Consider the following 144,179-nt stretch of genomic DNA (forward strand, 5'->3'; position numbering starts at 1 on the left):
CAAGAACTGAGTGTAAATCATGAGACAATTAAATAGAAAGTGAATGTGTATTTTCCAGAAGGAAATATCATCATAAGTGAAAGGAAAACGGACATAGGTACAGTACTTGAAAAGCAGCTACTTTTGAAAAATGCACTAGCTAGTCAGGATAGCAAGATATTTAAATTATTTCTTAAATGAAAAAGTTTTGTTGTCTAAGTAAAGGTTCATTCAACCCACTCACAAGTGATACACTCTCACCATCAGGCTTAAAAAAATTAAGGGTGCCCAACCATTTTGTGTGCTCTCGCAAGTAGGAGAGATCATTTAGAAGGGCTGCTTTATACTTCCAGCACTTTCCTAGAAGCGCAATCTCATTAAAGGCAGAGAGCGTGTGCAGTAAACATGTAAAGACTTATCAGCAAGCAAAGCGCTTTCTTTAGGCAGGCACGCTTTTATACCAATGTAATTTTTTTCCATAAAGCTTTACTTTTTATTCTGGCTTCCACTGCTTCCATTTGGTCAGATCTTAAGCCGGCACAATAGATAGAGGAATATATGTGGAGTTAATTACAGGGCCTGGAGAACAGCCAAGAAGATACACTACTATGAAACATTTACTCACATTCCGGACATCATACGAACAACAGTAATGGGATTCCCAGCTTCAAGACTGCATGGAAATGAAAGTGGTGAACCTCCCACAGGAATATAAAAATGTAAGCTAAAAATGGAAAGTCAGACAATAGGGAAGGAAGCTTTAGGACTTATTAATGCAAGGAACTGTGCCGTGATGAAGTGAACACGCACCTTTTCTACTGGTATGCAAAGAGTGGATTTTAAGATCCAGCCTGTGAGTATGCAGTGTTAAAATATACGGAAAACCATGCTGCCAGAAGGTGAGCCCTCTCTCTCCAGTTTCCTGGCTTTGAGAGGAACGCTCGTGTAGTAAATAGCAAACATCAGGCAGATTGGTTCTGATCTTCCTTTCTGACTTCCTTCGTGTTGATTTGATCCTTAAAACTGTGCAGCCAAGATCCAGAAGATCCTGGTTTGGGTTCGCTGGAATGGAATCCCATTGTTGGTTAAATCCCCCGTTTCTGTACAGTCAGGCTGCCGGCAGCAGGGTTGCCTGGCCATGCTTCCCAAAGCCTCCAGCAGGGCAGGCTGACGGATGCACAGACATGAGGAGGGTTAAGATTCCCAGATATGCTTCTCCCAAAAGGGATAAACTGTGTGGCCTGGAGTGCCTCTGTGCTCATTTGGGTCAGGAGCACAACTTTGAAGCAAATCTCCTGGTTGATCCCACTCACTGCATTTTGGTTTGTGTCCCAAGAATATCTCAGAGCGCACAGTTGATTCCTTATGCATTAAATTCAACAGGGCGATGCGCTCCAGGAGTGCACATACTGTGCTAATGGGCAGCAAGTCCACAGGATCAGACTAGAGCTATTAAAAAATAAATTCCCTCAAGGCACATGCTGCAGACATCAGGCTCCCCAGCACTTTACCTCACAAGTCATCTCCTACTGCAGAGCATTTTTTGTTAATGTTAGCATAACCTTAGAGGATAACTAGCTCATCCAAACTAATCTGAAAAGAAATCAAATGAGACCTGAAAAGATTTACTCTGCCTTGTGTTGTCTATTCATAAACATTTTATATTCCTAATTCACCTTCTTTTGACTGTTTTTCCACCCACAGCTCACCTACAGCTATACGTCTCTCAAATATACCTGTTTTATACCTCTCAATATTTGCCATTGTCACAGTGAGTCCCACGATTGCTATTAGAAGAGGTGGGTCTGCCAGTCTCAGTAGGTGTACAAACTTAATCTCAGAAAATACTTTTTACCACGTGTCCTCATAAAGATGCTGTCGAAGGCGTTGGTGTGCTGCGGAGCTCACTAGCAAGGCTTCTAAGGATGAGATCACCTATCTACAGATTCACAGGTCTTTTTGTACTTAGAAACCACTTGGTCAACATGTAGTCAGCATATATTCAATATAGGTTACTCAAAGGCTTGTCAGCAGTCTTTGAAAACAATCAGGTTTGTTGAGATGACCACAATTAAAGTTCCTCACTGCAACTGATAGAGAAATTATATATAAAGAAGAAAAGCCTCATCCACAGCACAGACCAACTTCTGATTCCACAATTCTGCATGGAAGCGTTAGAAAAATATTAAAGTACCACAAAACATTAAGTTGCTATCAAAGTTCCCATTTGAAGAGTAAGCTTGGATACACATCACCTAATTCGAGTAGACTCTCTATAGAATATTCTCTGATCCTTCAAAGAAAAAGAGGGTATCATGAAGTGATGCACCCACTTACACGCCAGGTAGAGTATGTCTTCCTCTGCTCAGCAAAATTCTGATGGGTGAGATGACAGTTTACACATTCTCTTTTCCAGGTACTTTTATTTATCACTGTTTCCCAGGTAATTGTTATTCCTGCTCAGACCATAAATGACACTGCTCATTTTGCTCATGCTTTAGCTTCTATACAATAACAATAACAAAAATATAAGGACATCCTTTATTTCACCGTTGAATCTTCTTGGGGTCCTATCAATAGGCTCTGGATATTGGCGTTCTCTTTTGTTGGTATGTTCCCTCAAGCCTCTTTCAGGAATCAGCAATTTTTGGAAAGAATCTCACTTTCATCTCTTGGTTACATTTTCACTTGTTTTTTAAGATAAGTTTCTAGTCCTGGTAGCTGTAAAGGAAAGCTTTATAATGTAATTCAAGAGCATCGTTTTATTTTGTGAGCCAGAAAAAAAAAAAAATAATATGAAAATAAATTCTCCTTATTGTAATTTAATTGGGGAGTGGAGGTAGGGAGAGAAAGGGCTAATGCTTAAGCTGTGAATTCTTGTGGTTGACAACTCTTTCATCCAACCCACGTGTTGACACAGCCCTGTTACAGTATTTGCAAACATTTTATGCGAAGCGAGACCTGTACATTGTATGTGCAAACCACAGAGCTCTCTCTAATTGCACAAAACTCAGAAGCTGACCAGGTATCTTTTCAACAACTCCAGAACCCTGACTGGAGGCATATGGAAACCTCATCCTTTTTCAGATACCACAGACTGCAGAATAACGACGGATTTCTCATCTCCTCAACTGCTGCATGAATTCTGGATGAGCTAAATTCTCCCGTGTGAAACTAGCAGCAGCCAGCAAGTGCAGCGGCTTCTTAGGAGGCTCACAGCTCCACGTACAAAATCTCAAAGTGACATAAAAGCATGGATGTGCTTTGGTTCAAATAATTAAGTATGCAAAATCTTTTCACATGTGTTACAGCACAGTAACGCCGCTGACTTCAACAAAGTTGCTGCTGCCTTCATATATGAAAGATCTGAATCTGGCCTCTAGCCTTAAAATGACTGAATCTGTTTTCTGTCATTCCGCCAACGGTACTTTAAATCTGTCTTGCTGATGTCCCGTAGCCACAATGGACATCCATGCCATATCATGCTTTCCAATCAGACTTATGTATGTGTGGGATGCAACCATATCCTTAATGCAGGCCTCCAAGAGAAACGCACAGACTATTAAAAGCATTCCTTCCAATTTTAAACAGGATTCTGCCAAAATACTTAAATATAGCTGGTCAGCACACTGCACAGTGGTTACTGTGATGAAGTGAGACACCAGCTTAAGCTCTGTCTGCACCACAAATTTAACCAAGCTGGTAGCTGGTTAGTGGTACAGTCTGTTGATCTGGGCTCATCTCTCAGTATAATACACCCTAAGTCATATTTGCTCCCATCAACAGAATATCCGAACGTGTTTGTGGCTCTAGGAAGGCATGTGAGTGGGTGTGTGCTATTCACAGATGTGATGCTATAGACCTTCAGGAATGCAACAGAAGAAATTGCTGAGGGTTGTTTACCCTCTAATTTAAGGCCAGGGTTTTAAAGGTGAAAAAAATGAAAGACTGGCTCCCAGCACCACTTTGCAAACTGAGACCAGGTGAGTTTGTCTTCAAACAGTTGGATGGTTTACTTTCTGATTTATATCCCTGGATACCATCCTCTCCTTTTTCTTGCAATGCTGATGCAAAAAAAAAAAAAAAAAATCACTAAAACAACACAAGAGCCAAAAGATAATTAAAACTTTCCATCACATTGCACTGACATTATCAAGGCGTGGGTGGATTCACTGACACAGTAGTGGAAGTACGAAATCAGCATTGGTTCCATTCTTTAGAGGTGCAGTTCTGCTGGCGCCCATACAGAAACGCCTACAAGTCTTGAGAGAATATGATAGTTGACCTAAAATGTTTGTATACATTAGGTTATTCAAACAGTTTTCAAGATATTTCTGAGAGTGAGCCTTCTTTCAGTTTGATCTCTGGCTCCGTGCTCGAGAAACATCTTGCACTTAACTGAGAATTCGCTGGGAATCTAGATTATATCCCAGCGCCGAATGCTTGGCCAAGGAGATCTAGGGTCTCTGCCAGCAGAAATATACACTGGAAGACAGGCTGCTTCAGTGTGTTTTACCAGTACTCCACCACATATTGGACTGATTTGAAACCACCAATTGCAGTTGTATTCCACCACAAAGAAGAGTTAAATCAGGCACATTTCACCGTGAAGCACCTCAGAAGGATTTGAATTTATATGGAAATTTTTGTAATGCAATCTTTTACAGGGAGGGAAGCAATAGCTCACAGAAAGATTAAAGAAAAAAATAGCCTTTACACAAGTGTGTACAGATAGCCACTTACTCTCATTTGGCTTCACCTTTCTTTGCATGCATGCCTCCAGATAGAAACACAAAAGGTTCGAGCTTTCTTTCCCCATAGAAAAGAAGAAATATACAAAATACTTCCCTTTTTGCCATTAAGAAAAGAACAATCAAAGATATGCTACGGAATAGAAATTTATGTTAATTATTTGCAAGTATTTAAAGGGGAGCAAATAACAGAGGCAATCCAAAATACTAGAACTATCTTACAGCACAAAACAAGCACTGGGCTAAAATCCAGGGGAAAAGAAAACAACCCAGTAAACCTACTATTGGAAGAAAACTGCTAAACGAACGATACGTCCAGGGAAATGGCACCAGTCACTTGGGGTGATAAGGACCGGTCCATGCAGAGCACAAGAAAAGGTGTTTTAGGATGGAGCCTCTAACGTTAGGGGCAGGACCCAAACCGCAAAGGTCGCAGACTAGCGTTAAGCAGTCAGCGTTCATCGGCAACAAACGTACAGACACACACCCACTTTATACAAGACACATTTGCTCTGTTTTGGCGAAGTCTGGCATTTAGAGGTGCCTGAAGCCCAGTCCTCCCTCCCCTTAGAGCGAATGCCCTGAGCACTGGGCTGGGCCAGGCTCTCTCCCCTTTCCCTCCACCCTCCTGTCCCCCGGCATTGCTTCCGATGGGAGGTGGAAGCCCTGCAGCTCCTCCAGCTTGGTGCCCTGGAGCTCCCTCCTGATGAACAACACCTCCATGTGCCAAGGAAGGTCCTCCCGTAGATATCCGGCTAAGATACCTAACACCTAAATTAGTTCATAAAAACTAAAAACCTTCCCCTCCTCTGCCAGCCCCATTTTAAGGATGAACAGTGAGTTCTGCTCAGCTTTCTCAGCAAACACCTTTGGCTGCCTCCCCGCTGGGAGGACCCCGTTCTCTGGCTCCCGAGGGGACAGCAGTACCTCCAGCAGCCTCAGACACGCTTTTAAGCTCTGTCGAACACAAGAAATTTCCCCACATGCCTCAGCTTAGCCAACAACTCTCTCTTCTCTGGTCAGCAGCAGAGATGCTTCGTTTGCCCATCTCACATCCTAACTCGCTTCGGGCATTGGCTGCGGAGTCTCAGGTCCTAAACTCTGTGAGGTAGGGGTTGCGTTAGGCTAAAGCAGCTGAGCGTTTGACCGAGTCCAGCCTCCAGTGCTCATGGTCACAGCCTGTATCATCAGACTTCAAACATCAAAGCAGTAATCCCAGGGCTGGGTTTATGACCTGAGCAATAGGTCACCCTTCCTCTGAAGCTGCCCAGAAATAACATTGACGTAAGATCAACAGTTGACAGTCATTTTCCAAGTCGCATATTTTTCTTAACAGCATACAAGAGCTGAGTTTTTCTAACACAATCTATTTCTTCCTGACGAGCAGCACACATATAAATTCTGTCCCATCCATGGATAAAGAGGGTTTGAACTCATGCAGAGAGCGTAAATGGCATTTCATCTACTCTGCTCAGGGCCAATCACTGATATTGGCTGGTGATGATGACATGGGACTCAGCTGCATGAGGAGGGATGGGGTAGGAGCTACTGAGAACAGTAACACCTTCCAGTGTTTCGATCACCCCCAAGGGAGGCAGGAGGGCTCCATTTCTAGATGTTTAGTGCCCTAGGGCACAGGGTTTTTTTTAACCTGGATCAGGAGAGAACTTCTAAAGCAAATCTCCTGATTGTCATCACCTGAGTGTGCTTCGGTTCACATTCCCAAGCAGTCTCACAGGTTGCAAACCAGGTTCCTTTCATGTGAAACCTGCTGAGAAGATGAGCCTCAAGAGGCCACCTAACATCCTCCAGTTGGTAGGGGACCAGGCTAGAGCTAGCCCAACGTACATGCTCTTAAAATCTGTAAAGCATGGATGCTAAGAGTTCAGCTCCAAGTGTTTAGAACCGCACGCTTGCTCCTGCTGGGCCGCATTACTTTTTAACACAGGCACAACTTCTTTTAATTGAAATTAGGGCACCTGATTCTGTCCCTGAAATATTTGGTTGCAAAGGATTTTCAGTCATATTCCAGGAAATTGTTTTATTGCCCATAGTTAGACCCAGAGACGGAATTTCAGAGCTCATTCTCAGGTGTGCGGTGCATGAGACACTCCTCTTCCATTTGTCATGCTACTGATGTCGTTAGAAGAGAACTTGAGCAGCATTCCCAGACAACACCTCTTCCTGGAATTAGAGCTTGGATGGGTCACAATGCCTCATTCCAGAGCTTCCAGATTATTATTTATCACTAGAAATAGAGTTGTGGAACTCATGCCCTATAATCGGTGGTTTCATTGCCTCCTCTAATGATACACTCTGCAAACATGCCTGCATCGTTATCCATTACCCAGGTCCCTACCTTCCCCTCAGACTGATAGTTTGTCTTGCACCCACCCAGGCAGTATTTGTCCCAGAAATCCACCTCTCTATAAAATCTTCACACACACCATACATTCAGTCCATTAAAATAAAAAAAAAAAAAAAAAAAAAAGAAAAAGGCAATGCAAAACCATGGATATTATAAATAACGCTTCCCCTCTCCTAGCCTCCATGATCCAAAACATACTAAGAACAAAGAGGGCAGAATGGACACCGTCTTGATAGGTGTCCCACAATCCCCATCCTATTCTGTACTGATGTGGCCTTGAATTATTTCAGATTGTAACGCTTCCCCCAAAGGCACCACATTATTTACCCCACAAAACACCATACTGATTTCTCAGCAGTACATACAACGAACTATTAGAATAAGTACATGGATATAATTTCCTCCCTGCTCTTTCACCCAGTGGACATTAGAGAGGCTCAGATAGCTTTACAATCTAGTTAAAATTCCCCTCATATCACAAGCTGGGTGCCTATCCTGGTAACTTACTGATGAATCTAATCTCTTCTTGTTGTTCCCATTGCTAAAATGTTTACCAAACTTCAAAACTAAGGCAAACTAATTTAGATTATAGCAGAGTGCCACCTAGTGCTAAACAGGTTTGAATTCAAAAGGCGTGTTCTTGTCTGCAAGAAATTGTTGACCAAAAATTCATTCTTCAGTTACACTGGCAGTGTAACACAGCATCTCTGAGAGGTGCAAGGAAAGTATATGAAATAACAGAGGGGAAGATTATAAAAGAGCCTGAACTAATTACGTTCTTTGTAAAGTTGACACGGCTCTGTCATTGACGAAGCCCTGCCCTTCCAGGTGAGTGCATTTAGGCTGCTACATGTGCCCTAGATTTTAGCACATAACATGATGTACGCAAATGCAAGAAGAAAATGTGACAAAAATATGCTCTAACTACTCTAGAAATGAACAAGAATGGAGGGGGTAAAGTCATGTTTATTTCAAACTTTTTCTTTAGAGGATTTAATTTTTTTTTCCACCGAGAGAAAAATCTAAATCCCCCACTGAAGTGAACACATCACACAGGGCCAGGAACATCTTTTGTATTTCAGTTGAAAGGCACATACTGACCCTGGCAAACATCAGCTGATATCTTTATATGCCCCACAGCTCCCTGAAGAGATATGAGGTGAAGACTCTGCTTGTGGGCTCTGAAAATGGCCATAGACATGAACGCAGATGAGAGATGCAAAACTTTTCACTCCCTAAATGCTTTTACTGATGTTCCAAGAGAGATTTTAGGCTGAGAGAGGGTGGGGGCAGGATGAACTTCCCTGATAGCTCAAACAGAGATTAAGCATTTCCTAGTATTAAGCTAAGGAAAGCATTTCCCTGGCGAGGATGATGTAGATGTTCTTCTCTGAGACCAACAAAGGAAAAATTGAGAAGTGTCAAGTTTTTTTAAAAAATTTTTTAAACCTTCAACACACCCAACAACAGGTCTTTTGTAAAACAAGATTTCCCAGAAAATGATACCCAGACTACAGAAACCTCAGTCCCTTCTCTTGATGAGCGCTACACGTGGTTATGAACAACTGGCTCACACAGACTGTCGGGGTGGAGCACAGATATTCCCAGGAAAACACAGTCTGAGGTAAAGTCTATTTGCTGCTCAGTGCTGTCTTCTTCCTTGGGTGTGTTTGAGAGAAAACTGAGATTGACATTTATTATGAAAAATACAGCCTACCTTTCGGCTAGTAGAAATGGGCAGAGTGGATCAAGAAATAATTCAGTTAATTATTCTGAATTATTTTTCTGATTCTTGTCTCATCCTGTTCAGTGTTTTCAGACTGCAGCAGTGATGGAACATCACTTTCACTCTTGGTATTCGGAGCCTGTTATAATTTACAAGTACGGACTGCAGCATAAAAGTTATCAAATTCTTCCATTTTAGAGGACAAACAGGTTTTCATAGCTGCTTAGTAAATGTTTCCAAATGCGGCAGATGGACCCTTGCAGTGGGAGAAATTAGCATGATTCATGAGTTGCTTTCTCTTTTCTCTTTTGGTTAAAACCGCTCAAGTTTGAGAGGGATGAAAAACAACGGTGTAGCAATTTGAACCCTTTGCCTGCTGTGCAACTACTGTATGAACAAAAGCATTTGCTGATCTACTTTCCTCATGTTGCAACGAAAAGTCATCTGCTCTGACCCCAAAATCTTGAAAGACAAGAGAGGTGCCACTCTGCTGAGATTATGACTATTTGTAGCCATTTTTACCGTGGGGGAAGAGTTTGGTGCAAGTCCGGCAGCACATTAACAGGAAGGGTGCGGAGATGCCTCTGTAGGCTGGTGGCCGTGGGAAGCCTTGCTCATGACCACCCTTTATGAAGCATCAGTCTGGTCCCACTACACACCTTCCCACCCCCCCAAAAAGCTCAGGACGGGTGGCTCCAGCTAGGAAGAGTTGCATACAGTTTCATACCACACTCTGTGTGACAGAGCTCATACCCTACAGGTAAATGAAAGTGCCCCGTTTTTTAAGTCTCAAAAAGCAGAACTCCCCTCACGCAAAACATAAAATAATAATTAGGACAAAATTGAACTTGAATTCTGTCTGATTCCAATTATAAAAAAAAAAAAAAAAGGAAGTATGCATTCCCACCCCGTTCTCAGGATTACCCCAGTGTCCCCCAGAGAGCCTGTATCTTTCATTAACCTCAGCATCCCACCGTCTCCATCATGCTGCAAGAAATGAAACCTTCACAGCTGGCTCAGCTCTTTGGTCCTGCAAACCTTCTTGCCGGAGGCAGAGAGAGGATTAACTCCATCCTGGTTAGATTAATTCACAAAAACGCTCCCTTTCCTCTGACAGGATGCCCAGCTGGAGGCAAAGGGAGGTGCTGCTGTCCCTCACGTCTCCCACATTACTGAGAAGGGTTTCTCATGCTGCGTGGAACGAACCTACTTCAGCCCAAGTACAACGGGGGCAATGTGCTCTTTCATCGTGTAAGTTCCTGGCCCACATGCCAGTTGGCCGTGGAGAAATTTGTGCATCTTTGCAAGTAAATACCATCATCACCACAACACCTATTTTTATATGTTTCAAAACATACTGTTAAATAATATTTACCTTTATATAAGTATACATATATATATTTCTGGCAGGGCAGCACACCTCAGCTTTGCAGAAGCGAGATGCCCTCATTGTACACACAGGGAAACTGAGACACAAGGGTGAAGCCCTTTGGCGAAGGCTTCCCCGTTGGGTTGGGAGCAGCACTCTGATGTCTCCAGCCTCCATCCGAGGTGTCTCCACCCAGCTGCTGCTCTCCCCACTGGCACTCCCGGGGTCAGACGCCTTGTTTAAGCCAGTACTCCAGTTTAAGGCAAAGTCAGCCGCCTACCCAGGACCCCGGTCTGGAAGACCACCCTCTGTTGGGAAGCTGCTGTCCCAACCAAGGACCTTTAAACCCAATCCAGCAATCAACGAGGAGTCCCGTCTCACAAAACCGCACAGACAAAACAAAGGGGCTGAGCCCGAGCGGCCTGTGCGATACCCTCCGGTGGAGTCCTCCTCCTTGGGTTACTGCGTTTCAACCGCTCCGAGCGAAACGCAGTGCTCAGCTGCAAAATATTTTCTTTTTGGCAGCTCACAGTCTTGTTCCAAAGGCACATGTGAAATACATTCCTGGGTAATCTTGGAGTGAAGTGGGCCAGATGGTAGCAGTCAGATGTGACCCAATTCTTCTTAAGCTCTCCTATTTTCAAAGATGTGTGCTTAAAAACCTCATGCTTCTCTCCCACAGCATATATATATTTTAGACTGGGTTTCTGAGGCAGTCGCAGGCATGTACAGACTGTCGCCTTTGGGTGGCCGGCGTCCCGGGGATAAGGAGCTGCGCACGTCCGTAAGGGAACAAGTCATCCGCTGCAGTTCTCCTTCTCTTTCCCCTGGACCGAGGGGATATCGGGCAGCCTCCCGGTTGAAGGAGGGCGAGGGAGCGGAAATACTTTCTTCAGACTTTGCTGAAGGGAAACAGATAAAAGAGGGATGGGGGTGGAAACTGGTTCCAGTTGTTATATCAGCTGGAGGGGAGGGAATGGCTTTCAAAATGGCTGTAGAACATTTTAGCTTAAGGGTTAGGCTTGTTTTTCTCAGAAAGACTTTAAAATGCTTGGTCCTTGTTCAATTACACACACACGCAGGCCCTCCCCTCCTTCTGGAGGGTTTACTTTTTGTTCTTATTTTCTTTTCACGTATCTGGCAGAGGCATGCGAGTCATATCCCCAGTGTCTAAACGTTCCAACATTCATCGCAGCACCGCGGAGCTCAGGGTAAGCCCATGCAGCGAAGGCTGCAAAACCCACCGCTGCAGGGGGGCAGCTCCCAGAGCAGGGGAAGCAAAAGCCCTGCCGGCCTGGGCGGCAGCCGGAGCCCACCGGTGTCAGAGCAGGGCTGGGGCGGTCCCCGGCCCCACTGTGTGCAGGACTCTTCACCCACCTCACAGCGGTTTTAGGACGGCAGGTCAGGCTTCTCATGGCTACGCAGACAGACCTCTCCATAGAACTCGACCTTTTTCAGGGCTTTTCTTTTCTTTCTGACAAGAAGCTTATCAGTACTTGGTTGTCACCACCTCACACGATCATGGTCCCTTCAGAAAAATAAAGCCAATGCTTCACTACCAAGTATGTCTTTCCCAGCTTAGGAGAGGCAGAGAGGGAGTTGCCATTAAAACGTTTTTTTTTTTTCTCCCCACCAGGAGAGTTCGGCAAACAGATCAATACATGCACCCCTCCAAGGGCCTTGGCTGGAAACTTGAAAGCTGCAGCAAGCTAAGGAGGAAACAAAACGCATGTTCAAAGGCTGCCTAGAGCCTGCCGTGGCAAGCACGCCTTTGGAAGGCCTGTGTGGGGATTTTGGATTTGGTAGGAAATAGGATGTCCCCGAGCAGAGCAGAGCCCGGACGTACCCTCTCCTGTGCCATGCAGCCTCGCACCAGCACGGTCCTCCCTGCTGGGGCTTCCCTGGGCAGCGCCGCCATCAGGCTCCGGCCCCATCCGGGGCTGGTGCAAACCGTCGCAGCTCCGTGGAGGCGCATGGACATCTCACTTGATTTAGAAGGTCTACTTCCTTCTTCAGTGAAAAAGCTGAAAGCAAGCAACTTGTGCGCTAGAAGCATAATATAGAAAGAAAATTTCGAACTAGTACAGACATTTGGTTCCATATCGTGGATTATCGGATCAAGCAGCTGAATTTAATTTACAAGGCAGAGTTCAGCCTCCCTGATGGCGGCTGGGTGCAGCTGCTCAGCGCGGAGGGGCTTGCACCCACACCGCACGCGCAGCAGCGAGAAGTTCCATGCGAGGATCTGACATCTGCATTTCACCAGTGTAATGGTTTTTCATTGTCTGCAAAGAAGAGATCAATACTTTTGATTTAATATGTTGCTGAAGGCATTTTGTGGAATTTCACTTGCCCGTCACAGTTTCCTGACGGAGCTGTTTGCAACACAGAGATTGAGCTGGAGAGAAATGTTTGCTCACAAGACAGCGAAACATTGTCAGTGCTAAGAGCCTACCTGTGGAAATCCTTCCCAGAAAATAAGCAGGTTAAACCTGAGCCTTATAGACCAGCTACATCAAAATACAACTTGCTAATTAAAAAAAAAGCACAAAAAAACCCCCAAACACAAAAACCAAAAAACCAAACCCACCCAAACAAAAAGCCAACCACAAAACCCCATCTCTACATGTTCTTGAGAGGCAAACTCCTATTTCCATGTGCACAGAGTCTACTCTGGTGAAAAAAAGAGAAAGAAACACCTTTTTGGCCCGTGCCCAGACTGGAGATCCTGATGGTTGATGCCATTCACCATGTGGGTCCAAGTTTTGGTAGAGAGATTAAATAATTAGTTTCCACATGCAGCAAAGAGAAATACCAGATGTTCTGCAAGTGAATGAGAAAGTAAAAATAAACAACATGAAAAATATATCCAGAACAGGGTATATTTTTGAGAAACACTCCCAAAGTTAAAAAGCAACTGTGCAGCAGTGTTTAGTTTCAGTCTTAGCAAAAGGTTACACAGAGCCAACTTAGATAATTGCAGCTACAACAAAGGTTTCAAATCAAAATATTTCATCAAAAAAGGGGGAAAATCTAAAATAAAATTATCTGAAATGTCTTTGTAGAATTTTCTGTAAAGCTGTAGTCTTTCCCAAGCTATACACTAGCTTCAACATGAGAAATAAAACAGCCTCATTGCATATCCTCCTGCCTTCACTGGGGTATAGGAGTTTTACAGTTCTAAGTTGGGAGGTATGAGCATCTTTCCACTCAGGCAGATTCTTCACCTGCTGGTAAGAAAGGCAGCAACACAGCTGGATATCAATCCAGCTCTAATCTATACTGCGGTGGTGGTCAGAGATGATTCTAGTGGCCCTAGAAAAAAGAGCACTGAAAAAAATGGTTTAAAATAATCAGCGAGGAAAATCCTTTAGGAAAGTCTGCTTTGTAACAAGTTTTGACCAAGCATTGCACAACATACTTCCTATTGCCTTTTCTCTACTAGAATGTAAAAGACCCTTTTAAAAAAGGTCAAATTCTTGTAGTTTAGACAATGAGAATCACAAAACCACTGTCTAGCCTGTAATGCGTCGTAGTGGTGAGCGCACTTCTTTGCTAAGAAAAGTAGGATGACCCATCCATGCAAATCCCATTTTGCAGCTTTCTCCCTCCTTTCAGTTTCCAGATTACTCAAGAAACATATTTTTATTTCATAGAATACATTCACTACTGAACTAACTCAGCTACCTATACCAGTGTTTGGAGACCATTTGTCTGTTTAAGAAAATTCAGTTGTGCAATCCCCTTCTTTTGTTTTATCAGTCATATGAGACCACATATTTCTTTCCTGTAATCAACTTTTAGAGTCACCTTTCCCCTTCAAAGCTTAAATTTGTACCTGTGAAATTTCTTACGTATTTGTTAATGCTAGCTTAAAATTTGCCAGAAGCTTGCTGGGATAGCCTGTGATGAAATGCAAGGTGGATGCAACATTCATAGCAGTATGACTATTCCAAGTGAATATTACAGAATCACAGAATCATTAAGGTTGGAAAAGACCTTTAAGATCATCAAGTCCAACCATCAACCCAACACCACCAAGCTCACTAAACCACACCCTTAAGTACCATGTCTACATGTTTTCTGAACACTTCCAGTGATGGTGACTCCACCACCTCCCTGGGCCACCTGTTCCAATGCTTGACCACTCTCTCGGTGAAGACATTTTTCCTGATATCTACTGTAAACATCCCCTGGTGCAACTTGAGGCCATTTCCTCTCGTCCTATCTCTAGTTACTTGGGAGAAGAGACCAACACCCACCTCACCACAAACCCTTTCAGGTAGTTGTAGAGCGCGATAAGGTCTCCCCTCAGCCTCCTCTTCTCCAGACTAAACAACCCCAGTTCCCTCAGCCACTCACCCATAAGACTTGTGCTCCAGACCCCTCACAAGCTGTGTTGCCCTTCTCTGGACACGCTCCAGCACCTCAGCATCCTTCTTGTAGTGAGGGGCACAAAACTGAACACAGGATTCGAGGTGCGGCCTCACCAGTGCCGAGTACAGGGGCACAATCACTTCCCTGCTCCTGCTGGCCACACTATTTCTGATACAGGCCAGGACGCTGTTGGCCTTCTTGGCCACCTGGGCACACTGCCAGCTCATATTCAGCCGGCTGTCAACCAGCACCCCCAGGTCCCTTTCTGCCGGGCAGCTCTCCAGCCACTCCTCCCCAAGCCTGTAGCGTTGCATGGGGTTGTTGTGGCCAAAGTGCAGGACCCAGCCCTTGGCCTTATTAAACCTCATACAGTTGGCCTCTGCCCATCAATCCAGCCTGTCCAGATCCCTCTGCAGAGCCCTCCTACCCTCCAGCAGATCAACACTCCCACCCAACTTGGTGTCATCTGCAAACTTACTGAGGGAGCACTCGATCCCCTCATCCAGGTCATCAATAAAGATACTAAACAAGACCAGCCCCAGAACTGAGGCCTGGGGAACACCGCTTGTGACTGTCTGCCAAGTGGATTTCACTACGTTCACCACAACTCTTTGGTCTCAGCCATCCAGCCAGTTCTTTACCCAGCAAAGAGTACACCTGTCTAAGCCACGAGCCTCCAGCTTCTCCAAGAGAATGCTATGGGAGATGCTGTCAAAGGCTTTACTAAAGTCCAGGTAGATAACATCCTCATCCAGTAGGTGGGTCACCTGGTCATAGACAGAGATCATGTTGGTCAAGCAGGACCTGTCTTTCATGAACCCGTACTGGCTGGGTCTGTTCCCTTGGTTGTTCTGCACATGCCCCGTGAGAACCCTCAAGATCACAGAATCACACAGAATCACAGAATCACTAGGTTGGAAAGGACCTTTAAGATCATCAAGTCCAACCATTAATCCAGAACCACCATGTCCCCTAAACCATGTCCTGAAGCGCCACATCCACACGTTTTTTGAACACTTCCAGGGATGGCGACTCCACCACCTCCCTGGGCAGCCTGTTCCAATGCCTGACCACCCTCTCAGGGAAGAAATTTTTCCTAATATCCAATCTAAACCTCCCCTGGCGCAACTTGAGGCCATTTCCTCTTGTCCTATCACTAGTTACTTGGGAGAAGAGACCAACGCCCTCATCGCCACAACCCCCTTTCAGGTAGTTGTAGAGAGTGATAAGGTCTCCCCTCAGCCTCCTCTTCTCCAGACTAAACAACCCCAGTTCCCTCAGCCGCTCCTCATAAGACATGTGCTCCAGACCCCTCACCAGCTTCGTCGCCCTTCTCTGGACACGCTCCAGCACCTCAACATCCTTCTTGTAGTGAGGGGCCCAAAACTGAACACAGTATTCAAGGTGCGGCCTCACCAGTGCCGAGTACAGGGGCACAATCACTTCCCTGCTCCTGCTGGCCACACTATTCCTGATACAGGCCAGGACGCTGTTGGCCTTCTTGGCCACCTGGGCACACTGCCAGCTCATATTCAGCCGGCTGTCAGCCAGCACCCCCAGGTCCCTTTCCGCCGGGCTGCTCTCCAGCCACTCCTCCCCAAGCCTGTAGCATTGCATGGGGTTGTTGTGGCCAAAGTGCAGGACCCAGCACTTGGCCTTATTAAACCTCATACAGTTGGCCTCTGCCCATCGATCCAGCCTGTCCAGATCCCTCTGCAGAGCCCTCCTACCCTCCAGCAGATCAACACTCCCACCCAACTTGGTGTCATCTGCAAACTTACTGAGGGAGCACTCGATCCCCTCATCCAGGTCATCAATAAAGATACTAAACAAGACCAGCCCCAGAACTGAGGCCTGGGGAACACCACTCGTGACCGGCCGCCAGCCGGATTTAACGCCATTCACCACAACTCTCTGGGCTCGGCCATCCAGCCAGTTCCTCACCCAGCGAAGAGTAAACCCGTCTAAGCCTCGAGCCGCCAGTTTCTCCAGGAGAATGCTGTGGGAGACGCTGTCAAAGGCTTTACCAAAGTCCAGGTAGACAACGTCCACAGCCTTTCCCTCATCCACTAGGCGGGTCACCTGGTCATAGAAGGAGATCAGGTTGGTCAAGCAGGACCTGCCTTTCATGAATCCATGCTGGCTGGGCCTGATCCTTTGGCTGTTCTGCAGATGCCCTGTGAGCACTCTCAAAACCAACCGCTCCATAATCTTCCCTGGAACAGAGGTCAGGCTGACAGGCCTGTAGTTCCCAGGATCCTCCTTCCGGCCTTTCTTGTAGACGGGTGTCACATTGGCAAGCCTCCAGTCTTCTGGGACCTCCCCTGTTAACCAGGACTGCTGATAAATGATGGAGAGTGGCTTGGCAAGCTCCTCCGCCAGCTCTCTCAGTACTCTCGGGTGGATCCCATCAGGCCCCATAGACTTGTGGATGTCCAGGTGGCTTAGCAGGTCCTTGACTGCTTCCTCCTGGATTATGAGGAGTACATTGTGCTCTCCATCCCCGTCTTCCAGCTCAGGGGGCTGAATATCCTGTGGATACCTGGAGTGGCTATTAAAGACTGAGGCGAAGAAGGCATTAAGTACCTCAGCCTTGTCCTCGTCCTTGGAGACAATGTTCCCCGCCATATCCAGTAGGGGATGGAGATTCTCCTTGCCTCTCTTCTTGTTGTTAATATATTTGTAAAAACATTTTTTATTATCCTTTACGACTGTGGCCAGACTGAGCTCTAGCTGGGCTTTTGCCTTTCTAATTTTGTCCCTGCTTGACCTAACGAGATCTTTGTACTCTTCATGAGTTGCCTGTCCCTTCTTCCAGAGGTGATAAACTCTCCTCTTTTCCCTGAGTCCCAGCAAAATCTCCCTGTTCAGCCAGGCTGGTCGTCTTCCCCGCCAGCTCGTCTTGTGGCACATGGGGACCGCCTGCTCCTGCGCCTTTAAGATTTCCTTCTTGAAGACTGTCCAGCCTTCCTGGACCCTTTTGCCCTTCAGGACTCTCTCCCAAGGGACTCTCTCAACCAGTGACCTGAACAGGCTGAAGTCTTCCCTCCCAAAGTCCATGGTAGTGGTTTTGCTGAGTCGTCTCCTCACTTCACTGACAATTCTTCTCATTTCGAGGTCAATAAGCCCAAGACAGCCTCCAACCACCACATCTCCCACCAGTCCTAAAAAATTTTCTCTGTATCATTCCAATTTTAGTATATGTGCTGTTTATTCATTATACATTGTTAAGATGTGTAACCTCAGTCAAGAGAGACTTTTTTATTTTAGTTTTTAAAACTGTGGCAGCAGGACCAGACAAAGTTTTAGAGGCGCCAAATAATTCTGAGCAAACAAAATATTCAGCACCTTCTTGATAAGAAGGGAAGAATTTTTTCCCAAATGAACATCAACAAAAGGTCACAAGTTCCTATGCAGCATGACCGGTCAGGAGACAAGACTTGCCATTAGCTTTGGATATGGCCACTGGTTGATACGTGGTAGTCAAGAAAAAACAAGTATCAGTGTTACTCAGCCAAAGCAACTACTACAGGCAAACAAGTCTAATTACCACGTCTACATACCTGTATGAAAAATGGTATGCCTTTACTGCACTTGGCTTTCATTTGTCATTGCTATGTAGAATTGGCTTTTCCGCCCTGCGGATCCATGCAGCCTCACTACTGCAATGTTTTGTCAAACTATGTTGTTTTTTTTTTTTTTACAAGCAGTAACTTGATCAATTTTGGATCACGGGACAAAACAATGGTGCATTTTATTGCTGTTTAAATGCAGCTCTATGCTTAGAATGACTCTGAACTGGAGATCCTTGAGAACTACCAGGAATAAACCTCATGGAGGGCCTTTAAACATTTGAAGGAACAAGGAAAAACAAACAAATCAGGTCAAGGATTACAAGAGAGTTGCATGTTGCGCTGATCAAAAACTTGCCCATTCCTTTGCACACATGATATTCATTCCCCCCATTTCATGCACATTTCATTAAATACATATTTTACAGAGACACAGCACAACAGATGTGCAGCAAGAACATGTGCAGAGAGCAGAGTACCTCCAGGCCAAGCTCTCTGCACATACAACTTCATGCAGATGTACCTAGCCTAAAACCTGGGAGCCGATCCCCATGATTTTTAGCAAGGCAAGTCTCTAGAAAAGTTTTCAATTCAGCAAAAAGATGGGCTGTCAAGTAAGTCGTTTATGGCAGCATTCCCCATCTGCAGCCCTCCCGCTATGCACAAAAGTCCCTTCTGCTCTTTGTGTAGGGTTATGATTTATTCCCACGGGGTGATTCTGGAGAGACAGAGCATGCAGTGGGGAGATACTGTAGTTGGCAATAATTCAGGACACAAAAACGGGATACAGCCCATGGTTTCCCTAGTTCTCTCCTTACAGCAGAGCTAAAAGAGAATGTCTTTCATGCTATCTGTGACATTAAAATCTGTGATATTTCTCAGGCTCCAAAATGATGGGGGGAATGTAGGAATAAGCTTTCCAGTCAAACCCAGGGCAGACTTCGTGGCAATGCATTGCTTTGCCTATTTCCAGTCAAACAAATTTAAATCTGTGGAAGAATGAAGAAAAAAAAAAAAAGTAAAAATCAAAGCAGTAAGTGAGAATGGTGCATAGAAAAACCTCTTTCCCTCGTCTCTGAGAAATTCATGGATTGCAATAATCTGCATGCTGCCACTAAACTGGAAACGCTGCGGAAGAAAGTAATCCAAGGAAGAGAAACTGCTCCAGGAACATCAACACGGGTTGGTAACGATGACGTGCCATAGCACAGCGCCCACCAAAACAGGGCAGCCTTGATGGCGCTCCGTAGGTCGCTGCGGGCCTGAGAGCCCTGCATGGCTGCCTCCCACCAACCCCTTACGTATATGCATTTACGTACATACACAGCCAACCCTATTTAGTCTGTAACAACAGCGTCAGTGTGGGATGACTTTGTCTTGACAGCTGAAGCCTTAGCCAAAATTTTCAGAAGATAGAAGGCCAGTTTTAGCCGTTCAAAACTCTGATGGTTAGGGAGACAGACTCTGATTTAATCGCTGGAAGTAACTGGAAGGTCATTGTACTCTTAAGAGAGAAAAAAAAAAATTTAAACATTATGTATAATTAAAAAAAAGAAAAATATCAACCAGAGTAAGAGGCCTACTCAGGGAAAGATGCTGCAGAGGCACAACTCTTGGATTACTCAGAGTAACCTGGAAGATGATTATTAATGGAGGATTTTTTTTCCTAGAGAATTGTTGAGTCTAATTCAAAATACTCCAATATCAGCAGAACTTAATATGTACATAGACACAGAAAATAAAACGTAAGCAGATCTGTATGGTCCTGGCAAAGGGTGGAATGGACATCTGTCTTGAAAAATCCCTCCTAGGTATGCTTTTTTTGAAAGTTCAAAATGCTTCACGTCTGTTTCCCTCCCAGCTGGCAGAAAACACACAGGATTGCGTATCTCCTGATTTGTGAATCAATCTAAAAAATGCATTGTGACTTTTGACATATGAAACCCGGCTTCGCAGGCTCAATTGACATTTAATTTTCCATTTGCCAAACTTGGGGCAAATGGGATCCTTTCCAGCACCCTGCGTATATTACAGCCATTTCCCGTTAAACGTTCATGGCAAATCGCTGTTTAGCATCAGCAGCGTTGGACATGGGTGTATGGACAAGACGCTGACTGCTCTCGCCAGTCTTAATTCTGCATTGTCCATTTCTTCACGGAAAAATTCTAACCAACGCAATACTGAAAACAAGGTTTTCCACCGAAATTCTGCCTATGGTGGAACCCGCGGCATCACCAGAAAAGAGTGCCCACCCACCGCAGGGGTGCCGCTCGTACCCACCTCTGGACCAGGAGAAATGTGCAGTTGCCTCCTCTGCACACGCAGCACCGCGTAGCTCTGCTTGCTCCCTCTTCTTTTGCTGTCAAATTGAAAACTTTTTTTTGTCTGCCTGGCTAAAGCCAAAGGCTTTAACTGTTGGGTTTTTTCTGTTTTCCTCAGCTACGAGGCGAACCTTCAGGCCCCTCTGATGTAGCGGGAACACCAAGCTTGTCCCAAGTTCCTTTTACCTAGGACATAAGTAGTTTTTTAAGTTCCCAATTCAACCGTCACACACCACCAGAGCCACTCATTGATATAATGCAAAATACTAGGGATTTTTGTACTTACATACCAGATGGCTTTTGAAGCTGCGCTGCTTGTCTGATGCAGACAGCTTACGATTTTCCTTCGCTATGATTTTCCTCTCTGCAGTTACAGATGTATAGGAAAGCGTGAATGGGCCGAAGAGAGACTAAAAGGAAAATATATTGCCAGTGCGAGGACTGGTCTCTTATTCGAGAGCTGTGGGAGGGGAAGAAAGGGGACGGACACATCACACAGACACTAACTGGAATGAGAAGACAGCATATTTAAAGGAAGCCGAGATAAATTCTGAAGCAGCTTTAAAAGCAAGCGTCACCTCTTGCTTTGAGCCTGGGAGGGCAGCGATGTACGCAGGATGTAGAGCGGGCTGTGTGACAGGGAGGATTCAGAGCAAGGTCAACTCGCGAAACAAGTGATGCGTGACAGAAACTTGCTGAAACGTGCCGCAACAGGGATCACGGCATCTCAAGAGCTCTCTGGGGCACTTATTGGGCTCAACGTACAAAAGCATGTTCTAGAAATAGCAACTTAAAAGACACTTTATCAAAAAATAAAGCTGGGACAATGCAATTGACAGTCTTTAAGAATTTATAGAAAGTGTTTTTTATAGTAGCCCCAAAGAACCAAAGTGTGGCAGTTATCGGAGAGCAAAATTACGTGACGTACGCAGAGGTACGCAGCGGACGCTGCCAACAAGGCACGGACCTTGCTGACCACGCAGGAGACTGCCTGCCTGGTCACAGCTGAAGGTGAGGTCCCCTTCTGAAGGGAATACTGGGCTGTAAAACCCACCACCGAAATCACAAGGGCACAGATATCCCTTGAGGTTGTAGGCTCTTCCCAGATTTTGGTTTGTTAGTAGAATGTTTTGGAGGAAAGCGAGTTTTCTAGAATTGCTTATTAATAATAAAACCCTGCCAAAATCTCCATGAACTTGCTGTTTTTCAAAACTACCCTGTAACCACCCAGTACTTCTAACAGAAGTGAAAGCTCTTGTAGGTTTTAGCACACAGACAAAACCTGGCAGGGCGGCTGTGGGGGGAAGAGTTAATTTCTTTTTCTTTTTTTTTAATTATCCAGTGGTAATGTCCCCTTCTTTCCTTAAAATCAGTTTAGTCATTTTGATACAGTGCCTTAAGTACAGTATCAGGAAGTTTTCATTTTGGTTTGATTTTTTTCCCCACCTTTTTCATGAGCTACAAGAATCCAGCCTCTGGAGTGGCTCCTCAGCCAGGCATTTCGTCCCTCCTCCCAGCTGCCCAGCGCTGCTGTAACACGCTCAGCCATGCCAGCAGGCAGCCGAGCTTCCCAATTTTAAGTTTTTCTCTCTTTATAAAGAAGAATCTGAGGCCTACACTCAGTTTAAGGTAACTGAGCAAGTTTAAGGTAATGAGGTTAGCAGACCTCTGAAGGGGTTTTTCATTTATCTGAAAACATCTTGCATTTGTGAGATATCGCTTAGGGAAGCTTAACCTTTAGAGCACGTGTCAGGAGCTTCCGCTCAGCCCATCCCGACAGAGGGGGACGGCCAGACCGGCACAGGAGGGTACCGGGGACCCAACCTAGGAAACACAGCTCTGGTACAACCTCCGTCCCACCACCGTGCCTCCTCTCCCAGTCCTCTTGCCTTGCCATCCTGCAGGGAACGCCTTTTTTCCTTGTGCTCCTAAACCTTCTTAATTCACTGCAACATGAAGTCATCCACATTCCTCATAAAATAAAAAAATGGCCTTGAGCAGTCATGTCTGATGCTTGTATACGCGTATGCACACAAAGACACTACCATGTACATTAAATGCATTAAAATGTGCACACTGCCCAGTCTTCTAAATTGTATAATCCTACTGTAAGCAGTTTTCCATTCTCAGTTGATTAAAGTATTAGTACATAAAACATCTGTCAGAAATAAAGATTAGGCAATGGGCTCGAACTTGCTCAGAAAGAAAGCAAACAAGCAGCACAAATATCGCACAAATAAAATCCATCTCATGTAATATTAATCCTTTCATTGCCAGGAACCAACATTTTATTGGCACGAGGCAGCGGAGAGTTTGTTGTTTGTTTGGCTCTGGCCAAGCTTAAATTTCAGAAGGATGTTCTACTTATTTTTATCCTGATTCAACTGAAATCCTGCACTGAACCAAAGGAAATCAGAATCGTTCAGGTTGGAAAAGACCTTTAAGATCATCGACTCCAACTGTTAACGTAGCTCCGCCAAGTCCACCACTAAACCATGTCCCTAAGCGCCACATCTACACACCTTTTAAATACCTCCAGAGATGGTGACTCCACCACTTCCCTGGGCAGCCTGTTCCAATGCTTGACAACCCTTTCAGTAAAGAAATTTTTCCCAATATCCAATCTAAACCTCCCCTGGTGCAACTTGAGGCCATTTCCTCTTGTCCTGTTGCTGGTTATTTGGGAGAAGAGACCAACATCCATGTTGCCACAACCCCCTTTTGGGTAGTTGTAGAGAGAGATAAGGTCTCCCCTCAGCCTCCTCTTCTCCAGACTGAACAACCCCAGTTCCCTCAGCCGCTCCTCATAAGACTTGTGCTCCAGCCCCCTCACCAGCTTTGTTGCCCTTCTCTGGACACGCTGCAGCAACTCAACGTCCTTTTGGTAGTGAGGGGCCCAAAACTGAACACAGTATTGGAGGTGCGGCCTCACCAGTGCTGAATACAGGGGCACAATCACTCTCCTGCTCCTGCTGGCCACACTAGTTCTGGCCACCTGGGCACACTGCTGGTTCGTACCGAGCCAGCTGTCGACCAGCACCCCCAGAGCTTTCCAGCCACTCTACCCCCAAAGCTACAGTTTTATGCCTTCAGTGGAGCTTCCAGCCTGAACTTCGTCTCCACATGACAAATCCCATCGCTGCAGCTAACTAAGCTGGCAGCAGATGCTTCTGTCCCAAAGAAGAAGGGGCACTTGAGAGCCCTATCCTGCCTTCAGCATGAAGGAGGCTCACAGAAGACCAGCTTACCTAACTCTCCAGCAAGACTCCTGCCTTACAGAGCATCCCAGAAGAAGAGGCGGCAAAAACCTTGTGCTGAATTTGGTGAGAAAGGGAGCAGAGCCTGGAAAAGCACACCACTGCACAGCTGCCCCCAGGGCCAAGTGGTACACGATGTTGTGGGCGTGCTGGAAACAGCACAGCATGACCGTAGGACATCTGCTTGTTGCTCAAGTTAGAACAGCAGCATTGTCCCCACAATTTGGTGGAAGAGTCGTTGCGGTTTCCAGTCAAACTCAGGGGGTGGCAGTGATGTTTTTTTGTTTGTTTTTCCTTTAAGCAAGGATAAACATGAGGTATTTGTCTATCTTGGAGGTTTCTTTCTTCTCTACACCACCCACTCCCTTTTATGAAGGGCAGAAACCAGCTGCAAGAAATGGAGACGATTCAAAGCCCTTTATAAGACTGAGAATCTTTCACAAGGAATATATTAAGCGTATTGTGACCCTCTGCATCTGCAGTTGGACAGAGACTATCAGGACTGTGGAAGCATCATGGTATTTAACATGTTATATCCAAAATAAGCCTGTACTTTTCACATCACTTCCAGAAGAAAGGTTCTGGCAGAACGCTGGGTGGTAGACTGCTCTTCACATCAGGACAAATACCTACTTGTGAGCCCCTGCTGCCCATCAATTAGCTGCAGTAGGACAATGCTAGCAAGCTATTAATCAAAAATGGAAAAGGGAAATGTCACAAAACTTTCAAAAAGTAACCAAGATCGATATTTAGGCGTGCCAGCATTAATCGAGATGCTGCATTAACTTATTTTTAGGCAGTCTGGAAGGTTATAAAAAAAGCACAAGTTAAAAAGGTTCTTCCAAAATCACAGACCCAGATACTGCAACTGCGATTACAGCACCCACTTTATATACAGAAGGAACTAGAACAGATATGGAGAAAGACACTGCAATATATTATTTTGATTATTTTATTTCTTTTTAATCTTCAAAATTTTCTGCCTTGAGACAGGAATGCATGATAGATAGAAATGGCTCAAACATCTTCACATGAAACACTCTTAATCATAATTCATTCACAATTATTTTTCTAAAACATCTACAGTTACATAATCCCACCCATTTCCATCCATTATCACAGATTTAATTATTTGTTAAACAGTAGTTGCCAGCAATTGAAAGCTGTAAGGCTTTTTGCATATTAGTAGAGTCTTCTGAACTACAAACACAAGAATATCACAACTATTACTCTCACTTTACATGGCAACCCCAGGTGGCAGATGTTCCAAAAAGAAATGTGTTGCTTATGTGGAGTTCATAAAAATGACAGAGAGCGCTCTGTGCCTCGTTAGCTCTAAAATCCTTTCTCCTTTACTAAGATTATTTTCTAAACCTACAGCATATTCCTTATTTGGAACCAAGTACTTTGATGAGTTGACCTTTATCTTCCATTGCTGCTATTTGGCAAATTTGCAAGTCAGGCATACGAGAGCTCTCCAGTAAAACTCTATGTACAGAGCACAGTTTAAACAGATGGGTTGCTTGGAATCCATATCTCCCTCCATCTGAAGGGAACTACTTTGAGGTTTTCTGGAACTGTTGTAAACAAGAGGATATTTTTTTTTATATATATATGTGTGTATATATATATTTATATATTTTATATATAAATGTTCTAAATGTCCTTTGGGAGTCCATTTGTTTTTATCTTTCCAAATGATGACTAAATACCTGATCTGTAGCATTTCTCCTGAGAAGACACTAGTAAGGGAATGACAGTTTTGATGCACTTTGGAATGGCACAATCACGTAAACGCTTGCACAATTAAGACTTATGAACTCATCCAAAGTTTCTAAACATGATATTCTAACTAAGAACTAAAATACCAGCACGATGCAGCAAGTTAAAAAAGAAAATTCTATGTAATCAAAATATAAACAAGTACATAGGAAATGGATATCTGTCAGTAAATCTATCTCTTTTTAAAGTAGGAAACGTATGACTTAAGAAAAAAAATGTAGCTATCTGACAAACCGTAAAAAAAAGTACTTTCCAAATGCATAACAAATGCCAAGATATCCCGTAACTGGCCAGGTGTAGCCACATGAAAGCTGCATGGCTTAGAGCAACCCAGGGAGGGGTGGGGTGGAAACAAACAAAAAAAAAAAAATCACAAAAATAATAGGTCAGCAAGTCTAGGAAAAAAAAAAACCAAAACAAAATCACATAATCATCTAAATTACTGTATGCTTATATCACAACTGCTAAAGGAGCCGGGGGGGGTGGGGGGTTGGGAGAAGAGATTGCTGTTTAATGATTCTTAGAGTCACCTCTAAAAATTCAGAAGAAAAAATTACCAACTTAATATACTAATCCTAAGCACCAATTTAATAATTTAAGTTAACTGTATTTATATTTCTCCTACTAGGGATGGAGCAAATTCTGCTTGAAGGCTTAAAGTTTAACTCCGGAGCCCATCTGACTTCTGTGTTCTTGCCACGCTTCCTCTGCTGTTCATGTCAAAGTCACTGTAAAGACTCTCTTAAGTTTCAAACTCTCCAGACAAGCAATTCTTTGAAGAGACCATTATGTCCTACAGTTTAAATCAACCTCCAGGTCATGAAAAGTGAAACATGCCAGTATTTGGTTAGTCTGGTATTAAATAGTCTGTGAAAATGGAACAGCTGACACCATTCCTCGACAGGATTTGCCTTAGAACTAGCAGCACCCAGGGCAGACCAACTGCAAGCACATCCAGACTCTACTAGGAATTAGTAGTGTTAGAAAATTGCATACGTGTTAGATCAAGAAGGCATTGCCATACATGTGGCATCATTATGTTTTTTCCTCTATTTTTCTCATTACGAAAAAACAAAGGAAAAGAGCCCTACAAAGAGCTTTCTGGTTGTTCTTTTGTTTTGTTTGTCTTCGCACCTGGAAAAAGCAGCACAGTACTCCCCTCTGGAACAGCTCAGCGCTTCCCATCAGCTTAGTTCTTTCAAGAAAGCACTTTCACTTAGTTAAGGTGGTCTACTTCAGCTAATTCTCAGAGCTAACCTTTTTTCCAGTATATATTTCATGCCACTTCCTGACAGCAATTTCAGAACTGAAATGGATCTATGGTAATGTCCACTACTAACTGTGACCAGATCTTGACACAGACCATCAAGCCAGGCCCTTGGGATGGTTCCACACACTGAACTGAAGCTCAGACTAAAAATCTCACTGAAACTCAAAAGCTGGAGTGGTCATGAATCTCAGCTACTTTTCCCTATTTGAACCCTCACCCGGTAATGAAAGCACGCACACCAAGGGAAAATAATAACTGCCTGAGCTGGGAGCATTAAGACACTGGTGAGTTATCTTGCTGCTCTTCAGTGACTGTGGATTCGCTGTGCTCCTCGCTGGTCTCGTTGGAGGGCTCCTCGTAGCCCGGCTCAGCGGGATCCAGGCTGCTTCCCTCACTTTGCTCCTCGCTTTGCTCTTCGCTGGCCTCCACAGACTGCTCCAAGTTGCTCTCCAAAGAAGCCGGAGAGCTGCCAGTTACACTTTCGTTTTGGTTCATTTCATTAAAAGGCTGTGGAAGAGGTGCAGGAGACTGTACAGCATTTTCACTGGCAGGAATGGGCACTTTGGTTGCACCGATGTCTACAACAATGTCATTTTGTGGTAGAGTTACCTTCTCTACAAGTTTCCATTGAATAATACTCATGTCTTTCCCTCCAGTTGAAATCAAGTGACCATCGCTATAGGTGAAGCTGACATTTGTCACATGACTACTGTGAGCGCTGTATTTGTGACTTGGAGCCTATTGAAAACAAGCAGAAAGATAAATAACATCCTTGACTAGAAGAGCACATGATACTGAAATCCAAAACTACTACTGTTTTTGCTTAGCCCTTCTGGAGAGCTCTTTATTCATGTAAGAGTAAAGAATTATATTTGTATTATTTCTGCCGCCCCAATACACCCTCTCTTCATAAGGCTTGTAACTTGGGACAGATTTAGATCTTAATGCAAGAAGTAATGGACTTAACACCAAGGCCAGGGAACAGAAAGCATCAAGCCTCTGCTCCAGAACTTCAGGATAACTATTGCTACTTCACTTTTAGGAGTGCTGTATTTTCTATTTTCTATTTTTTTGTATAAACTTAATGGGGAGAACCATGCTTTTGTCTCTAGCACTGTTCTCAGATATAAAAGAGTCATTTGGCTGCCAGGTTCCAAAATGACTGAGCTGGAAGCAGGTGTCTGGCAAGAAAAGCTTCATGCAATGCAAACAAGCACACAGACTAGACTGGTCTAGACTTACCTTTGGCTTGGAACAGGGATACTGAAAGAGATGGACCTTACAAAAATCATCAGCAACAGCTATCACTTTTCGGTTGTGGGATCTGACAAGGGCATTTATGTCTGTCCCATCTGATCCTTCCGGCCAAACTCCTACGAGAGAGTAGAGCAGATTATTTAGCCATGGTAATTTTAGAAAGAAATTAAAAGATAATCCATAAACAAAAATAAAAGCTATAAAGCTGTGAGAAAGGGAAAGCTTAACAAAAGGTAAGACAGACATTTAACTGGAAAATGGAACACGCATTGTATTAAATGTCATTAATATTTTGCTAATCTAATGCCGCTCCCGCACCCCCTAAATCCTCAGCCTCAGTCAGGATAACCTCTCAGATTTGATAGATTTCCTGTTCAAAACTTCAGTCTTGTTTAAAGCTTACCTCAATCTGAAGTTTGCTGCTAAACCTGCCAATTCTTAATTTAACACTGTCATTCATGCACAAATGTTTTAAAAGCAAGACGGATGCTTCACATGGAACAAGCCCAGGTACCACATACTATGCAGAGATTTCTTTTGGTTTTATTTTAAATCTGGAGCAATTTCTAGTATTTGCATGATTCAAAGGAGAAAACTGACTGATGATACTTTGCACAGAAACCCAGCCTGCACGAGTTTCATAGTTGTAAGTGCTGTCAAGTGCTTAAGTAGAATTCAATATGCTTTTCAGTGAAAAGAATGACACTGATATGTCTAGACAAAAGAATAACAACATTGCCTGGATGAAATACACTGAACAAATTGGGGAGGGGAGGAGGCTCTAGTTTTAACAAAAAATAAAGACCCTAGAGATTCCTGTAATAAAACTGATGTTTTACATCTGCAAGAAAAGCTGAACAAAAGGTAAGCAAGGGGTTATAATACATTAATTTATGTCAAAGGTACCATATTTTTACAGCTCAGACTTGGGTTTCTGATTAGTTCAGGAGTTAGAAGGAATTGCCCCCCCCCCCAATTTCACCCCCCTTGCCAAAAAGATGTATGTCTAATTGACTGAGAGGGTTGTCCATTATCAGATATGAAAATATCTTCCTCCCTTACAATCACTGACTTTGGTAAAATAAAAACCATGTGCTGTTTACTATTTTATACAGCACAAAACGCTGACTTAGAACTGCCTTATCCTTTTCAAAGTCCCATAGGATCTCTTCTTGTTTTTAAGTAAAATGGCAAATAGTGTTTAACTTTAAAGTTGTCTTTTTCCATTCTTCAGCAGGCGGTGTAAGAATTTTATTTTCTACAAAGTATAACAAAGGCAGCTTGTTAAGCTTGTTACAATGCCAATGGAATACATTGCAAGAAGTTTACTAAATAAAGATATGAAATGCTAAGGAAAGTATTCAGAAACATTTTAGTGCTCCCACAAAATTGAAATAAATCTGAAAAATATATACTATAAAAATTTTCCAGCAGCTCAAAATTAATTAACTTTCTCCTACATTCTCTATATAAAATACTGTCATCACGTGCGAGTGATAAATGAACTTCAAATCAATTTTCTGCAGTTGGAGCTACCACCTTGGGCAGACTGTGCCAAACAGCTATGCTATTTCCTCTTCTTTTTAATTTAAGATTAAAAAGACTGATATTCAAGATTACATCTCTTAGTATTCACAAATTCCCTTAGCAGCTCTAAAGGTAAGACAGCCCTTTGTCATAAGACAGCAGGATTTGCTTTCAATGCATCAGGCAAACATGGGGAAAACAAGACAGTGATACGACCAAGTTCTTAGTTCTTAATAACTGTAAACATAACAAAAAATACAAAATAATATTTGTTATTAGGTAAGACAGCAGCATTTCAATTTTAATAAATTCTGCTAGCCAGCAGTAAGCCTCTCTAAAAGAATCTGCTCAGACGAACGCGTGGGAAACGTGCACGAAATGAAGAGTGGCTTCAAGTGCTCGGGGTGCAGACTGATGATACTGCTGAGCCAATACAGTAATACCAACTGCCAAAAAGGAGCGATGCTATTCTCATCCGAATGAGGCATTTCCATCCTCTTTCTTCTTCTGACAACACTGCAATGCCTGAGCCTATGGACACACTATCCACAGGGCTAAATTAGTAAAACACATACCCCAAAAGCCCAAATCCCATAAACTTAACCCTCTCTCCTGAACATCAAAGTGAGCGGCCCCCGGCTTGTTTGGATCCCCGAGCCAGCTGACCCTCAGGTCAAAGCCAGACTTCTCCTTTGGGCAGCAAATATCTGCTAGGTTGGCTTAGCTGCACCGTCTGATTTAATGGGAAAATACTTGCCTTTGTCTGACACCAAGCCATAACTTTAAGGTTCTGCAAAGGGTGTCAGACTACTAGACAATGTAAAAATCAAAGCATGATCAATCTTGGCTAGGAAGTTTAAATATATTCTGTTCTGCCCTAGAATAACATCACATTATCTGCTTTATCTATTTCACTCCCAGGTCCTCTGGCACACTGAAGATTTTGAGAGCAGTTGAGACTAATTAAACTAAATCCAGAGTGGTTAAAGTTTGTATTAATCCAAAAGGGAATGCAGACAGGATCAGCAGACTTAACCACTTTTTAAAAACAGAAAGTAAAAAGGCTTCTCAAAACAGTGGTTATGGGAGCTGCTCACCTCCAGCCTGGCCCCAGTCACCAGTAGCTTCTATCTGACGGCTGTTAAAGGGACAAAGCCAATGATCTAGATGTGAAACCAAACTCCTGCACTCTCACACCTCATCTCCTTAGGTTAGGAGCAAACAACACTTTTGGGAAAGCGCTGCGATTCAGAGCGCTGCTCCCCTTATTCTGTCTGCTCTACCACCAAACGTAGTGGTAAGAGTTCAGCAGCAACAGAGCCATCGTCTGCTACCTCCACGTTTCTGGTAGATATAAGTACTCTGCATAAAATGTAAAATGGCATCAGCTCCAAGGCTGTTCCAGAAGGAAAATTCAGTTCTTACAAAGTTTTTTCACTGCTCCTGGAGAAAGATGTCATAGTAGTGTCCAACAGAGAGTTTTATTTTTCACTTCCTCTAGTGTTTCCTGAATCTTCTGATACTCCATTTTTAAAAAAGGCATTTGGGTTGCACTATTATTTCAGTTACAGTAGCAAAGACAGTGAGGAAACGACTGCTGTGGACCAATTCCTTGTCAGCCTAGGCTTACATTCACAGGAGGAACCAGCCAGTCACTCCATACTTCACTCAGACAGACTGAATAAAAGCAGACATGTACACAACCCGGTTCACAAGCCTAATGGGAGCCACTATTTTCACCAAACTAGCAATAAGCAACAGTACTCAGCTGCAGAAACACCGGGCTCCTGTTTATTTCGGCTACCTACCTCAAGCTCCAAACAAGTCAGAATTATTTATGCAGTTTATCAAGCAGTCAGCTTCCCTCTCCGACCCCTTTATTTTCCCTGGTCTGCCTCAGACCTTTGGTACCCAGAAAGGAAATCAAGCCTGGTTATAAGGCACCAAACGCCCTCCACCCAACCAACATGCCACACAAGTGGCCCACAAATCAACTGCAATCCCTTAAGACTACTTGCTCAGTAAGCATGTGACAGTCTTAAAAGACGCACAATACGTGTCAGAAGCTACTGAAAGCACCCAGACTTACCTGGTTTTCTTCTACCCTGCATATATACTGATATTCAAAGTTGAACTCCTAGTAGCTGTGAAGAAAAGATTTGTAGACCTAATCCTCACCTCTAAAGAAATTGCTAATTTACCTGCTTTTGATGTTTCCTGCATGAAGAACAGAGGCAGGTATCTGATCTCAGCAGCAGAAGTGAGACATTCAGCGTCCTGCTCACACAACTTGGTTTTACAACACCGACAGGCTGAACCATACTTTTCAACCTCTCACAGAGAGTCTCCTCATTTATGGCCAACAGAGCTGCCTTCAGCAAAAGCAGTTTGAACTGTCTGGCCACAGTCTCCAACTGCACTATCAAAATCAGATCTGTCAGCTTTGTAAATTTTTGTGCATTGTGAAAATAAACTACTAGGTAAAGAACCTGTTTAATCTTTAAAGCATTTTTACTCTTCAGAAACGGTGTGTATTACTCACCTTTGACTACAGGTATCAAAATGCTGTCATGATTTTAAGTCATGAACTATAACCTACACCCACATAGTCTTGTTCCTATCCCAAAACAAGGTGAGTAAAGGAGAATGCACATGTGCCATGTGAACACTTTAAAATGCCAGCTTTCTGCTTCAATCACTCCAAAATTGGTAGCCTAAAATGACAGCAAAAAAATCAAATCCCAAACTTTGAGGCTAAATAGAAATCAGTTATACATTGTCTATGGAGCGGCCAGTGCTCTGTATCTCAGACAAGTATTGTGGTCAGTCTCTTTGGTCTGTCATCTCAGCACCATCCTCAATAATCATTAGCAGCGTATTTCTAATAACAAATTGAATCAAAAGAAAACACGAAAGCACAGTGTGAATAGCTTAAAAGCAAGTTAAATGGTGCTTACCAAACACCTGGAAGCCTAGCACGCAAGTGTATGTCGTCCAATCTATATCCTTACAGTCAGAACGATTCCTGATTAGCTTACAGCCACTTGGAATGTCCCCTGTAAAAAAAGTGAATGACAAGTTATGCCATATAATTTTATATTTGCATATGTGCTCTTTGAAGGTGCTATAACAGTAAATAAATGCATCTAAAAACCAATCTGGAATCACAGTGTAGAGGCAAAGACAGACCAGTACCTTTATCAAATTCCAGATACTTGAAGCTTCGCTTGGTATTTCAGTCACATTTACTTCTCATTTCCCTTTTCAGAGCACCATACCTCAAAAACACTTCCCTGCAGCTTGCATCCCCTGCTACCTACTCTACAAAATGCTTTAATAGAGTCTGTAATAGAATAATTTCTCCTTTCTACCAGCTCCTTTCAATCATTTAGGAAGCTCTGCTTTTAAAACAGTGAGAAACTACTGCCAGAGGAGCCTTAGACTGATTTTAAACTTCTAACTAGTAAAGGAAAGATTGTTTCCCAGGAGAATGTCCATCTTTCAATTCACCAGTCCAGTACTAATGGGTCACAGCTCTTTGCTTCCCTATACAGGCAATTATAAACACCAACACTTCTTTTTGGTAGATTGAGATATTGCACTATCCAGATTTGAAACCTAAGTTGCGACAGGCAGAAAGAACATGTTAAGGTGACAGATATTTAAACTGATGGCTCTCCTTGCCTGTACAGGAAAGAACTACAATCCTCTTGGCTCTACTTAAAGCCACAGGAAGGCAAGAATACAAAAAAACTATTTAAAACCAGACCGACATGCACTATGCAAGTTGAGCTTTTGACATAACCGCTATCTGTTAGATTTGTATTTTCACATATTAAAAAAGACAAATACAAAAACATTATTACCACCAACTCATTAAAGTAGTATTATTGCTTTCCCTAGTTTTCAACACCACCAGCCAAGATAAAGTTTAAAAAAAGAAACCCCAGAACAGAACAGTGGCACAGACCCACTGGTTTTATTCCCCCAAAATAACTAGTACTGTTGACACTAATTAGGCAACTGTATATATTATTTTCAATCTACAGAACTTTGGGCCAACATCAAAACAGAGTGCCACTTGTTCTGTAAATTCTACACTGCTAAACTGATTTATGACCTTGTAAAGAAGTAAGCTATATTTATTTGGCATTGCCATTAGGTAACACACAGCTCTGAATAACATCAAGATATCAGGTTACCCAAGTTCAATCTGGTTCCTTTGTCAGTAAGCATTTTGTACAGTCCTGATCAAATATACTCTTCTAAAATATTCTGACAGCTAATATGTACTTCTCTTTCCAGTGTATTTTTTTCATACTTACAGTATAGTATTTCATAGTCTCCTGAGTTTGACATTATATACTTGTTGTCCGGGGACCAGTCAAGGTGTGTAATATAGCTGGAATGTCCCTGGAGAAGAATGCAGTGGCATCAATGTGAAACAAGTATTTTAATTCAAAAAGAAGCAGAAGCTGCACCCAGAGATGGGACAGCTACCAGGAACGAAGCACCTCGCCACCCGCCCCAGGTCTGCCACAGTTCACTTGTGCTCTTTTAAAGGCTCCTTACTCCCCAGTGCCACGCTTGCTAACAGCTAAACGCACTCAGGCTGGACATCGTGCCTCTCCCACCGCATGGTGGATTCTTCAGTTGTAAAGGGTGTCGTCCCTCTTGGACCCCAGAATGATTTACTCCTAGGAGATACATTGCTAAAATATGGATTAACTCACATTTCTACTTGAATTAAGAAAGTATACATTGCTACTAACTGAGAAAGGCAAGTGACTTGCACAGCATCATTTTTAGATCCCAATAGCAAAGTGACAGCTAGGACTATTTTATTTCTCTATCTTAGACTCCATGCATGTTAGTGCCAGCTTTGAAAGGAGTCTTTCCTATACGCACAGGGTCACCTACCCCAGAATCAAACCACTTTGGCCTAATTGCTTGGTTATCACCATCAAGAGCACACTGAGGGCTAAACACCCATCTTTGTTTTTGAGGCAGAAGCTAAATGCACCTGGTCAGAGTATTCTTCTTGTGCACGAACTTTTTGTTGGTAGTTGTAGTAGTAACAATAATAGTAAAGACATGAGAAGCTCCAGAGAAGCTGCAAATATGCATAAGGTAGGAATAAATTATTTCTCTGTAGAGGACGAGGTAGGAAATTAACAGAAGTGACAGTTTCACCCTTCCCTTTCTTCTTACTGCTCCTCTTCCCCTTGTAAGACCATCCATTTTCTCCCTTCCTAGTCATTCTTCCAGGTAACAAAACGCCACTTTCTTGACTGACAGCTGCCGATTCATCTCCCTCTCTCGGTGGGCATTACGAAGACTGTGTCCCTTGGCCCCCCGCGAGGTCCCTCGGCCCAGCCTGCACCCACCACGCCAGGGCCTCGCTGGAGCACTGCGCTGGCTGCCGCGCCACCCACCATGCCAACTCCCTCTATGGAGAGCTGTAAGAGATGCCGACTGCTTCCAGAATTACACGTAGAAATACACCCGTCTCTGTCTCCCTGTCCCCAGGTCCTCTGCGAGAGACTGCAAAAGCATTTAGGAGAAAAGCTAGCCTTTATGATTTATTTACTTATGAACTAGTTTCTGCCACAAGCAGAGGAACGGTGTATTGACATAACTGCTTTGCAGTCATGGGTGGGATATATGATATCGACATGCAAACGGGGCGGGGGTGTGTGTAGAAAAAAAAAAGCACAATTGGCTAGGATTTTTTCTCCCCCCCTTATTTTCCAAGTCTTCAAAATTTGCAAGCGAACTCCAACATGGAAAAGAATTGGTCAGCCATTTACTAAATCCTGCCAGACATTTGGCAGCTGTTAAAATTCCTGGGGATGGCGGGGGAGGGAACAAAGCAATTGGGGGGGGGCTGGGGGGGGGAGCGGGATGCTCCATGCTGCAAAATCCCCTCACGCAAGCGATCACCGAACGATGAACTGGAATGGAACATCATTGTAGTACTTTCACCAGGACAATCCCGTTTTCTATTAAAATCTTTCTTTGGTGGCTGCCCACTGATAAGGCAACATTTTACTCTTTCCTTTTCTGTACTGGTATATACAACCAACATAATTACTCACATCATCACTGGCCAGTAAAACCGTCTGGCTAGATGGAAACCCTTTTCTTCATTGGCAATGTTTATCTGTTTCAGACTTAAGTGGAGCAAGGGCCAAAATGCCCACAGCCTATAGGACGGGCACGCTAATCATTTCAGCTTAAGTCCGGCATATGAAATACTTCAGCGTGGCTGCCCGGGTGGCTCTCAGCCCACAGCCCGCTCGGTAAACGCATGGTGCTTGCTCCTCCTTTGCTAACGGGTCTCTCTGCTGTAAGACAAACAGAGACAGCACCCGCTACCTTGGAGCTGCTGACACACTGGAAGTTCATAACCCAGCCCATACCTTCACGTTGCTGTCTGCATAGCTGGAGCCCTCAAAAAACAGCTGCACGAGTCGAAACGGTTGTTTCGGCTCATCTGAAATTCTTTCTGATCACAACCAACACCATCCCTCACTGTGGAAACATGCTCACAGGTCAGAGACTCGCCTCTCCGGCAGCGGTGGGAAGCCTGGTCGTGACTGAGAAGGGCTTTAAATATAACAGCAGGCATACAGTCCTTATGCACCAGCTGACAGTGGTTCAGTAGGTAAAGTCTTTCTGAAAGTATTCAAATAACGTATTCAAGTTGGAAGAAACAACCAGAAGCTGACTACCAGGAGGACTGAGTCATACTACTTGGAGGTGACCCGCAAGGCTACTGAATGACAGAAGAACGCCAGGAGGACGCGGTGCCAGCGCCCAAGCAGTGGCCAGGAGAGTGCTCCGGGTGCCGAGCGTGCCTGGGTGCCTCCCTGCTTAGCATCTCGCCGGTGCCGACCCGCCGGCGTGCTGGCACGCAGCGGCGCAGAGGCACGGGGCGCGTGAAACCCGATCGGCAGCGTTCACCCTGCTCAGCGAGCACGCTGCTGCCTTCTGCACGAGCTGGAAGGGTCAGGGGACCTGACAGAAACAGGGTTGCTAATTTTGGCTTCTACACACAGGCACTGAGTCTGAAAAAAATGGTTAACAGAAGTCTGCTTGGAAGCCTTAACGCTTCTGCCCGAGTATAACAATGCTCATTTCTCCCATCCCAATTTTTAAAAACTTCTTTCCTGCCAAGGCAGAGGGACAGACATACATACAAATGCTGGTTTAAATTATAATATGCTCTCTCCTGATATATAATACATACAGTATACATAAATAAATGATCTCATACATCTTCAAAGTGCTCACAGAGACCTTAATTTACATAGCAAGTTAGATATTATGTATGTTAAGATTAGCCATCTCTGAGTAATTTCATTTCTTATGGTTAAAAAACAAGCGATGGGGTAAAACGCTGTATTAAGGTGCAGCCATTAAGGTGCTGCCATCCCCATTGGGCCCTCGGTCTGACCTCCCTGTAGGCTGAGTCCTTTCCCCACTGCCTGAGCTCCCCGGGAAGGCTGCAGACCTGATTTCTCGCCTCACGGCCGTTGAGCCATCAGCTAACCCCATCACCACCCTGTTTGGGGGCTGCAGGGTGCCCTGGCTCACCCTGCACCACAGCCCTGCCATTGAGGAGTCTCCAGCAGGCCCAACAGCCTTCCCTCCCAGCCGCATCCCATGCCAGCGCCCAGCCCTCCCTGCCAGCCTGCACACCACAGGGACAGAGCAAATCCACCGCTGCTGACGGCCTTGGTGGCCCCGTGCCCCCAGCAGCAGCTGGACCCAGGCTGCTCTGGACCCCCATGCTCTAGTGGTGTGGGGCATCCTCAGCCAAATGACAGGTAGACATCTCTCAAAGACACCACAGATGGGACTGGAGGGCTAGTTAATGCCTGTTTGCTTCCCCCGAACTGAGAGCTTCCACTGCAAGTCTTGCATCAAAGGTTGTAAAAAAAAAAAAAAAAAAAAAAAAAAAAAATCTTAGAAATAAAAAACAATGCACCAAACCCACAATTTAGCCTTATGGTCCCCTTACCTCCCGTTTTCAAATTAACAAGGCAGCTAGAGAAATTCTCTTGTTTTTAAAACTAAAGAAATGAAATTGGTGACAAACATACGAAAAGTGTTTTGAGCAGGGGATGCATTCCTTAAAAAAAACACTTCACACGTAAAATGTGAACCTATTCTTATGATATCATTTGCAAATCCCACTAAAGTTCAGATGTTCTTTACGTGAGACAGCTGAAGTTAAGGCCAAGACATTAGATCACTAAACACTTAAGGAAAAAATAGTATGTCTTTTTAACACTGGGACACCCTCATGTAAGGACTAATATAAACTCCACTACTTGTGTGACACTTGGATGCTTAACATCTTAGCGTATGTATAACATCAAAATGCGAGAACTGCTGGTTATATTTGCTCCAAAACTTACAGTGCATTTTCCATGTCTGCTATACTTTCTTCCATTTTCTGTTACTACGTAGAGGTAAATAAAGTTGTCATGGGATCCAACTGCAAGTAAGGTGCCATCTACAACACAAAATATTTGATATAAATTAACAAAACATTTGTTTTCCAAATTTTAATGATTTCAGATTTATCACTAAGACAATAGTCTCAATTAAACTACTGCTCACACATTGTATTTAAGGATACGTAAGTGTTTATGTTATATTGGTTTTCAGTCAGTATCTTTTTACTTTGTGGGCATGTTTTTTGGGCAAGTTCTTTCACTTCTGTTTTTTTAAGTAAGTGTCCAGTGGACAGGGTATAAATCCTCAGATTGCATTGGATTTCTGGAAATTGTTGACAGCAGGCAGGTTTGAGTTTTCTGTATCACAGAAAATGCAGAACAGTATTTACTCTATAGTTAGCTTAGCTTTCGGGGTGGGGATTGCATATAAATCAGCACTAAATGCCTAAAGGAGTGGAGCATTCAAATATTACAAGCAGTTTTCTAACCGGTGCTGTCCCTATTTTAAAAAAACCAAACCAGTACATGGACAAGAGTTGCCTTGAATCATGACCAAACACCTCTAGTGTCAATGAGCATCAGTGCTTTAAAATAAAATGCTGCGCTTGGCAGATGTGGCAGCAGCAGAGGAACATTTTGCCCACTGACATGGCATGTTATCCAAAAGCAAACAAGAAACAGATTTATTAGAGTGTTGTTCCATCCAGTTTTAACAGAGAGGATTCAGGCTCTGATGATCTCAGTTCACATCTGAAGAGGAGTCTCAATACTGGCTTGGACTCCATGTAATCCCATAGCAAATACTTAATGAACAGCTCTGTGTTTCAGACAGACCTGAGCTTAGTTTTATCGTTTTGTACTAATAAACTTGAAAATTAAGTAAGAAGTTTATTAAAATATTACCGAAATATTAAGCTTTTTACAGACTTTTCTGTTAACCTGCCAACTATTCAGTTGGGAACTTCTAACTTTTCTGGGAGCAAAGCTAACATTTTTAATAACAGCACAGTTCAATGTGAAGGAAAGACTGGGAAAGGCGACAGTAATGTTTGCAGTTACAAAACGCCAAGATTTAGCATACACAAACAAATCTGTAACCAAGCATTCAGTTATCTATTAAGCATCTTAAATGTTTTTTTTTTCAAAGCTCTGCCTTTTCTAAAGACTGAGAAATAGTTTAGCACCATTTAACGGAACAGACATTTGATTTATCAGCAATTACTGTGAACAAACAAGTTTGCCTACCTATTGAGTAGCGCATCACCGAGAGCTGCTCATTGCCATCAGTGTGTATTGAAACCAGATCCCTCGTTTCTGCATCCAGAACAAACCACCTAGAGAGAGGAGAATTCGAATGAGTATCACTTCCACTGAACAAAAAAGCCAGCACAAGAGCAGTAAGCATTGCCTGCCTTCATCTTCTCACGCTAGCCCCTCAAGGGCAGCACAGCGAACATCTGTTTTTAATGTAACGTCTTTCTGGTTCACAAAGCGATAAAAGTTTCAGCAAAAAATATATATAAAAGATTCTAAGTACAGCCCGTTTTTTCCCCCCTTCCTTGAACACTGTAATAATCACTAAAATGTCTACTGGATGATAAATATGCCACCAGATAGCTAAAATGACTGCACTGTATCATCCTGAAGCCTTAAGGCTACAGCTGAATTTTAATCTACTAATTCTTCCCCATTTTGAAGAACAGCTTTGATATAAAAACTGACCTTTCAATCTGTATGAAACAAAGTTAAAAAAAATAAACATAGAAGTAGTAGGAGGGAGTGGAAAACACTTCCATGCTCATTTTAAACACAAAGTATATTCTAATTCAGTATTTTCCCCTCAGTCCTTTCCATTTATATGAATAAGTTTATCAAAGTAAGAAGGAATAACCATTTACTGAAATGTGATGGTTCATAACCTGGCAGTTTTTTTATTTATTTCCTGCTTGGATGATTTATAACTAAGGTAATTAATTGCATTTTTTATTATTCAACAATAACTTTTAACTGGCAGTATTAGTTATGAAGCACGTGTAAAAAACTCAGAGAAGCTTACAAAAACTCAGCAGCCCGTACACTGTAATGGCCACTGACAGCAAGACGAGCAGAACCTGAGCGTTCTGCAATGGTTCAGATGCCCACCTAACTTCTAAATACAGGGAACATTAGTAAAACAAAGACAATGGAATTTTAATAAAAATATTAAACATATATCAACAGTGCACATCACTGCTTTCTACGGATGGAGATGAGATTCCAGCTCGCATTCATCTAGTGTCCGGCAGCTAGGTGTCTGGAAAGTGGCCTGGTCCCAATGGCTTAAAACCAGCTTGTGCTTAGAGAACCACATAAAAGAAATTAAATGACATAAGCATAAAAAAAACCCAGTCCCACATGCCATGGACTGCTGAATAATCTGTGTGCAAGGCAGATGGAACTAGCGGAAAATATGCTAATATGTTTGCATTGGACAGCAGTAGAAACCACACTCAGAGTTTCTCTCCTGTAATCCTCTGCTGAAAGTGGACTTTTGATTTCTTCCAATCTACACACCGAAGCTTTGCAGGTTTCTCTGAATGCATTAGGAGTTACAAGCTGCTACTCTGCTATTTAGTTCAAACTATGCCCCCCATTGACCCTGCCAAATGCTCCACTAAAATGTTACCTGGCTGATAACCCTCACAGGGGTGTGGATATTAAAGAAAAAACCAAAATAAATAAATAAACAAACCCCATCCAAAACCACAAAAGGGTTTGGCAGGGGGGAAGAGAGAGGGTACCTATGCCATTTTGACACCACAGAAAGTAAAGCAATCACTCCATCACGACAGCAAAACTGCTCCAAAAGTACATCCCGATGGGACAACAATAGGAGCGTGAAGAACACAGATGGAGGCATCACTGAGTTGAAGTCATCTGGTTTTTGAGCAACACGAAAAGCTGGTCTGAAAGCCAGTGCCCCACTGCCTCACTCTTATTTGTGTTTTCCTGAATCCAGCACAGGGTGGAGGCTCCTCACTGCTTCAGCCCAGGTGGGCAACGCACCTCTTGTGCACGGACAGTGAAACCGGAGACTGGAAGACCTTTTGCTTTACCAGAAAACTTAGGTAGTACACTGTAAAATCTATTTATTTAGCAAGATGACACAACATGATGCCTGTTTCTTTATTTTGAGCAGCATAATTGTAGTGCGTGGATATAAAAACTGATGATGAGCACAGTAGCAACCAAAAGCAGCCTTCTTCCACAAAGCTCTTTTGCTTTTTCTGGTTTTCATTGATTTTCTCCCAATTCTTAGCGAAGATAAACATGCTTAACTTGTTTGTGAGTTCATGTAAACAAGACAGAACTTTTGCCATTTTCATACGTTTGTCTTCCCATCCTTTGCTTTAAAAAAAACCACTAATAGCCTATCTATAATAAAAGTGTGGTTTTAGAAACAAACCCCCTTAAACAGCTCTCTTTTGGAAAACAAATTCTGATCCATGACAGACATTTGTTACTGATAATTCACATCTGTGCAGAATTTTTCTGATGAAAATCAACAGGGAAACAGTATTCCAAAGTAGTAATATATTTTTGCACTCACACTTGCACTTCCCATGTTTATTTAATACTGAATGTTGAACCTGCAAGGCATTAGGCAGAGTGAACAAACCAACTCATCCCAGTTCCCTGGGATATTTAGGCGGCTTCATCTCAAATACCACAACAGATACTGAACTGGTATAAACTCTCAATAGCTCTATTGACTGATTTACTTCCTTGTGGCTCTGGCTTATGCTGGTCATGTCCTCCAGCCTCCAGTTTTCTTAATAATGTTTGTATTTTTGTAAGACTCTTTCTAGTCTTTTTTTCTGCAGTGCACAGCACTCAAGGTATTCTACATGACTAGTCACAGAAAGGTCTACTTCCCTGCAAACAATACCTCTGGCAGCATGGCAAAAGGATCTGCAAAGTGCTTTGAAAGACCCACTTTTCTGGTAGGATTCCTGATTGCCAGCCTTTTTAGTTTTTCAGCTGTGCCTTTCCTGCAAACAGCAGGATCCGCAAAAAGTATGTGTTCTCTCCAAACCAGGCTTAACCCCAGACAATTGATGATCAGGCACACAGAAGGTATTTAAAGAAGTGGTTAACAAAACCTGCAGGAGATCATTTGCAGGGAGCCCAAAAAAGGAAATTATACCAAAATACTCATCATGGGAAGTGATATGTGAAAACCACACCAAAACCACGACATATTGGCCTGATAAAAATACACCGCTGTGGAACAACAGCCAAGAATGGGAAGAGAGGTAGAAAATTCAGTTTTCTTCAGATGTCACAATTTTAACCATCAAACACAACTTTCATAATGTTCTGTTCTATACCCCTGTTTTACTGACCTCCATACTGGAAGCAGAGCAGCACTAGAACAACAAGACAGACACATCCAAGGTTTACCAAACTCTAAACAAGTTAAACTAATTTAAAATATTGGCTTTATGCATTTTGGCCTATGAATCAACTAAGTTATTAAATAACTTGTTACAGGCTTGAGACTATTTTCCCTCATATGTTAACTGAGATATATCATGCAGCGCTCATTCCTTGGGAAATAACTCCCTTGGACTGGATTATCTGGCACAGAAAGCACCACGAGATACCGTTGGTTAGGCAGTAAATTTAAAACTGTTCTGTTTGTCTTGATTCACAGGTCCATTTATTTCTCATACACTTGTGCATTTACCAGGTCTCATTTCAATTCAGTTTCATTTGTATATCTCAAACCTATCATTGCATCATGCAATTTCAGAACACAATAAAATATAATGGTGAAAATATAACTGCTCAGTTCCAAGAACAGGGTGAAAAAAAACCCACCAAGAACCCAAGGCCATCATCATAAATTTATCCAACACAGTATAAACCGGTTGCCTCAAGTAATGAAAAAATATGAATTTAAACCAAAAAGTGCTGAACTGACAAAATAATGTTAAAATGCTCCGGGAGGGAAAAAGAAAAAGGCAGAAGCAAACACAAGACTGCATGCTTCAGCTGCTCAATATGCCTTCGTTGGGCTTTGATCTAATTTCAAAAAGGTCTAATAACGCTCAAGAAATTGAGCCTGACCTTCTTTTCCCTTTTCCCTGTTTCAAGTACTATTGGGCCAGTATCTTCTGCTCTGTTTAATGAAAGTAGAAACACGTGTTCAATTTAATGCCATAATTTGAAAGAGATGAAAAAATGGAAAGCTGCAATGTGAAAACCAAATATACAAGAGCTCATCAAGATTCTTCTTAGGAAGGTAAACTATGTATTCTAGTCTGATGTTATACGTAATGAATTTAGTGAAACATCTTCATCTTGGAGAAGAAAACTCTTTAAAAAGTATGTAACATTTAGTTTTTCCAGGAAAGTTGAAGGGTGTTGTTCATGTTCAGCAGTTTTTAAATCCAATGTTAAAATGGATTTTAGACATAAAAAAAAATTATGGGAGGCAAATTACTGCCGCAGCCCCAATCTTCTCACATGTACTAAGCATTATTTTATCATCGAGTTGCCAAACATGAGGTAGAACTGAAAAACAGAATAAAAATGCCAGTAGATTTAGTATCTGCTCCTCTCGCCTTTCTAATGCTATGAATATATCCCATTTTTTGTTACTTGCTAAAAATCCCTTGCCGTGGGACTCCTTTCTTGGGAGACGATAACAAGTCAGAACCTGGATATGAATTAAAACAATTTTCTTCCACCACTGAAAGAAGCCTGAGTTAAAGGATTTGGCTTGGGTTTTGATAGCTTTCAAACAAGCAACGATTTTAAGAATGAACAGGAACAGCTCAATAGCACTTCACTGCAGCAACGTGCCATGTTGAACTCTGTCTTACACAAAAATCAAAATACTAGCCTGTTCACTTGCCTTTCTATGTCAATTTAGAAGGTTGCAAGTGTGTTTGATTTGGGAAGGAGAAAGATCTGTACTGTACCTGTTTTATAAACCAATGTCACACATGCACACACACAGAGTATTAAAATATATGATACTTGGTAAAGCCAATAACGAATGCTCATGGAACCCCCCCACAAAAAATAGTTAAAAGAATCAACATCTGGGCTTTCATGAACAGTAGTTAACAAACCAAAACAGCCTAGCAACAGTCAAATAATCCTTCTGGCTTCATCTAACTCACCTAAGAAAGATCTTTCCCCTTCCCCCAACCTTTTTAGGCTACTTAACCTGAAGGAAAAAGAATTAAAACCAAATGATATGTGAATTCCAATATATAAGATGCCTAGTATCAAACTGTCTCCTTCAAACTTTCACAGTTCAGTTGAAAGGTGTTTACCTGCCCGAGTGTGTTCCTATCGCAACCACTGCTCCGCTGGGATGGAAGTCAGCACAGTGCCCCGGTTCCTGAACAGAGAGGCAGAGACACGTCATTCACCCGCTCACTTCCTTAGGGTCAAACACCTCTCCTTGTACCAAAGCTACTCTAAAAGCCTGAGGGGAACTGACATGGTGAAAAACTAGTTAGTTAGTAGTTAGTAGCACGCTTATAATCCTCAAACAGAATTTCTTCTAATGTATCAGCATCAGCCTAAATTTCTCTGTAAAAAGAAACTTTTGGTTGGATATTAGGACAGAATTACCAAAAACGTGAAATGAATGATGACAGTAAGAAAGGACTTCTAAAGCCAAACCTTGCACATATATATGATATCCTCTGCGAATTGTTTGAATAATTGGGAAAAAAGTTAAACTCTAACAAGAACAAAGGTCATTGAGTTTGGACTTGGATTGTTAGAATGGCATCAGACAACGGTAACCAGATTACAGTCCATACAATGTCTGATGAGCCTGGTTAAGTTTACCAAAGCTCCCAAATAGCTGTTTTTAATGCCGTAACTACAGGATTTTTGCTTCTCTTGCAATCACATGGGACAAGGATGTTTCAGAAAATTCATGCTTTTTCCTTTTTCCAACTTTATATTTAATGTTAAAGGTTTGACATACATCTAGGAGTCTGGTCCACTCCAGTGTGTGGTCCACGGAGTTCCACATACACACTTGCCTATCTTGAGCACATGTTAAAAATAAGTCTTTGAAAGGATGGGATGCCAGTCCCCAGAGTTCATCCGTATGTCCCTGGAAAGAAAACACACCTGATTTAACAATGAATAAAATAAAGACGCTCTTAAAGTAACACACCAGCAGGGAAACCTTTTACATTTTTGTGTTAAAAATAAAAAAGTTGTTCTCACCTGTACCTCTACTAGGAAACCATCGTTAAATGTTCCCCGCAAAACAAAGTTTCGTGAAGTACCCACTAAAAATTGATCTGCTTTTCCTTCTGCTACTGCTCTGATTGTTCCATACTGGTCAGGAACCTAGGAAAACAAACATCTGTAAAGCCACATCACACGTCTTAATATGGGCTTATTTTTGAAGGCCACAAATAGTGCACAATGACAGTACCAGAACCACAGTTCTCCCAGTAAAAATAACCTAATCATGTACACATTAGATCAAGACTTGACCTGGAACTTACCTCTTTTATTTGTTCAGTACAGGCATATACAAGAGGATCTCACTCCAAAACAATCTCAACTATGCCATTTTAACAAGTCTCAGTAGAAAAAACTTACAAATTAAGTTCCATGGATTTTTAGGTGTCAAATATACTAAACAAATGCACTCTACATCCTTACATCTCATCATGTAAGGGTAGGAATAATACATAGTTACAGTTTACTTTTCAAAACACATAATGAAAAAATACGAAAAATATCTTGTAGCACATGGTAAATGCTTCCTGATTTTCCTAATGCTTCCTGATTAACCTTAAGTAAATGTTCATATGCCTTATGTCAGCAATGACTCCAAATTTTATTGAGTTTGTTTATTGCATGCTTGAATTCTAATAGACTGCTTTATTTTACAGTGTGCATTTTTTGTTTTCTAAATGATTATCTTTAATAATTTTATGTTAATTTAATAATAATTTATTAATAATAACATTATTAATAAAAGGAAAACAGAGATACTGATATGAATAGTGTGTTACCCAAGTCTAATAGTTGTATACAATAGTAAATGCTTACTCACTTTCAGCCATGCTTCCTAAACATCAGTGTTAGATTCAAGGTAATAACAAACTCTAGATGGAACTAAACATATATGTTGAAGAAAAATGCTGCTATAAATGGATACTAGGTAAGTGGAGTAAACCATTACTAGAACAACCGTTTAAAAAGAATACATTATTTGAAGAGGTCATCTTATTGTCAGGAAAAAAAAAAGTATTTTAAAATTCATAATGTAGATTTTTTTTCCAGTTCATCCCTATTTACCTGGTATTGCCATATAGCCAAATCACAAAGATATACATATTCACTAAACACCTGTTTTAAGTTAAAGTCAAAGAAGTTCCTCAACATAGCTCTTACATTCCTACAGAGTACCCCTATGTATCCTACCTATTGTTTGTCTTATGTCAAAAATTCTATAAAAAACCCCCTCAAATCCCAGTAACATTGTCTTTCTCCAAACAGGCAAACTTAACAAAAACGCAGGTGCTACTAAAGAATATCCTCAAAAAATGGATGAATAAAAGAAACTAAGGAAGGGCTTAGAGGAAACAAAAACCTTACAATTTCTGTTCAGTTAAACAGAAGAGAACCCAAGCCTCAGATAGGCTCATGTATAGTCTGAAAACCGATACACTTTTGTAACAAACCATCATCCACTTAAAAAAACAGCAACCAGAAGATACTCTGTCATCCTAACTACTGATTCTCCAAAGCGTGGGGAGGGCTCCATCTTGCTAGTCAATACCTTGCTCAAGGCATATTTCCTTGTCACTCTTGCTTTCTTACCTCTATTTCCCTTTCGGGATTCAAATCATGATCCCACAGGATGATCTTTCGGTCTTTCCCACCTCCAGTTAGCAGCATCCCATTCCTCATTTGACAGAGTGTGAACACACTGCCATCATGAGCTTTGATTTGTCTGCTTATCTGATATACTCCTACATGCACAGAAAGAAAATAATAAAGAACACTACTCGTTTTTTCACCTGGGGTTTACACGAAGCCGTGCCTTTTGGCAGAAGAATAAAGTAACAGCGTAGAATAAATAATTACATTTGGACTGTCAGGCTATTAGCATCAGTACTGCAAACACAAGGTGGTAGTGTTTTCTTACAGGATAAAAAGATAAAACAAAGGGCTTGCCTTTCTGAATACAAACTTTTTTGAGATTGATTGTCCTACAGCTTGTGAAGGCAAGAACAACAACTATTTGCAAAATGCTTTCATTTCTCTGCTCTCCAAGGGAACACAGTTTTTCCAGATGCAAGAGAAACTGTCATTTAGAGTCAACAAATATTTAGCAAGTCATTATTAGAAAAGAATTAAAGTTATTTTGTTAAAAGAAACTCAAAGACTGGTTGTCTATAGTCTTATGGGAATAAAAAGCAAATTATTTATAGCAAAGTTTCCAGGATGTGTGAACCTAATATCTAATGCTGGATGTTGCCTCACTTAAAAATAGTATAACCAGCATTTGGCATCTGTCAATACAGCAGTCTACACAAAGGAAAACACTAGGAAGAATGAAAGAGAGATGAGAAAATTAAACAACGCTACCAAAGGAAGCCTACTGCATCCTAACTGCGTCCTCATGTCAAAAGAACTGTTGTAGGACATTGTATTTTTTAAAAAAAGCAATATTCCGGTGAGACGTGAATATTTTCAAATAGAAACCACAGAAAAAGCCTAAAATACCACCCAAATAAATACCAGCTTAACTTCACTGACTTTGCCTATGGCTCAAGTCAGTTCAAGTCAGCATGCTCTCACACTGTGAAAAAGTTTGAGATCAAGTCTTGTGACCAATCGAATGTGATTAACTAACTAAAGAGCACATATTTAATTAAGCCAACGTAAATAAATGTTCTATTTACTACCTTTTAAGATTACACTACAAAAAGGTTATTTTTGCACAAGAACTTAAAAATTAAATGTCGGATAATTTGTTAAATTACTTTTCCATTGCAGTTAGGTTGAAAGACAAGAAAAAGATTTACCTACAAAAACAGACTTCCTGTTAAAAATTTACTTTTTACATGAATGTTTTCCTGGCATACCAATTTAAACCAGTGTTTGAAATAGCTGCCAAGTAAAAGAAATTGTTCTTGAATTTGTAAGTTACCTTAGGGCTCAACTGTGCCAGGTCTGCATATGTTGGGTAACAAATCATTTTCCTTTCTTTTTTACAAAAGCTTTGCCCTAAAGAGCAAGTTTTATCCAAACTTCAAATAGGATGGGTTCTAAAGTATACTTTACAGCCAAGACTTGAGTATCTACTAAACCAGATACTGTTATTTACATAATTAGTACAACTACACGTGATATTTTTCCTTCTCATCCAAGTCCTATTAACATCAGCGTCAACACTCAATGGTATTGCTCTGAGACTAAGCACGGTACAACATAAGCCTTAAGAGGCAAAGGTAGCCTGCAGAATCCTCAAACTGATCCTACAGACTTTTTCAAATCACAATGTGAAAGGAAAGCTGATTAACTGCACATTTTTTAAATGCAAAACATTTGACGTAGTTTTTGTTCACTTCGGGCATAGCCTCAGTAATTACTGAGAAACTCTAGATTGCTATTAAGTCAGCAAATTCATGAGACCTGAAGGAGTTTAGGAGCACCTGTTCACCACAGGAAATGCACACCCTTAGTCAGGCCTGTTTCTCTATTCTTTTTCTAATGCAATCCTTTATGTTTGTCTTCTACAGACCATGTAAAATCTGCAATTAACTGTGAATGTATCCTACCTTTAGGTCCTTTTCCTGGAGTAGATTCTACAGTAGTTTTGCTCCATATAAGTATTATCCCACCTGAGTCTCCAGTAAGCACATCACCATTTCCCAAAAAAGCCAAACACTGAACAAATTTGGGTTTTTCGTATTTCTGAAACAAAATAAGCAAAAGAAAAGGATAATTGCTTGAACTCTTTATGTAATTAGTATAATGTATCCACACGCATACACCCTGCATACACGTAAGCAGAATTTAACCTTTTTTGTTTGTTTATACCTCTGCTTAAACAGTGTATGGTAACAACGGAGCAAATTTATAGAAAGCGTGAGCAGATCATACCATTGATTTTAAATTGACCTGATATAAAGACATTCTTACCCCAAATATCCCTTGCTTCCTTGATAATGAATTGCCACTCCAGGTCCAGAAAAATATATGAGATTTGCCACATGTTATTATGGTATTTGCATCAGTTGGATGGAATTCTACAGCAAGAACAACTTCATTTGTAGTCTGAAATAATAACAGAAATAACATTTATTCAGATGGGACATTATCTACTAGAAACACATGTAAAATCCCAAGTTTCAGAACAGATATGAGGAACCAGACAGCTCATTGTATGCTTGAAAGAAGCTGTAAGTGTTCTGTTCTAAATCAACTGTCTGAATGACCACACGTATCATTTTATATATACTGATTTTCTACATTCATAAAAGATCTTTACAAAATTTCAGTAGAAAAGTCAGGGTTTTACATTTACTTTTTACATCACAAAAGCTTCTGCCCTGTAGAATAGCTAAGACTTCTGCCATGGAAAGTGCATGATGTATAAAAGTCACTTTTTTGGGTTGAAAACTCTGCTTAGTTTTTACACAGACTAATTTGCTATTCTGGATAAAAAAAGCTGTGACAGAGGCAAGTGAGACAATGGTAACACAGTAGGATTATACCCATCATTCTCTTTCTGAAATTCTAAAAAGCATTCCTTTGGGTTCTTTCCTCCTCTTGAAGAAGAAAAAAGAAGCCTGCATAACTCAAAACTCTGAAACATGGGGTCCCACCTTCATATTTTTACTGGCTGCATATACTGTTACTGAATTACTAACACCTCCTTTACCAATAGATTTTACAAACATAGCAAACTGACTGGTCATTTATCCAACTTCTAATGTATATTCAACCAAACTGCCTTTGAAGACAATCTCCTGGAGGCATTGACTCTACAAAACACTTAAGTGAATGCATAAATGCATTTACTTCTATGGGATTTAAGCCCATGCTTTAAAGGAGTATACTTAAAAGTGCTGCTGAATCAGCACCTGTGGGAGTACCCTTTCCCAGTCCATCATTTCTGGCTCACTTTAAGAAAACAACCTTCTTAAGTTTCATTTTTTTGTTGATGACCATATTTATTGAATTATGTTTCTCTCACGGTTTCCTCCACGTGAGCAGATCTGCTATAGCCACAAATCGTATGGAAACTAAGGACTGAAAAATTTAATTGACTTCAGCGGAGAAAAGGCTTCTGTTTTGCTCCCTAGCTCAAGGGATGAAACTCTGCTCACACCACCTCTTGTGGAAGGTGCTTAAGATACTGCAAGATCGAGTCCTAAACATGAAGGAGGCAAGCTGTCTCTGCCAAATTGTTTTTAGCCAATTCTGAAACACCAAGGAACTCCCTGGAGAGTGAAAAGCATCAAAAAATAATGTCAGTAAAATGGGAGAAATACAAGGCATATGTCAAATAGCTTCACATTAAGTATTGCAAGGAAATTAAAATACTGACATAGAATTACATTAAAACTTACAGAATAGAACATTAGTATTGATCAACATAATTCAAAGAAAATGGATCAAAGCAACCTGATTTTGTTATCTGAAATTGCAAGTTTGTAATCACATAGACATGCTTTTAGAGTATTCCACCTGCTGACTCATGATTAAAAAATAATTTAAAAATACTCGGTTCCACATCCATGTAATATCTCATTGCTTGATATTGTATAATGTAAAGCAAGATAGCTGAAAGTATGGACCTCAACAGCAAGTTATTATTGGACTGGGTGTTTCCAGTGGAATCAACTTTACACGACTTTGAGTGCAACGCCTCTGAATGCTTGTCATCAATCAGAGACTTAGAAGGCTAGGGAAGAAACAGGAAAGCAGACAAAATTGCGATCTAGAAACGTACTAATGGACCTCAAACGAGAAGGGACACATGCACCAGGAATCAACGTCTGTAACTCAATTCAGACAAAAATGAAAATAAGGAATGTCTAAAAGTAATTTTTTGTTAAAAAAACCCCAAAACAACAGACTGAATTGTTGCTTCAGTTTCTTAACTTTCCCAGGATTTATTTTTTTTAAAATTAGGAAAATATTAGAGAATAGCTTTATTTGGATTGGCTTTTAGGGATGAGTAAAATGTATTATAAGCGCTCCAATATTCAAAACCCTTCCAATATACAAGTTGAGAAGACTTTTCTTTTGCACCCTTACACAAGCCATCAGTATTACACAGTTGTAGTTTCCAAGTAAGATCAAATGTATGTCTCAAACCGGTGTATTTATGGGAACAAAACCACTTGCATGTCAGAATATTAATTACGCAATAATTACCTTTATTTCTGCTATTTTTGATTTCCTCTGCCAATCCCACACAGTGAGCATATGCTCATTAGAGTCATCAATTACGCACAAATGAGTACCAGAATCCTAAAGGAAAAAGAAAAAAAGAAGTGCTGACAAAATACTATCATGCCTCATTTAGAAACAAGGCAGGGCAGTAGTATTTCAAAAAAACATAAAAGTACAAATATAAATTAAACAAGTCCTTTGAAAGTAATTATAACCTTGATATATCTGGTATTTTCCTTTTCTTTTAAAGCCAGACATAGATTTTTGCATAATCTCATAAAAAATGACCATGTTTCAAGTAATGTTCTAGGAAAGTGTCTTAACAAGCCTTTCTCTTTTAGTGTTTGTTGTCTTTTTATGCTTTCTTGTTTGCAATATCATGTTAGTAGCAAAGAGGTTTCTCCCTTTTTCAATTCTGCCAATGTTTTATTTTTTCCCAGGTCTCAGAGGACACACAGCTCCACTTGTGTTTTTTTCTTAAATGTCACCATCCCATACACACAACTCTGCTTCATGAAATTTTGTAAGCACATCTCATTTTTTCCTCACAGACCGTTAAGTACCAGCAGTTTTATCATGTAGTTGGTAAAACTACAGCAAAGGTAATACGGTCTGAATAAAATTATGCTTACAGAGCAGAAAAACTGGTAGCTACGGTATTAAACAACTAAAACAGATTATTTTGAACAATTTTACAACAAAATGGTAAATATGGCTATACGGAATTAAAAGAGGAGACAGAAAAATCTTAGAATAAAAACATACTTATTCACAGCAACACATACTTGCACAAACCAGTTGTTTCAAGGAAATGTGTAGAAAGATTTGGAGGAGGCCTTATTTATTTTAAAGTTGATTCTTGCAGTTCAATCACATTCTCTAACAAACTATGAAAATAGAAGTGGCTGAAATTTTTATTCCCAAATACTAGCGTGAGCAGAAATATGCAAATACACGTCAATTATTAAGTGGAAAGAAACCATGAAGACAGCATTGGCAATATACACAGCTCTTGTGTGGGTTAATGAAGTTATGTGGTAAAAACACAGCTCTAGACACTGCGCATTCACCGTTTGAGTCTAGTGAGGAATTATATGAGACTGTAATAAGGTATCAAAATGCGTTTCAGCTGCAAAACGGAACTAATGAAAACTAAAATCTAGACCTCAAAAATTCCTTAGTGTTTTTGGTTTGTTTGTTTTGTTTTTAAAATGATGCAGTATCTATTTATTCACCTTGAAAAAAAAAACATGTTCAAAAGTTTTATTGGTTTGTCAGAGTGACAGGAATGACAGTAGTTCTCTCACATTGTTCTTTTTTATTTATGCTACCCTCCATTTGTAAAAAGAAATAAAACCCAGAAATATTTCCTGAAAGACAAAACCTACATAAAACTAACCTAGCAACCTTTCAATGTCAAGTGAAACTGCAGGAAAAGGGTGTAAGCATTTCTTTTCAACAGGTCACCCAGCAACACTGTGGAGTCTCCATCCTTGGAGATACCCAGAGCCCAGCTGGAGCCCAGCCCCGAGCAGCCTGCTCTGGCTGAGCCTGCTGTGAGCAGGACGCTGGATGAGATGACCTCCAGACCTTCCTTCCCACCTCAGCTGTCCTATCTCTTCCTCTATTAGCAAAATACAGTAGATATTCTTTTTCTGCATTTTTTATTTTTTACACATATTAATTCTCCTTGCTGGGATGCACGAACCCCAGCCTGGATTTTCAGTATCTCCGATATGTCTCAGTGTGCTTTAGTGAAAATAAAAAGGCAGCTTAGAGATTAAAATATACACATATTTTACAAAAATTAAACTAATTGACAATTCTGAAATGAGAACTTTATCAATGCCAAATAGCACATCCCCATTTGCTACTAATTTTTCTGATAAATTCTGTGGGTCCAGCAACAAGATATTTATTTTTTTTTCTACAGAAAAGTAGAGGCACAAATTGAACAAATTATTTCTCAGGAAAAAATAGCACAGGATAACGTGTGGGGTTTTTTTTTAAATTTCCTGTTGGTGGATAAAAACTTCCTCCAGCTGGGCCAGCAGACGAGTTACCCTTTCTATCAGAACTCACTAAAATTCTTCTTCATGAACCTCACTAACAAACTTGGTTTTAACTTCTGAACAAAAAAAACAAGCCCCTCACAAACAAAACCAAACCCAGCACAGACTTCAATTTCTAGTTAAGGCTCACTGCGCTAGTTTGTTACCACAATTTTACATGTGCAATTTCCTGTTTTTCCAGCTAGCTTACTGTCACCTGGTTTTATAAAGTATACATAATCTTTACTGACACACTTTTAATACCAAAACAGATCAGGAGACAGCCATGTACAAAAACCTCCAGAGATTTCCTTTCCATTTACATAGGCTTGGATAAATTATTTGACACACCAAGTAATCGCACCCATCTTACCGCTTTTGAAAAATCCAAACACCCCACTCCACGTTCAAAAGTCCCGAGGCCGATAACCTGCAGCGTCACCAGGCTCACCGAGTCCCATACCCTAACATGGGGCTGCAGAGGCTGCGTGAAAAAGCAACGGGACAAAAAGCATCATCAACAGTGAACGCATCATCTGCAGGTGTCAAGTTTTGTTAAGCTGATGCTACCTGAATTACATACTGCAGACCGAAATGCAGGATGACCTGTGCTAACGCCGCTGGATAGTGTCTCTTGAAGCTCAAAAGGTGAGAGTCAAGACAATCTTGTTCCCTGTGTCTGGACTACGAACTCGGCAGCGGTGCCATCGAGGCAAGAAATTAAGTATGGTGGCATTTGGCAGGTGTGAAAATAGATCTTTGCCCAATTTAAGTCATTGAACAAGTAATGGAAGAATCATCTTGCATTTCAGATGCCAAACCTAGCAATCTTATGCAACAACTGAAAATAACCAACAACGCTGGGGTTTTATATATAAAGTAGGAAATAAATAAATAAATAAACAACAAAAAATCTCTGGTGTACCAAGTCCCTTAACCATCACCAACCACTCAATGAAAACCATGGTTATGTTTCATAAAAGTACTATCCCAAACCAGCTTAGCGTCATAAATGTGAAACAACCACAAATAAAGGGGGAATTAAGTTGGTTTAAGGACAGCATTCACCATAGAAAGCAACAATAAATCATCCCACTGATGGAAAAACAAGCCAACCAGCCCTAACAAGAGATTAAACAACTGTTCAGTGGAAATTTTAACAATATCTATACAAAAAAACCCCACATCAATTTCTTCACAAAATCTAAGGATTTAAGTTGAACATCTGAGTAAGGGTTATTTTTAATGTGCTTCTACAACTCATAGTATCTGTCTTCCCCGCGTCCCTCTTTTTTTTTTTTTTTCCTCTGTCCAAAACTTCATGAAGATAATCTAATTATTCAAAGTCTGACAGAGTTCACCAACAGCCAGGGACAAGAGCATTTAAACACACTTGCTCTCAAATGAGGAAGTTTGTAGGAAAGCTTGACACACTTTCCATGAATTCTCAAAGGTGGTTTCCTCTTCCATGAAGCCTTAAGAGTACACTGACCCACAGAACTGGGGACTTGTTCTCTGGGTGAAGACTTATTGAAAGAAATGTGACAGAAATGATGTGGCCTTATAAATCAATCACAAGCTTCACATTTGCTTGCAGAATTAGGATTGAGTTTCCTATGTCACAGATAAAGGACTTAATGAGCTTCTGCTCTTTTTGATGTATGGCTGAGTGCTTAGTTGTTACTGTCTTTTGCTAGGGATATAGGCTGTTATGTTAGAAACGGCAAAATATCTCAGTATATGCAGTGCATAAAATAAACTGCAAACAGAAGGTGATGAATGAGATTAAAAAAATCAAAACACTTTTCCCTGATTTTCAAAGCAAGATACTACTGCTCAACAGCTCTATTACTTACCCTTCCATCTTTATCCACTCCAGCTAACTGTCCTGTTGCAATTCTAATTTTGTCTGGATGAACTGCAAGACTAAGACAGACAGAAATATGACTTGCTTTTGCTGTCATAGGTCTTCAAAACTGAGAGGTTTTTTTGTATTTTTTGTTTTCTTTCTCAACAGAAGCCCATGAAGACACTCATGATCCTAGATCCCACTTTTAAAGAGACAGCTTGACTGTTTTTCATGAGACTATTTCATGACACACCGTACTGATGGGTTGATCGGGCTCTTGTGATGGCTGCTGGCACAAAACCAGGCGTGCCAGAAGAGCCACCTCCACATGTGCTCTGACAAATCTATAGTTTGCACTATATTGGGAGTCCACTGTAACAAAATATGTATCGCCTCATGATGAACTTCTACATGTAGTTATGCGCCATATTTATAAACACTAGAGCACATTTTATATCTAAACCTATAGACAGCATGAAACCGGGGAAAAAAACCAGCTGAAAAGTTGGCTGAGAGCTCGTGCACCCAGGAGTCATGGATTACTGCCACTTGGAATGAGTTACTGATGTAATTGTACTAATGAAATTCTCCAGTATGGTGGGTGCACTGCTAGTGTAAGTAAAGAACTGCTTTTGCTTATCACATTTTGTGTTGGAGACGATGTGAAAAAATAGATAGTGCAGTTTCAGACTACACATCCTCTTAAGTCCTAGTGATTTTTTGACCGACCTTCTTATTTGCTTTCTCTGTGAAATTACAAAGGTGAAGAAAGTCATTGAAACAGGAAAGGGGGAGCAGGGGGGACCCTGGAGAGGTCAGAGTGATGGACACCAAAACTATTTAGAATGCAGCCTAGTTTTTTGAATGAAAGTGAAGAACACAAGACTGACAGCAATCCTCCTACAGGAAGCAAATACAGTTATCAAAGCCAGGAGAAAAGAAGTTTAGATGGCAACTCTCCTCCATTCAGGTACAGTAGGGAGCTTATGTTTGCCATTACATTATTTGCACTACTCTTTAGTAGTCAGCAATTTTGCTTTGTACCCACAATGACGCCGGCTTCAATTTCCCTGCTTCTCTGTTTTGTTTGGCAAACATCTATCTGATTTCCCAGTCTTAATACCTGGACAGGGCTTCTATTAAAAAATGAGAAAATTATCGTTCAGTTTTGCATTTGATTTTCTAATTCTGCTTTAAGACTACACATTTGCTATGCTTCCTGTAAATCACAGACTTAAAATTAGGCTGAAAACAATTTTTAATTTCTGGGACATCTATTTAGAATAATTTACACAAAGAACCCTTCTTTAATCTGGCACTCTTAGATTGTCTATGTATCCCATTGTTTTACATTTAAGCCAGAAACCCTAACCTAGCATGGACTGCCCTAGCACCGTTCATTCGTGCAATATTTACTGCAGTGAAATCTACTGGGACTGATGAAACAGAAAATAACTACAATTAGGATGACATTAAAAACCTCATACATACAGTAGGAGAGAATAAAAAATACATTTCTGCATTATCACACACATACTTACATGCAAATGTTATATACTAACCATTTAACGCAGTCTGTGTGACCCAAGTAGTGTCGCTGAGTTCTCTCCTCATAGTTAAAAAGTACCACCACCGACGCTATGAAATATACAATTTCTCCGGTAGGAAGGAGGTAAACATTGGCTCGACAGTCTCTTCCACGATACCCATATCTATGCATATATTTTTTTAAAGTCAAGGTTTTCATAATCACTGTATACCAGAAAAAAACAACAACCTTAAAACGCAACTTTTTTTTTTCCTCCCTTAAAGGATTCCTGGGTGCTCTCATGTCAGCAAATGCCCTTTATGTTTTTCCTTTGGAACTATAGCACAATTTCAGTAACAAAGTTTAAAAAAAGCCAAAACAAAACAAACCCCAAACAACTGGACTTCAGGAAACCAATCCTTTAAAAAGTGATGTTCACTGATGTTAAAAATAAAACATATACAAGACACACTGAAGTAAAACAAATACAGTGTTGTCATTTAAAAAAAAATCCTCCATGTGACGTTTCATTAGGTAACAGCAGGACTTGCTGTATTGGCTTAACATTTTTTGCAGCAACATTGCCGAGCATCTGCACCCTGGGCACCAGAGTATTACTTTCCCTTGGCCTTTTAAAACAAGCGTGTGAAAATTCCTAATGCCCTTCAGAAAAAGGCAAGCTTCTGCACAGCAGCTGCCAAGTTCAGGAAATATTTCTTTAGAATGTTTTAAGAGTATTTTTAAAACAAACAAAACTCAAAAGGAACTGACATAGTGAAAAATATTCTATGCACATCTACCCAAAACATATAAAAGGGATGATTTTTGTAGGAAACCTGCATGACTCCTAACAACATTCATAAGTTTTACACACTGTGAACCAACCTAGCACTAATCAAATGTTATTACAACTCATTATTTCTTTGAAACAGGTAAAATTTTCTTCACCTAGACTATTAGTGTGGCTGGCTGCCTGTATTTCAGTTCCCAGGGTCACTAGGTACAATTAACATCATAACTCAGACTTTAACTGTAGCTCTGTAGCCTCAAAAAAAATACAATTTTCCTGTTATGTCCTGCACTTCAGAGAGCTCCCCACTTCAATGCCAACTAATACACCTGCAACAGCAAGGAAAATATGGGAAATACATTAAGCAACTTTAGTTGAAGGATTCCAGCCTTAGGTCCTGGTCAATCAGGAAGATAAAAGGAAGCCAAAGACCCACAAGGAGAAAGCTGGATGGAAGAAGCCGGCTCTTTCTCACAAATGAAAGCAGGGGCAGTAGTCCAACCAGTATGTAAACCATACCAGTCCAGTATGTAAACCAACATCTCCTAAGCTGACAGCCTGGCATCTATTCTTCTTGGAAAAGAAGGTTACCTTTCTGCCAAAAACTCCACCACATCGCTTCCCAATGCCACCCCCTCGCTCCTGAAATCCTCCCACTGCACTACCTTTCCTCTTTTGTAGTCCCATTAATCCACATACCATGGGAACACTTGAAAAACTAAACACATGCTGTAACTAAATACTGGTTCAAAGGGGACACTGGATTCAGTTGCCAATTAAACCTCTTAACAGTACAGAAAACAAAACAGATTTATATCTTGCTGTCTTCCCTTTATTACAGAAGAACACAATGGCTCGCCTGAAGCAGAGATTATTCACTGGCTTGCTTAGCAAATGATATCGAGAGAAATGCTGATACAACGCAATGCTGAGGGCAGAAAAAAGGATGCCTCTATTCCTCCTTCATCACTATTTACTTTCCCACTAAATTTTCCACTTTCTTCTTTAAACACCAATGGAACAAAAAGAAACTCCAGAACGGCCCTTCATTAAAAAAAAACCCAACCAAACCAAAACAACCAGACCACTGAACTTTCAAAAACGATGGGCTGCAAACCAATGAAAATATTTTTCTACCCTGAAGTATGAAGAACACTATTCTAAATACCTTCTCAGAGGAGAAAGACAGATCTTGTTATCTGCTGCATATAACAGGGAGTGTATTGATAAGGACTTATTAAGATTGGCATCTTTGAACATTCATCCTAAAAAAGTATCGATGATTTACGCAAACAGGCCTTTCCACAGCAGCAGTCTACCATGCAAAGCTGAGGCTAAATATTTTGGCATCCACCATTGAGCTTTGGCATTCATGAGGCTGCAAAAATGGTTACATTTCCTCAGTCCATTCCTTTCCTTTACCCCTCCTACATAATACAGTACCAGAGAGTGGCTGCATCTTCTAGGAGCATGTTTTCTAGGAGCATGTAAAAAACCAGACTTTTGTAGGAGAAAACTTCTGCTTTCTTCATTATCCATCCCAGACAATCTTGAGAGAAAACGAGAGGGGTTGTTGCTCCACAGCAGTTCTTCCCTCCTCCACACACTCAGAACAAAGCAGCAGATACATTAATATAATAATTGTCCCTCTACAGAAAAAGGAGTAACAAAACTTTGATGCTTAATTTCCACTAAATTTCAGTGTTAATCTTTCAATGAGATTGATGTTTCAACCAGGGAAATTCAGAGATAGTTGTCTTCATATTGGGAATGTTTCTCACCAACTACTGTTTTGTCACAACATTTGATATGTCCAGCAGCTTTTAGTTCTGGGGTTCTTCTTGTTTTAATTGGCTAAGAATAGCCATGGCCCTCATGAAAAGTGATCCACTGTACACCACAATTCAATAGTATATTTACCACTGACTTCAATTCTTCTTAGAAAGCAGAGCACTAGCTCTAAAAATAAACTTATAAAACAGAGTCAAAAACACCCTCCAGAAACTGAGCTACTATACACTGGGAGAAATTCTATAAAGTCTCTGCCTGTCAAAAGCAGCACTGACTGTGACCTCTGTAGCTCCTAAATAAGCCCATTTCCTATTACTAGGAATGCCAGATTATGCTTTAACCAGTTCTGAAGTGCAGTAGGAAAGATTGCGCTACAAAGCAGGGATACCCAAACTAAATTATTAAATTAAAATTAAATCATTCAGGAACCAGACAGTCAAGAGCTCAGACTTCCCCACGAGCTACTTTACCTTGCCAAGCAGCTTAAGTGTTTCTTCAATTGACAGTAACGTGCCAGGCAGACAAAAGCTAAGCATATTCTCTTGAATCTACAGTACTGGGTATCAGTAGTTGAATATACCTGCAGGACACAGTTCATCTAAAACGGACACCCCCCTCCCAAACCAACCAACCAACCAACAAACACCCCCAACCAAAAAACCCATCCCAAGAACCCTTCAGTTCTTGTCCTGAAATTGTTCATAGTTGATCAGCATCTTCCAAAACAGTAACATCGAAGGAAAACTCAATTATAAACAATCATCCAGAAGGCAGGAGAATTAAAGGTGTTCAGAACAAAACTTACAGACTGAACAGTTTAATGCTCAATTGACCTTTCAGCTGCAAAACACTGACATTACTAAAATATTCTGTGAAACACTGTCCCCATACCTAATAAGGTGTACGGGCTTCAGTTTGCCATCATATTTGGAAGTTACAGCTGGTGTGCAGAGTTTTTCCCCTTACTAAACCTGTGCATGAAGTACAAGATCTTCTGCTGCTCTATCTTCCCGTCTCCAAAACTGAAGAGGAATTTTGTGCAACTTCACAGAGACCAGTATTAAGCCCTCATAAATTTTACTGCTTCTTCCTCATTGTTTTCTTCACCATCATATCCAAAAGATACCCTACACTCATAACTATACTGGTCTGATTTAGGATGATATCTCCTTAAACAGATTCCAAAAACATATGGACAGTCTGTTCAGACTAGATTTATTTCACTTCAATTAGCCCTTAGCAGGAAACTGGTTTAAGCTGAACTTAAGATCCTTGGACATTAAATAAGTGTGTCCACACTGGGATTTGCACCTACTTAACTGAGGGTGTGATTTCATGATCAGTTTCCATCAGTCCAAACTGCTCACTACTAATGAAAAAGTAGATCTGATCTTCTACCAGTATGCCAGTTCTAGCTCTTGCATGTTTGTGGCGCAAATCAAATTAATTAATTGATCCTGCTGAAAGTTAACTCTGCAAAAAAAGATTACATTTCAGCCAGATCAGTGACTGACCCAATTCACTTCACAGTCATGAGTGTCGGCATCAATACCCAAGAGCTGTGACAGTAGGAAAGCTGGGCACCACAGCTTTGCAAAGCATGAGTAAGAGCTCTCTCTTCCTTCCAGTCAGACTTTTAATCGAAAACTTTCCTCCTTTATGGTCTAAGTTTCCACAGTCTCACTGAAAAGTTTAGAGGACATGAGCTCCACAGCTGCTTTTCATAACAAAGTACCAAACATTATCTGTTTCAAACATCTACTCATTAATAAAGGCAGGAAAAATAATAGAGAAGACTTCTTTCCTAAAGCAAGTTACAAGGAGCGGCTTAAAATATGTGTGTGCCTCAGTCACGGACAGGTATGTTGACATATGACCGTGTATCATCAACATTCCTAAAAATCTTCCTGCTTTCAGCAACATCAGAAGGATCAAACTTGAGATTATTACAGCAACTCAAGTGCTGCCTAGGCATGTTATTTTACTGAAGTACTAAGAAAGTTACTTATACAATCACAGCTTACTGGAAGAATCTGCAAGGATGGGGGGTGACAGGAAGACCCAAATGTGTGCAGAAGCACGACTTTTATAATGAGCTTAATGTCTGATCTACTAAGCCTGGAGAATTGTCATCAGCCCCACACCAACTCCAGTGTTCAAATGATAAATTTATTTAGTGCGTTTAATGAAAACTAGTCTCCAAGAAGTTAACCCCTTCGCTTTGGAGCTGAAACACAGCAGCAGTGCAAAAGATGGCTGCTTCTGCAGTCCTCACTCCGTAGGCAAGGACAAGAAATTCAGTATCTTTCATAGCTCTAAAACCTCCTAAAAATGAACAGAGATTGAAAACTAACAATGTTCCTGAACGCAAAGCCTACATTAATATATTGGGAGGCAGAGAGTGACATTTTTGAAACTCTTTAACTCTCCAAAGACACTTCCTTTCACACTAAAAATAAACTGCAATTAGTTTCAGCAGCAAAACAAAGAAAAAGTACAGCTTTTCTGTGCCTACGTAGTTTGCACCTTAAAGTCGTACTATAAACTAGCCACAAACCATTTCAATTGTTATATTAAATTGACCTTTTTTCCCCACTTTTAAGTAACTTATCTCTGAACAGGGAAAACACAAGACCAGATTCTAAAGGGAAAAAAAACCAACCAAGACAAGACGAAAAGGGAACAGCAAGTAGTTACTCATATCAAGGATACACCCACTCCAGTTTTAACTTTTCAGGAGGCAGCTCTGTCCTAATATCATCATAGTTTTCTACATCAGAAGGAATGAACATTGTGATTGGTCGACCTCGCATGAACATCTTGATATATTCTCCCTCTGTTGAAACAAAAAAGCGTATTAATCATGTGGCAAGTTTACACAAGAAATAAGCACAAAAGAAACCAGTAATAAGCATAGAGATGCAAATAACACTTGTGTTGTAACAATTATTTTTGAAATGCGAGCTTGGTAAAGGCCCAGATTTTTTTTCTTTTTAAATGGAACACTAAAACACACACACGCACACACACAGAGTAAGCGTTAGTTGACTTTGTGATAGAACAGACTAAGCATGTAACATTTTAGACATACAAATTACATTACAAAGGCAAATTCCAAATTCAAATTAAAATCTGAAATGGAACAGTCATCGAATCACAGGATAAGGTACTTCAGGTCGAAGGGGACATCAAGAAGTCTTTAAGTCCAACCTCTGGCTCAAAGCAGGATCAGCCATGAGGTCAGACTAGCTTGGCTCAGGATTTTGCCTAGTCCAGTCCTGAAAACCTCCAAGGGTGGAGAAGGCACAACCCCTGTTGGCACCTGGCTGTCTGCCAGCACCCCCAGGACCTTTCCCGCAGAGCTGCTCCCTGCGGCCCCTCTGGCCCCAGGCTGTATCCCTCCAGGAGCTCTTCCTTCCCCCAGGTGCAGGACTTGGCATTTGTCCTTGCGTAATTTTGTGAAGTTCCTGCAGGCCCACCCTTCCACCCTGCCCAGGTACTCCTGGTTGGCAGCTCTACCCTCGAGCACATCCAGCGGGCCTCCTGGACTGCTGTCATCTGCCAGCTTGAGAGTGCACGGTGTTGCCTGCTCCAGGTCATTGCTAAAGGTGTTAAACAGGAGAGGTCCAGGACAGACCCCTGCAGGCTCCGCTTGTTACCTACTGGCTGCCAGGTAGAGTATTACCCACTAACCACAACCCGCTGAGGGCAACCATCCAACGGGTTCTTTAATCCACCTAGGTGCTCACCTATCCAAACCGTAACGGCTGAGCTGAGACACAAGGGTACTGCAGGAAAAGTGTCACAAGCTTTGCTGAGGAACGTCGTCTGAAATTATATATCATCACAAACTAATACACTAACCTGAATTATTAATTTATTGAAATCATTCCAATTGCATGCTATTGCATATTGCATCATACCCTGAAGAATGGAAAGAAGCAACAGCTCCTAACGACTCCAGTTTTAACGCCGTCTACAGCTATTACAAAATACATGCCTATCGCTGCTGTTGGGGCATCCACACACTTCACAAGCCTTTAGGAATTCCTTTTCAAGGAACATGAGATTATTTTCAACGAGAGAAGACTAATTACAGAGGAGCTGAGTGGCTTGGTCAAACACATTAGCCAGTCCTTGGAAGGTAAGCCATCTGGATGTAAGGAATACATGACTGCAACTAGCATATTAAGCGCCCTACTGGAATCTTCCCTCCACACTATGACAATGATCATTTTCTAACTTCAGAAGACCAGAAAAGCCCTTGGAGACTTTTGAAAGCCTTTACACCCTACCCACACAGCCAAACCTGCACTGTCGTGCTGTTTAACTATGGTTAAATCAGGCCTCAAGTCCACAAGAATTAATGCCAGCTTTCAATGCTGCTGACACAAGAGTTTCACTTTGAAAAGCACTGATGACAAAGACCCAAGTATTTAACTAATTTTGCATCAATTAAATGGTAACTTTTTATCACTCTAACTTCTTCAGTAATTAATAACCATTGTTAATGTAACTAATATTATAAATCCAAAGTAATTCCAGCTGTGAGTCTGGAACTCAGGTATTTTTTACAAGTGGGGATTTGAAAATCACAGCAGACAGAAGGAACTCAAAGTTTCAAACCAAAATGTAAATAGTTGAGTAGGAGGAGAAGAATAGGTACAAATTAGCAATACAGTATTAAGAAATCTCTAATTGGATTTGAGCAACCAATATTGAGCTTTAAAATTAAGATCTTTAAACAATTACTTTTGTATTTCTCTCAAAAGACAAACATGAGACAGACTTCCCATAAATGCCGAGGGAATGCTTCTAAATATTTCCCCAATTAAGCGTAAGATTATTACTCAGACTGCAGGAATGTGCAATCTATGTTTTGCACTCCCTAAGACACCTAAAATTGAAATTATGAGAAACTCAGACTTATTCCCACAGAATTATAGTTTAACAGCTTGAGGCAAACTTTGAGATCTAAAAAGGTAAGAGAAAGTAGATAATTTCAGTGACAGCAGAAGCAATGTAGACTCCAAAATAGTCTCTTGCTTACAGAAACATTTTAGAAGATGCAAGGATCGAGAAATAATCAAAGTTGCGAGCAAGACCAACCTTAAGCCAGGGTCTCTACCCTTCTCTGCATTTGAAATACCCCTCCCATACAGACTGCAGAAACGTATTCTGTCTTACTGCAGTCAGAAAGGAATGAGAGAGGAAAAACCCTGTTAACTATTTTCATCCACCAAAGATGGTTCTTGCACGAACTTTGGAAAGGAATTCTTCACACTCAAGGTCTTTCTTCTACAGCTAGACAAGACAGAAGACCAACAATCATTAAATGTCTAATGAAAAAGTGTGGTGAATATTTGAGGTTATTTAAAAGAAGTATTTCTGATCATAGCGAATTTATCAGAGTTGTCTGAAATTCTGTAGAATACCACCCCAGCTCTAGCTTTGAATACAGCAGTGATGATCGTAGCACTGCTAATGACTTGGGCAGCATTGACACATATATGAAAAATCTATGGTGTCCAAATCATATAATATATTCAGTAACTCCTAGCCAGAGAAAGAACTACCCAAGAGCTTGCATGGTTTTAACATCACTTGTCACAGCATTGCTCAAACTTAACTAGCTTAATAAACCCACATCCCTGAAAAGAAGCTAGTTAAAAGTATTCTACTACATGTGTGATACTCACTTTGAAGATTTTGCAACACGTGGCTTAATTTATCAAAAACTTTTTTTTTTTCTCTTAACACACTGTAGTTTGATTTTTTGATGCTTAACAGTTTTAACAATTTTTTTAATTGTTTGATGAAACAGATCACAGTTTATCAAATTTACCAAGTTCCCAGACTTAAAAGATATGATTATTGTGACTCCTTTTCTACTTTTAGTGTGCTCAAGTCAACCTTCTGAGACCAATAATTCATTTTACTTGAATTTTGTGTCTCTTTTGATCCTAACAGTAGTTTTACTCTGAGCTGGAGGCAAGAGATGTGAATTTTCCTACAATAGTTCAAATACAGCTGAAAGCTAGTGCAAAAAAACCACAGGCTTAAAAAATAATTCCTGAACAGGAATCGTAATAATTGAGCAATGTAAAACTAACACATGCACAGAGGTTTCTCCTCATTTAGAACATTAATACAATGAAAGTTGAGCCATTTAAGGCTAGTATCATAGGAACAAATACCGAGATGAAAAACAGTTGTCCCACTCCTAAGAACAAATACGGCTCCTTTGAACAAGAACCCTGTGAGTCCATCCACTGACAACAGTAGAAAACTTGCCTCAGATCAAATATCAAAGAACGAAGGAAATCACTTCCCAGTTGCTAAATTAGCAACAATAGTTATTTTACCAAGTGTGCATTGCTTAATTGCGTTGCTGAGAAAAGCTAAACATTGGTGTTGTCAGTAGTTTTGACACAAATGTTTAGACAATTATTCCAAATTAGTAGTATGTGTCATTTTTCCCCTAAAATTTTTTTTATAGTATCTGTTTTACAGAGATTAAACAATACTGGTTAAAACCAAGAGTAACATTAATGACAACCTTTCTTTTAAAATGCAGTGCTCACACTTATAACTTAAAGCACAGCGTAGCCTCAGGGTATTTAGAAAAGATCATTCGTTTGTGCAAGTCAAATTCTTGATTTAATACTGAGCTTGGTTCCACAAGATCAGTGCAAAATGACACCATGAATTTAGGATCAAGTATCTGATCACTGCTTAGAAGAGCAGAGACAAGCTGCAACCGAAATTTATACGGATGGAGGCAGTTGCACCTGTCGGACTCTGCAGATGAGATGTAGAGTCCAAGAGGAATTCAGTCAGGTCTTTGGCCAGAGAGAAGAGGCTCTCCTGGAGCTCAGGGCAAAGACTATCTTCAGGGCATTCATTCAGATACAAATTAGCTCTCTGAACTTCCCTATTAAAGAAAGAACATTTTTTTCTTTTATCAGCTAGCTGCATGTTATTCAAGATTACCTCTGAAGATACATACTTAACACACTTGTTAGAGAGACACAGGCTAGGTATAACTTGATTAAGCCTCTCCCTACAGAAGAGGAAGGATTAAAACAAAAAAAAAAAAAAAAAGAGACAACTGACTGAAAGATTTTGACTAAGACTGTGAATTTCCTTTTGTCAGAATAACCTGTAGGGCAGATAGAATATTAATGTAAAAATCTTTTGAAATACTAGAGAGGATGGCAGCATATCAACAAAACCATTCTCAAACATCAACTAATTGCCTGAGGCCCAAATTCTTGTAAATGCAAGTTAAGAAAACTAGTGATTTAACTCTTTCATAGCAGAAAAGCTATGGCTCAAGTGAATGCTCAAGAGCATTAGATGATCTGTTTCTTTCCTGAATTCTCACTATTTCCAGGTACAAAACAGCATGTCCAGACTTCTTTTTCTTTACTTCATCTTTTAGAAGAAAAGAGCCTTGGTCATCTCATAACAGATGTGTAGGTAATGGGGTGCAGGGGAAATAAAGTCAGAAGTTTTAAAGAAAGTGGGTAAAAAGACCCCAACAAGCAAAAAATCCTCGACAATTTTATCTATTAATTCTCTAACCCATATAAAGAGATGTTGAGACCTGACTACCCACTGTGCAGAAGCATTTAGGGGAGGGAGGCAAGGGGCATGAGGGAATATCTGAAAGGACCTTGGCTTTTGCTAAGTTAATTAATCCTCAACTGCAGACTTCCCGTGCCTGCTTTCAAACATAGATCAAACCAACCTAAAAGTACAGTTGCAATTCTGTAGATAGCACGCCCAGGTGCCATGGTTTATCCCTGCCACACAAAAAGGAACAGTTCAGGCCCAGGGTTGCTACGAAAGGCAGCATCACGTGTATGCCGCGCTCTGCCTTCAGGGGCCAGCTCTTCACCGGGAACAGCTGTAGCTGCTTTTGTGCAGCTCTAAGCTCAAATTCACAGCCCTTGCCAGACTGTGCTTGGCTCCACGATAATTCACCTCTGGAGCCTCAACAATCTCTTTGCACAAGTGCCAGGGGACACAGGACCAGCACTCGCAATTTTTGCTCCCAGGATCAGCTCAGGCTTTTATCAGCCTCACATGGGAGACCCTCTGGGTGTGCTGGACCTAAGCAGACTCCATGTAGGTCTCAGCTCTCTGTGGGATCCCCAGAGGTCTGGGAAAATCCTTAACTCAGCCCCAAAGATGCAGAAACATTTGATCTGACTACACTGTGGCCCCAGTCAGCTGAAGGGACACAAAACCTCGCTGAGGAAGAGTGACACCAAGACAGAGCCCAGTGACTTGGTGAGGGCTCACCTAAAGCTGGATGTGAGCACCAGTGAGCCATGAGGCTCTGCAAACCTATGTCATTGAGCTGGAGGGACCTCACAGCTGAGCCCAGCCCAGCCCGACAGACACACAACATGTCCTCCAGTGCCCGTTCTCTGCCTGCGTCACGCTGGTTTTCACTCTGATCAGGTACTGCAGCACTCGCTCTGGACTGCAGAGACTTGGCTGTCACTGGGATACACACAAATATGCTCTGTCAATTTTGGAATACCATCCAAAAACCTCCTTCTCCTAATAGTTGGGAACCTCCCAACTTCCAGGCGACAGTAAAGTGTGGCCAGGTTGCTTACTTTTTGTGCACGTGACAGCATGGCTGCTAACTTCAGCACAGGTCTGCTCATCTGCTGTCTGAAAGTGCATCAGGTGAGCATGAGAACAGCAATCATGCCCTTCCTCCTCCCAGCCTTCCTTTTGCAAAAATAAAAACATCCAGCTATTTAGTTCTCTTTTTGTGTGATAAGGTTTCAGTCTGTCTCCACACCACCACAAAATTTACCTTTTATGATGGCGAGTGGCTGTAAGCGCATGCAGTGTTACAGAGGAGAACCTACAGGGTTCCGATGCGTTAACATTTTCCATAAGGCTGCGTATCTCCATTAGAATTACTTACATCCTGGGACTGCATTTGCATTTTCATAGTAAGTGAGTGATTCAATCTTTGTGTGATTAACTAGCACACTGGAGCCCTTTTCCTCACTATTTAATTCTGGCAGACAACCTGTTTATAGCTAGCAACTCCTTGCATGTGTGAGACTGCACTTCAAATAATATAATTTTGTCTTATACTACTCCAGGCCTCAGGAACATCTGGGTCTTACTCTATCAAAACCCCAGCTTCCGCTGTATCAGTTCAGTCCCTCAGCTTCATGCCATCAATTGAATTCCATCAGTGCTCCTACTTTCCTGTGGCAAGTTCATTAGTGTAAACACTAAGCCAAATTGGTCCCAGGAGGCTGCAGGCAGACTTTTAGCAACCAGAGTATCTACTGCAGGTTCTTTGAAAGTTTATAGCCTGCTAGAGGAGAGAGGAACAAATATGTCAGTGAAACAAGGTGCTGATACTAAGAGGGAACCCTAGAAGCCTGCCTGATCTGCAAGGAAACAAGTGCATCTTCTTCACTGACCATCACTATAAGCCAGCGTATTTACCTTGCATGCAAATACTGAGAATTCAGGACTAAAACTGGGGCCAAATAAAAAATTGTAGACAAACAGTAGGTAGCGGCTGAAAATTTTTGGCAAAGACTCCTTATATCAAAAGGAGATACCCATTAAAATAAATGAGCTTTTAATCAGGGTGTATTAAAAAAAAAAAAAAAGGAAAAGCAGCACAAAGGTAACAGCAAAATTCAACTTCAAACCATGCCAATTAATTTACTCTCGGAAGAAAGTTTAAGACCCAGCAACACAGGGAAAGAAAGCTGGAAGGCAATATCAGTGGAAAACAATGCAGGTGAGAACAGACAGCAAAGATATGGCAACACAAACCATATGAAAGGCTGAAATTACTGCTTGCATGAAATCAGCACAGAAAGATTCATGAAATGACACTTAAGCAATTTATTACTTTCTATGAATCATATTCCCAGAGGAATATGGAAGGTTTTAAGAGGAAAATAATAAAAGTAATAGGAACTGAAAGGAGGAGGAAAAAAAAGATCAAAGAAGTCTTTGTAGATTAACTAAGAAATATCTACATAGAACAGCAATTCAGGAGACATGAAAGCTACTGTTTAGATCTTTCAGAAATTTGAACACAGTGACATAACAAAACCAAAATCCTCCTGGTTTCCAAAAAACATGCCTCAAAGTGAAATCATCAAGGAATACACAGTAGTTTCCTAGAAGCATATGAGAAGCCCTCACCCTCAATTACCAATTTCTTCAACAAAACACTGGAAGAACATATTTCATATCACACTATTCCTCATTACTTTGACAGATCCTGAGGCAGCCCTGCAAGTTTGTGCTGTAATTAACTGCTCTTCAGCTAGCAAGTGTATGCATAGTGTATGCACAGTGTAAGTCTAATGAGCATATAGTAGATTTTATATATAGACACATATACACACTTACACAGAGTAGGTAATAGTGAATAAACAACAAAATAGATTATCTGTCGGCATGTTTATAAGTTTAATTCTTAAGGAATCATTATAATAATTTTATCTTGCAAATTTTTGTGACTATTTTTCAATAGGTCCCACTTCATCTAATTTGAAAGAGCAACATGGACTGATGCATCAAAACCCTCAACTCAGTTCTACTTGTGTTTAGCATCTGAATCTTACCCTTAAAGTGAATTACAAGCAAACGAAAAACCCCGAAAGACTCCAACGAGCTTGGCCCAGCAGAACTCTCTAATAAAATACAGTAAACTACCACATCCAGAGTACATTTATTAATCTGTCTTCACCTTCTAGTTGCTTGACCAGTGAAGTTATGCTTTTTAATACTACAAATAGCTTCTTTCCCACAAGCTTTCTGCTTTCAGGCCTGTGTCCAAGAACTCTGTAGGACCACTAACCTGAGGGACAAGAGCTTAGAAGCCTGTTTCTAATTTAAACCAATGCTAACAGCACAAAGACTAATACAACCAAATTCAGTCACCGTGCCCAGACCACTACATTTTAAGTTACAGTGGAATTAAAATGCGGCTGCATGTCTGCCATCTCTCGCTCTGAGCCATGTGTCAATGCTTGCTGAACCTGACAAGCAGACATGCACTGTTGTTATTGAGCAGTGGTGCAATGCAAACCAAATAGTCGAAAAAAGCAGATGAGACGAGATTTGCCTCAGTTTGGAATGATTTTACAGCTCTGCCTTGTGATTTCATAACAGATCTTTGGTTACTGATTTTATATAACTTGCTAAGTAAATCAGTTAAAACCTTGTTTTTGCATGTACTGGCTGACATTAAGAATCTAGGTATTAACAACAGTTACTATTTGCATCGAAACTACTCAAGTTTGATATTAAATTCTAGGGGTTTGTTTAAAAAAAAAAAAAAAAAAAAAAAAAGGACTCCAAAAGGAGTACTGGACAAAAACAAGCTCAAGACCTAAATGCTTCCTGCTTAAATAATAAAATCCTGACTTCACCAAGAATCAATGATAAAAACTCCCTAATACCAAATTGTTTTTCTGACAGTATCTATGGTTTTTAATAATATGCACTGTGCCTGCATGAGAGCAAGCAGCCCAATAATGAGAGAGACTGGGTCTCCATTTGGCGTCAGGTACATGAGCACCTTCAATAAACATCCAACAGAATATCTGTGTATGATAAAAAAACCTGATCTGAAGTAGTTACTGAATTTTGTACTCTCAGTGGACCAGACACACTATCAGCAGGGTAAATTTTTCCAGTGTGTGCTTCACGATTGCCCTATTCTGTGACGCTAGAACTATAGCGCAGTTAAACTAACAGAAGAAAAAGCACTGGAAACTAATAACACACAATCTTAAAAGAAACAAACTTAGGAATGCAGTGAATGTTTTTCATTAATTCTTTCACATATGGTTTTTATTGCCATCGCAAAACGTCTGAGTGTCTCTTATTACTTTATAGTAAGTGAACAAGTGATTCATATATGGAGCTGCTATCACTGAAAACCAAACTAAAGCATGGAATCTCGGTAAAAAAAAATTACCTTTTGTCTTAAAATAAGCCAAGCCTTTGGCTTCTGGGTATAAAAATATTAATGCTTTATGATTAATACTTTAAAAATGTCACTGCTGAAGTGAAAAGCAAGATGGCTTTTATAGGCTATTATAAACACCTGCCGGTAAAGAATTTAAAAGACTAACTTTAGCTAGTGTCATTTTCAGGCTGTAGTAAGCACCCGCTCATTTCACCCATAGCTTTGTTGGATTTTCACAGAATTTTAATACCTCCTTAATACTGGATTTTATTCTAAAAAGGTTGTCCTGGTTTACAAGGATGAACAAACAAATGTTCAAAAATAAGCTGAAAAGCCTAAACCCAAAAATCCCTCCAGCAAACGTCTGGAAGCGTGTATACTATTGCCTTCATTGTACTGGCATCACCGAAGGTAAAGGCACTACGGGAACAAAACCGGGTACCGGGACAGGAGGTACGTGTCGGGCAGCGCTAACACGACGGCCCTGGCACGGTGCTAAAGAGAGGGAAGTGCCGCGAGCGGCCGCCAGGCTGCGGCTCCGCGGGGAGCTGCCTGGGTCTTGCTGACATTCGGAGGCCACAACTGTAGCAAAGCTCCCCCCAGCAAATTCAATTCAGATATCGAAGCTAAGGGCCCTTCACTCCTGAAGCTCATCTAAGGTTCTGACTTGCTCCTCAAGACTTTCACTTTTACAGCTAATACATATTATCAACAGAAATCAAAGTGAACGGGCACGGATGGTCACAACACAGATAATATTGCAGTAACTTCTGCTGCTAGGAAAATAAGATTCCAAGAATTAAACATGCAAAAACATATTCCTCTACATTTTGTGGTACTGTACTACAGTGACGTGTTGCAAAGCAGTTTCTTTAATAGCTGAATCAGAAAAAGAAAACTAAGTGATTCCAGGATGTTCAAACCTACACAGAATTGTCATCTTCCACCCTACTATCCCTTGCAAACACCTTCTGCTATGATGAACGGCAAGTTCCCTGTGTTTCCAACCTTATTTTATACGTGTACAAACACACCGACGTATTTTTACATAGATTTCCTTCGAAGCTGGGCAGTTTGCACACCAGCAGTCTTCCCGAGAGCCGTCCTCACGCAATTTCCAGGATGCGCGTTGAAACAACCCGTAGCGCCGGGGGCCCGCGCAGTGTTTCACGTACAGCCTAGTGAAAGGAGCGGCTCAGGGGAGCTGTTGTACCTTAACTACCGCCATGCTAGAGCCTGCTCGCCTCTAGAGGCAAAGGCTGGCAAGCCACAAGGGAGCGTGAAAGCAGCTGTGACTTTTCACGCCTTCGGGTTGCAGAACAGGAAGGTCCCATACAAACAGCAGGAGCAAAGGCTACCCCTCATCCCCCCTGCCCAGCCGCACGGGATTCACCTCCAGAAGTCACGTTAACCGCCTGTGCAACTCTTCAGCTTTCGGACCAGCTGGATCAAGGCGCCAAGTGGAAACTGGTTTATTCATGTGGCAGCTATCGAGGACAGAACAGGCTGAAGTCACCTGCCCCGAACAGAACGTTGCACTACGGGGAACTGGCTGAGTATCACTAAGCTTATACTGGAAAGGATGGGGGGGGGGGGGGGGGGGGGGGGGGCGGGCTCTGCAACTGCAGTAACTAACAAGTGGTCACTCCTGGGGCAGTAAACACAACACAAAACCTAATACAACCTTACATACACACGCAGACACATACTCTAAAAGCTGTCAAGAATACACTCATTGGCCCATATAACAAACAAAAAAAATCTTCAGAAGCTGAATCCTGCTAATTGCAACTTTATCCATGTTAAACACAGAATGATGTTTTGCCACTATACATGTTTAAAATGCTAGTAAATGCATTTTCTATGACAAGACTTTCTCTCCATCTTCCATAAACGTGAGGCCACTGGCCATTGTCATCTGCATCATATTTCTCTCTCATTCCAGTTGAGCTCAGAACAGACTATGACACGACACACATGGAAGGTTCGCGTTCATCATCCAGTGAAAGCTCACATCATCTGCAGAGTAACCCAACAGACAGCAGGGTACACATCGAGGCCACTGGAGTTATAGCTACCAGGATGAGAGAACTGAGGGATGGCCCATTCTTGGCAGAGCACGCAGAATTGTAGAAGCACATTGTAAGGAAAGAATTAGTAGTGAAGGTATTTTAGCTGTATGCAACTTGGTTTTGTGAAAAGCTGTGTTTGGTAGAAAGGGTATTTTTAATATAACAGTTTTATTTAATTCTTGCAAAGCTAAATTGCAGCTGGTGTGGACACTACTGATTAGTTTTCTTTTTAAAGTAACCATTGCTGCACACATGTACCGTTCGGCAGTTGATGTTAAGCAGCCTGGCATAAAAAAACATTTCTTCTTTGTTCCTCCTGATCTTTACGCACCCTCGTTCACTCCTATTGTCTTTGAAGGATGCTTTTGATAAGAATCAATCAATTTAGAATATTTTTAATCTGTAATTTCTCTATGAATTAGAAAAAGATAAAGCAATTCAAGTTGATTTTGCTTTCAACTGTATTTTGCCATATTAACTTCCCCCCCCCCCCCAAAAGTGTTCCTTTCTTTTTGAAAGAAAATCCAGAGAAGATCAAAAGTAATCAAACTGTGTATAACGTAATCTTGCTTACAGCGCAGAATTTGGACACTACAGATTTGTTAATTAGCAGCCAAAAAGCACGAGACAGAATCTCTGTACATAGATCTATGTTGTGTACAGCATGCACTTGAGTTACATGCTTTAGTTTTGAAACTGCATGCTTCAGTACGGTTTGCAGGACATCAAAGCAGAGTAGTTTTGCGACATAAGAAGTGGGTTTCTGTTGTTGTCAGATCCCACCAAGTTCAGATAGACTGCTCCTTTCCCTGTTTGAACGAGCCAGCAGCAGGTAGCCACAGAATGCAAGATTCATCGGTGCAAAGACATACACTTTAGAAGACACTCATTTTTCATTTTAGGAGACTGTATTAAAACCTTCAGTCTCTGTTCTTGTCTAATCAGTGTGCATATGTTGTAATATTGGCAAGACAGAAAGCTGAGATAAAACAAATCTTTTAGTTGGCAGTTCTTAATATTCTGATCTCTTAGGCAACAATGCAAGACTTCTAGAACCTTACTTGAACACACACTCCCCTGAGGAAATTATGCACATAGTAATTTATTTTAGACTACCCCCAAATAATCCCCACATAGACTGCAATGTCTACATCTGTATTTCCATAGTAAGAAAGTCAAAATAGTTATTTGAATGCTCACAGTTTTAAAAAGATGATGCACTGATGCTCTTTGATGGTGAAAAGCCAAATAAAAGATTTGTGAGAGCGCTAAATTAGAAAGCGACCAAAGGGCATAGCTTAATTCTTACCTTGGCTGTTTTTTTCACGAGTTGACATTTTTGCTGGTTATGGGACAGAAATAAAATATCTTAAAACTATTTCTAAAGTCTCACTCACACCTGCTTGGATGAAGACTGGCACATAGGTCAAAACTTTAGACTTTTGTTTTCATAACCTCTCTCTATTTATGCACATACTTACACAGAAAACAATCAAAAAAGGATTTTTGTTTCACAGAAGTAAAAGGAATCCTCCCACCACCCACCAAAAATTTCTGTCTTTCCTAAAGATCTAAGCTGATGAGACATTTCTCCATAATTTCAAAGATCCTTACACATTTGGCCAGATGAATTCTTGGAATAATTATTAATGCCATTTTAGCTCTATATCCCTGTTTCATAAGCATACATATGACCCAATGTATTTATTTACAGGAAAACACTATTCAGTCAAAAGCAAATCTTTTCAACTTCATCCAGGATTGAAAAATCAATGTTTTTATTTACCTTGGCTGACAATGACATCTTTGTGCCTAGGGAAAAATGCAAAATAATATTGTTAATAATACACTAAATGCTTATCAAGCCAATACCATCTAGTTCTTACACATTGTTGCATTTGGCAATCTCATCAGATTCTGCGTACAGTGTAACTGTAGTACAGGATGCTAAATAACTAATCTTGGTCACCAGAGTGCATTTATTATTTTATACAGTTCACTGTATCTTTCAACTAACTTAAAGTCTTTGGCCCTGTGGCAAGGGTTCCTAAGAATTAGTGTGACAACAACAAAATACAAAAAGTTTTTAAAAATAAATTCTGGAGGGTATATTCCTTGGGCATGGAAAATTCCATTTTAAGAGAGCAAACTCGTTAATAACCAAATGTTTTAAGCTGCCAAGCACCCTCAGGCCTGCATGCAAAGCATTTAACACCTGTCAAAATAACCTGTCAGCATGTGTACCGCCAATTTTTCTAGGAATTAACCCTGTTGGACACATGGATTAAATGTAAGCAAATTGCAGTTTTATTTAAACTGGATCCATGCAGCATTACTGGATTTACAACACAAGTCTTCAAAGGAATGCAGTTGAGACATCTCTTCTTGCCAGAACCAGGAATGAACTACTCGCAAAAAAAAAAAATCAATTCTTTTTTGTGAAGAGGGAAGAAATACTAATTTCCAGCATCACAGCTACTTCTTACCAGAGTAACACTCCTTGACGGGAGAACATATTGCATAAAAAACCCTCTTGAATTCATTTGAAATTCAGCAGGAAGGTATGAGTGGCATCCAGTATTTTTAGCTGGATGGAGGTCAAGTTTTTGTAACAGTGACAAAGGGTCAAGCATATGCATGAGGAAAGTCATCTTCAGCTATTGGTAGAATCACCCTTCACCACGCTGCCAAATGACAAATTAAAACTGGATTCCCAGCCTTGCCTGAAAAACACTGAGTGATGGGCTGCCATGGGAACACTCTTCATTTCTTGCTTTATCAGAGTGATTTACAGCTCAGTGCTGGCTTAAAGACCGAGCTTACTGAACAAAGTTCATAGCCTGAGCTGGTAGTGCAAAGCACATGCAGAACATTTCTGTCCTGGCACCCACATTAGGGGATGAATTCTATTCCCTTGCACAAGACTCAGATAACTTCAGGCAGATTAGGCCAATATTCCTTAATTGGGAATGACAAATGCAATATAACAATATCCCTTTGCACAATACAACCAATTCTTTTAGAAATTAGGCACCCAGGATGTGAGTAAGAAATGAGTATTAATGTGTGCTCTTGAATGCAAATACTGCTTTTATTATAAACCTAAGCATAAGAGCAAGGTACACAAACAATACAATACCCAATCTTCAATCAGATGATGGTCTATGATTGATGATGTTTGAAGCTTTATTTTTTTGCCAAATACTTTAAGATACAACAGCTTCAATTTGCAAACAGACAACCTCCTCTAACAAGAATTAATTCTAATCTTTCCTTGTCCACTTTTTTGTTAGATACCTGCTTTTTTTTCCTACATTAGAGACTGTGGAAGGGCAGCATTTAAAGTCTTTTAGAAAATAAGCGGAATCTCATGAAAATGAAACAGGATACCTCTATTTTGACCATGCCTGAACCAATACACAAAATGACAATAAAAGTAAAATTTATTTTTATCATTAGCAAATTTGAAGAATGTGGCACATTGTGAAAGATATTTTAGCAGTATAACAAAAACCAAGAAAAGAAACTTGCTAAGTAGAAATCAAGACAGAGGGTTTTTTCATTCCAAAATATTATCTAGCAGTACCCTGCTATAATCTAAATTGCCAAACGGCTTTTAAATTCCAACAGTGAAAACCAATTATAAACAGAAAAGAAATACTTGCAAAATAGGTAACCCGTAATCCCTCACACACAGCACTTCACTGCTCTGCAGAACTCTTCAGGCTAAGCATAAAGTTTTTAGTAAATGTGCTGATATCAACACCCATGATTAATTTAAGATGCTTTTGTTCTTCTCATTCCTAGGAAAGAAGGAATGCAGTTGCACCCTCTTGACTTTAAGTATGTATTTGACAGTCTTACAAGCAAACTAAGGAGAGCACTACAGACACGATCATAAAAAGACTGGAAATTACTCTGAAAGGTCTGAAGAGTTTTATTTGTCATAGTGGGAGGGTTTTTCAGGTAGTTCTGCCTTGGAACAGTTAATGGCTATTTGAATGAAGATCAAGGAGCAAATGTATGAAATCTGCAGACACCATCAAGCTGGGAGAAGCCGCCAGCATGCTGGAAGAGATCTCGGCAAACAGAGGACTGGTCAGTCCAAAAAGTCAACACAATTTCAACAAATACAGCAAAATTTCAACAAAGTCAAAAAAAGAAACTAAGCGTGTGAATATGAAATGGGAAGCCCCATTGGCAAAGAGTACCGAGGACACGAAATGGGTCACAATAGGGGTCTACAACATGGAGTTACAGCAAAAAGCAAACTCTTGTCCCTGTGCTGAAAGGAGCAGGAGAAGTAACTACTCTCTGCTATTCATTCCTGGTGAGGCCTCCATTGAAGACCACGAACTGAGAAAACCTGCTGCTGAAGAAGAGCACGAAGAGCACCTCCTAAAGGTGAAGCTGAAAAGAAGATCCCTGCCTATTATCTAGAACTTGCAATCGGGAATCTGTTAAACAGTTAATTTGAGAAACCTACCTGAAATCATGAAAGTATATTCTTACTATTACAGTCTAGTTTAGAAAAACACATACTATGTCAAATCCAGTAAATTAACTTCACAGAAATACACCTGCATTTTCAAATCAGTTTTAGTTAGGAAAAAACTGGTTGGAAGCTTCACAACAGTGGCATTAAGCCATAAATCTTAACTAATAGTGCATAATTCCACTAATCCAAATGGGCAACATGTAAGTACATATACACTCAAATCCTGCATTCACATTTTATAATCATTTTAAGATTTCACAGGCATCTGGTGTACCACATTGTCAGGTTATGCAAGTAATTACTCCTGGTAAAAACGAAGATGCAAGTGGTCTTAGCATATACATAAATTCACTAAAATTATGTAATTTCATAATATTTTGACTCTAAAGTTCGCTTGCTTTTATGGACCAAACTGATACATACTTGTCTGCATTCTTTGCCACTTTTGATATTAATTTAGATGTTGATGCTACTCTCAGCAGCTTGTTACGACTGTCATCTGAACTCTCCCAAGCACTGTGAGGTTTTTCAGCAGTCAAGGATTTCTTTATGCTAGAAGAAACAAAAATATATTTTAAAATGACAAGATAATAAGATAACAATAACTGGAACTGGTATGCAACTGACAGATCAAGCAGCAGGAGACAAAAGCAGAGCTAGGTCTTCCTTCAAGCTGAAGCATGAAACAGGAAAAAAAGATTAGTCAAAAAGTTCTAACTGGATGAATGAAAACAATTGAGCAAGACAGTTGCCAAATGTTTTATCCATTCCTTTCCATTTCTAAATGTTCTTATATAACTTGAACAAAATAACTCTACACTTCATTACTAAATTGCTAACAAATTACAAAAGTGGAAAAATGAGGCTAGAATGTATTAGCCTTAAAGAATAAATTATTTTTAAAAAAATCACTTAAGAAGGTAACAGAGAAAAGTAGAATCTTCTTCCCTGGTTAACTGTTCGCCAGCTTTAACACACTGATTTCTGAGGTAGAACAGTTCTATCAGATTACAGTTTTATACAGCTGTTCTGCAGATAGCACATTCTAAACCACATTCATGGCTTTAATCTTTTTGAAACAAATATCTGCAAAGTTCTGGCATGAATAAGGCAAGCTAGGTTTGGCCCAATACTACAGAAAATTAAATCTGTGAATTCTGATACAATTTTTCAGCAATCTTATTGTAGCCAATTTACACTAATGGGAACCTGCAAGTTTTGCAGTCACTAGTTCATTAATTTCACACACATCTTAATCACAGAAAACATGTTCAAAAGTGATCTAGCCCAGTTCATTCTTCAACCAGCTGATTTGGAGTCTGCATGTGTCCTGCTAACAGTATCATACTTCATCCTGTCAGAAATGCTTTTTGCAGGAGTAAGTCTTGAACTGCAACCTTAGAAATGGCAAGCTCCTTCCACAGCACCTCAAGAGGCTGAAAGGTCCTGCGACAAACAAGTTAATCAAATCAAGGTAAACCACTAGGAGACTAAAAAGGCATTTATTTTTTTCCCCCACACTGCAAAAGATTAGTAAGCGAGACTTCAGACAAACACCTTCGCAGTGAGATACCAGGCAGGAGAACAACAGGCCACAAGGTCAGCTTCAGACAACTTAAGGGTTTGTGCAAGACATGGAGACAGAGCCTTTATGGAGTGTTATAACATGCATCAGTCAAGTGAAAGTTTAAATATTTATTAGAGCTGTGAATTCAAGCAATGCAAGACAACACAATCTTGTGAACTACCATAAATTTCAGAGGAATAAATTTCATTAATTTAAGAGTTTGTTTCATTCTCCTAAATGCCAAACAGTAATAGAAAATTTCACACCTTCCAAAACAGCAAGGTGACAATGAACCAAAAACAGAAAAAAGAAAAAGAAAACACAGTGATCTGCATAGTTTTGAAACTCAGAAGTAACTGCCCAAATCCATTTCCTTAACTTTAAAATGCCATTTAAAAAAAAAAAAAAAAAAGTACCATTTTTTCCGTGCCTAATTTCCACAAAAATGAGTAGGAACTTACAGGCAATCCCTAAATAAACTTCTACTTTCACTCAAGTCAAGCAGTTCTATAATTTGGGTGCAAAACCAGAACTTCACTCATGTAAAGAATCAGAACAAAAGTGAAGTGAACCACCCTGCAACCTAGCAGGAATTGAAGAGAGAAGGACCACCAAAAAAAAAAAAAAAAAATCCAAACTGCAGTCACTTTATAGAGTAATTTGGGAAAAAACTCCCGAAGAAAGAGTTATAATGATACTAGTATATTTAACAAATGCTGTTACAAGATGTAGTAAATGGCAACGTTCAAAATACACTCCACAATTCAGCTATGTCAGACAAAACCTATCAAGTGTATTTTGAGAAGGATCAAGTCAGAGTCATCGTTAAATATTTTAGAATAACAACTGATTAGAGGTAATCTACCCTATTAGGATTTCTATCACAGAGAACAAAAAACTCTGTAATCTTAAAAATTACTCAAAGAAAAATTGCATTTTTACATATTTGCTCTGTTGCAATGCATGTTGAATGCATCTTTGCCTAGCAGAAAAAAATTCAAACATTTATTAACTTGATCATGAGATTGGAACTATTTCACATGACTTGTTGTCAAATATGAACTCAGTATCATTACAATCATTTTCTAGGTCTGTACTGTGGTAGTGTGAAAACCTTTTAGCTGGAGCAGAACTCTTGCTTTCTTGAGTTTGCCTGTGTGTTTGGAGAGTCTGTGAGGAGGGCTGGGGAGAAGGTGATGCTTGAGTTTGTGGACTTTGATCATTAGAATGAGATTCCTCTTTTTTTTCTTTCTGTCCTGGAGGTTTTTCCTTCTTTTTTTCTGTACCGCTGTAAAATAAAGTATAACATGGGGGGGAAAAAAAAAGAGAACAAGCAAATAAATTAAAAAGGTGGGAGAAAATGCCCTCTGTGAAAAGATGGGAGAAGCATGTAACAACTTACTATATGTAATCACCAAAAGAACACTTTGATTATTTACTCACTCTCTTCAGGTTAGCATATTGCTGAAATAAGATTTATTCACAAGCTCCAAAAATAAAAAAGGTGAAGGAGGCATGGGAGATTATTTACTTAATTTTACTACGCAATTGTACTAAATTTACTCTGATTTTAAAATGAATACGACTTTGATTTGAGGATGTCCTTTATTCGCCAGTGCTTCCACAGCATTCAAAGCTGACACAAGCTGATGCACCACGAGTCTACCTTGCCTCAGAAAAAAAAAACATCCTCTGGTTCAGCTCACTGACTACCTTCCCGTGCTGCCAGCCCAGGCTCAGTGCAAGCGGAAGGCAGGAGTGTGACTTGCACTTCTCTCCGATTAGCCTAAGGCCACCATGAAACTGTACCTCTCTCTCTGTATTTCGGGACATGTGTGGTACCGCTTATCTTTGCGCTGTCACCGAAAGCGTAAAACGCTGTTGCTGGTCCCTGGGCTGCACCAGAGTTCAAAGGAAATCATCCCTGAACACTCACCATTGTTTTCATCCGTAGTTGACTAACATCAGATTGTCTTGCAGCTTCTTTAATGCCTTCAGTAAATGACAGCTAAGAACACATCTTTATTTCCACAGTGCTGTTTTTATTAGGTTAACATTTGAAACAGCTTTAAATACCTGTCATTAACAACCTTAAATTCATTAAGAACCTAATCGAAGGTCCACTAAGTAAACAGAAAGATTAATTAAAAAGCTCTTTATAAAATAGCACGCTTTACAATATAATGAATCACACAAACAATAGCAGGACCTGAAAGAGAAGAGTATTCTGTAGTACATGGACTATTTCTTTCTTAAGGTGAAAAAAAACAAACAAAAAACTTCCAAGATAAATTTCTCAGTGAACAAACAAAGCAACATACAAACACCAGCTAAAATGGAAAAATAAGTATTTTTCTCTTATGTTCAAAGTAACCTGCAAAGGGCAAAAGAAATATTATCTTTCTGAAGGGGAGAAACCAGACTCCTATTCCCCCACACCAATTCCCACGCCCAAACCCTTGCGTAATCTTAAGTATTTGTGTTTCCATTTACCTTTTCCAAAAAAACCAATGAGAAACAGTAAGACAATATTCAAAATAAATGAATAAAAATGGGCCCCCAATTTTAATACAACATTCATAGGACCCTCTTTTTGTTTCATTTGTTATTTCAATTAAAGTATATCATCTACCACTATGACAAAGCCCTCAACACTTTTGAGTTGAACTTTTCCAAATGCTTCCAAAGAAGCATGGAAGAACAGGTCAAAACATGAAAAATAATATAAAACCCAAAATACATTTATAAGGATCACTCAGGATTTCCTCTATAACCCTATTAACTAGTTAAAAATGTCAATATAATCCATCAAAGTTGCGTCTTCTTTTCAGAGAAACAGATGAGGAAAAAAAATAGAAAGAGCTTTCACATTTCTTGAGGGCATATATGTGATCAGAGAGAACAAAGCTTGAAGAACTGTGGGTTAATAATTTATAGCCAGAAGTCCTTAACTGACTAGAAGTATAAAAACATTATTTTTTAAACCGAAGACTTAGCTTGCATTGCTGGATGCACAAGCACACTATGCTATCTTATTCTTTTCACAGTCTGTAGCAAGAAATGCAGTATAGCGAAATAAAGTCTCAATCTCTTGTCACTAAAGAGAACAAGAGTCTCTGTGTTCCACTCCAACAGGTACACTCAGAGACCTCTGCATTCACTTTCCCATAAACGCAGGACTGCATACAATGAAGCCCATCTAGTAGGACAGAGATTTTTTTTTTTGTTTTGTTTGTGAGTGTTTTTTGGGGTGGTGGGTTTTTTTGTTTTTTAAGAAATCATCTTTCAGGACAACATGCTTCCAATTTTCCCTTTCACTCTACTTGGGGATTTCAAAATACAGTCCAGCAAGAGTAAAAGAGATGAGTGAAGCAGAAGAGACAACACACAAACATAATGACTTCCATTACTCCAGCTTGCAAGTCTACAAAGAATGGTCCTACTTGGTCAGAACAATGGCTCACCTGGCACCATGTTCTGTCTCTGATGGTAGCATAAATGAGTCCCTCAGTGAAGTCATTATCTGCAGTCCCTTTCAACGCACTTTTTGTAATATCCTGTTTACAGTGACACACAACAATCCTGCAATTCACCTCTGCGTTCCTCCAGCAGGCTCTGGTGAATGCCACCTGCTGACAGCAGCATATCATCTAACTTACCATATTTTCTGTGTTCTTACTTAAACTCATTTAGCTCATCTGATCCATCTCCTAGAAATCACAGGTTCAGTGTGGGAATCTCTCCAATGTCTTCACGGAGCTTGTCAGCTGTGGACTATCCATTTCACACCTTTGCCGTTAGGTCCACTCCTTAACTTCTCTGTTGGGCCACAAGAATCACTGGGCCACTCTTGGGTTCTCTTTGGGTTGCAGCACAAGGTATACCCTGGGTTCCAACACAGTGCTTTTATCTACTACCAGGTTGCAAGTGGGCTTCTTTTTTTGACTGCCATTTTAATTTGAAAGTAATTTATGTAGATATGTGGCAGTCTGGGTCCTGAATATCTTTGTGCTGAATTTATATGGTTTGCTCACTTCTGCTAAAATCTTCAGCTTAATTGTATTATGACTGGGTATTACAGAGTGGCTCTCCCACTAATACCTCTTCAGCTAGGTCTTGTGCAACAACTGAAACCAAATCAAAGCCAGCACCTTTTCTTGTGGGTTTCTAAAGACTAGTTGTTCTGGGAAGCAGTCATTTAATGCATCCAAAAATTCTTTCCAAATCCCAACTCGATGAGGCATTTCTTTGGTCTACATGCAAGTAGCTGAGAGCTATTACTATCTGTCCTAATTTAGCAGATTCTCTAATTTCACTTAGCACAATGTTTCATCCTTTGGACCACAACACATTGGCAGCTACTGTGGAGGGTGGTCATTCTGAAACATGGAAGACTATTCTTACCGGAAGCTGTTTTCAGAAGCATGTTTAGTCCTAAGGAACATGATGAAACAGATCTCTGTGACAATCATCTGCAGTACGAAGTACAAACCTGTTTCCAGCTCTGGTGATATACAAGGTATGCAGCATGTTTTTTGTTATCAAGTGTTTCAACACCTCTATCACAAGTCACTTCCAGACTATAGGGATGAAATTCTCCCAACATGTACATGACTTCATCTCTGTCAATGGGACAACATCTACCTGTTGTTTGTGCCACGTTCCTGGGCTCTCGTTTTAGCAATAGCTGATATTTTAGCGTATTTGTTGAAATGAGACGTGTTGCTGCTGTGCAGCTACTGAGCCATCAGAAATGTACAATATCAAGACTGCCCGAAACAGACACTAACCTTCAACAACAATAACAGTTTGGACACAAGTAGGCCTCCTGTTATTGGTGACTAGATATATGGCTACATATATTTAGAACATGAAAAGCTACAGGCAAGCTATGGGATCTGTTTGGTAACTAAAGCATAATTCTACATCAACAACCAACCATGTCACCTGCTGCTCTAGTTCAACCTCCACCCTGAAGGAAAGCCTGGACAAGTTGGCGTGAAGCATCCCACAACCAGCTGATATTCTTTGGCCTCCCTCCTTTTCACCATGACAAGAGTGTTAGAAATAACACGCTTACCATAACTTTGTTAAGGAAATGGGACTACTGTTGACATTCATTAATGTTTCTACCAGGAACACTACTGGGTATTGAACAGTCTTGCTGTTAATAAAAAAACACAGCCTGAGATCAGACATTGTCTTTCACCTTTCTCAAGCTGGTAATTTTACAAAAGGGCAAGTTTATTTTCTTCCAAACACCAAAAAATATCATGGAAGAACATATAAATACAGGAGAGTGAAAGGAACTGCTGAAAAGATAACTAAAGAGAGGACCTTGGTTAATAATTTAGAGCCAGAAGTCCTTAATTGACTACAAGCATAAACATTATGAGAGGTCTTCCTAAAACAGGGCTTGGAAGAAGGGAGTCGTGTATCTTCAGCTGCACTGAGAGCACTAAAACCTCCCCTGGACAGTTATTTGTGGGCCGAGGGAGAGCTGCCCTCTGCGTATTAAGGTTTTCCTCTTTGGGCCTATCCAGGTCTCCTTTTAAAGACCTTAACTCAGATGAAAGGGATGCCGGCCACTCCACTCTGCTCTTCTTCTGCAGTCACGTGTTGAGCAGCCAATGAATCAAGAAGGTGATTCAGTGCAAATGCAAGCCGAACACCACGGGAACCGGACTGGCTCTCGTCAAAGTGCCAAGAGGCACAGGGGTAAGATTAATGGAAAAGTGCTAACTAAGAAATACGTTCCTGCAGGAATGTCTTTTGTGCCGGTGCCTGTCACACTAGTAAATAGAGACATATGGTGATGACTTTCTGATTTACTGCTGAAAAGTAAACATAAGGATTCAATAGAAAGAAAGATATGCAATGCTACATGATGGAGAAGAGCAAAGAGCAGGGCATTACCCTTGCTTTCCAAATTCCAAAGGGCACTAAAGATTTTTCTGCTTTGTTCTCATACAGTTTATATTTGCATGCAGCATTTTTATTCCCTGAATTATATCCTTTATTCGCTGAAGTGTATCCTTTCCCTGTCTTGCTGTATAGCACAGTATTTACATCTACATTAGAAGATAAACCAGCCACTAGAGTTACCAGAGTACTCTACAGAGGCCAAGAATTTGTTCACATAATTTACCGCAGTTATACATTAGTGTATTCTCTGCCCTATGGCTATATTTAGCAGCCTGTTCTTCCCAACAAATAGGAATAGGTGCAAAACCTACTGATGAAAGAAGCCCTGCAATCACTAACAGACTCACAGAAGAAAGTAGTTATGCAAACGCTTTGTTTCCTGTATGCAGCTGAAGCCATTACAGGGAGGGAAAAAAGGTATTGTTTGGTGCTTCGCTCATTTAACTTACAAATACTCAAGCAGCATTATTTCTACACATTTCAGCTCCAATACAGATGTTCTTCACAGAGACTAAGTAGCTACATTTTGGGTTAAGATTTTCTACACAAAAATGTAAACTTTCATCTTATACAATTCACTATTGTTTCATAGCTATTTCGTTATTGCCTACTATTTACACCCCAGACAATGAAGTCAATTTTATCCTTTCATTTCCTTGGAAAAAATAAAGATGCAGATGAATACCAGAAGGAAAGGTTTTCCATTTGTACTGGAAATACATTTGCCCGCTCTGTCCCTTAGTGAGAATGCATTTTGGACACTATACACTACAGAAATACTCTCCATTTATGAATTCTTTTTAGAACACTGCTGTAAGCAGCCCAACAACATGGTACACCTCAAAAGTTTATTTGTGCCTTACTAGACTTCAGGAAGCTCTGCTGAGGATCATGCAGAAATCAAACTCTTGCTCTGTTTGTTTTTAAAAAAATATATAATATCAATTTTAATAACAAGTTGGTACCTTTTTGCAGCAGATGAAAGAGTTTCTTTTCTGGCAACAGAAACAGCTGAACTGTGGCTTGTTTTCCTGCTTCCTGTACTCCCATTAGTTATACAGGACATGGAGATAGCTTCTCGCAGGCTTGGCTGACCTAGAAAAAAAGGTAATATTGAAGAACACAAGGTTTTACAGCTGTATCCAAAGATTCATTTCAAAACCCAAAAGCTCTCAGATGTGGACCTGGTATCACATGGCAGCAGTCCCAGCAGTCAGGGCAACCATCTATCTAGCCTGTATCCAGTGACACATATTCACGAAAGCCTTAACCTAGGCAGCTGGAGACAGGAGGCCTGGGACACGAAGGCAGGCAAGAATATGCTCTGACAGGGGTCAGCTTCTCTACTGCCATGCTGCCAGCAAATCCTTAAATTCAGCAACATGCCACATTTCTTTCCAGTTGTGATCCACAGGGAGAATTATAGTTTACAGCTAGCCTCGGGAAGCTGGTTAGCTCCAACAGCTGTGGGACAGCAGTTCCGGTTGTTTCAACTCTGTTCTTCAAAACCATCACAGCTCAGATACCACATGAGGTTTGTTGCTTTCCATTTGTTTGTTTTTTTTACTAAAGTTCAAAGAAGTTGCAGACAGAATCTTTCTCTATACTGAAAGAATTATGAAGTTATTTAAGGGTTGTGATTCTAAGGATTAAAAAAATCAAGTTTTTCAGCTTGTTTTCAGCTGCCCTTTCCATCCTAAAAAAGTATCGACCTTCGAGTATATGCACTAGTTATTAAGTTTACTCCGTAGAACATCTGCCACATCCAGTGAACATCACAGACTCCCTCTGGGGATGAATCAAGACTGTATATGTGAAGAAGGCTGTTGTCTGTCAGATGCCCACTTCACTCATTGCAGAAGTTTGAAACTATGCAGTGAATGTGGGAGGGGACTGCAAGGAAGACGGGGGGAGCGAAGGCTCTTCTATTTAAAGAGCTGAACGCTAGCCTGGCAATCGGCTCCCAGATCTGCCTCTGCCACAGGCTGTCAGTGAAATACAAGGCATTTTACTCAAACCTGACAATTCACCCCTTCCCGGTAACTCTCCTTTGTGGTTCTCTCCTCTTTGTGTGCTGCCTTATTTCTAAGATCTTACTCAGTAAAGAGTTTTGCCCCCTGCTCCGCACAGGTGCTGGACTTGTGCTTTTCCCCCTCTGAAGCATTACATGCCCTGAAAAAAATCCCTGGGCTAATCTCACATTAAGCATACAAAAATCAGCTGTCACTTTTGACCCCACCTCTGTGCCACATCCCCATTTCACAAACAGCAACAACTTACTGCACCTCATGGGGTCGCGATGCCCAGTCACCCCAACTTCAGCAGCAAGCCCGAAGGACACAACTGGCAGGAAAATACCAGGTCTGTGTTCATGGCAGGCTTGGAATAGTGCGAGATAGATAAGACATGAGGCCACCCATTGAAGATAAAAACGAGAAGTAAAAAAGCAGCCGGAGAGAATCGCCTGCTCTGTGCACTGAGGACAAACTCGCACAGATGCATCGTTTGAACAATACCATTTGTCACGTCGCAGCTCTATCAGTCAGGCTGAGAGGCAAATTAATTCTTATTTTAACTAAGCACTTTACATCTGAGAGATGCCCATCAAGGGAATATCCGATTTCAGAACGATTTGGACGAAGGCAGAAATGGGCTGACCTGCACTAACCATATACTGCTTCAAATGCACCAAGCAGCGTGTGACCACATCTGAAATTCAGATCAGGAAAGCCAAAAGGAGCATGCAGAGTACCCCAGGCAGAAATGAGAATAAAGGAAATCTGGAGAAAGTAAAGACACACTTAAATGCAGAAACACTGCAAAAATCATTGTTCTTCCTAAATTCTGCATAGATCAACTTAGTGTAATTCCTTCCAACCACTACTTTTTAAAGACCCTTTTATTTGCAAGGTACAGGCTTTATTTTAAAAGTTAATATACTGTACAAAACCTCTAAAGTTCAAGAGATTTTCACCCTTCAGTGTAACTTAGACGCAAGAACAAAAAGCGCATGAGCTTGAGAAGCACTTTTAGTATTAGAAGCCTATAAATCAGCTTATTTTATTTTCGGTGACAAAGTAAATCACCTTCTTTGTGGAGATGCACAATATCAAGGCCTATGATTCACTCTTGAACTGCATATGACCTTAACATCTCCATCTGCTCATCATCATAGACCAGTGCCTCTCCAACCAGCACTAGCACGGCTTTCCAGAAACGTGAGTCAGGAGCCACAACAGCGGTAATTCTCAGTACGGTGGGGAAACCATTCAGTGGAAAGCGTAAGTAACAACAGTGCTACAGACAGGGTACAGGGACTTAAGAAGATGGGGAGCAAATTGCTCAGTTTTCTCAAGCGAGGAGCACGCTCCTATTTTGTTCACTGACAACATCTAGAATAATTCCCCCTGCGAGGTACGAAAAGTGTTAGCTCCTGCTGACGCCCAAGGACAAAACTGATTACGAATAAAACTGTACATCAATTCATACTCATGACAGGACTGTGTGCTGCTCCACGCAGTGATGAATAACAAAAGAAAGGATCCGTACGGCAGTTTGGGGGTTATTTGTTCTTCCATAAACTGGATGTTGACAGTAGATCTGCAGAGTACTTCCTAATTCCAACCAGTGGCATGCAAAATTAAGTTTGAGATTAAGATTTTTGAATCAAAGTAAAACCAATTTTTGTAAAATGACTAACAAATTACACATAAACCAGATCTCTTGAATCATTCATTTCTTGAAAAAGTGACCGAAACATTTGGACACAGACCAAAACATCAATATCTAGGAAAAACTGCATTAACAGATTTTTTTTTTTTTTTCAAGTGTCAAAAATATATCAGGCTTTCTTACAGCCCAGAACAAAATCTTGGTTGGTCACAGTTGAGTGTGTCACACTCAATGTGCAATAAAATGTAAAAAATGACAAAAACAATGAAGAAAAAAACCCCAAACACACACAAAACCAAAACCCCAAACAAACCAACCCCCTTCCAGACTCTCTATTTATTCCATTTTAACTAGATATTCAAAAGTGAACTTTGGAATACCTATTTTTAAAGGGGAAAAAAATAAGAATTCAAGTAATCATCTGCAATTATATGTAAAGAAAATGCATTTAAATGTTAAGCGGTGAGAAGGAAGGACAAGTTTAAGCCCTGTGCACATCCCAGGCACTGGAGCAGTGAAGCCTGGCTGCCCACAGGGTCAGAGACACACAACCGGGATCATCCCAGTCAGGTCAGAAGCCCAGGGAAGCCAACCCACAAGCCCAAACCATGCAGCTTTCTTCGTAACTTTTAACCAGGGCATCTCTACAGTCAACAGATGTCAAAAATTAAGAATACTATAACCTTCTTCACTGCGTAGGTAGTCCTTCATAGCAGTCAAGCAACTTTGCTTCAGAGACCTGGGAAATAAAGAAGCGGCACAGGAGAACACAAATTCCAGATCGATAGACGAAAACAATTGAGTTCTCCCAGCACTCGGGTTGCATATCTCTGCCAATATCATGTCATACGTCACCTGCTAGCGTAAACAGTCTGAATTTTTTCAGACTGAATAGCACTCAGCTTTATCTGTTAGTTTGGAACAAAAGCCAGACATAAACTGAACGTAAAACGAAAGCCAGCGTATGGTGACCAGGATTAAAGCCAAATTGTCAGAAATCACAGTTGTAAAAAATGTCTTTTATGGATAATGGATTCATCTCCGTTCTGATAACTTTCATAGAATAGTATCTGTTGAGTTCAAAAGAAGCATTTCATTAACATCTGTCCAGTATACAAGTGTGTGAATGAAAGATAAGTAGGATTAGAAAAAACAGACCACAAGAAACCGAGAATCTATTTCCAACTCTTTATCAGCCTTGATTAGCTAACTGGGGAAAAGCTGAAGCCAAGCTGTAAGAGACAGTGGTAAGTTTTGAAAACATGTGTCCTGTGATAACATGATAGCTTTTCTTTCCGAACGTACATATAAGGTGCTAGAGTTGAGGATCGCTTAGTAATTCACTTCTTTTTCCCAAACCCAAAAGTTACATTTTTTTATGTTAAAGTATAGTTTATTATGTTATTAATTGTGTTAACTGGAACAACAATTTGCTTAATAACTTTATATTTGCTGATATCCTGACAGATGAACTACCTTTCTTCCAAAGAAAAACCAAACCCTTCTTTCTCTTCTTCAGGTAATTTCAATTTAAAGTAGGTAGCTGCAGGTACATTAAAATAACTTCTCTGGACACTTCATTCAAGTGGAGTTACAACAAAAAGCTCAACAGATTAAGTGTTACAAAAAAAAAAGATTTACTTATACTGGGTTTTATTAAACTTGCTCTCCCTCCTACCCCCAGTAAGGCATACAATATCCAAGTCCTTCAACAACCTCAGAATACTTCATTTTCAGCAAAACTTGACAAAGATTTCTGTATTTCAAATATATTACATGCCTAGGGGTTTTGTGCAAATAAAAGTGACGGCTTGAAGGACAGGAACCCAATTTAGTACTTTTGCTAAAGAAGTATACAGTGTGTGTTCAACCAGAGAACCAGTCACCAGTAACCAGTGTGTTAGTCACCAGAGAACCCACACAGGTGAGCCGCAGAAAAACAGACTGAAATAGTTCTAAGCATAGTAGAACATAAGATTTTATCTGCACTTCCTTCCTAGAATAAAGACATCGAAAATGAACTAGAAATTGTGACAAATCCTAAACTTACTTCAAGAAGTTATAATAAATTGTACCGAAGCAACTAACTGTAGTCACCACACTCCTTCCAAAATTTCAAAAGATGTCAAGTCCCTTAGCTCATGGAAGACACTGACAAAGAAATACCTTGGGAGCACTAAAACTCTTTTTGAGAAGACTACTGTATTCTGAAGGGTAAGGAAAAAAATTCTTCAGCATTTTCTTTTATTCAACTACTTCATTGACATAGTAAGAGTCAAATTCTGATCGAGACTTCTTAAGTAGAAAAAAGTTCAAGTGTTACTGGTCAGGGGGAGATATTAGTTGTCAAATAACGACCAATATAAATCAGGAAAAAATAATTCAGTTCACTATCTATGGGTTATACTTAACCTTGTTTAATAATCCAATTTTAAGACAAAATTAAGTTTTGACAAACTTTATTATTATTACAGTTATATTTAGCTGAAAAAAATCAGATGCTTTTTTAAATTTAAACGCAATTTCACAAATGTGAACGGACAACTGGCTATTAAACACACATTATTTGTCATTTCCAATTAAAATGTAAAGAACTAATCTGAATAGAGGCATGTTAATGTACAGCAGTTTGAGAATGTATAGCTAATGCATAAACATCTTGAGGTGCAAGTGAATCTCTCCCAATAGGTAGATAACTAAATTACAATGTTAAGAATAATTAAATATTTATTTAGAGATTTCCTACAAAATTTTTATAGCTAGCGACTTACTGTCACCACATACATTTGTAACTATAACTGATCCTCCTAGAGACATAAAACCAGTCTTCAGGTGTTATGCTCTTAAGAGTCTAGGGGAGCCATAACCCTGCTCCGATACTTGGGTCTTTGGGCAGACATTTTAAAACCTACTACCCAGAGAAACAGAAGACTTCCTTAGTGTGGGACAGCCAATTCTTTATTCAAACCACACAGCCTTTTTCCTCCTCCTTCCCTACCATCTTCTTATTTCACTATATTTTCCCAGAGGCACCATGTACTTCCTCAATCAATTGTCAAATGAGCTATATCCCAGCAGAGGAAATAAAATTTTAACTATTGTATTCTGAAACAGTTTTATATACTGTGGCAAACAGTGATGAAAGAGCTACTCAACTGTTACAAGCCACAAGCCAGTTTTCATTTGAAAAAGTTAATGGCACCATTTAACTCTTCAAAATATTGCAATTCGTAGTTTAAGAAGCATCATGGAGAATAGCAGAGTAGTGCTTAGGAGAAGTTGCCCGCACCACCTAAAAAAGCACACAAATGCACAAAACTTAACCAAAACTGTAAGAAGCCTATGGAAAAGGAATAAGGATACTTATCACCACAACTGAAAAACACTCCTCTACAATGCTCTGGATATCTTCTTCAATGAAGAAGATTATTAGGCTACAGAAGTTTAAAAAGAACCTGTACTTTCTTCACCACTTCTCTTTCCCTAAACTTACTTCAGCTGGTTAGTGACCGTTAATTAATGCCCTCTAGATGGAAATTCTTTGAATAAAGGGAAATACATGAAGAACATCAAGAATAGTAAGTACAACAGAAGAAAAGGGAAAGATGAAAGAAGAGGAGAAGATAAATGGGGAAGAAATGTAGAAAAAAATATTTTTACTGCAGAAAGAACAGATGGCACTAAACCCAATACCTGGAAAACCCATTAAGATCTCAAGAGTATCATTATTTGTTATGTGAGCATACAGCCTGCAGACTTCAATTGGATTATTCCCATGAGTAAAATGACACACGTACAAGCTTGCCAGGTTAGTCTTAATTACATGGATAAGAGCCTACATCCTACACTTCTATCATAAGCATTTTCCCATCTACACATCTATTTTCTGTTCCTTTAACATTTACTGATTAGACAACATAAACATGTGCCCAGTTATTAAAACAATTCTGCACACTAAAATGTAAGACTAAAACCACAAATGCAAGTCTATCTTATGCTTTCATTAATGAAGCTTGCTGAACACCTAAAGTCAACTTTTGTTAATATAAACCAAAATGACTCTAATGTTACTGAAATGAAACCATTGCTGAGATATGGTAGAGATTACATCGGAAATGCTTTGCTTACATTAGTGCCATGAGATGGAATTTGATGCAAGATACTACTTAGGATTTTTCCTGTTGAAGAGACATTGAAGAGGCACACTGTTTCACACCAGAGAAGGGAGCAGGAAAGCAAGGAAAACTCTCCAGTTCCTATTATAAAAATCCACTGCACAAAGAAAAAAAAAATTAAAATCTGCATTTCCAGTACGTAAGTGCCTTTGCAGATCCCCAAGATCACTGCTTTAAGTAAAACAAATGCTTCTCGGTCTGCCAGCCTGTGCCGTCACAGGAGACCCTCTCTGCAAACTGCCATCCACTGCTTCAATTTTACTTTCTGAGCTGAATTTGCACACGAGTTATTTGATATCAGTTCTTGTCCAAGCAATAGGAAATGTTCCTCCAAAGGTTTAACCTGTGACAAGCCTCCTCATCACTTCAGAGTCCAGAAAAAGGCCACGAACTCTTTGTTTCTCTCCAGACAGGCAACAGATGAACTTTCGGGTAGATAGCTGCTTTTTCAGGCAAGAGCTCACACCCCAGTGATATGATTAGTCTGAGATACTTTACTGGTGCCATTGTGTGCCACAAACTTCTCTCTACACCCAGAGCCTGAAAGATGAATTCATCTGTTACTCTCATTTTGACACCCTGGAAGATTTTAATAGGTTTACCAGGCACCAGCTGAGAGCCAGTCTATCTTGCTGGCAGCCGCAAGTATCAGACTGCTTTATGCTTTTTCGGTGTCCAGGTAATCTTTGTTTTTGGAACTTTTTGTGAATGTTAACAGCATCAATCACGCATCAACAGCAGAGACATGTGGCAACAGGAGCGCAGAGCTGCCAAAGCAAAGAACTTCCTACCAAATAAATTCTTCTTATCAATCATATATTGAAAAACAGAGAAAGAAAAGCAAAAAAAGAAAGGGAAAAAAAACCCCACCAAACCAACCAGGAACACACGCACACACTGGCATCCCCCCAAACCCTGTAGCTGCTGGGGACCTGTTCCCTAATCAAGCCCTTTCATATTTCTAGGAATCCTCAACACTACCTTTGGACGGGGTCATTTCTGCTTTGTGTAGTTACTCTTAGCTGTGTGCAGAGATGGAGAAGTACTATGGTAGCCTTTTTATTTTGAAAAGAATGACCCTGCATTGAGAAATGCCAAAGAGGAGAACAAGCCAGTCTGCTTTTCACTGTGCAGTGACAGACAAGTGCTAAATCTGTTGCAGTCCCTACTAGAGCTATTTCCCTACAGTATCTCCACTGGACTAAGTTCAAAATAAGCATGCAACAGAAAGGTAGGAAAAACAAAGGCTATAAGGATAATGCAAAAATTTTAGCTTCAGGTATGGTTGATTCAATCTGTCAATCTAAAATAAAGGGATAAGAAAAATAAGAACAGAATTAGCTCACCAGATATGCAATGCAAACAAACTAACACAAAGGATGAAGGGATCTCTTTCTACACTAAGTTGGACTATCAACTTCAGAACGAGAAAGATCAGTAAAAAAGTGATCAGTATTGGTCCCTTTCAGCACGATTCACAGTCTGTTCACAACACTTATTTTTAGCCAGTGAAAAACCTCTCTTCAAAGACACTGCTGAGGCGGCTACAATTAAAAACAGAGAGGTTTTCTAAAACTCCTTTCAGCAGCAAGTAGGAAAGACTCCTTCAAACTAGGTTAGATATTGTCTCTTACTCGAATTAAAACTCTTTTGTTTGATGGAAAGATTCAAGACGGCTTTTTCCAGTAATGTGATTCTTATAAGTTCAGTTTATTTTAAAAGTATTTATTTCACTGTTTTGCCATACTTCCAATTAAACACCTCTCAGTGTGTTCAGAAATATATACGCATCTATTCTCTTTCCTCATTATTTATGTTGGCATTCATTTAAGGGCTGCTGTAGAGACAAATACTTCTGTGAATCAAAGCCTCAGCATTATTTTAAAGAAAACCTACCTATAATATTCACCACGAAACTGAAATTGTCGTAATCCAGAAATCCAGATTATTGACAGGATCACGAACACCAAAAGGAGTTTTGGAGAAATACAATAACCTTTGCAGCAATCATGACTTGACTAGTAAAAGCCTGTTATGTACTCGTAAAATACTTCAAAGAAAAATTAACAATGACTTCCTTGAGTATTATTTTTGTATGACAATTCAGATCATCTGCCAATCCTGCTCATTCACGAAAATAACACATTTCTCTTTGTTGAAACATTTCAAGAGTTCTTTATCTATTAAATCAATTTAAAATACAGATATGAAAAATGGAACCTAAGGTATTGCAAAAAGCTATGTGCGAACTTGTTTTGAAATATTTATTAAAATATCAATGTTTAAGTTTAAACCAGTATGAATATCAAACTCATTCTTCAAGTGTAATTTTAGGACACATCCACCACAAATTAAATACAGTGCCACTTAGTAGTAACTCATTTAAGTTCAATGTATTAGCTGATATGTGTACATCTCTGCCCTTGTCCCCAACTCTTTCTTCACAGTTACATGCTGTTATCATTAATTGGTAGAGATACAATAGCACAAAACTGAAGATATTTAGATACTCCACGTTTCCCTGGAAGGAAATAATTTATTTTTCACTGAACAAATTCACCTGAGAACTCTGTATGGCCCAAGACCCCCAGAGTCCCAGTAAGGAGGCAGCCCCAAGGTGTTTTGCAGAACACAGCAAGCTTGCCCCGCCTGTGCCCAGAGTTTGCTGGGCATTAGGCAGCTCCAAGACAAAGGTTTGTGCATATCCCAGCTCCTCTGCATTTAAACGGGAAGAATATGGTCCAATGTTCCACACATTTGGCCCACAGTTTTCCACTTGGACGTTTTCTCTTTGTCGTAATGGACAGCAGACAGCAAAGACTGATTTAGTCAAAATGCTTGCTAGAGCTCTATTTACACAGAGTTGGAGAAGGAAGTCTCAATCTTGGTGAGACGGGAGATGCCCACCGGGTAGATAAAAGCTGTATTCACAAGCAGGGATGAGAACAGTCCACCATTTAGCAATCAAGAGAGAATGGCAGGATTCAGAGCCCAAGCCAATTAAGCATCATCACTTCCTCCTATCTGGCAGAGAGATCGCAAAAACACTTAATTACGGAATTTGATCTCTCTGCCACATCCAAAATAATTCAAACTTTCAGCTTTTTCAGCTTTTGCATTTTCAGCCTGTATAATGCTGCCACCCAAACAAGCATAGGCTATGATGTGTCAGTTCAGTGTTACACTGCTGTTGGTGTAATGGGTGTACTTCAAGGCTGAAATACAGGGATTGAGCCCAGAAGACTCTGTGCTGCCTGGTTTGATGGGGATACATGCATTTATGGGGAATTAGAACTGTGAATTATCTGAAATATGACCTAAACTTTTATTTAATCAGAGGCTTTATAAGTGCCACAAACATACGTAGCTGTAGTTCTCTCTGAATATGCAATTTTAAGTTGGAGTAAATTCAAATAACTCGATTCAAATAGTGCTCCAGAATAGATAAGGAAATGTTCATGGAAAAAAAAAAAAGTACGTAAAAATTAGCACAACCACCACCTATTTTCTTTACTTCTAAACAATCCTGTATAGTTCAAAGTTACAACGTATCAGTTACCAACTACTAGGCAAAAGAGACATTGCTGAGCAGCTACATGGCCACTTCTTACAAGAAACCTACTGGTGATGAGTTATCTCTGTAGACGAAGAAAAATTAACTATATTCAGAAAGCTTCCTTATTTGGTAGCAATGTGTTTTGGGGTTTTTGTTTAGTTTAGTTTTGTTTTTTAATTTAGGAGCAGGGAGAAACGTAGCCTCTAAAACACCCCTTCAGATGAAAAACCTCGAGGTGAAGTCAAAGCTGAGACAGAGCTGCTCATAAGACCCAGAACTCCCAGTGGCAAGTTAGACCACAGCTGCAAAGCATTTCACCATTTAAATTAGAATAGCAATCTTTTAACAAGAAGGTAAATTTTCAGGGGTGTTAAGTACATAAAAATGTTAGCAAACAGCAAAATTAATAAGCATATTTTAGGTCTCTATTAGCCATATATAAAGCCACTCTTAAAAAAACTAACCCCTCCAGTTCAAAATACAGCTGCCTTTCCAAATAAGACAGAAAAGGGAGAAAAGAGGTGATCAATAGAGAATATTCTAAATTATAACATTCTGACTCTAGAAAGAATTTACCAAATACGGCTTACCTTTACTTGGTGCTGATTTTCTCACAGAAGCTACATGGTCTTCAGAGATAGCAAGACGTCTTAGGACATCAGCCAACGCTGCTTTTAGCACCGTGATTTCATCTTCTTGCTGCTGTACTCTCAGCTCCAGGGCTGAAAGACGGTCCTGGACATCAGATGTGCTCGCAGCTGAGATGCTGTCATCTGTACAGCGAGAAAACAGAGTAGAAAGAGGCATTTCGTTGTTTTGTTCTAAACTAAAAGCCATAGGAAGAAGCACGTACAGAATGTCTGTCCCATCATTTTGAAATACTGAAGGCATTCAAACATGTTCAGGCAAAGAAGGAATAGATATTACAATTAACATACCAAATTAACGCTTCAAGACAGAAATGTTACCAATCATTAGCTAAGACAGAAGGTTTCAGGAGTGTGGCCCTATTACAATCAGAAGAGGAAATGTGTTTTCTGTTAAAATAGTGTAGAAAGAAAGAACATGCTTACCAGTAGAAGGAAGACTGAAATTAAGCTTATTTAAATACCCAACTGAATTAACTAAAAAGGTATAAAATTGTGGTCAAATTTTACAATGTATTCTTTTGGAACTGCTGAAGAATTTTAAATGTGATCCTTCATTTTAAGGCAAGATGTAAAGTTAAAAAACAAACAAACAAACCCCAGTTGAACATACAAGTACTGCTAGCCATGATCTAACTGCATCAAGTGGCAATCTCAATTTAACCGGTCTAGATCAGAGTTCTTAACTCCAATTCCCTCTCTCTAACTTTTTTCACATCACCACTCCGCATGTGCCAAAAAAATACATGACATTATAACATTTGGCCTGAAGTGAACAGAAAATAAATACACTACAAAAAGGTTCCAAAACTCTGTTTGGCCACACAGAGATAGATTACCATTGAAGGCATAATCCAGCCAAATCTATTCTTCAGTGGTAAAAAGGAAATTACAGCTTCTGCATACTCTTTGCCTTTGACAGTTCTTTGCATTATTTCTGCCAAGCCAAAATAACACATAACAGATTTTTGTATTTGGATGTTCCAACAAATCACAGGCCAACCACAAAAAAAGCCCCATAAAAGAGTATGTTGCTCAATCACAAGGTACTGAATTCCTTATCTATCCTGATTTAGGCTTACTGAAAACTCAGGAAGGAACATCTAATACAGGTTTACCAAATTTACCTGCGTTATGCAAACAGGCAGTATGTGTCCTGTATGAAATATACACAAACAGCAAATTTACACATAAGGTAAATAGCTGGATATTATTACTGTGATTACATAGAATACAAACTTTAGTTCACTAATCTTATGAAGACATACCAAGGGAAAAGAAGTTAATATAAGTCACAATTCTAAAACTCTATTTTTCACTAAAAAAAGCCTTAATCTTTGAAATACTTGCATAAGGGTACTTTTAAAATAAATGGAAGCAAAAGAAACACTGGGCCAAACCCCTCCAATGAATTAAATATGACAGAAATTAAGGAGTTTAATGCCAACTTCCATTCAGTTAAAACATGATACTCACTACTGAAGGAGCAAGAATTGAACAAATTAAAATGAAGAATCACAATTAATACTTTCAAAACACTAACAAAATTCCTACAAGGAATTAGTAGAACTAGTATTAGTAGTCAAATGTATTCACAATTATTATTAAACTAAAAGGAAGAGTCAAAATTACACTGATAAAACAACTCCTACAAGAATACTGTTTTGCATATTGATTTAATTCACTATTTGGTTAAACCAAAAGCAGAAGTGTATCACTTCATGCTTAATACTGTATTCATTCAGGCTAATAACTAAGAAGAACTGCAAGGGAATTAATAAGGCAGGTAATCAGACTGAGATCCAGAGACAACAGATCAGAACAATTCTGAACAAAACGCCTTTACATAACTGTACCTCCTATATGCAGAAAAGTTATTTTAGTGACTTTACATCCTAGCATATTCGACGTTCTCTCCATAGTACTTTACAAACCCAGACAGTGACAGCTACCCCAGGCTGGGAAGGACTGTGTAAGATTCTTTTTTTTAAAACCCCCATTTTCAAAATATAAAATCCTATCTGTTTGAAGGAGCTAGTAGAAGTTCCTACAAGCACACATACCTATACGGCATATCAAAGGGAATTAAAGTAAATCTACATAAATTAATTCACAAAGAAAAGTTTTTACTTTAGGGAAGTAAATGGACTGAAAGAAGTACCATATAATTCATACTTTTGCTATCCTTACAGTATTAGCCTTTAAATATATGCAGTGAACCAGTCAAAATGAAGACTGCAGAAAACAGTGAAAATTATTTTCAAAACATTATGATCTTTGCCTCTCATCTTACACTGGATAGCAGTGAGAGGAGAGAAGTTTGACATTTCCTTAAAAAAGAAGAGGAGAAAAGGGGAAGGCTTTTTTTTTTTCCTTTTTTGTCTGCCAAAACCTTCAATTAATGAACTATTAAAAGGTCTTATAATGGATAAATTATGGATAAATTCCCAGGCCATATAAATATACAGATTACTATAAAACATTTGTAAAAGGAGTAAGTAGCTATGTCAAATCATCATTTTAGAAGCCAGACATTACTGTGTTCCCTGTGTCGAGTCCAAATAATAGTAATCACCAAACCAGGAAAGGCTCCACTGTTGGTCGGTCTCTCCCAAAGAGCACAGATGCAAGCACTCTACTAGAGTGCTGGCTGCCTGACATGGGCATCTTTTTTCCCCACTGACTACTAACATTGACTACACTGCTTTTGCTGAACCCAGCACCCCAAAAAAGGGTCACAGTAGATGGCTCCTGCAGCTCCCAAAGCCACAGTTACATCTCTAACTTCAAAGGGGAACAGGAGAGCCAGTCCTTCTGTCCTGGAAGGGTGAGCTGCAATGCTTTTAACTCCTCAACGTATCAAATGAGATGCTAGAGGAATTGCCCAAAGTTCACCTCTGTGACCTGTGCTATGGAAGCTTAACCCGTAGACACTGCATGGAGAGGTAAAAGGACCCTCAAACCCAACTTCATCGCAACAGCTTGTCAGAGGTCATAGCTGTATAAATGGGGCACGAGTAGGAAACCAAGAAGGTTAAGCCATTTAGCCGATTCAAAAATAGGCAAAGCAATGGGCTACATGTGTACAGTGGGAGAAAAGAGGTTTCAAACCAGCAGCTACTTTGCATTGCTGAGAGGGCACATGAGAGACAGTGACTGAAAGAAGTTGGATAACAAGAAGATCACTAGGAAATCAGTAACATTTTGGTTGATCAACGAACGCAGTAGCACACTGGGAAGACATTTTATTGTTCTTTATCACTCTATAAAAGCAGTATCTGTTTCAAGTGATGACAATCATATATTACCCTGGCAACTATTAGAGAATTAAAATGAATGATTCCCAACCCAAATACTTCACCCATGACAGCAAATATTCAGCCGAACTCCAACATGCCCTCCTTAGCAGTGTCTTGAAAAGTCAGTCAGCTAGGGATTAGCTTAAAAGAAGATGCCTTGAAAGTACACACAACTGCAATCCTTGAGGTTATTTTGACAAAATTACACAATGCAAAACTACACTTTTTTTCAAAATCTCTTCCAGTTTTCTTCTTCTGTTAAAAATACATTCTTATAATGTAAATAACTACTTCAAAAGAAGTTTAAACAAAAAGTTTCCTTTAAGTCATGCTCTTCCCCCTTCAGAGGGGAGAGACCTCTTATGCAAGTACAGTCAGTCACTTACGAAGCAGTCATCCATCTCCTCCTTCCCTCTTCTCCCACACCTAAACATCTGGCCTTTGCCTCATGCTGTCTCAGACATCTATTCAGGCCTTCCATCAGCCACTCTTAATTTACTAAACCAGAGGGAGATTTACTTATTCATTTATTCATAGAGGGGAAACCAGATTAGGGAATATAGCAAGAAATTTGTAAGTGCAATTGGCTACTGATTCATCCACGTAATTAATTTTAAAAAGACTTTTTTAGTTATCTGGTTATTTTTATTATAAACAAATAGCATCATTTCTGATGTGTTGGTCATGTTTCCCAAGCTGTCCATGACCTACACCTTCAAGAAAGCCACTGGGAACAATATCCGTTACGAAAAAAAGCACCATCTGCAGTGCTTGCTGGTAGTAGTGAGGAGACATCCACACAGATGTGGATCTAAGGTCCTTCAATCTTAAAACGTTGTTTAAGCTAAGAGTATTGGTACTCAAATGACAGCAAAAACATGCTAGGTCTAAACATACAGAACTGTAACTTTCAAAATAACGTGACTTGTTATTTTGTCATAGTTCACTAGTTTGATATTTAATTTTAGCCATTAAACTTTAATTCTTCCCCTCCTCTTGGAGTAAGCAGGGATGTATGGGACGCTTGTATTCAGCACTCAAGGGACATCTGAATGACTCTAAAAATTAGGGTTCTTTTTTCATAACCAATGAACGGCGTTAAACAGATGCATTACTCTGTGTGGGACAGTCGCACGCATCAAACCACTCCCAGCAGATTGAGCAAAGCAGCAGCTCAAACTACCCTCTAGACTTTAGCCAGGAACTTCGAAAGGAATATCCAGTACGTAGTGATGGTACTTAACAGACCTCACAACCCACATATCACTCCTCTCCTCACATGTCACCAACCAGGCACCTGAGGATAACAGCATTTGAAAAGTATCACCCTTCACCACTGAGTGCCCAGGAGAAATTTGAACTGGCTGCATTAAAAAAAAGAAAAAAAAAGTATTTTTCTACTGAACCACCTATTCTGGGGCCCCTCAACAATTCCAGAGCATCCGTTATCACTTCTCTGAGTCAATTCCTCCCAGCCCTGACTAAACAATAAGTGAGAGCTTCATTTTAGACATAAGCAACATTTCAGAAAAACAAATTCTACAAACTCCAACACACGGAAATTTAAACCATAGGGTGGAAAATCCTACATTTTATCCAATAAAGCCACACAAACCACAGATATTTTTAAAACCCTGCCTGCCAAAGCACCCACACAGTTTTCTATGTTTTTCCCAGCATCTTTTATTAGAGAAATGCAACAGAAATTACTTGGACTGCTATAAAGATCTGGCTGACAATTTCAGGAGGTAACTGGCCCAAAAGAACCCTTTCTCACTAGGACTGCGATCTGTCCACGTATGCAGGAAGGTACGTATTTGCACAACTTGCAATTTTTATTCTGAAGAGCAATGAATGATTTGACTCTGGATGAGGCTTACATTTCCAGAGAGATAACTGACAAATTTGTTTTTCTTACCATGTTAAGTGAAAGAAAATTCTCTGTAGTTTTCTGCAGCTTACTTGTCTTAAGACTAGCTTACAAAAGGTGCTTATAAAAGATCAGGAATTCTGTTCCGTATCTCCAATACATAATTTATTTCAAACAAAACAAAACAAAAACCAAATAAAATAAAGCAGAATGAGACTCTACACTTTTGCCCACAGTATCTCCTTCACCTCCTCCAAAAGCCAGCACACACACAAATTATCTCGGTTTTGTAAAGGACGTGAGTCATGGAAGGAACATGAGAACAAGAATTAAAACACACAACACAAACATGGAAGATTAAAAAAACCTTTCCCCTCCTCACCCCTCCAAAACTTCTGACATGTCCTGAGAAGCTACATCTGGTGGCATGGAAGTGGAGTGGGAAGTTGCCCCCAAGTTTTCTCCTCCTGCAAATGCAAGACTCTGGCCTTTAACACTCTGGATTACTCCACATATTTTTTTTACTTCCTTTCCTACTTTTTCATTCTCTTTCCTTAATTTCCCAATTTTTCCATTCAGAATTAAAAACAATGCACTGCTTGACCTCACATTAATTACTGGAGACAAAGGCAAAATGTCTTTCTCTCCTGTAGAACAACGACGCAGGTGCTTTGAGATGGGTACAGATAACTCACTGACTTGCAGACAGCAGTCCCCAACTCATGGCTCTCAAATAGGCAGCACTGTTAATACTTCCAACACTAGCTAAGCCTTTTTTTTTTTTTTGTCTTCCACAGACATTTCTTCAGGTTTTCAGGAAGAGTGCGTGTTGTCACACACCACTCATTTGCTCAAGGCTGATGCTGCATGAGGACCATCGTGTTGAGGAAACTGTCTTCCCTGTGTAGCTCATTAGACTGTTTAATGTTTCATAGTCCAATCTTATTTTAGACCCCTACATGCTAGCTAACAAAAAAAGATGTTTACTCTCCACTAGCCTTTCACAAGGCACTTTAAACACAAGTCCACAGTAAGCAGTAAGTTTATTTGCCCAGATTGTACTGCAGAATCAGACCATAAAATGGAAGTGCAACGTCTAGTGGATGGTGCCTTAAACATCAAAAGTGATCATCCCAATAGCTAATCTGCATTTTCACTCATAAACCATGTAAAAAGATTCCTTATTATTCACTTTAAAATACAGCAGTTCAATCCACCATGTTAACTGATGGATACAGAACTTGGCCCATAAAAAACCCAACCCTCACTCAAGTCTGAAAATCTAGACTGTGCCTAAAAACCTCAGTCAAAACTCTGAAAGGAATATAATTTATGCTGTTAAGAATTTATGCATGACTTGAATAAATGTAAACTGGCCCATCTGGAATAGATCTATACAGATCTGTATAGATAATCATATGCCCCAAAGCTCAATTAAAAAAAAAAGCCACCCCCCCCCCCCCCCCGACCACAAACGAAAACACACAAAAAAAGGCCGTCAACTATAAATTTAAATCATTAAAGCACTGCATTAAATTTTAAAAGAACAAAGATATATAACTACACTGGACAAAGTTTCCTCAGGACTTTTCAATTAAGCACAACATATATACATTATACAACTGCAGCATTTTTCCTGTAGATGATCCATGAAAAGATGTCACCCTAGCACATGAATATTCTGCAGCGCAATAGTTGCTACTGATGTTTGCTATTTGTGGACTGCTTCATGGTTTATTTGAAACAAGTTCATGTCTGTGGCCCTACTACTGCACCATGACATTACAGAGAACATCACCCGTGTTTTCGGGCAACCTCATTTTAAAGGGTTGGTCCGACACATAAGATGATCTATCACTTCATCCCTAATAATTAGTAGTTCTACTTGTGTATGCTAAACAGATTTGTGCACATGGACTTTCATATGTTTTGGGGTTTTTTTTTTTTGCTGACATGAAAAAGCAAGGGAAGAAGAAAGATTAAAAGGCAACACAAAAACATCCTGAAAAAATGACTTCATAATAACCACAAATTACAGCTGTTACTACAAAAATATTTTTGTAATAATCCCATGCATCTGCTGCCGTAAGCAGTCATATTATTTTTAATACATATAATCTAGAAATATATCAGCACAAGATCCACGGGGCACGACTCCACCCATGTTGTATTTGACCAACATGAGTGTTCAGCTTGCCTATGTTTCCAGTAACTGTATCACTTATTGGGCACACAAGTTTTAAGAAGAAACAGATTAGACTTTATACTTGCCGATAGCAGTTTCGATAGGAAGACCAAGAAAACAAAACAAAGCCAACATTTACACACACTTCTCATATTTGACATTGGTATCCACATAATTACTTGAAGAGGCAGATAATTACGCTGGCGCTCTCATGTGTCCTTCCCCAACTGCACACTTCGTATCAGCTCCACCTCCATTAAGATGCACCTCAACAGTAAGACCGTTTATGGGATTTTCACCACCCACTACTTGAAAAGCCTTGTGGTTTTTAAGTATTTTTCTTCCCCTAGCGTTGCTTAGCTCTTGATGCTCCTGATACTGTTCTGAAGCTCAGGACACTTCCAATGCTTGGCCTTCAACCAGCAGAACATGCCCTTACTTTCCTAAATGGTGCTTCTGCTAAACAGATAAGCAAGCTCTACACACCATAGACAGACTTCATGGTGGCTACAGGCACCTGCTTGGGATGCCCCGCATAACTCGTTCAGCAGCAATCCCAGTCACCCCAAGCTCTTTTTAATATCTGATGCCACCCTATTTTCATGTGACAGCAAGAGAAAGAGAGGGCAGAGAGCACCTTCTCCTGTTCTCTAACACATATGCTTGGAAGTTCACAAGGCAACCGAAGAGGCTGCTGCAATGAATTGCTCTAAGTTATACATACATTAAAAAAAAATAACACTGTAGCACACACATATTAGTATTCCTTTGTTGCAAGTATTTCATTTTGTGCTAGAAGTGTTAGCATTATCAACATTTATGATCGTTTGCATGATAAAATGTTAATGTAAAAGTTACAAATTAATAACTTTGCCAAGCATAAAACTATGTAGGCTAAAAATTTCAGTGCTTGGAGTTCCTTTCCTCTATCCTCCCCCACACCCATACTGATGCAGTTACAATTTCCTGAGAACACAACTTTTCTCATGCTGAAGAGGGACCAAATCTCTCGAGGTCTTCCTCTTCATGAGGAGCGTCGTCACTTCTCACCTTCCGGCACCACGAGCAGATGGCACCCCAGCCACCCCATGGAGAAACTCAAGAGGCAAAGCCAGACACTGCCTGGGGCTGCAGGGTGGCCAGGCCAGGACACGGAGAGCAGGGAAGCACCCCCCCCCGCACTCCCAAGGCCACACGGAGGAAGAACCTGAGTGTTCTGCCTAACCTGAAACACTGAACATCGGTGTGGAAAAGCGCTGAGCTCTCACCAGTACCTCGCACCCACAGCAACCAGGCTTTTGACATGTACGGGGCTGTCCTGTGCACTCTGACAATCAAGTCCTCAAATCAGGCAATTACTTAATTAGAAAATTGGGTAATGAGCAGATGCTTTTGACCTTAATCTGTTTTTAACTTCACTCTTCATCAGTTAAACGTAAGCATCATCCCACACGACATAAAGGTTAATTAACATTTGTGGGCTACCGAGGCACTACCATAAATGCCGTATAGCAAAGTCAATGTTGAAATCCATGCAGTCCTTTGAAAAGGAAGACTAAAAGTCTTTATATAAAAATAACATAGAGTGCCACACAAAGAAAATGAAGGCAACCCAAAACACTGAACAACTGCTTTTTACATAGACTCACCTCTTCCAAGTACTGACTTGGGAGAGACTATGATCAAGTAATTAAAGGCTGCATCTTAATACCTGTATGATCCAGAAGATTAAATATAGGCTTGAATGACTACGCTGATTCTAGCTTTTATGTTCAGTCTTTGACTTCCCACTCATAACACTTTTCTTTAACCATATTTCATTACTGCATAAATCTACAAAAGACAGCAGCATTAATTGTCACTGATCTACTCAACACAATGAATGATAATAATACAGGTTGAGGCTCGGACCAAAGTACCAGGATCCAAAACATCACAAAGTCCAGCAAACGTCGTAGAGAGTTCTCAGAGGAACAAGGGATCATCTCAAACACTCTGTTTTTTTCCCAGAGTATTTTGCAAACTCATTTACACAGATAGGTACTCACCAGTTATGTGGCAGACAAGGAAGTTTAGTGTGAAGGCTTGTAAATGGAAAAAGAGGGGGTAAGAGGGTGGAGAAGGAGGGGGGGGTAAACAAAAAAGCAAAAGAAAAAAAGAAAGAGCACTCTCAGTAATCTCAGCTTCTCCACTTCTCTCTGCATCCCTCCCTCCCCCCGGGGCCACTTATTTTTTAACTGCTCCTGTCAGAGTGACAGTGTTAACTCCTGCTCAGAGAAGTGTCTGTATATTTAGGGTAACTTTTTTTTTTTTTTCCCAGAATTTAATCCCCAGTTCATACAGATTAACTCTCATTTTCCACGTTATATTTCCAAAATATATTTCCAATATATTTTTTCCAGTAACATGAAAATAAAATCCAAGGCTGCAAAACATTCAATCTTTATACTGCAACAACACAGGAAAAGTCCAACATTCCCCATCACTGCAGCGCATCTCCTCTGCTGAAAAACGTTTTAACTCAGTAGTACCAACATACTTTTAACCCGAAACTTAGAAAAACCTTCTAACATCTTAAATATTTATTGCTTATTTGGTCAACAAACATATCTGAGTTTTTGTTTGTGGCGTGCTTTTAACATGCACATTTTTGCCCCAGAGGGAAGCTGTTTCTACTCTTTAAGCTTGCTACATCCTCGTCAGTTCTAGGGTATAATTTCAGCAGCAAAACAGAAAAGCACTGAAATCATTAAGTGAGATAACATCAGGCAAAGCAACATACCCTCTTCTTTTATGGATACAATTTATTTTGTGCCATGCAATGTTTACTCGCAAAATTTTACTAATCTCAAGTCCTGAAACACAAATGAGTAATTTCCAGCTTCTGTTATCTAGCAATCAAGTTAGACTTTATCTCTGTAAATAAAAGCGTTGGAACATTTCTGAAATTTGCTGTACTGGCTGCTTCATTGTGCTGCTCTTTTTTCCTTCCCCCAGGACTCGTAATTTTCTAATCTGTAACATCAAAAATACCACTGTACAAATGACGTTTCTTTGATCTCATTCTGTGCTATTCTAAGCCACTCTATCATAAACGCCACTATGCAAAGCTCCATCAAGTCAGGAAAAATAGAGTCCCGGCCTATTTTATTAATTTTCTTTCCCAAAGAAATACATTTTTGTCCATACTGTCCACTTACGAATCTGGGTTGTACAGGTTGTGCAGCTGTCAGGGGCTGCTTGTGTTTCACACACAATAGGATGTTATCTTGTAGGTTTAGTATTATGTTCATGCAACAAGAACAGTCCCCTATTGAAATGATGGACACATATATAAAAATACCAGTATTAGTGTACTGCCATGTTAAAGAGGTTCACATCTGGATATTGATCTCAAACATAGAGCCTAGTGCATGCTATTCTCACTCATCTTCATCCTCCTTCATCCTTAAGCGAAAGCTGCCCAAGCCTGTCTTTTGCAGCATCATTTCAGGCCCAAAAATTCATTCTTGAAGTGCAGACACCCCTGTCCAGCAGCAGTCCACGAAATTCACAGCAAATCGCTCGTGGGTGCCTGGACAGCAGGGCAGGATGCCGCACTCTTTCCAGAGGACAGAGCCCTGCATCCCATCTCAGGAAGGCTGGTGGCTCCTCACAGGCCACCAACCCACTGCAATGTGCTTTGGTGGTGCTGGTATCCCGCTGGGCACTCGGAGCTCCCTCTCCCAAAACACTCCTCTCCCCCACAGGGGAAGCCTTCCCTTTCGGCTCTGCTGGGAAGGGCAGGATCTGGCCAGCTTTTGTGCTCAGCAGAAACACGCTTACACCAGAGGAGGGGAGAGGCACCAGGGCTGGTGTACGCAGCGGGGTATTTGATGGCCCTTATCTCTCCAAGTTACAGGACACAGCGATTTCAGATAAAGGTAAAATCTGTTTGGAATGAGACATAGCAACTCACTGCCTTATTTCGGTTTTCTGGTATTTCAGGTATAGGAATGCCTTCCATTTATGCACAGCCCCATGCAGGCACTGTTTTATTACCTCTCTATACCAGAGCCCATTCAGTAAAATGCCAACTACCTCTCTGAAAGGCTAAAGTGACCTTGAAAAGTCATTGTCCTTCTTTGCATTTTCTTATCCAAAAGCTAAGGATGACAAGAAACTGCCTCCCTTGGGAAAAATGAGCTCTATTAAGAGACAAGACTTCTTGAGGGAGTATTAATACCAGTTTTTAATAATAAGTTTTCTCCCGTGACCACCCACCATGGCAGAGGCACTGCCGCAGCAGGGCCAGGGTGACCGGTTGTGCTTGCACGACCGTCACGCTCCATCCCAGCAGGCAGCATCTCCTGCAGAAGGCACCCCTTTGCCCCAGCTCTACACTGAAAACCTTACATCTTCTGTTGCAGCAGGGGATACCACCTCGCAGTCATAAAACCTCTCCTCTATCTTGTAGGCAAGAACAGACATAAGGTTTGCTTTTGATATTTTTAAGAGTCCTTTGTTTCTTGGGAGTGCGAGACTAAATCTCTCTAATCACAAGCTAGACCCAACACAAGACTTCCAACAGCAGCAAAATCCCACTTTTGTTTATCTCCACCAAGATGCTTCCCCAACTTCTTGCAGCTTTGGTACTAGAGGAACACCTCTACAACAACTAATGTTTAGTCCAGGTGGAACAAAACCAACAGTGGGTTTGGTTGGTTGGGTTTTTTTCATGGAAAAGAACTAAAACTCCTCTGTACAGACTAGTCGCAGTATAGTTACTGCTAAGCTATCTGCTTAATTTCAAGAATAAAGCACAAGCTGCATGACTCCCACACAGCAAACCTGTAAGGTGGTATCTGCAACTACTCATCGCACATTAGTCACAATCTCCATTTCAGTTACTACAGAGGAGCAAGTATTAAGAAATAAAGGGAATACCTGCACATTGTGTGTCATAGAAAACATTGCAGACCATAGAGCAAGCAGAAATATCTATGTGGATGTAAGTCAACCGCCACCCTCAAAAAGGGGAACCGAGCATAAACATAATTAAAAAACTGACTAGTTCTTTAGTTAAGCTCCTTTTGTTTTATTACGTTAGCAATTAAACAGTCCCAGTGAAGCTTTGAAGTTAACACCTATAAACAAGGTGTGGGTGGAAAGCATCACTCACACCTTTCCTGCCGCTGTGCCCACTGCTGCCTGACAGGAGACTGACTGCCCGGTCATCAATCCTGCCATTCTGTAACATGCTGCATCTGAACAGCTGTAGAAATATGTAATATTAACTTTTATTATTTTACAAAGAAAAATACTCGTTTAAACAATTCAGGCTGCAGATCTACCATCAAGTTTTGCCACATTTTCCTTAGTAAATAGTAAGGAAAGTGTTGGTAGTAAACCTACCAACAGTCAGTTTCCACAAATGCTCTACAAACAAGGTAACTGTGAAATTAAACTAATTTAATTCATGAAGAGGAAGAACTCTTGAACAGCATACCAGGCTTCTATATGCGTGACTATACATATATTTTAAAAAGCTATGGTTAGGCTGCTTCCACATAAATGAATATATGAAAGTGAAGCCAGCTTCAGTGATAACTTCAGTTGCTAATACTATTCAGTTGCTAATACCGGCACTATTACACTTGAAATGGAAAACTCCACTGGAAAGGGAGGAATTAGGTCCCATCTCTAAGCCACAAAGCAGGTTTCAGAATTGATTCACCTGCAAGCAAATACAAACACAGGGAAACAGTGTTAAGTGACACTGCAACTTCACAGCGAAAAATCAATCACTAAACAGAACATTTTGGACAACGCAGGCAGGCTAAGATCTTCTAAAATTTCACCTTAACCATGTTTTATGTAGAAGTTCTGCACAAAACTGAAGTGTCATAATCACTATTGATAAATCATCTGAAACCATCAGGAATGCGTGCATGGAATTTGCCTGCATAGGAAAAACATTGCCTTTTCATGGGGACACCTTTTCTTTCCTTCTCAAAGGATCCTTTAGGAAAACACATATATTTCTTATATGGAATATTTGCCCAATTTTGTAAACATAAAAGGGACCACACATTTCTATCAAAGTTGCTTAAATACATCATGTTTTGTACCACAAACAGATTACTTACAATCTGTTCTTTCCACGGATGGAGCCTCTGAAGTGGAAAAAATCTTCACTTTTCTTTTCCCACTATTTGCTACAAGGTAACAGTTTTTAGGTAGAGAAAACACCCCTACAAATAACAAGGAATATGGGACCGATCATGGATGTGTCTGGTATTAGACATGATCAAGTACTACAAAAAGAAGAATTAAAGCTGGTCGTGACTAAGTAACAGCAGTGTCATGAACTGGGAATAAGCTGCATTTTTGCCCATTTTCTTCCTTCTCCCCCAAAATCAAGGGATTAATTAATCAAGAACTGACACGAACCCAAGGCTCCTCAGAAACGTGAAAATTTATGTGCTAAAGCACACAAGTTAAAGAAAAGCAGGAACGCTTTGCTGCAAACGTGCTGGTGGCACTGATGCCAGTGGAGATCCTCTCCGCTGCCGCTGAACTCGCCACCACCACGTCGGGCATCGCTGCCTCGCACACCTACCTCAGGGCTCTTCTCCTCAGTACACAGGGTCTCACTTCCAGGCTCCTGGAACACATCAGGATCAGCAATGCTACCTGAAGCCTGCTTGAAACCCACAGGAAGAAAGTCTATAGTTTCAGGCTCATATACTTCAAACTAACAAAGTGAAAAATATACTGGAAAAAGCTATGTATTGTATGTCTCCAATTTTGCCATTCAGTTCTCTTCCCTTTTTAAAATCCTGGAGATTTCTATAACTTTGTTTGATATTGGGAGCGGCGGACACACATACATACATACAATCTAAAGCAAAAAAATAACAGTTATTCTGAAAGCAGCTATCAAATGACAGAACTACCCAGTTCTTTCCTTTAATGCTTACGATTGATTAATTCCACACACACTTATTAAGCATTAACTATACTAATTCAGCTACTTATAGGTACAAAAGAACCATCCAGGAGCATGCTATTTCTGCATAATGCTGTCAGACAAAATAACAGGATCTTTCACGCATGAAAAGGATTCACCACCACCACCACAACAGAATGTATCAGTAAGAACAAAATGGTTTTATTCGTTTTCAGCATCTTCTAACCTTTCCAATAATCTTATTTTACAAATTTCATTTTGCTTCTAGTGTTAGCAGGAAATAATTGAAACTGAGCTGGTACAAGCACGTTCTTTGAGCTACAACCTGGGGTACAGCCACATAAACTACCAGGGAGCGAGCCCAAGACAGAGTTAACAGCATCACAGCTTCCATGTAGTAACTACTCAAGAGCACCCTCTTACTCAAGAGTAAATGCCAAGCTGTTTAACCTACTAATCCACATTTACTAATCTACTGTGTCAACATACTGTAAGTTTCCGCCTTCCCTTAGCCCTCTGCAGCTCGTGTGCAAGTCCATTCTCCAACAAGGTGTGACCATCCTTTGCGACCTGCAATTTGCATGGGAAAAAGTCCTCGTATGAGCGTGCTACACAAAATGCATCCTGTACAGCTCCGAGAGCTGGGGAAGACCACCCGGCGTTACCCCACTGGTGGAGAAGACAAGTGACTCTCCTCCAGCAGTGTCACTGCTCTGGTGCTGAGGGAGCAGGGCCAGGAGCATGGCTTTGCCCCTGCCAAACTCCTGCCCAACAGCCCCCAAGGCCATGTCACCACCAGACGCATAATGTAACCCCAATATAGAAACTGTACCTAATCAGTGCAAACCATGCAGGAAATCAAAAGCCACTTCCAGCTCCAATTTTTTCCTCTTTATCATCTAAAAAACCCAACCCCTAAAAGAACCTTATTGCTCAAGACGCTGTGTCCCTTAGGCCATTGAGCAAAGAGCAAAAGTGGCAGCAGCATGCAAAAACCTGAAGGACCACCTCAATGAGCTTCTCATGGAAGGGAATGCTCCCTTTGCTGCATTTCATAGGTATCAGAAATCTGACTGGGGACATTCTTATGGTTTTAAATGCTTCTGAAGAGCACCAGAAGTAAACAAGGGCAAAACCCAACAAATTCATGCATTCTTAGAACACATGAAGAACAAAAAAGCTGCTGTGAGAGAAGAGCAAAGGTAGAAGACATGGCACCTAAATTCTATCTGGTTTTATGATACAACAGAGCACCTTCTCATCACATAATAAACTGTGACTAATGACTGTCACATCTGGTCATTCCTTCTCCCTCCCCGGGTTCTGCATGTCCAGCAGTTTGTCAGCATTTCTTTGCATGTTCTGCTCTCAGAGCCGCTCTGTCTCACTGCAGAATGAGCAGTTCAGAGAAGCCCTTTAGTTTTGCATGCTGCAAAAGGGAAGTTTCCAATGCTGCTGCTTTCCTGATTAATTTACTTATTTGTGTGAAGCAGAGATGTGATGTAGGGTTCATAAAGATACTTTCTTAGGTTTCTTAATCAGGGCATTACTCAAAATTTGAGAGCAAAGACTCAGTGCTGAGAAAGTGTGTGCAGTCTGAACCTTTTTATCTGACCTTTAATGACAAGTTTGCTGCCTCAACTGCACCTTTGGTATTTCACCAATTTTGGTATTTCACCAACTTTGAGCGTGGCCTGCAATTACTTCACCTTGCAATTACTTTCTGCGACTGCTAAGAAAACGCTAACCGTTACCCTGCACAAGTCATCGTTATCTTCTCAGTCCCCTTTTGATGACTAATACATAGTTCTAGGAAGAACTGTTAGAAGTGAGATAGACACCTGAACAGGCAAAGCAGAAGAAACACTACCAAAAACTGTAACCACATTTTTGAAAGTTAACTATCAAGTTAAAGAAATGAGACTCTTTCATTGAGTCAGGGTAAGTATTAACCTTCTAAGCAGTATGAGATTAAAACCCCTACGGACCTTTACAATATTTGTAATTTTATGTTGTATCTACATAATACTGTTGTTACAGTGCAATATTGCAGATATTTAGTCACAAGCCATAGCGTAATAATGCAGATATTTACCAAAGTGTGTATCAGATACACTGGGGTTTTCTTGTTTCTCAGTCGAGACACACATCGAAAGATTTTTAATGAGCTGTGTAGATGCAAACATCTACAGCACGTCCGCAGTTGGCGGCGTGCAGAGTCAAACACCGCATTGGACGCAACAGAGGGATCCCCACGGCTCTGCAGGATGCCACCGGCCCGTCCTGCACACAGCCAAGTCAGACCAGGCACGTCCCTTCCCTCGGTTACCTGGAAAGGGGGTAGTATCTGGAAAGGAAATGGCACTTTGACAACAAATTTAACGTAATGAAGCCTGGAAACAGCTAACCCATCTAGCTTAGAGCTTACTTCATGAAGCATAGGCCCAGCTAACCCAGGAAGCAAGTAAATACTGCTTAGTCCAACTATGCTTATAATTACGCAATATAACCACTCAATGAAAACTTCATTTGACTCTGCCAAATTAGTAGAAGGTGGTAACCAAAACTATACCAACCTGATAAGGAAGTAGAACTTAAAAACAAGTATACATAATTCTGCAAATTCTAGGGGACTTAGGCTGCATAAAAGGCAGCAATGGTATTTTCACAAACTATAACGAGATGGGATTTCACCTCTAGACATAAGACAAGGACCCTAGCTAAAGATGCTGAACTGATGTGGAAAATTATGCCAGTAGAGAGTGGCAGCTGTCATCATCTCCTTCTATAAAGTACAGTACAATAAGCAAAGAAACACACAAAGGGAGAGTAACATCCCATCCGTCCCTACATTTGGAAAGCCCCATGTCCAGGCATTTAAGCCCTTCAATTACAAGCATGAATGGCCACGTCTACAAAAATGCAAGCCTCTGCATTCCTTTCTTGGTGACTACTGTTCCTCCTGGTAGGAACCAGTTTGCCCTTCTGTCAAGGGAATCCATAGGAAGCAGAGAAATTTACTAAAATACAGCCTGAGGCATTTGGACTACCATAACCTTGGGAAGAAGGAGCCCCAGCTCTTGTGGAATAACTGGGTTGCATTTCGTTATTTATTCCAGAAAATAAAACACTCTACTTCCTTCACCCAGGAAACTTGCTGCGGTTCTTTAAGCGTGCTACTTTTTTTTCCTGTTAAACACAAAAACAAGTTCAGAGAAACTATTAACACATTGCTAGCCCAGGACTGTGAATAATACTATTCTAATATAGTTTTTACTTCTTTCAACCTCCTCATTAATATAACTTCCCAACAGCAGAAGTGCTTAAATGAGTCTTGGGCCACTCAGCAAGCCTGACCCTCATCCCCCAGCGCAGACAGCTGCTCACTGAACACTGGATTCGGACCCGCAGCAGCGCTCACGGTATGTCAAAAGCCTTCCCCGGGCTCACCCGCTGGAAACCTCGTACTAGGTGTGCCGATGGAGGTTTATAAGGCAGGCTGGTGGGAATTCTCCCCTCCTGCGTAAAAATACGTCAACTGAAGGGAGAAATGCTTGCTCTGAGACTGATAGTTTTGGGCGATGGAAATAAGGTGGACTGATTATTTAACAATTACTCATAACAAATAATTTAAAGTAGTATTAAAAACAGCTATGACAGCACTGATTCTCACATAGTTAAATCATGTGTCAAATACACTAAAACCTACAGCAAGTTAAATTTTTAGTCCAACACTAAATATCGTAACATTTCAGGTGAATAAACTACGATGATGCAGATTTTTTCAGATTGTTTTAAAAAATAAAATTAAAAAAAAGTATTAAGAGAGTGATAGGGATAAATCATAAAAATGATTTATCATCATTATTATTATTATTATTGGCAGCACCTAGAGTAAGGCTAGCTCAAAAATTTTCAGTGCTATTACAGCCAAAGTTGTCTCATTTAAAAAGGTTTCACTGTATCAATACAAACACTGTAGTTGTGGCAGTCCAAGACCATAAGAAAAATGCTGTTTAGGGAGATGTAATCCCCTGAAATAGGCTAACGCTTGGTTTATTTAACTGGTCCCCATCCAGTACCTAATCATTTTAGCCTAAATATCAAGCTGAAAATAAGACTTCTATGTCAAATTTGTCTGGTTTTGTCTACGTAACAGGGACTAGAAAGAAAAAAGCCCTTGTAACATCTAAATATGCAAAGCAAAGTTCCGTATATTGGATACCAATTCAAAGTAAGTACTACTTCCCCACAAGCACCCGGGCAGAAAAGCAAGGCAGCAGGAGCAGCACACGCACTGGCCACCATCACCCCTGCCAGAGAGGCGGAGGGCAAAGCCATGGAGGTGCCCCCTCCATGGCACGGTGACACCAAGCCCAAGGAGGACGCAGTCTCATCCCTGCAGAGCCACCACACCACCACTTTTACCATCAACGCCTCCAGCAACTGGCACATCCCCCCTGTGAAACAACACCTAAGCACACTCTCTACTCGTCTTAACATTAAAGATAAATGTATCCAAATCAATTTAAGACTCTGAAAGCAATAAGGTTTACAAATTTGGGGACATTGGTGTTTTGGGTTTTTTCTCCATTTATAAATACTGTTTACAATGCCAAGTGCCATTGGAGGCAAATATTTAATCAGGAAGCACGCAAAACTCAAGTTTTTTTTGCAGGTAAATATTTTCCCTGGTCAAACTGAAAACTTCTATCCTTACCTGTATCACCTAAGCTAAATTCTGGCCCAGCTCTAATTTGATAGCAAAGATCTCCCTGAAGGGACATGTTATGACATAAGCCCTTGCCTTAGCTTTATTTATAAAAGGCTAATTAAATACAAGTAGAAAAAAAGAAGTCATCCCTACTGATATCAAACAAGCTTTTTTAAAAATCTGATTAAGCTGCCTGCCAGCACTGATATCCCCTATGTTAAAAGGGAGTGCTAGCTCTCCAATGCTGAATTAGGAACTCACTTTTAGCTTCAGCAAGAAACTAGCAATTGTACATATGTACAATGATACCTGTGCACAACACAAATCACAACTAAAGGTAAGGTAGAGTAGTTCTTATAGACAAGCATATCACCACACAATGCTTATTAAAAAAAACTAAGTTATTCTCCAAAACCTCACTTGAAATACCCTACTGTTAGTACAAAGCCTTAACCTCCTTCAAATAAAACAAGAATGAGCACGTATGGCCCCAAAAAATTAAATTCTTTCCACAGCTTAATCTCAGGCTTTTTCCTACTTGTTACGACCGCAAAGTTGCTAAAAGCCCTCTAGGCAAGCAGCTCTCGAGGATGAGGTTACAAATTTTCATCTGAACAAAAGCACTTGTTGATTCTCCATCATACCAGTTTCTTATTGCTGTAAGTTTACTTGCCAGCCAACACACATTCCTCAGAAAACTTTATATAAAGTTACATGGGGTTTAGTGATATGAGTAGAAATCAAGTTTTACATCAACAGAATATATTACACTAAGGGCATCCAAAGCCCCATTTCCTTTTAATCACAAATGCTGTCTTTAACTCTTATTCAGCAAAATCCTCAGTCTTGTATCAAGTTTTAGTCAAAATTACTTTCTAAGGTGCAGAAAAAAATTAAAGTAGAACATATGCACTGAGAAAAGAATTTATTTCTTGCATCTTATTCTGCTGGATTGCTAGACAAATCTCAAAGGTAAGTCATCACGTCACACTCACTGCTGAAATTCAAGATATGCCTCAAGCTCAAGTCTGAGGCACTGCTATATTTTTTACAGAGGATCACAGAAACTCTTGCTAAAAGCCATTAAAGTCAACAGAAATGTCTTAAGATAAACCTCTACTCAGTCAGTAACAAACTTGCAAATTGTAGCTGTAAAAATTGCTGTTCCTTCGAATTTTGTTCTGAAGATGAACAGTTAAACATTAGCCTTTCTTTTCTACCGTAAAAAACCTTGCAAGACTGCAAAAGACTGTACGAAACACTTGTAATTTTAAAATTTCCAATTCATCCTCCCTCTTGCCCGAGGGTTGCAACATCTTGAATTCTAAAGCAAATGCTTTGAATTCTGAAGCAGATAAAGTACAGTGCATTGATCACTTTAAGAAAGTACACTGTTGCAAGGTCATTCCTTTCTCCCACCAAACGCACATAGAAATCTATGCATTAAATACCTGCCCTTATTTTTTTTTAAGGAAACTTTCCCATTGACCATCATATTTTAGGCTAAAAAGTGTAAGATTTTCTATGCAAGATGCTGTACTCGTCTCAAAACTGCACGGCATGAATCGTCAAACAAAGAAGAGCTGCTCAGTGACATTTGTTTCACTCGCAGTAACACATTTCACCGCTGTCTACAAGAGCAATATGCTTTATCGCCGATCGGATTTGTCAGTGGGGGTTACTTGTTTGGTTGGTCTTCTTGGGACTTAACTCTTACAGTTCTAGTTGATACAGCCAGAATGCTAAAATTAATTACCCAATTTACACTCAAGAGTGGATGGTTTGTTAGCAGCTGTCTAAAGAAAGGAAACATGTTGAAATATTTCATTTTTACTATGACATTAGTAAAAATAAAGGGTGGGGAGGTAAAAACTTAGTTCTGAAGGGCAAATACGCGTTTTACCCGCAGAAAAAGCAGAGCCACGCACAGAGCTGAAGCTGCAGCAGAGCTATGAGCTACCTACTTTTTGAATGAGCCTTCACTGCCTTGCGCCCGAGAGGCCCGCAGGCAGCCCACGCTTCCCAGCGTGGGCTTCCTCCTGCGTTTCCTTTGTGAAGCGTAAAACCGAGCGGTTGAAATGAAAGACCGGACGCACAGGAGCAGCTCTTTCCCGAGGGCTGCAAAGGGTCTCTCTTGCAAAAAACGCTTCTCCCTCACGGTTTAAGGGCCAGCACCGGGACAGCTGGCGGGACCCACGCTGCCGAGGCGGCGGCGGTGCGAGCACCCACACCGCAGGGGACACCACGCCAGGAGTCTCATGTCCAGCAAGTATTAACTCCCCCGTTATCGTCCTGTCCTTTTCTCTGCTATCCGTGTCCATCAAAGTTTCTTTTTTTTGGGGGGGGGGGGGGTCTCAAGGTTAGGATGCCGCACGGCAGCGAGCCACCTCTGTCTCTGAGTAAGCACACCTTGCCGGCTGCTAACAAAAGCACAGAGTTAACTTAATCACACAGATAAATATTTACCCCGGTACTGACCTAACAGATTCTCCCCCCATTTTATTTTAGTTTCCCATTCCCCCCCAGGGAAGGGAGCTGCTGAACGAAAAGAGCTGGCAGTCATTTCTAGAGAGCCCCCGCAGGCGCGCGGTGCGGCGGGCCGGAGGAGCGTGGGGCGGTGCGGGGCGGTGCGGGTCCCCCCCGCGCGGGGCGGGCGGCGGTACGTTACCCGTGCAGCAGTTGCCGAGCGCCGAGGGGTCGCAGGCCGCGGCCGGGCATGGAGAGCTGTCTTCCATTCCCCTCGCCGGCGACGCCGGGCCGGCCCCCTCCACGCCGCTGCCGGCGAGGCTCAGGGCGGGCCTCCGCGCCCGGGCCCGGCCGGCATGCCGCGGGCTCTGAGGAGACCCCTCTCGGGCCACGAAGCGCTGCCGGAGGCGGCTGGTCCCCCGCGGCCTCTCCCCGCAGCCCCAGCGAGAGCCAGCGGCCCGAGGGCTGGGACGGGGACGGGGCTCGGCGGCCGCCGCAGGGAGTGGCCAACCCTCAGACGTCAGCCACGCGCTCGCCCAGGCACCCGCGGGGCGCAGGCAGCGCCGGGCCGCCGCGACCCCGCCGGCACCGCGGCGCGGGGGGGAGCGGAGCTCGCCGACCCGCTTCCACGCAGGACAGCGGCTGCTGTTTAGGCACAGACGGGGTCTTGCACCCTTCCCCTCCGGCAGCGCAGCCGCACGGGCACCTCGCCGTCCCCCTGCCCCGCAAGGTGCTTGCGGCCCGTTGCAAAACTGTGACGTTAGCAATAATAAAAAGAAAAAAAAGCCCGCAGCGATCCGTCTGCCCTCGGCCCGAGCGTAAAGAAACACCGCAAGTGAGTAACGAACGGGATTTTTACACTCGGTCGATTCAGATAAACCATTACTATTCCAAAAGCGTGTTTGCCCGTGTGTCAGGACCACCACGGATCTAACGTCAGTTAAAGCACACCGTGACGCCAAAAGTTCACACGGGGGCGGGGGTTGGTGGGGGGGAGAGGAGGAAGGGGTTGGTTGTTCGTTTAAGTATTATATTTGAATATTTTTCATATGACCTCTTTCAAGGCGAAAAAGCAGTGACGTCGCTGGCACTATACAAGTATCCCTTACATTAAAATGAAGGAAACAACCATGGCTTCAAAGCAGCAGCTTTGCAAAGCTAGCGCTGTATTCAGCAGAAGGGAACTCGTATTACAAACGCATTACAATCTATTTAGCGCGATCGTGATTTCGCCTGCCTTGCAAGATGAAGCGCAGCCAGATGAGAGCTAATGAATGCAACATGTGTTCATTCTTTTGGTAGCCGTGCCTGAAGCCAATTGGCAGAACGACTACAGCAAGATAAATGTCAAAACAAAACTATTTGTGAATATGTACCGCATATATTTTGCCTCTCCTCTCTATCATACTTCAAATAGTTCATTATTTTCAAGCTTTGCAAGCGTATTAAATAACTCTGGCTTGAAGTTTTAATTTGCAGACAACAGTGGGGTAGTTAGAGAAAAAAAATACACGGGGGAAGTCCATGTCTCCATTCAAAAACCAAGGAGGGGCAGCACTTTTTTTCCACCCTCACAAACGGTTGATAAGGTGGTTCATAACAACACGTATAGTTAAAACAGCACACAACATGTTTTGTGTGTTTTTCCCAGACTTATCAATCTACATAATTTCAGCAGTATCCTCCTTTTCCAGCAGCTCCTGACACATTGGAGAAATAGACCTCTGCAGTGATTAAAAAAAAAAAAAAAAAAAAGGCAGCTGAACACAGCTCCGCAGTATGAAGCCAGCCAGCCAACTACTGCAATTAATAAAAGGAAAGGACTAAGAAACTGAATGGTGGAAAATGATAAAGGGTAAAAGGCAAGGGCACACAATTAAGCACAGAGCCCTAATGAAGCCAAGGGCCTCAACATGCAGCCACGGCACTGGGATTGACCAAGAACCCATGCTTCCAACTTGTCCCAACCACTACGTTGCATCACGTCGTTAGATTAAACAATCTTCATTTCAAAATGAAACACTGAGTCTTATCTTGGGTGGGTTGGACACACAGAATTCACATGCACTGACATACATTTTGGTACCCCTTCAAACTTAACATCCTTCCTAATACAACTATGAGGCCCTGAAATAAATGGTGAGCAAAAATCCTCCATGAGGCCAAACAGACATGGTAAAGACTAGCACAGAGAGCAAAAAGAGGCTTGATTTGCAATTTTAATTGGCCATTAGTGCTCTGAACGATGACAAATTACATGCAACTAGCACGAAGCATCCAATGTAGTTCACACTAATAAAATTTTTTAGAATGTTTCATTTTTAGGGTAAACAAAGCACTTTGTATAAAAAAAGTTAGGATCTTCTACTGTACTAAAAAAAAAAACCACATACGAAATACTGGTATTTCCAGACATCTATGACCCTCATTTTTAGCTCTAAAAAGAATGGATTTCCTCAGCATAGGAAAAAAAAAGTTGCATTAGGGCAGCATTTTAGACAGAGGTTAATGCCTGGTGAATCAAGAGCACGCAGGGCGAGGCAGACGGAACCAAAGCAAATGTTAAGAGCACCTTTGGAATGATCATCTGAACGCTAATGTTTGAAATAAGATTTCAGATGGCCCACTGTATACAGCTCACCCTGAAAATGGCAGAAGCAGTCTCAATCCACCGATTGCCTGTTCCCTGATGGGCTGAGGAATTAAAAGCCTTACACAGATGAAAGCCTTAACTCCTCATTAGGATTTTTCATTCTTCTAGCTCTGGCCCATACCTGTCCTTCTAAGCAACCTTGCTGCCTTCAACAGCTCTCTACCTTTAACCTTTTCAGGCTTAAACACCATCGCAGGCTCCTCTTCCCTGCTGTTATTTAACATGAACGGTGGGGGATGAGGAGGTATTCCTCTTAAGTATTTTAGGTAGGCACAAATGATGAAACAAGTACTTACAATATGTCACAGACCAAAATAAAACACATATGATGTAGGCAAGTAACCTTCGCCTAGAAAAGAACACCTGTCAAAATACTAGTGGTGTGAAGTACAACATCACACCATGGGGAACAAAACAACCAAACAAACCCTCTTCAGTCTAACATAATAAGGCAAGTTAAAGGTCAGGAATAGAGCCACACATGTTACACAAGCACAGAATAATTTTTGTTTGTTTGTTTGTCCCCAACATACAGGTATTTAGGAACATTACACATCTGGTAAGAACAGCAGATGTCTCAGAGACTGCAGCCGCATCAGTGAGATTATGAATCTAGGAAAGGAGTCACTAAAAGAGGGTAGATTTAGACTAGATCTAAGGAAGAAAGTTTTGACAACGAGGGTGGTGAACTGCTGGCCCAGGTTGCCCAGAGAGGTGGGAGATGTCCCATCCCTGGAAACATTCCAGGTCAGGTTGGACAGGGCTCTGAGCAACCTGATCTAGTTGAAGATGTCCCTGCTCATTGCAGAGGGGTTGGACTAGATGACATTAAAAGGTCCCTCCCAACCCAAACTATCCTATGATTTTAGACACTTCAGGCTTTCATGCACCAAACACTCCAACTCGCCTTTTCTTCAGAGGTGGGGGCAAATGGTTCCTCCAGCTTTTGAAGAGACTCAAAGAAGTGATGAACTCTTTTGAATCATCTTTCACATGAAGAGGAGGATGCAGCAGATCCCCTGCCCTGCACCCCAACCATTGCCTTGCATTGACCCAGGGCGAGCTGAGGAAACTGGGGGTGCCCTCGCCAAAGCCACCACACCCCCTGCTGCACAGACTGCAGAACACACACCTTCCCCCAGGTCATCTTCAGTAATTCAAAACCGAAGAGGAAGATTCTTTACCAAGTTACCTTGCCAAGTGATCCTGCTACTAAGAAAATACCTGCAGTTACATGGAATTTGGAAAAAGTCTAAGCCTGTTTTCACAGAACAAGAGTCTCTTCATCTCCTTCAAATTTAGGAGATTGCAGATCCTAGAGCTGCTGCAATCACCTTATCTTCCCTTCAAAGGATTACTCTCCCTACCTACCTTTCCTTCAGAAAACCTGTAGCTATAGCTGTATCTAAACAATATAAAGTAATTACTGTACTGAGACTAGTTTAATGTAGCTCAACAGCAGGAGAGTCAAGAGGGCAGTCCTAGTTAATTCTGTTTCTTCATATGTATAAAACTAATCATGTTTCCACACTCAAACAATCCTTCAATTACTTTGCTTTCTTCTTTCTGAAAAGAAACTGCAGCAATGTTTCAGTTGGCAATTAACCTCATGGCCAAACAGTATCACCTGCCAGCAGCTGCATGCATCTCTGTTCCAGTAGTACCTTTACCCCATGGAAAAAGAGGGAAAAACAATGATTTCTTCAATCATTACACAATTCCTAAACACTGAAAACTTTTTATTCTTTTTTCCTTAGGGAAAAAAAAAACCCTTCTGAAATCAGACTGTTTTTAAACCCATGTTTTTATCCACAATCACCTAACTAGCACAACAGACCAAAACCATCTCATCAGATGAGACAAAAATAAAATAAAGCACAGTTTTAAAATACACACTTCAGTTAAGGATGCTCATGGCCTCAGGCCTGTTTCCAGCAGGACTTGCAAGGCATACAGGGGTTAGTAAGCCATGAAGGCCAAGGGCAGCCTCGCAGGATCCAGTCCTCCCATTAACACCTGCGGGATGCGGCCGCCTCTGCTCACTCCTCCTCTTCACTCCAGGTGCCGGCACTAATAAAACGTATTAAAGTCCCATTCTCTGAAGCATTAATACCAACCGTGACAGAAGGTAGGACTTTTGGCTATGATTAAGGTCACTTAATGTTGGCATACGGCAGTGCTACCGCTAAAATAAGCATCCCTGCCCTTCTCCTGCGTCCTTCCCATCCTCGTCCTGCCCCCGGCACAGCCGCCTGCGGGGCCGCAGAGGGAAGCACACCGGGGAACCGCACAGGCTGAAAACTAACCCATCAACACCACATCAGGAAAAAACTCACCAGGCCACTCGTACGGCACGATGAACCACGCTGCAGCAGTAGGGAGGTGGCAGCACCCGCTGGGAAGAGCAGTGGGAGCCGTGCCCATCAACAGCAGCTCTGCCCACGGATGACTTCAGGTGATTGTGAAACAGCTACTCTTGTACATCACCTTTCACTGCCAGCGAACCGAGAGAAACAGGAACCGATAGAGAGGAGAGTGAGGTTCCCGAGCGAGCAGTGCCAGGGCAGGACGTGGCAGAGAGCACATGGCAGTGCCGGAGGCTGTTCCCTTACCACCCCTCCCGGGCTCTAAACTGGGCTCCTTTGTCCTACGGTCATTTTTCTCACACAGAACTAGCACGCAGAAAACATGAGAAACAATAGGTGTACGCCAGATCTTAAAAGCTGTCCTGAGGCTGTCCTCCAGAACTAAACCATAGTCACATCCATGCAGTCAACCATCCCGGGAAAGGGATCTCAATAGGGAAATTCTTCCCCCCACCCACCCACATTGCCTAACTCAAAAAAGAAAATCCACAAACAATACAAAGCCCTCCAAATGCACACGCCTATTTTAAGAATAACCACCTGAATGTCTATTTTTGTCAGGTGGGTTTTCTGCTGCATCAGCTGCTTACTCTGTTTTGCAGAGGCAGCTGCACCAACACGGCTGAGGTGGCAGCAGGCTGCTGTGGAGAGTGGGAAGGGTGGCAATGTTTAAGGCTGGTATTTCACTGAGCATAACACCAAACCACAGCTGTAGCATGCCTTCCGCTGCCTGCCTGGAGCACTTACACAGCAGACTGCTTGCAGCTGCTTTCCTGCCTACCCATCAAACGTAATACGGAAACAGCCAGCAAACAAGATGAAGACGTATTAAATCTTAAAACACAGACACGAAAAGGATTCCCCTAGAGATTTTATTTTGAGCATATGTTCCAGACCACAGTCCAGACCATGTATCCTACGTGGTGGCCCGTGAAAACGTGCAGCCCTCGCCCTGAGAAAAGGAAGGGCCTGAACAGCAACAGCCTTGTAAGGTGCAGTCTGTATTTTTGTGGAGATCATCACAGTTTCGTCTCTGGTCAAGAACCTACTCAGCTTCAAACACACCAGTTTCGCATAAATGATATTTTTAAAACTACAGGTAAATCATACAAGGTCTTTAAACATGAAGCATTTCCATTTTCTGAAAGCGATCAGCAGAAGTTTGATTCTTAATAAAGGCAGCTAACTGGTGGACTTAGTCATACCAAAACTATAGTTACAGACTAACTACGGTTAAGTGTCTGCTGTCTCATCATTTAGCTCATGCCAACAAAAAGAAAAATTGCTTTTGCCACGCAGAGGTGGGAAAACAGCAGGGGGAGAGACCAACTGCAAAACTGTTTCCTACTAAGTACTTTTAAGATAAAGTATCTACTTCTAGAAATATTACACTACTTAAGAGTCACGTTTTCTTTCAAAAAAAGATTAAGTGTTGTTCTTGCATATCAAAACATCTCCAAATGTTGGCTGTTTCCACTAACATATTGCTATGATGTTGACTATTTTTACTACTTTTAGAAGTAGCAACAAATAAACTAAATTAAGTTTAAAAAAAAAACCATTAGAATTTGGAAGTCTACTATTTATGACAGAGACCAGAGAGTTTATCATTTACTATTCACTTTGAGATGCTGAGGAAGTAGAAAAAGCTTTACAAAAAGACCACCCAAAAAAAGGGCAGTCCCTCACACAAAACTAACTCTTACTGAGGATGTCCAGCATGAGACTTGTGGACGCGCCAAGGACCGGCTCAGCAGCGCGCCGGGATGACGCAATCCCTGTTGCGCACAGCAAGCTACTCTGTGGGCAGCAGATAGGGATGGGAAACACATCCCAGCGGGTGGCTCAGACGTAACCACGCATCTTGGTTCGGCACGTAAATGATGAAGAAAAACCACAGACACTAGTCTGGCTTAATCCAGATGGCTAGGAACACCTTTCGGCTTCCAGACTTCTGCGTATGCCAGCAGAACCCAAATCTTCTACCAGAGGGGTGGGGTGACCACCTCCATTTGCAACCACGCAGCATTAACACAGAATCTCCAATTTAAATGTTATCTAGTACATGCAAATGTGATGGAGGTGTCAGACCTTAAACTATTACAACACTTCAAAGTTTGACCTTATCAAAAGATCATTCACAGCCACACTGTTTTGACGTATTATGTAACAGCTGTACAGTCCATAAATTAATTACCCTTCTGACGGCACAGACTATTAAACAAAGTGGTTTAAAGGGAACCTGTAGAGAGAGTTTTATATTCGTGTCATTCCTTTAAATTTAGTTGACAGCAGATTTTGTTCTCTCAGTAAAGTGGGTCACAGTAACAAACATCGTGGTTTGTTTACAAATATAGGATTGAACTGTTGTGAAATCCTCAGGCAGGGCTTATGACCTATGCTGTTGGAAGAATATAGGAGATAGACTTTTTTTAAAAAAAAGACAAATACGGAAATTCCTGTTTACTTCTCTTGGTTTTTCAGTACTGTTCTCAGTATTATATTTCAGCTTCACTTTAAAACTTGGTGAATATAAATGGAAAGAACAAGCCACACTATCTCCATGCATTGTTTGATAAAATATTGTTATTAGAAGGAACCAGCTCGGTTCACACATGGAGGTCAAAAGACACCTTTCAATTAAGTCAACAAATGAAATCTGCCATACTAGAAGTCACGCTTACTTGAAAGTCCGAATAACATTATTGACACAAAATTAGATATTGATTTCCAATTTATTCTTCCCACAGGAATAGTAATGTTACAAAAAACTGACGCAACTGATGCTTTTGCCAGCCTCTTTGGAGAAAAACCAAAGGACAGTAAGAGACAAGAAGCAACCCACCGTTTTAATTGTTGGCCCTTTCACAGGTCAAGACCAAGGTCTCCTTTTGACTACAGAAATCCTGTTGATATTGCCAGAAAAGACATTCTATGGGTCAGGAAAAGCAATTTCTTCCTCTGGATCATCGATTCTGTTATGACAGCTAAAGGTCAAAGCAAAGAACCAAAAAAGCTAACTAGAGAGAGGGGAAACCTCAGTGGGCAGCAGCAGAGGCCCAACTGCACTGACAGATGAAACAGCTGCAGTGTAGGCAAGGACACACCATTCTATGGGGGAAAAACACCACACAAGAAAAATGGAGAAGGTCCCTGGTGGCTTTAAGAAATGCAGTTGTATTTTCTAAGAATCCAGCCTCCCAAAGCTTCAGAGACCTACCAAAGGTCAGAAGCGGCAGGAATTTGATGGTATCATATTACCTAAGAGGCATTTTCATACACTACAAAACCACCGGCCCTGGGAGGTGGGGACGGTCACGGCAGTATGTGAGCAAGCTCGCTATGTCCTTGCTTCACCACAAAAAGCTTCTGCACTCCAGGTCTACCCAGTCATCTTCAAGTAATAAGAGCTGGAAAACAAGAGAACAACCCAAAACATACTGAAGCCATGACTTTAACAGGAATTAATCAAGCCTCAGCTGAAGAGTTTACCCACCTTCTGAGAAGGATCCATGATCCAAGTCCATGATCTAAGTGAATAAAATACCAGGGGTGATGGGACTACAATTAAAAGCACTTCACTAATAGAAGAGACAACAGTACTGACTGCTCGAAGCTCCTGAGGTCTTAGGATAAGGAATAATAATCTATATATATTTGCATAGGAAGTAAGCTACAAGAATAAAAACTATCTCCACCACGACCACCTTTTTTTGAAATACAGACTATGGCAGCATTTGTATTTTTCTTAATAGGAAAGGGTATCCCCAATCCATGAAGTCAGCAGTCTGCAGGTAACTAGCTGATTACGTGCAAGTTTACACGATCAAGACTGATACGAGCACAATTCCACCGCAGGATTTCTAGATAGAAACGTGATAACTATCTTTACACATAGCTTTTTTTAAATCCAAGTTTTGGGGTTTTTTTTTGTGTGCGCGTGTCTTTTTTAACACAAAGGTCTAACCTACAGACAACCTGAACATACAACTTCAATTTGAGTTATGTATTCCCTATGAAAAGTATGATGTTTAAAGCACTCCACAAAGCCAAATGGAGGATCACAGAATTGTAACTGCATGTAGCTGCACAGCTTTTAAATTACGGCCATAAAAAAAGCATCGTTATATTTACAGTCTATGTTTTTCTTTCATATTCCAAATTTTTTAAGTGACACTTGATCTTATGACAGTCTTCAGACATAAAACACATCCAAACCTTAGTAAAGTGCTCTAAATTAGTTAACAAAAATGGGATTTTTATTTTTAAATATGTACGCCATAGGTCACACCTGACTATTGAAATACTCAGTCCAGTATACAAGCCCCAAAACCCCCACATCCTTCCTTTTCTATCCCCAAGTCAAAATAATTTCATTGTTTTTAAGAAGCTTTTGTCAAAACACAGCTTCAAAAGACAAACCATAACAGTAATTTGTTTATCAATAAGTTTGTATCAACACAGGACCTTACAGGACACTGAAAATTACATTTTCAGCTTAAGTTTTATTTAGTAGAAATGTTTTGCCTGTTATCTGTATAAACTGGAAGACTCGGACATTTCCTTCAACCAAGTGCTAGAGACTTACTACCATAACAGAGCCTGCAGAAACATCTACTTGAAAGTAACAAGCCTGTAATGCTGGACATTTTACTATATTTCTCCACCGGCTGCATTTACAGCATCAATACACTGTTTCCATTTTCAACATAAATGAAAATCCTTCTACAGGAAAGCATACGCTACCCAATTATATTGCAGGACACCAGAATTAAAGGAATGGTATTAGGTAGCAATAGAAGACAGGCTAAAATACCAAGGAAAAGAAAATTCCAGTCCCTTTGTCTGAAGCTTTCACTAAATGTTGTGTGTTTCTTCAGGTATCCTTTGAGGATGCATTCAGTTTGCAAGGTAACAGGTTTGAAGCAACCTTAGAGGCATCATCCAACCAAAAATAAGGATTTTCATCCTTCTGTCAAATTGCTCAATATTCTGCCACACCCTAGGAAAAATTAGGAGTATAAAATTATACTGCAGCAATCAGGAATTAATGAGTTGTTGCAAGTCATTTGTGCAGCTTCCCTACACTTGAATAGCTAGGACATTTACATTTTAACATAAACACACTTGTATCTCAAAACTAGTCCTCGCAATAACTGCTTTGCATTTTTTTTCCTGTCACCATACACCTCCTTGTTGACAAGTGTCTATCACTCTGCAAGGTGGCTCACAAGGAGGCAGCTCCCCGCCAGCCCCTTTAAAACAAGGTTGAGAGCAGTTGTGGATTGCAAATGACTACTTCGTACCTTTCAAGATTTTCTTAACAGAGGATTTATACCTTAAGTCTTTTTCTTTGCTAGTCTCTTGACAGAATTCAAACCACTCATTTTGCTTCACCGAAGGAAGAGTGTTTGATCTAATGATTAACTCATTTGATGGGTAATCAGGCAACCGATTTTACCTGCTTCACTGCTATCAAGTGGTCAGCGCTACCCTCCATTAAGGCAAATTATAGGTTTGAACGCATACCTGCAATCAGAGGAAACCAGTTTGTTCTTGCAGCATCCTCAAAACACACGGAGGATACGTGCATTGGAGGGAGGTGGGGAGAAGTGGAGAGAAAAGGATTAAATTAAAAACAATTTGGAGGAAGCATCTTACTGTTTTCTGTCTCCACTGATGAAACCAGGTCTATGGCATTAAAACCGATGTGAGAGAACACAGCTTGTTTACATCGTCTCCTTCCTTTTCTCATTTAAAAAGCAAGTGCTGTCCTTAGGCAGGACACACATTGGAACGAACAAACTAGTAAAACAATAAACCGAATTTGCAATTCGATCCTAATTCACCCACCCCAAGAGCCATGCAAAATGGTCCGGAGGTAGACTGCATCTGAGACCACGGAGCATGGGCATCACGATGAGTCAGCGTGTGAGGAGCATTTGGCCTACAGAAAGCTTGGACGTTTATTTTCTTTAAAAATAAAAGCTCCCTGAATCTGTAATGGCAGTAACTTTTAATTAGCAAAGTCCTCCACTCCACAAGAACACATCACTGATTTTCAAACCCAAAGCAGCACCTTGCGCTGTCTGTATCACGGCACACGTACACACGGTGGGGAGCACCTTGACGCAGGTGGGGAGAGCGCGGTGGCTTTCCAGCACAGGTCCACTCTCCTACAGACAGGATGGAGCCGGGTACCGGCTGTGGGAACGAATCCAGTCATCCCTAAAAACACACCAGAAAACGCTTGCGGATAACTGCTTTCAAGGTGCCACTCTTCAGTAAAAGGATTAGAGTGGAAATAACTGGTATTTGGCACAAACCTCTTGAGTCAGGAGTTTGGTTTAGATCATTAGCAAATTAGCGGTTCAAACTAGATTCACTGTTGGAAGATTTGATTCGGTAAGGAGTTTTTAGACCCTGCCGCACAGTTTTGCGGAGAGGAGTTTGCCTGGCAGCTGGCGGCACTGGGCGCACGGGGGAGGCAGCTCTGAACACAGACCATCTCCTTTTCAGCAGGCTAAAAATCACCAGGAAACTCCAGCTGACTGAAAAGCGAACCGGGACTCACCTCAAGTCTATTATACCCTTTACACTGACACAATTTAACATAACATGGCAATTCCAACAAGCTATTAAAACAAGGCATCCTTGTAGATACAAACGTCTTTTGAAAAACAGCCTTTAAAAAAAACCCTACACCTAAATAGCATTTGGACAACTTGGGCTGTAGTAAATATTATATAATACTGTCATTCCTTCTTTTATAGCATCATGTTCCCAATGACTATGAGAGCTACTTTTGTCTACTAATATTCTTAGTCCATCAGTTTAAAAAAAATTGCAAGTATTTTGATTGCTCATACTTGTTTTGCTAGAGAAGAAAAATGTTTAATTCATTCATAAAAATGACAAAACCAAAAATATGCTGATCCAATAGAAAAAACTGCTTTAGAGTACCCCACGAAGTAGGACCAGCACAGGTTTTACTGACTCGCTTCTTCACCAGACGAATTCCGCTTATGTATGTTAAAATGCTAGGTAAAATTATTTTGTATTACATAGTAATAGGATAAGGATAGTTTTGCCTCCTAGGAGACTGTAAACCTGAAAATTCGTCCACATCAGTTAATTCATTATTGTAATCTGAAACACTAGTTACTTCCAGAGACATTTTCCTTAGAGAGGAAAGGTCACTGATTGTCATTTTAAATAGAAAAAGTAAGACGGCATAAATGAAGCCTGAAAAATAAGTACCTTTGTAGTTAATAATAGAAAGTCATATTGGTTGCTGCCGTAATACTGTTGTAGATACCACCCCTGACGTTACATAATAATATAATCTATCTCCCCAAGCAAGGCATTCCATTTTTCAACACTTTTTCCAAATGTCCCATTGCTTTGGGTTTCTTTACCATCTAACCTAAGCCGCATAAGCAAGATGGTGCACCGTCCTACACAAAGCATTAACTTACTCAAAGCTTTCTGCTGGCTTCAACAAAACATCGAAGAGGTACAGGCGAACCAGCGTTACAAGTCTGCCTGAACTGAACACAGCCGACAGAAAGCACTGATGCATCGAGTACTCTGGATTTGCTTTTGAAACGATCCGATGTTTGGGGAGGGGATGAATATCAGCTTCCTCCTGGGGGGAAGTTTCTTCTACAATTGCAAAAATATTTTTCGATATATGGGGTGGCCGGCCAGGGTGAAGCCCCTCGCGAGGCGAGTGAGGTTGTCTGCTGGGCATAGCCACTAGACAGCAGGATCTGTTCAGTGAGACAGCAGCTCGAACAGAACAGCTATAAACCGTCTCTGTTTAAATTAAATATGTTTGTTTAAACCTTATGTTATACAACAGGTATCCGTCACAACCAGGTTTTTATAATTTATGAAGCAGATCTTAAATACAAGGACAACCTCAGAATGCTGAATTATTGGGAGGGGGACAATGATATTTGGTCATCTTGTGTTCGTTAATTCAGGATTATTTTTTCTTCCTTAACACTGCATCCCTGAGATGTCCGATTTTCATGCTTTTTCCTTTCGCAACTTGGAGGGCTGCTAACTTCCCAGTTTTATTAAACAAACACAGAAATCCTCTTCCTCCTACCTTCACAGCTTCATCAAGAGTGGCCTCAAAGAAAACCAAACTTTTGAAACATCCACAACGAAGCCATACCTGTTAGCAACAGAGCTGATGATGCTGTGAAAAACTCCCGCATGGGGAGCTGTACAAGGCCTCCTCAACCAGGAGGATTGCTGGAGTTCAGTCCCTGAATAGGCAGCTCTTGGTAAAGCTCACTTCAGCTTGGCTTACTTGAACACCCACAACAAAAAGGAACAAAGCCTCTTATTTTTATGGGCCGTACCGATTGTTCCAGTGCATGCTGATTTAATTAAATTTAATTGCACTGGAGCATTAAGCAGGGAGCCTTTAAAACTCTTTCCTATTTAACCTGCCTGAATTGCAAGGGGCTGTATCAGAAAGGACCGAAGCGGGTGCCATACTGCAAAATAACCCATAGTAGCGTAAGTGGGCAGGTACATTTCCAAAGTAATTTCAAAACATATAACCGATAAGGAAGGATTATGAGTTTGCCTTACGAACCTTCCCACGGATTAATACAATTTCACGTTCCTAAAAAACAACCACACACCCTGATCTAGGCATTGCTGGCATGGCTGGATTATTCCCAGCACAGTTAGGAGGGGCTGCATATTAACAGCAAATCCACACATCTGAATTATCAGTGCTACATTCCTAAAGTTTCAGTTTAAGCCAGACAAGACTCTGTATTTTTTTGCTTCTATTCTTTCTTCTAAATGTGTGCCAAAATTTTGTGCCTGTTAGAATTTTGTAATTCCTTTGTAGATCGTGAAAACAAAGTAGTAAAGCATATCGATGAAAACAAACTCATGATTTTTCCCTGTTAAGGAAACAGTCAAATTTCCAATCCACCGTAAAAATCTAGCAAAGTAGTAACTTATTAGCCACACCCAACAGTTCAGAGATACACAACAATATTCCAGACAGACAAAGAAAAAACCCGAGCACAAGCCACACGAACGCAGACCACCCCACGAACCCTCCCGTGCTCTCCCCGCCGTAGGATGGATTTCTCTACTTCAGCCAGCATTTCGTTTCCCCAACCTTGCGTGGCAGGAGGCCCTCCCCACGGCGACCCTTGGCTGCAACGCTTTTCTAGTGAAAACAAGAGGAGGGCCACGTCCAGCTCGGTGACGGAGGTGACACGTACCCGCCCTACAGCCTCCCCAACACAACGGCCATCTCCTGGGAGCACCATGGAAGGAGACGCCACAAACTCCCAGCAGCGCTCGCATCACGGGTCCGCCTCCGTTTCCAAATTCCTCCAGGGATTGCCTTTAAATAATGCCACTAAAAGTGTTTGCTCCTCTTTGTCAACATGCTCAAAGGCTGTAACTCCACAGCTCTGGGAACGGAGAAGGTGTAAAATGGGCACGTTCGCCATTAAGCACCAAGTAGGAAATAATATATGGGGGACACTGGCAATGGGGGGAGAACAGAAGGCCAACAAAATACCTTTATTCCCTTTAAATATTTTCATTTAGCCTATTTTTGCTTTTCTTGCCTACTTAAAGCATAAATTATTGATGACGGGAACTGTTCCGAAACTCCTATTATGCTAAAAGAGGTGCTTATACATACCTTGAAAGGGTTGGGGGTTTTTACTTCTCAATCCAATAAATTTCTCTAGTATTTCTGGCTTAGAAACATAAACCTTTAGTCCAGGGCTTCTCATAACACACACCCAGCTCCATAACATACATTCCAGCTCCCTCTGAGCATCAAAAGGACAGAGGAAAGAGATTTAACATTTAGACTTCATTCCACTCCCAGAAGGGCTTTGACAAAAATGAATCTTACGTCTGGATTAGCAAACATGAACAAGATTTATTTCGAACGCCTCTTTCTTTTTTTCCACCCTCCTCCTTAGCTCAAACGAAGAGAGCTGAAAAGCCTGGCACCAACCCTTCTTTTGTCAAGTGGCAAATAAGAGAATAATAACGCTCAATAGTATTTGCACTTCTCCGTATAAAGACGAAAGGTTCCCTTTTTTGACGAAGTGGGACTTGGCTATAATAGTTCCTAGATCTTCACGAAGTTATCTTAAAAATAACCTCCTTACAGATTAAACAGGTTCCTTAGCAATAGGAAAGAGATCCCACCTGCACAGAGGACAACAAAAAAAAGCGGCCTTCGAGATTTAACAGGCTTCTTTAAGAAGTTATCACTCCAGCATGTCTTACCCCCCGCCCCCCGCAGTTACGGACACCCTCACACGCGGTAGCTGGCCACGGAGGAAGCCCTTGTGGCTGCCGGGGCGGTTACCTGCACGCTCCGCGGGGCAGGCTCGGCTGCTCCGCCGGCCTCGCGCGACGGCGGACGGGGGAGCTCTCAGCGGGGCAAAGCGGCGGCACGGACAGCGACCGCCACCGCCACCGCACACCTGCCAGCTTAAACCAGCGGTAGCGCCTTAAACCACCACAGCTCTGAAGCAACTTCACCCCAGATGTGGTTTAAAACAGCTTGCAAGTCCAATTTGCATATATATATATATATGTGCATATATATATATTTGCATGCATCTGTGACCTGCAAAGCCAGGTACCTACCTGGCCCCTCAGAGCAGCTCACTTAGGGTGCATAGAGGACAAACCCAGCACCGAGGTGGAGAGTGCTTACTGTAAAAGGCAACTGAGTTTTAACAGGTGCAGCATCTGTTCAGTGATCATAAAGGAGAGGAAGGAAGTACTGTGTTAAGTGAGAAGACAAAATTGTATTTATAAATGAGTTGTTTCTGGGTACGAAAGTTTTGAGATCCTTTTTCTGGTATCAGTCACTGGTCAAGGGGAGATTACGCGAACATCTCCGTAGATCTCTATGAGGAGTAAGAGAGATCTTGTCTCGCCCTGCCCCTTCTGAATCGCTCGGCTCCCTTCCCCGTATCTGATGGCATTAACATTAAAAACATGTTCCCCTCTTCAGAGAGCAGCAGCAGCAGCAATATGCCTGGGGCTACTTGACTACAAAGGTCTACAGAGAAGAATCAAACCTGGAATTGTCCACCAGCACAGATTAGGCAGAAATCTCAACAGTTGACAATACCGAACATTTTTCACACAGAAAATAATCTGAAAGGGTATTATTGCACATGCTGCAAAGATAAATCATAGAGCATTACAAGAAGTTGTTAGGCAGGATGTATCCCACTTCCTCTTCCTCATCAAAAACTGAGAAACATAAATCACAACTAGTTATTTCAAAAGTAATCAAACCCTGCCAGACATCATGACTTGCTAATGCTTTCCCTCTGCCCATCTCTCCTCACCATTAATTCAGAAAAATAAAACAAACAACAACAATGAAAAAGATCCCACACCCTCTGCACGCCCAAATCTACAGACCCTCAACCAACAGACCTGATGATGTCTTCCCCTTCTGGAGCTTAAGTAAAGTTAAACAAAACAAACAAACAAAGATGAGAAAAAAAAACAAGAGAAAAAGGAAAAAGGTAAAGAAACACACAGAGAAGGAAGCCACAAAAACTCAGCAAACACAAAAGAGGGGCTGGGCAACTCAATTAAGGGAGCACTCAGAAACGGTATACCAACATATATAGCAGATCCAGACATAGAAGAAAATTTTAATCATTCAAAGCCTACACAATTTCACAGCACAATTAACATCCATCACCCCACTTTTAGAGAGAGGAGCCAGTAACAATTGCATAGACAGTATGTGCACCTTCAAGCACGTGCATTACTGGGCACATGGCGTTTGAAAAAAAGAGTCAATTATTGGTGTGATTAGACATTTTATTTGAGTCTTTCCATTCCTAATCCTTCCATATCCTAAAATTGCAATTAAAGGTAAAGGGATCATGTCTGGAAAAAGAATCTTACATCTTGTTTTTAGACAGACACTTTTCTTGTAGGGCCATTTAAAATCTGCCAGAATTTCCCCTAAAAACATGTTTCCAGCAATTTCAGCTCCCCCACACAGTCTTTGGTCCTACAGTAATAGTGTCCTCCAGAAAAAAAAATTTTAAACACACATAAAAAAAAAAATTCAGCCACACACTTTGCTTGCGTGATGAACGGTTTTCCACATTAAGATGACAGCACTAGCACTGGAGTGTCCTGCCATAGTAGGCAATTAAGAGAGTCAAAAGAAAAAGTGTTAGTCTTGCAGAAGATGAGCCGTTGCCACATGAAATACAAGAAGTAGATTAAGAGAAATAGAACCTTTTAGAGGCAGCCAATACTTACACAAAGGTTAAAATTGCCGGGCAGAATAGTCAATGGAGAAGGAGAAAAATAAAGGAAGAGAAGTACCAATACACACAAATCTTCATCACTGGATCCATCCCTCCCTCCATCCGTCAAAACTGACTAGTGTAGAAAGACACAGCAATCGACTGTATCAGAGAGTTTAAGAGCTCAACTTGCTATGTTTTACTGCCAAGGAGGATCAGACTGACTGCTGAACACAGAGCTGGCTGCTGTGCAGGCAGCTGGGCAACATCTATCCTCTACACACGAATGGCAACCTCAACACAGGCACTGAAGGCTGCAAGAAATTCAAGCTAGATACAAAAAATAAAGGAATGAGGAAGCACTACAAACCAATGAAATGGTTAAGAAATAAAGAACGGTTGAAACGTAACAGGGTTTTGGCAATTATCACTTTGCAGAGCACCTGGGATTCTACAGAGATTTACACCTAAACATAGAGTGCAGTCCACAGATTGCCACTCATACACTGTCCGTGAAAAGTATGAACTCCCAGGAAACAAACATACTTTCTTTAAAAAAAGAATGTTAGCAATGGCATGGACATGATAGCTGAAGCATTCCTTCGGTCAACAGTCATCCTCAGCCACAGGTCACCAGGGATGCTGTGTCAGTCAGTTCACACTGTTGGACAGCGGAGATCGGTAGCTCAAAATCACAAGCCGATTCTGACTATTTCAATCACTTCCCAGGAACATCTCAAGCAGTCTGGAATTTGGGAAGGGCAAAGTTCAAGAAATGACTGGAATTTGTTAATGATGCTGATGAGGTGGACAGATTTCAGAGGGTATTTGCACTCTAACTGAAAGCTGTTTCCACTCGTTGGGTTTGTTTTCCAAGGTAAAGAACAAGTTCCGTGAGGAGGACTCCAAACTACCTGAATGAATAAAAACCCAACCTGTGATGCTAAAAATAAGCAGGAAACCTTTCTTCCACAAAGTGTAAAAAGGCTTAAGAAAGAAAAGCATGTTTCAGAGGTTACAGGGTACAAACAGAAGAGTAAAACCTACTCGGAGCCTGCTTGAGCTGAACCATGCAAAGGAAATAACAGGGGCTTCACTGTTACTATGCATCACAGCTTCAAAAGAGGGAAAGAAAGGTTTAAGAGGATGTTTAGGAAAAAATAAGCAGGAACAAACACCGAAGCAAATACTTTGCCTTCTGTTTCAAGAAAGATAATAAAATCATACCCTGAAAACGAGGATAGGATAATGGTTATTACCACATACAGCGTGGAAAGAAAATTAGACCATTTACAATAAAGAAATAAGGGAATCTGGATAATCTCCATCCCACAACATTGAAGTAATTGGCACGCACAACAATGACAGATACGCCAAAAAATCATTACAAGAGGGAGGGGGAAAGGAAGTAGTTTGGCAGAGAAGGAAAAGCAATCTTGGTGCTACAAGCACACAAGCATGACCCTAATAATACAAGATCTGGACAAAAGAAATCAAGGAAATGTAATTGAACAGTGAAATGACGACAAGGCAAATTCGATTCTACCTGGGTAATTTATTCCTCAAAAAAGGATAATACAGTGAACTTAATTCAGAGTTAAAGCAAGAACTGATATGATATGGAATAATATTTAAGGTACAGACCTTAAATGATAAACAAAGCACTGGCTGAAAGACAGACAATAAAAAGATAAGACACACAGACAAAGAGAAGGTACTGTGATCCTTAGGTTTTGTGAGATTGGGGCTATTAAATCAGTTATGTGGTGACCATACAAAAAAGCAGGTATCCACTAGCAACTTCTGGGAGACCAAAGTTTGGAGAATTCACGGTTCCTGAAAGCATCTCACAGAAATTAAGTCTTTTGGGCTATCTGGAGCAACACAAATGCGATGAAATTTAAGGGTACAAGTGAAAGACAATTATGAATAACAACAACTGCTATGATCTGGGACCCATTACCAGGGGATGAAGGGGAGAAGGGAGCTGTCAGAGCATCAAAAGACCACAGGATCCTACCAGCCCTTCTAACAGGTGTTTGATACAGCTGCTTTGCAGTAGTTCTACATGCACACAAAAATGGTAATTTTAGCAGAAAACCAGGATTGATTAATTATGTAAAGTGTTGGTAAACCACTATTTGTAGTTTTATATATAGAGAGTTCTGTCTACCTAAACCAAAGCAAAACATAACCACAGGCCTTCCACCAAAATCAGTTTAACTGAAACAGGTGCAGAGAAGACTACTCAGAAGATACAAGATAGAGAAAACTTATTTTACAAGGGAAGCTAAAGCTCTAGCCTAGCAATTAAGTGCTGAAAGCAACACAGGTATGTTGGTATATCTTGTGTAACGCAGGGCAGACCTCGTAGGGAAAGGAAGGCTTGTTTAGGGGGGAAAGCAGAGGCCAGTCCCAGCACAGAGGGTAGGAATGCCTGTCAAACTGGATGGGGCAGATAAGGAGCGAAGACTCTTTCAAGACAGAATCTCAAATATGCGAGGAACAAAGGCAACCCAAGAGCTCCCAGTTTGAGGCTTCAGGTGTTCAATCTGACCAACTTCCTAAGAGGCAGTTCCAAGAAGGTTCATCAATGCACCACATACCACATTATAATAATTTACGTTCTGTAATTAGCTTCTGCTGATTATCTGACAGACAGAAAAAAAATTTCTTCAAGAACCCATTGCCTGGCTCAGGAGTGGAAGGGCTCCCACTGCCCCGAAGCAAGAGGGATTAGTCCAGCTGGGAAGATGAAGGGCAAGCTGTACTTGAAACATGAACACCAACATGAAAACAAACTTCGGCAGGGTCTGCACGTCACCTCATTCATATTTTTACCACTATTTGAGTGAATCTTTGCTGGGTCAGACTTCTGTAGGTTTTGTATGGTCAGTCCCCCCACTCAGCTGGACATTTACATTTAGTACATTCCCTACTACAACAGGGATGTGGAAAAACGTCTCTGATCTTTTTTGCTGTCTCCCTGGGACACACTACGGTTTATCCACTCTTTCAGTCTTTTTATTAAGGCTTTAAGTTTGTTAGGACATGTGGGGAGAGCGAACAACAGCCCTGTCGAGATATAAACTTTTCTTTTTTACATCACTGTTTGGGGAAATTGTCCCCTTCAGCCCTCCATTCCCAAGTCAGCTGTACTTTAATAGTCCCTTACAAGAAGAGAAACAAATCTCAATATTTACTTTTTGTTCAACCATCAGATAAACGCTGGGTCTATTTCTGTTCTATTCACATTCTCCCACAATTTCCATTACAAGGTATGCACTAAGCACTTTGACAGAAAGTTCCCCGTTGCTAAAATTCTCAGTGCTAAAAGAAAAAGGAAATATTTATTCAGGTTTTGGTTTCAAACAGAAATAAGTTTTCAAAATTAAACTGGAATTCCCCCCAAGTTACTCCACCACAAAGCAGGCTCACACAGTCTAGCAGCTCACAGATGCAAAGTGAATTTGAATCCTATTTTACTGGCAGCACCTTTGGTTTGTTTAACTGTCCTGGACTACCAGCGAAACCTCCACCTCTGCGTAATTCATTTGGTTAGAAATGCCTCACGGTAACTTTTGTTCTCTTCCCGAGTTTGCATGGCATCCAGCAAACAGGAGTACCTGCACTGGGTAAAATATACAAAATGCAGTAGCATCTAAAATTAATTTTTACTCATTAAATGGTAAGGATACACATACATACGTGTTACATGTTTTCATATTCTTGGTAAGGCAGGCATAAGGCCTAAAATGGATATCTGTATGATACTGCAATAGAAATCATATGCATGCCCCAAAATGACTGTTTTTCAGCAAATTTACATATTACTTTGCATGTACTATGCCTCTAGTCCTACCCTCTGCTTGAAAGCATGACAGTATTCTTCTAGTAGACTAGCCATCTTTTTTCCCTCCTCGTTCTGCTACTTTTGTTTTGCTCCCCCCTGCCCTTTTTTTTTTTCTTTTGGAAGACAAGTTCACCTTGCCATACCCTATAATACTTCAGAGCAGTTAGCTTTGAAAAGAGTTCCCTTCTCCAACTTGCAAACATGCCTGCACCCTACTTAAAAATCAACTTCAGCTCTCCATCCTTAGTTGTTTTGACTTTTTTTTTGGGGGGGGGGGGGGAAGTCCAGGTAGGAATGGTGTTTGTGTTGTTTTTTAATAAATTATGTCATGTTAAGCTGTGGAAAATGGTCTGTAGTAGCAGGCTACTGTCAAGCCCAAAGCAGTAAGGTGAACTATGAAAGGAGGAAAGTGCACTTGATTTGCGTAACTGATTCTGATTTTATCCCTCCTCAATGGTGATTTTACAGTCAATAAAAAAAAAAAGGAAAAAGATAACTGAAAGGAAGAATAAAGGGCAAAAGTTATATTAAGCCTACCTCATCATTTTTTTGTTTTCTCATTCTTTTCTATGTATAAATGATGAGGTCCAAACCTCATTGAAAAGCCCTGGTAAGACTGGTATATTAAAAAAAAGATACCACATGCATATACAAACCTGAAACTACGGTCCTAGAGTTAACATCCTGTTTTATCTCAGTTTATATTCAAGAGTTGCCGTTTGCAGGTCATCAATCTGTATGTCATGTTTCTACTGTTCAAAACCTGATAAAGTAAGCAAGGATACAAGAAAAGCAGTTGAGTAGGACAAGCGGCTTAAAAAAAAAAGTCAAGCCTTTCCAACTGCAGGGTAATTACTTTTTCTTTTTGCTTTGCTTTTAGTAGAAGCAACAGAAAAGTTTCACAAAACTTTCTTCCCAGAGCAGCGGTGGCTATTTTGCTGTTTCTGATTAAAGGAAAGCATAAATAAAGACAGTATGCAACCTATTCAAAACTGTTCAGAGTATTTAATACTTCTCTCTCACCAGCTTTCTCTGCCTTATAAGTAGGTAGTTAGTCCCACTTATAAGAACTCTGTCCTTTCCTTCCCTCCTCCACAGGAACATGTGGTTATTTTTGACAGCACGTTAACACGTTCTGTCTGCTATAAATAGATTTTGAAAATACACTACAGCAAGTTAATTGTGTTTGGGGATCATATGCAGGCAAAAGCAAACATGACAACCACACACACCCCAAAAAGCAAAAAACTCTCCCTGAACAAAGCTGTTGGTGTCATATAGCAGTAGGAAGAGAAGCAAAATTCACTTGATACCCTGAAAATGCTCATAGAACGTTCATGTTCAAATGCAAGGGGCTAAATACGGGGTTTGTTACCACCAGTGGTTAAATATCAGTGCCATCTGAAACTCGCTGTAAGCAAGCATTCCCATGATTTTTTCCCCCAACGTAAAGGAGCATCCTTCAGTTGATACCCATCTGGCTCCCGTATGAATGGCAGATACACCTTCCCCGCAGCCATTACCTTCTTGCCACTGGAAGAAATGGTCAACACGCAGTTCAGAGGAGGTTTCAAACTGGCACCGGTGTTTAACCACTTGCGTTAAACTCACGCACAAGCACGCTTTTAAAACACATGCGAAAGACCCAGCTATCGCCACAGCTTTTCCAAGTCTTGTTGTGATTAGCAGCAATATTAGCTCCAGGAGCTACTGCCACCCCACTTGTGTTGCTAGCCCCAACATCTCCTATGCACAAGTTCATACTAGCTGGTGGTACCACCTGCTTCTTAACTAGAGACCCACTAGGGAGCCTGACATCACGGGAGAGGAACAAAACCTCCATTTCTAGCTCAAGCTAGCAACTTTGTGAAAATAAGCCTGCTCGTTAGTCTCGAGACAGAAGATGCTGGCCCAGTGTAAGACATCAGGCCTCAGGGCAAGGCGATAAGCTATCAAAGAAGTTACTTCTGAAGGTAGAATGTTATCATTCTGGGAACCTCTGATGTCCCACAATTAGAGGCTTTCTTGACCTTCTCCACTCCTGAACTGTATTCGTTGCCAAGCAGCAGAAGGGAGATGCTAGGGAAGGCAGGGGAAGACCACCAAGGATGGTGGAAAGACCCACTAACATATGGGGTTGGGAGCCAAGACCCCTCGGCTGAATCTGGGCACTGTCTGCTGCAGCTCCTAGCTCTGGGAAAGCCAGCAGGACCTGGTGCCAGCACACTCAGTCCTCTAGAACACATCGTATCTGCTAGAGCCAAAGGTGGCTCAGACACAGAGATTAAAACTAGTTTAAAAAAACACTGCCTCAAATCCAGAAGTCTCACTTGAGAATCCTCTGCCTTCCAGCCTGGACCCCGATGGACACCCGGGTCCCCAGCTCCTGGTAAACACAGCCACGCCAAAAAAAAAAAAAAAATTTCAGATGGAGCTCTCATGTGGTACCTGGGAAAGCCAAGTAACGCCAGGAAGCCCACAGTTACTGGACTAGGGAGACAGTATCAACAAAAGAATCAACATCCTGTTATTGAACTTGCTGAGCATCTACTCTGTTTCACCTGATTAGCATCACCGTTTTAACTAAATTATTCTCTGCAAGAAGGTTTTCTGGAGCCAAGCCCATAAACCAATGATCCATGAAAAACCATTAGGACTATTTCCTTTTCACAAAATATGTAAGCAACAGAGATCCTATCGGTCAGGGCTGGAAGAAACCCATCATACTTTTTCTTTCCTTTTATCCCCGCCCCTTAAATACATAACCCTTCAGTAATAAAGAGCAGTTTTCTTCTTGTGTATTTGGCACATACCAGCCTTTGACTACGCTAGACAGAGTGCTTCCTCACGCATAAAGCATCTATTCTCTCCTCCTCGCACTCGTCTGAGTTCTATCCAAACAACCTGAAGAGACAGGGTGTTTCAATTCAAAAATCACGCTCTGGAAGGCATTTATGCCTTCTCCTCCTTCCAGAGGAGCTTTTTTAAAGAGCGTCATCTGTTCCTGAAGAGCAGCCCAAAGTGCTGTGCTAGCTTTGCCTTCCTTTGATGGCCCAGTGTAACATTTCAGTACAGCACCCACCACAAGCAGTTTTGGTTGAGGGCTGCGGTGGTAACCCAGTAACCCCTCAGAAAAGTTCTTCTAGAAAACACTTCTGACACCAACAAAATATTACGTCAGCCAAGATGGGCATAATCCTAGCTTTACAGACATCCTCCTGCCCAGAAGTCAAGGACAAAGCTCCCATCACCTCCAAAAGGAGCGGGACCCCTCTCAGTTGTTAGCCTCAACTCTATCTAACGCTACTATCTGCAAACGGAAGCAGACTTGACCGCCGGGGCTGCAACAGCCTGGTGTGCCAAATGGCGTCCCGGGCTCGTGTTGCCCTCGCCCCTGCGCGCTGCTCAGCCAGGGCGCGTGCGCTCCCTGCGGCTGCTCCTCCGAGGGACAGAGGCAACCCCAACGCTCCTTCTCTTCGGGTTTTACAAAAATGCTTTAACTCCAGCAACCAGCCATCTTACTAACCGCTACTGAAGCCAGCTGGCAAAAAAAAAATTTATACATACAAATATGTACATATACGTAGTTTATATATATATATAATGTATATGTACATAAAGTATACATATTTTATATGTGAAGACATAAAAATATATACAGAAGTATTTTATATAAACACACACAGGGTCTCGCTTTAAAATAGTCCCTTCCTGTTCCTGCCACAAACTCATGGTTTTTTGGAAGTTCAAGACTTTCCTCAAGTGGAAGGTGTTTACGTGGGATGCAACAGTCAAGAGAGTAAAAGCATTTGTAAAAGGCCATCGGCTTGCCAAGCTGGTGAAGAGGGCTTGAAACTAAAGCTGTCACGGGAGGGGAACCTCAATCCATCCCACTCCCAAGTTTGATGCCGGTGCCAGCGATAGATGCCCAGA

General features: G+C 41.0%; 1 protein-coding gene across 1 annotated transcript; it reads right to left on the reverse strand.

The window, feature by feature from the left end:
- Positions 1-27,045: 27,045 nt before the first annotated feature.
- Positions 27,046-119,888, reverse strand: EML4 (EMAP like 4; the record flags this gene model as incomplete). Its single annotated transcript, XM_081998041.1, has 24 exons — positions 119,272-119,888; positions 97,527-97,709; positions 86,499-86,628; positions 80,723-80,896; positions 78,465-78,593; positions 75,330-75,355; positions 74,853-74,885; positions 62,198-62,321; positions 56,939-57,088; positions 55,384-55,453; positions 53,901-54,011; positions 51,459-51,554; positions 49,215-49,349; positions 48,851-48,986; positions 46,884-47,035; positions 45,270-45,395; positions 45,022-45,153; positions 44,354-44,421; positions 39,270-39,358; positions 37,983-38,080; positions 33,882-33,969; positions 32,514-32,612; positions 28,015-28,145; positions 27,046-27,510 (listed from the first exon to the last, which is right to left on the reverse strand). The coding sequence occupies exons 1-24, from the start codon at positions 119,336-119,338 to the stop codon at positions 27,046-27,048; spliced, it is 3,012 nt and encodes a 1,003-aa protein (XP_081854167.1). The 5' UTR covers positions 119,339-119,888.
- Between the last annotated feature and the right edge of the window lie 24,291 nt (positions 119,889-144,179).

This window comes from Phaethon aethereus (genome assembly GCF_964289735.1).
Source record: "Phaethon aethereus genome assembly, chromosome: 3".
Taxonomy (NCBI): domain Eukaryota; kingdom Metazoa; phylum Chordata; class Aves; order Phaethontiformes; family Phaethontidae; genus Phaethon; species Phaethon aethereus.